This window comes from Aplidium turbinatum, chromosome 14 (genome assembly GCF_918807975.1).
Source record: "Aplidium turbinatum chromosome 14, kaAplTurb1.1, whole genome shotgun sequence".
Lineage (NCBI taxonomy): Eukaryota > Metazoa > Chordata > Ascidiacea > Aplousobranchia > Polyclinidae > Aplidium > Aplidium turbinatum.
In genome coordinates, this window is record NC_137485.1 from 7766015 (window position 1) to 7910193 (window position 144179).

At 38.4% G+C, this 144179-nt stretch overlaps 7 protein-coding genes across 7 annotated transcripts in view; 2 read left to right on the top strand and 5 right to left on the bottom strand.

The window, feature by feature from the left end:
• The first annotated feature begins 10131 nt into the window (after positions 1-10131).
• LOC145782858 (FHF complex subunit HOOK-interacting protein 1B-like) lies at positions 10132-50121 on the top strand. The gene is made up of 23 exons (XM_082594623.1): positions 10132-10242; positions 10510-10669; positions 14680-14792; positions 14972-15078; positions 28873-29031; positions 29943-30054; positions 30674-30832; positions 31380-31466; positions 34063-34230; positions 37300-37379; positions 37706-37898; positions 38840-39080; positions 39793-39958; positions 40472-40560; positions 40776-41252; positions 42771-42898; positions 43183-43287; positions 43501-43661; positions 44058-44203; positions 44621-44799; positions 44956-45127; positions 45553-45647; positions 46382-50121. Exons 1-23 carry the CDS (start codon positions 10132-10134, stop codon positions 46619-46621), a joined length of 3648 nt encoding a protein of 1215 aa, XP_082450749.1. The 3' UTR covers positions 46622-50121.
• Positions 50122-50237: 116 nt separating this feature from the next.
• LOC145783684 (F-box/WD repeat-containing protein 7-like) lies at positions 50238-75056 on the bottom strand. Its single transcript, XM_082595573.1, has 15 exons — positions 74910-75056; positions 65207-65401; positions 63895-64289; positions 57655-57728; positions 56970-57095; positions 56380-56481; positions 55708-55849; positions 55144-55422; positions 54313-54426; positions 53859-53973; positions 53518-53584; positions 52720-52945; positions 52180-52390; positions 51510-51619; positions 50238-51062 (listed from the first exon to the last, which is right to left on the bottom strand). The coding sequence occupies exons 1-15, from the start codon at positions 74920-74922 to the stop codon at positions 50904-50906; spliced, it is 2328 nt and encodes a 775-aa protein (XP_082451699.1). The 5' UTR covers positions 74923-75056; the 3' UTR covers positions 50238-50903.
• A 5781-nt stretch (positions 75057-80837) lies between these two features.
• Positions 80838-83155, bottom strand: LOC145783308 (galactose-1-phosphate uridylyltransferase-like). Its single transcript, XM_082595152.1, has one exon. It carries the CDS (start codon positions 82884-82886, stop codon positions 81834-81836), a length of 1053 nt encoding a protein of 350 aa, XP_082451278.1. The 5' UTR covers positions 82887-83155; the 3' UTR covers positions 80838-81833.
• Positions 83156-83278: 123 nt separating this feature from the next.
• On the bottom strand, positions 83279-85362 carry LOC145783310 (magnesium-dependent phosphatase 1-like). The gene has a single exon (XM_082595153.1). The coding sequence runs from the start codon at positions 85292-85294 to the stop codon at positions 84797-84799; it is 498 nt and encodes a 165-aa protein (XP_082451279.1). The 5' UTR covers positions 85295-85362; the 3' UTR covers positions 83279-84796.
• Positions 85363-88131: 2769 nt separating this feature from the next.
• LOC145783396 (translation initiation factor eIF2B subunit beta-like) lies at positions 88132-89466 on the bottom strand. Its single transcript, XM_082595253.1, has one exon. It carries the CDS (start codon positions 89464-89466, stop codon positions 88435-88437), a length of 1032 nt encoding a protein of 343 aa, XP_082451379.1. The 3' UTR covers positions 88132-88434.
• Positions 89467-92976: 3510 nt separating this feature from the next.
• Positions 92977-107032, bottom strand: LOC145783176 (LRP chaperone MESD-like). Its single transcript, XM_082594972.1, has 5 exons — positions 106893-107032; positions 106209-106280; positions 103791-103951; positions 99432-99566; positions 92977-95347 (listed from the first exon to the last, which is right to left on the bottom strand). Exons 1-5 carry the CDS (start codon positions 107010-107012, stop codon positions 95080-95082), a joined length of 756 nt encoding a protein of 251 aa, XP_082451098.1. The 5' UTR covers positions 107013-107032; the 3' UTR covers positions 92977-95079.
• Positions 107033-143466: 36434 nt separating this feature from the next.
• The window catches only part of LOC145782859 (uncharacterized), a 1938-nt gene continuing 1225 nt past the window's right edge, over positions 143467-144179 (top strand). The window contains exons 1-2 of the mRNA XM_082594625.1: positions 143467-143487; positions 143885-144065. Coding sequence (XP_082450751.1) covers positions 143467-143487; positions 143885-144065 — 202 coding nt within the window. The remainder of the gene's footprint in view (positions 143488-143884; positions 144066-144179) is intronic.

Consider the following 144179-nt stretch of genomic DNA (forward strand, 5'->3'; position numbering starts at 1 on the left):
TCGTTGCTTTAAATTACTGAACCTGCATACATACATACTCAAATTTGTCTTGCTAATGCTTTTTGTTTACAAATTATTTTTGGGAGTGGCTATTTTGAGTGCAACAAATTGAAACCTATCACCGTTTTGTAGTATCACTAAATAAAACAATTTTATACACTTTTCATAATAACTGTCAACTGAATTAGTTGATCAATCAATGTTTTTGGAAATGATGCTGGGCTGGCTAAGTACCGTAGCATCTTCCAATTACAGTACTAATTTCAAGCCTACTTTAGCTTAAAGCTTCCACAAATATTTAGTAATTAAACCCTTCAATTACTAAGCTGCTGTATATACTTGGTAGGCCTACATTGAACTTTAAAGACCACCTTTAAACTTATGAACTTTAAAGACCACTACTTCAAACTAATCACTTCCTTAGTAATTTGAAAACTCACAATCTCACATCATCTTTTAACACTTGTTGGCCTAGTCATGATACCAGTGCCTTTCTGCATGCTTTCTGTCTATATGGCTCAACTTGGTGCAGCAAGCATTCTGAGCTACGGTATGTTCTGAGGAAAACGTGCACATGGAGTATTATATTTTAATTAAAATTACACAGTGAAGGCTTAAAAGGAACGTTTAGCACTTCTGTATCACAGTTTCTTCTTTCTAGCGTTATTCTCCCCCATTCAGCAGCCCAAACTCACCTAACAAGCACTGCTACCATTCAATTCGCTATTTTTCTGCAGGTTTATATCTAGTAGTTTTGCTGAGTCAGCAAAACGTATTAACCACCGACAGAGGGCGTACGTGCCGAGTTTAAAACAACGGAAGCTGGCGAACTAGGTATATTTATTAACTATGGTTCGACGCCCGTCGAAGTCAAACTTGTTTTTTCTTTACATTAATTTTTGCGGTGCACAAGAGCTTTTCAAAAAAAGTAGGGTTAGGGAAAGCTTATATTTTATTATCATTGCAGAATTTCATTAGCAAATAGTTATTTCGCAATCTGAAACAACCAATCTCTCAAAACACTTACGGAAAATCTTACTTTTAGAGTGACTAAAATCAATGAGACAGAAATCTCGTGGGAAAAAAATTTCGCGACCGGGCCTGCGTCAGTGATTCAAAGCCTCTACAAGTATGCGAAACTGCCTGGATTAAGCTCTGCAAAACGCTTTCCCAGTTAGAGGATAAAGATCCAATCAATCAAATAGATACAATATAACATTGGACGGATAAACGTGGATCTGTTTTATTATAAGAGAGAACGCTTATTTTTTACAAAACATTATGCTCCGTGTGAATTGCTTGGGTTTTGAAAAATTGACCTTGCGGCGTTTTTATGTAAACTATGCGAATAAAATAGGCTACACCCAACAGTTTTGGCATAGGCTATCTAGGCGACGCGGTGCCCAGTTTGTGCAGCTTTAGTTCACATTCTTTATTATGCGTGGTGTGGACTAACGTAAAGAAATTAGCCAAACGTTAGAGATTTGAGAGAAGCTTTACTTTATTGTAGGCTATGGGACCGTACCTGAAAAGCCGCCGTTGCGTGAAGGTGAGTATAGCTCTGAAAAGTCACAACCGTTGGTCGACATTGCCTTCATGCGAGAGTGGGACCTCCAGGTATTGGGTTGCTCAGCGAAAGCAAGTCGACCCTTCTGTCAGAATCAACTTAGGTTTGTGGTGACAAAATAGAGCAAAATCCCGAAAGCGGATCAAGCTGTTTCGCGCCACACCGTCACAGCTTTCGCTGAGCTTTAATTTTAATTGATTAAAGTAGCCTATCTTGACAATTATGTGACGTCTTGGTTGAACATCGTCTCCAACAATTGCCGGTCTTTTGCGGAGTGAAAAATGACCAGCACATGCATAGCCTAGGCTACTGCATAGCTTTGTTGTTGGATGTTGTAGATTGCAAATTAATTGTAGCCTTATTAAAGACATTAACAAGGAGGAGTTCCAACAACACTTTATTTCATTTAAAAGCGATAGAGTATAGAACGTAGTCTGGCCTACATAGTTTTTGTATCATAGGCTCAGTACCGTAGCCAGTAGCCTACGTTTCTTTATTTTTAAACGCTCGTGTTTGTGTTTATGGTTTTTTCTTTTTTTGTATTGGTTGGTTTGGTTTTTGAATTTTTATCCTCGGACTGACAAAGCCTTGATAGGGGATCCCTGGTGGTTTCGCATACTTGTAGAGGGCTAGAGGCTCTTGACGCATTACCGGTTACCGAGATTGGCAGAGTGAAGTTTTCCGATTGTTGAAGTGTTGTAGAGGTTCAGTCGTTCCCGCATGGCTTTATCAAGTGGTACACCTCCAGTTGCTTTAGATAAGTGGATCCAACTGGTTCTTTCAACTAATTCATCTATTTAAATTGTTAGGTTTGGTGGCCGTGCTTAATTTAGCCTACTTTCACATAGGCCTACGTAACCTTCAAATCTGCACCGCACTCGCGTTTTAAACTTGTGTGGTTTTGCCATCTTTTCCTTTTGCTGGTTTTTTCCACTACGGTATTGGTAACTTTATCATTGAATAAATTGAATTGAATTGTTATGTGTAGCCTATAGAGCAGGGGTTCTTAACCTTTTTTGTCTCGTTTACCCCTTCCCAAATGAAAAAAGTAAAATTTACCCCCACCGTTTTGGCGGCTCCTTGTGATGTCATCGTGTCTAGTCAACCATGCAAAGAAATGCAAAACATCCTTTTTGTCTGGATTTACCTTGGCTAATATCAAAAATAAGCTGTTTATTTTCCGAAGACACGACTGTTCTTGACGGGGTCCTGTGAAAAATAATATCTACTCAAATGCCCTAAATAACTATGATAAAAGCACACAAGAATGTTTGTTTTTTTCTTTTATTAATAACTGACATGCAATTTTAACAGTCAATCAGTGAGACTTTTGTGCTTGCTTTCCACGAACAATTTTGGAGATTCTTGAAACAGTCGTTGAAAGAGCTACTCGCATGTCGTCTTTGGGAACTATGCGACATCGATGTTTTGTTTTAATAGTCAACAATGAAGACAACCCTGCTTCACGCAGATAAGTAGTTGGAAAAGGTAGCCTATTATAACTTCAAATGCACGCTTAGTCAGCGTTACAGCATAGGAAACTCTTCGACTAATCCACACCAAAAAGTCAGCATTGCACGATAAGAATTTGGAACAAAGCGTTGTTGAACAATGAAGATCAATCAATATATCTTTGCAAAAATCATCGTCAGCAATACTTTCTAACTTGGCTTCGAAGGGATGAGTTATCCAAAGAGCAGTAGCCTACTGTTAAACTTTCACCTTCGAAGTAACCGTCAAAGTTGTTTTTTAAGGCGGCAAGGTGCTGGCATATTTCGACTTCGAGGTCAGAAATCTCGTTGCGACTTATACTGACTTTCCAATCATCAAATGTTGGAAAATTTGCGTAAATTCCTTTTTGAACTCTTCTACTCCACAGATCTAATTTTGTCTGAAAGCCTTGAATTTTATCATGTACGGTACATAATATATGATGGTAGGCTAACACTTTTTCCTTGCATTTGCATATTGAGCTGGTTCAAACTTGAAGAAATGTCTGTCAAGTAAGCCAATGCACCAATAAATTTGTTGTCGCCAAAGTGCTTACTCAACGGGGATTTGCGTTCTCGAAGAAAAATCTCGATTTCACCATGTAAGTTAGTTCGAAAACGCGAGACAAAACAAGACCCTTAGAGAGCCACCGCACTTCGGTCTGATAAAGGAGAACAGAGTGTGTTCTGATCCCATCTGATCAGTGATCACAAACCACTTTGAAAAGACGATGATGATGAAGTTTGCTTAAATTTATGATTGAGTAAATTTACCCCATCGTTAGGTGAAATTTACCCCCAGGGGGTAAATTTACCCCCGGTTAAGAACCCCTGCTATAGAGCATATTTAAAGAAAAGCCTACTTGTTTGGAAAAACAGTTGAAAGGTTACCAAGAAGGGTGTTTTTCTTAAACAAAACCTTTGACAGTAGGCTAGGTGTAAAGTAATTCAGTAAGCATAGCCTTCGGATAGTTGAATTAACAAGCAGTGATGTAAGCGCATACAAAAATATTAACGCCGTCAGCGCAAACGCAAACGTTCGAAAAACCATACGCCGTAAGCTATGCGTCAACGCAACTTGTAAAAAAAGTTGGCGGCGTCAGCGCATACACTAGCGTAAACTCATTTTGTTTGCTAGGTGCCAAACGTTTACACGGTATAAACCACTCGAAACAAACAAGTTTTATTTTGAATTTCCACGAAGAAACACAAGCATCTGAAAGTGTTCATCTGACATTTTGCTGTGTTTTGGTTCCAATATGTCTTTGCCTATTGAAAACATTCTTTCAACTGCAGCGCTGGAAAGTATTGGCGTGTTGGAGAGAAAAAAAGACATTAAAAAGTATGCGTTGACGCTATGCGCTAAAAAACCGCGAAAACTTTACGGCGTAGCCTCAAGCGCAAACTATCCAAAAAAATGTGGCCGCAAGCGTTAGCGTAAACAAAAAGTCTACGCCGCAAGTATGCGGCGTATACGTACATCTCTTAACAAGTAGCCTAACTACGAACATGCAGTAAATATCCAAGCTTGATAGCCTACTATTAGCATAATGCAGGTTATCTATCATAACAAGCTTTATTTAATTACTATTGTTGCCAATTGTCATTTTATGACATGCAGAGATTATTTACCATAAACAGAAGCCCTTCTATTGTCAGACCCAGACGTAATAAAAGCATTCGTATTCTCTTCTTTCGATATTTTTGCTGGGCCTGTTGCAAAAAATTTTAGGCGGCGTCAGTTTTAAAGATAAGGGCTCACTAAAATATTTGGGCGAAAGCGATATGTTAGGCTACATAGCCTACATGGCACTGGTCAACACTCCACAATTTTGCGTTGCTTTAAACTTATTTTGAATGCACAGGGAATGCCCTTCAAAAGTCGGGGGGCCCGGGGCAACTGCCCCCTCTGCCCCCCCCTAAATCCGGGCCTGGTCTGAGCAAAGCATTTCAAGAAAATTTGTCCATTTCACTGCATCTGATAATTGTAACTTGTAAGTTGGAACAATTTGAGATAACAATAACAACGTAACTTGCAATGCGTTGCTTTTACATTTCATTTACTCTGCTTGGTTGCTTATATGTGGCGTCATTGAAATAAATAAATTGATTTGACATTAACAAAAAGTGGAAACTTTACTCTGTCAATATCGGTCAACAAACCAGCCCCTTTGGTTCAAAGACTCTGCAAATATGTAAATGCCTGGCAGAAGAGAGAGAAAGAACAGGCATTTTAGAGAAAAAAAGATTTTTAAATTGTGATTAAGTTTTCGGAAAAACATCTTCAAAAAGGAATTTTTTTAAGCATCATTATAGGGTTGATAAAACTACGCTTACCGTTCATTTGTGGCGGAAAAGTTAGAGTGAAATGAGACTGCTTTTAGAAATTTTGGAAAGCAGGTCTGGAGAAATTCATTTAGCAGCATCTGGCAACACTGTTTGCTGATAACTTTTTGTTGCCTTACCGTTACCGTATGTCAGGGTTGTCCAAACTTTATGGGACGCGGGACGCATTCGGCAAGGAAATTAGATCGCGGGCCGCAGTTGACATTTTTCCTCTTATACACTGTCTCACCGTACCAGATGTAAAGTAAAACACGTACATGTGTAAATGAATCTTTATATTTATCATAAAAACATATTGGGGAATAGATTAAAGAAGCTAAGATGTGAATACTACGAATAAGAGAGTTTTGGAAATTTTAAGCAACGTCAGTAGACCAGGAAACCTTAAAAATAACTGACAAGTATGAATAAGAATAAACCATAAATTTATTCGTAAAAAATATTTAAGGAAGTACGTAAAACGGTACAGTTTACTTAAAATTCAGTGAGATGGGTGTGCCTGCATTTTGGAAGCCAGCTCCTTTGTGTCAATGTCAACTGAGGTTAAGGCTAAACGAAGGCAGGCTTCGAGAGATGTTTGTTTAAGTAGAAACCTCTCTTTGGATTTAATCGACTTCATTGCGGAAAATGCTGCTTCACAAAGGTAGGTACTGCCAAACATTGACAGCAAGTGCAATTCAAAACGGCGTAAATTAGGATAATGCTCTTCAGAAAGAAGAGGCCAAAATTGAGTGATTGGCAGTGTAGCTTTGCTTAATAAAAACTGGTCACTTTGCAAGTCACACAATTCAAGCTGCAAATCGTCATCGGCTTCTGATATAGTTATAGTCAGCGGAGCATTGAATACATTGAAGTTTTTTGGATTTAGCCATCAAAAGTGATACATCATAAGAAGCAATGGTTGTAGAAGACGAAGGCTTCACTAATTGAAACATGTTTTCTTGACGCTTACGCAGGTTTGATTTGAGATCATTGAGTAGGGCTCGCCGCGCCTCACCAGTGTATTTATCATAGCCAGTGACATGAAGAGTGCTGTAGTGTCGTTGTACATTGTATATACTCTTTCATAACAGATATCATTTCATTACAAATTAAACATAAAACTTATATGCGGATTTTTATAAATTTACCATTTTAAGGTTGTTTTTCTAGGGTCGGCTTATATGCGAGGATATACGGTAATTTTTAAAAGTTTTCTAGAAGAGGCGGCGGGCCGCATTGAAGGAGGTCGCGGGCCGCATGCGGCCCGCGGGCCAGGCTTTGGACAACCCTGCCGTATGTCTTAGTACAGCGTTTCTTAACCGGGGGGGGGGGGGGGGGGGTTCTAGCCAGGGTTGCCAGATTGGCCTTTTTACGGCCAAATGTCAGAAATTTGGCCTTTTTGAAAAGTGTTTGGCTGGACAATTTTTGTTTGGCCGCTTGGCCTTTTTTTCTTTTGGTTTTCATAGTTCTTTTGGTTATCCCTAGCAACAGTGAAAAGTTTTGGTGTAGCGTTTTACATCATGCCCATTTCAAAGACCTTGCTAGCTATGCTTTAACATGTCTCTGCATCCCTGTCAGTAGTGCAGTAGTAGAGAAGATTTTTTCATTACTTACTGCAGTGAAAAAAAAAACACGAAACAAAATGCACACTGAGCTTTTGGAAACGATTTTGCGAATACAAATGGACATGTTGCTGAATGGAAAATGTTGCACAAACTTTGATGCCAGTGCCATAATGATAAGGCGTTTCACATCTGATATTGTTTATGGTGAAACTAGCAGTAACGAAATGGCAGAGGCGCTAGCATTCCTAGAATAGTAAGGAGTGTTCATTGTGGAAGGATGTTGGACATAAATGCAATTGATTTCTCTGATTTTGCAGTGTTGGGTGTTTAATGTAGCCTACAAGTAGGCTAATTGTATTGGGTATAAATATTGTATATTTCATATTGCATTAAGTGATATGCCAATATTAACTCCTTCTCACTAGTCAGCAGGGTCTCACCGGTGGACGTTAATGGCTTTTTAGTCTACAGGATGATGCTTAGCCTAATGTTGTATGCATATTTCAGTTGTATTGTAATTGTTTCCATACCTATCTGTTTGTATTTTATGGATTGCATTTTTTCAGGAATTTTACTAAGCGATTCTTCTTTAACAGATAACATGTAAAACAATAGAAACTGGGTAAATATTATATAATTTGTTGTTGAAAGTAAGTGCAAAAACACCACTAATTTCAACAAAGAGAATAAAACCTCAGGTTTGGCCTTTTTTTCTATAATTTGGCCTTTTTGGGGATGCATTTGGCCTTTTTTGTTTTATCAATCTGGCAACCCTGGTTCTAGCACCCCTTGGGGGTGCTGGAATAGACTGTAGAGGGTGCTAAATGCATGCAGTATAATATCAAAAAATGCCATTTTACTTTTCTGCATTTATTCTTTTTTCTGCCAGTATCAGCAGTTGTCATATCAATGATTGCTGTTTCGAAGTAGCCTACATGATTTGCTGTTATTGTAGTCATCTCCCAGTCAAGTACGCAAATTGATCCTGAGTAGATTGTGCGAACTTACCTCGTGGGTGCTTTGTTGTAATATTGTTGCTCACCTCTCGCTTCTAGAAACCACCATGGCAAAATACGTTTCCACAAATCACTCATATCCAGAGTGGATACAGCAGCCCTTCTTGGCAGACATGAGTGATGATAATAGACTAAAGGAGGAGCTGATTGACATGCAGGTGAATCAGAGTTGTTGTACAAAATTTCGTCCTTCCGCTTGCTGATTTCTGGTATGGTCAGTTGACAGCGTATCCTGCATTGGCACGAGCAGCATTGGAATTGATTGATCCATTTCTGACCACCTATCTGTGTGAAAAGGCGTTCTCCACCATGCTCCAAATTAAAACAATTGGCCGGAACCGCCTTCAACTTGGGTTGCTCCACGATATGAGTGTGGTTTTGACCAACACGAAGCCTCGAATAGAGAAATTGGTCAGTGGTCACACATAAGCAACAACAGAAATCATATTGATACATGTGTATCTAGTTACCCAGCTGGGTAACTTAAGTATGCTTAAGTTTGTCCATGTTCTTTCACTATTTTCTGATTTTCCTGTTTCTTTTATCAACGATGACGACAGTTAGTTTTTTTTTCCTTTCAGTAGTGCAGGCCAAAGTTTAATGGCGCCGCCGAAATTTTGACATGCTTTTTGATCGCTGGCAGTAATTTTGTATTTTTTTGTTGCCTAATAAACTGTGTTGTTGTTTTAAGAGAGTTGATTCACTTACATATGGTTATAATTGAATTTCTGTTGGTGAATGAAAGTCAAATACCAAATCCTGAATCAACTTCGTTAAAACAACTGCACAGTTTGTTAAACAACAAGAGTTGTTTAACAAACTGTGCAAACTGGTAGGAAAAAATTGCAATATAATAACGTAGGGTAGGTAATTTAGAAATATTTAACATAGGGCAGTAGAATACCGGGATGACTCACTTTACTGATTTTTCTTGTGAAATGGACAGCTGGAGGGTTACTAAGAAGTTTAAAAATTAGTAGAACTACGCAACGTTTTCTTTGCTTTTGCGTAAATTCATTCTCATCAAATGAATTGCTATATTTGGTTAAAATTTTGGGTGCTCGAAGATCAGCAGAACCTTACTGAGGCTACCTACCATTACCGCTGTTGCGTGAAGTTAACCGCTGCATTACCACGACTTGAATACCTATTAAATAAACATGATATCACATATTTCCTACATTTATTTTGGCGATACACTCTTTGAATACACTTGGGGAGGTCATATAAACTGCACCTGAGTATGCGACATATGGGTAGACCTCAAGCTGTAGTTGCATCAAATTTTGTCATAACATTATGACCCTCCAGTTGTTCACCTTAATTTTGAGTGAGCAATCCCCTATTTCTACCATCCCTAATTTAACAGCAAAACCTTAAGCTTCAAATTACTGTGACGGATATCGTAGCCTACTATTGAAAGCTTATCACGTCAGAGTGATTTATCAATAGGTGCTAATTAGGTATGACACCAACAGACTTAACCAAAGCCAAAATTGGTATGTTTTTCTTGAAACTAATATATTCGCAAGGTCTACGTCACTTGTTAAGTAGCCTACGGTAGGCCTATACAGTGAACTGCATCCACTCCTCAGAATTTTAGAAACTTTATTAAGCTATACATTTTGTTTGCATCAGTGTAGCCATACGTAGCAGTTTAATATACTTAGACAGCATATCATTAATTTTATATATTAATTAAATGTCGGCAGACTTTAAACTAGCATTAGAAATGACCGATTTGCTGGCTGGGTATTATGGAATGGATGTCAGCCTACAGTCAGTTGCCTAGTAGCTCAGTTGGTAAAGCGCCTACCTTAATAAATAGAAAAACCTTCAAAATTGAAGTGAACTTCATGGTTCTCCAGGACAGCTCTCCATTCAGCGGCTACTAGCAGATAGAATAAATCATAGATAACACTTCATCAAAATGATATATAAACCTTATCTGTCAATCTTCTTGACCAGGCCTGTGTTGGTGATTCAAAGCCTCTAGCCTACGTGTATGCGAAGCTGCAAGGATTGCTTTTTCATTAAATGAATTGTTTGTTTGTTGATTAGGTTAGGCTGGGTCTATTATGTATCTGATGTGATGAAAATTTAAGATGGAATTGAATAGTTAGTGATGGGTGATTCCGTAGTGTTATAACCTGTTTCACAGAAACATGGATTGGTTTAAAAAGTTGAAAAAGTCAGATGAACCACCAAGTCTGCCTACAAAAGCTTTGCCAGAAGCTGCAACAAGTTTTACTGCGTTTAAAGACCACTGGAATAAGGTTGAACAGAATCTTTTATTGGGAAAGTTTGTTATTATATAGAATTTGAGGTTGATTTGCCACCTAGTTAAAGTGATTTAATAAGAGTTAGAGGTTTAATTTTGCTATGGTTTTTTGGCATTCCTGTTTCACTTCCTTTGGCTCTAACGGCATTTTAGTAGGCTATGCTAGATTCAGATCATGTCATAAAGATCAAAAACTGGCTTATATCTTTTGGAATACATGTATCTGTACATAACAACACATTTTGTTTACATTTCTTCATAGATTTCTGGCATCATCAGTGCAACAAGTCCCGTAGCAGCGTTTATCCCCACAAAAGAAACATCGGTTCCAAAAATCGAAAACATAACTGCTGATGATGTTGACTCTGTTGCCAATCTTTTGGAACAAATGATTTTTTTACTTATTGAAGAACAATGCTCTGGTATTTTAACTTTTGTTAACACTATTACTAGGGTGGTCCAAAAAAAACTTTTTTTGTAAATGTTAATGTCTCACCCTAAAATATTGTTACCATTGATGAGAAAATGATATATGTGAATTTTCATAAAGATTGGTTGATATTTAGGGGTTGCTACCGGGGTTCAAAGTTTTGTCGTTTGCCCCCATTTTAACGTTTCGAGAGGATATGATATGATACGGTACAGTAAAAAATACGGTACAGTGCCATTGTATATTGCAATAAAAATACAGTTTAATAATTACTCTATGGTCTGTTTATAAACTCATGTGTCTGTATTACGAATTATACTAACTGGTGTACATGTACGAAATGTGCGACTTTGTATAAGGTAAAGGTGAGTCCCATACTTGAATACAAGCATCGAGGGATGAGGTTCTCATTATACTAAGCCTTCGGCACTAACGAGAGTAGGGTGGCCAGTTCCTTTCTCTCGGCCGCCTTTACTTCAGCAACTACGCCCACCCAATATATTATACCCTGGGTAGAGGTGGGCGTGGGTGGTGTTTGTCAACAACCAGTATAAGCCGGGAGTCAAACCAGGATTGCATAAATGGAAAGCGAGCGCGTCACCGCTGCGACTTTGTATACTTGTGTTTAAAATTCAGAGACTAAATTGGACATTCATTAACAGCTTTAGAATACAACAAATAAACTACATACAGGAATTATTGCGCGAGGGTCTTTCTACTGCAGTCTGGATATCGCTGACGGTGATCGGCGACGACACGCAAAAGATACTGTTTTTGTTCTTCGTCACATGTGTGTAATGTGTTGTATTCCGTGATCAACGCCACTCCACGCTCGGCAATGTCCCAACCGGGGTGCCAATTGCAATGCTCAAGGGTGCCGCGAGATATTTTAACTTTAACCCGTTAAGTGTGGAATTTATTTATTTATTTTAACTCTAATCCACAATAAGCCTTTGTTTTCTCGCCCAGGAATAACAGCGTGAAAGAGATTTTGAATCGTTGCTGTTTTTTCCATAAAAACGTTTGAAACGCATCATTATTGCCAGGTTTCATGATTTTATTTTGCGTTTCACGGCGCACAAAGTCAAATTGCAGTGATGGATTATCGGATTGTGTGACCCAGCACGATTATAAAATTGCACGATTGTTTGCGAACCACTATAAAATAGAAACTTTTGCATGGGGGATACCATACCTGCGCATACAAACACGATAGCCTACATAGCTAATCGAGAAAAGGCTAAGTTATAATTGATTTATTCTTTATACCAGTGCTCCGCAACCTTTATTTACTCACGGCACACTTAAAAACTCTTTAAAATTTTGCGGCACAATTCGGCCGACACATTTTCAAAATGTAAAAAATAACTATCATCTTTTTAATGAGATATTTGCGCTTGTTTCTTGCTTTAATAAAGTTAACAATTTGGATACAGTCATTCATTGTTTCTGTCAGCTCCCTTGTAAAATGTTTGATCATCAAGGCTTCCCTGTGTAAGCAGCAATACATAAGTTGAATGGCTGGATTTTGACGTTTTACCCATGCAGCTAAACTTCTTCCTTCGCCCACCATTGCTGAAGCACCATCTGTGCAAACGTTGATGCAGTTATTCCAATGGATACCATGGGTTATGAAAAACTCGTTGGTCACTCTAAAAATTTCCTGGCCAGTCGTTCGTTCCTGGCTGGAAGTTCTTTGCAAAATAATTAGGCTACTCGTTTGTTATGGACTCGCCATTGACAAAACGTTGGCTACTACACTTAATAGCTGTGCTTTCAATATTACGAAATTTTTCATTAAACACTGCTAACTGACAATTCAAAATGACCTAGCCTGACTTCTAAAAACGCACTACCACGTTAACCAGCCTTTTTTAAAACTAAGGCAGCCTTCCCATTGCGAAAACTTCAATGTGAGGCAAAAAAATCATAAATGCACTGTGGGAAGTCTAGCTAGAGTTTGAGTTGTCTTGCAGTGGTAAAGCGAGAATTTTTAAAACATAAAAACTCCTTTCTTTTCAAAAAGTATGTTCTGATGATAGTTATCCCGCGGCACACCGGTTGCGGAGCACTGCTTTATACTTATATGAATATATTTTGTGAATTGCTTTGCGATTACAATTGGGTCTCCAAATTAGTGGATTTTCCGTACAAACGAACATTAAAACTAAAAAAACGAGAACGACTGCTTATAGTCGAGGAAGAAATGTGGGTGGCTTTGTCGAATGTGCCTCGAGATATTAAGGGACTTGTGCAAGAAGTCAAGCCCAAATTTCACACTAAATTTTGAATAAATACATTTATTTATGCGCGCTATACTGTACAACTCATTCTGTGCTATTTCATACAGTTACTTGAAATACAGAAATCTCATAAAATTGACCCAGTTTTGCCAGGATGCCGCAAACTATTTATCTCTTCGATAGGGTGCCGCAAGGTCAAGAAGGTTGGGAACCACTGCTCTAAACCCTTGACAGCCTGTTTTAACCTAAAAGGAGGACTTTCTGATGATTACCCTTTTAGGGTGAAACAGGCTGTCAAGGGTTTAGACAGTGGTTCTCAACCTTTTCTGAGTCATGGCCCCCCAGACTGTGGCTCTAAAAGACCATGGCCCCTTGAGCAAAATAAAAATGTATTTGTTTAAAGAACAATGAATTGAAATCAATAAAAACAGTTAACGAATGATTTAATGCTTTCTTTTTCGTAATAGACTACGCTAGTAAATCAAGCGTATCCTTAATTGTTACGCTACAATCACAAAAGATGATGCAACATGCAGTGAGATAGAACATATGATGAAAAAACATGCTTTTAGCTAGCTTTACGATACTAACACCTACATGAGTGTTTTTTGTGTCACAATTCTGTTATAATTCATCAATACATGTTATAATTTATTAATGAAGCTTTTTATCGTGGCTCCCCTGAGAACGCTCTGTGGTCCCCTTGGGGGGCCGAAGGCCACGGTTGAGAACCCCTGGTTTAGAGGGTAATAACTATGTATGTACTATGTATATTAGTTTACATCATGTACATTTGTACATGTAGTTTATTTACTGTCTTCTAAAGCTGTTATTGATTGTCAAATTTAGTCTCTGAACTTTAAACACAAGTATACAAAGTCGCACATTTTGTATATATATGTAGACCAGTTAGTATAATTCGTAATACAGACGTACATGAGTTTATAAACAGACTATATAGAGTAATTATTAAACTGTATTTTTCTTGCAATATGCCATGGCACTGTACCATATTTTTTACTGTACCGTATCATATCTGTATCACATCCTCTTAAAACGTTAAAATGGGGGCAAACGACAAAACTTTGAACCCCGGTAGCAACCCCTAAATATCAACCAATCTTTATGAAAATTCACATATATCATTTTCTCATCAATGGTAACAATATTTTAGGGTGAGACATTAACATTTACAAAAAAATTTTTTTTGGACCACCCTAACTATTACTAAGTAACTTAGTTTAGTGGTGATACTCTGTGATCTATTATATGGCTAAGCAAAATGTTTTGTTAAGAATTAAATATTGTTGATTATCTACAGACAGTATCTTGTATATATATCTTCTTTTTCCCGTCACCCTGTACACTTTCTCATTTGTGTGAAAATGGCAAAACAGCAAAGACCTTAGGCTTATCAGCTCTGATAAGGCTGAAATACCCCCACATACCGTACTTAACTGCTATTATTACTAGCTTCACTGTTAGCTACCAATATTTGGGATTTCACAGCCAGTGTAGGTTGTAGAAGCTATATATATATACTAGTACACTAATATGGTTAGCAGATCATACGTCCTTGATGCATTAATGAGTTCTCAACTGCCTTTGCCTTGTGGTGAAGGTCGGGTAGAACTGCCCATTTTCTTAGTAAAATAATCTTCCATTGCTTTTTGTATCTGATTTTCATTATCTTGTTTATTTTTAATGAATAGTTACCATGTGATTGCACAGTAAAACAAATTGTAATCTCTCGTTGCAGGTGAGTTGTTTGGGCCAATTCTAGATTACACCATCAATCAAAATGTTTTCAAAAAGCTGCAAGAATGGTGGAAAAGTTCGTCTACCCACAAGGAACAGATTATGCTTAACCTGGTAATGATACAATGTTTTATTATCATTTTTTAATTTGAAACATTTTGTAGTTTTAAGGTTTGTGTTTCTTGTCATGATTTTGTAGTAGGTACAACATGTTTCACTGAATGCAAAGGTTGCCAACTTGCCATCCTTAACTGTACTGTGCTGCTATGGAATTAAAGCTCCTTATATTTTAGTTAAAAGTCTACGAAGTGCTCATCAGTCAAGCTCAGCATACGCTCCTCCACCACAAAGAGCTTGTCACTCCTATGTTGCAATTGCTCTCCCAGAATTACCAGCCTATGTAAGTTGTATTGAGCATTATCTTTCTTACCTCGCTAATTCACGTGCATTCTATCGTTTACGACTGTTTCCAAGACTATTCTCAATTATTCATCTGAATAGACGTTTAACCTGCACTCACTACTAGTATTAAATGGACAGGGGTGTAAATTTTTGTGTCTCTATCAGCAATCATATTATGAACAAAGTTTCGCATGTCTTGGACGATTAAACCAAAGACTGGTGAGTTTCTGGTAACCTTTCAGTGTAGTCTGGGAAATATTATCAATCTTGGGTGGTAAATATGATCTGATTTATTTTTTTTGTCATTTATCGGTCATTGACCAATTTTTTAGCAAAATGTCCGAAAAGAATATAGTAAATTTGGTCAAAATGTCCGAAAAAATATAATATAGTCCATTGACTATATATGACCAAAAATGACTAAAAATGGCCGAAATAATTAAAATTGACCGAATTTTTTTAAGTCATTTTGGACAAATGACCGAAAAGTCTCAGCGAAAAAAAAAAAGAATACGATAGACCCTCAGACGAATAAGGTGCACTAGAAAAAGAAATTTACATTAGAATTTGCTCATGTTCTTTTGGTACCTACATGAATTTGTTGAAAATATGAGATGCTGTATATATCATCAGCAGCCGATTGTAGCAAGAATTGACAGCGGCAGACACATGTTTTGTCCATTAGGCTCATCAATATCGCACCACTAATTTATCCCACAGACTATCGACCACCGTCTTTACCAGTAAATTAATCTTTTTCCATTGTAGAAAGAAAACAACTACAGCAGCGTCCAGCAAGCTGTTAGGGTATACAAATGCATCATGTAGAAAGGAGCGTTCTTTCAGCAGTCAGCATAGGGCTGAATAGTGAATACTCACTAGGACAGCGAGCAATTGTGATTCACTAACTGCCTAATTCTCTCCTTTCTACATAATGTGATATCTATGTTGAATTATATGCAGCTCAAGGATGTCAATCAGTCAATAAGGAACATACACAGCATGTGCATTTTGTTCGTGGGATGTAGCGATTGAGACTATTAGAATTATAGAAAAAATGAGAAAAGGAAGACGAAAGAAAACGTGGGATGACACCGTGAAAGATGAGGAGACAAAAAGAAACCTGAAAATTGAAGATGCCAACAACAGAGAGAGATGGTAAAGTTGCTGCAGGAAACTGGTCTTTCCTGCTCTTTTGGGGGTCCACGTCTTTTAGGCGCAGACAGTTAGGCGCCAGTCAGATAGGCGCGCACACTGTGGCGTCTGGATATTTAGGTGCTGAGCACTGTGGCGCCCGTTTATTTAGGTGCTATTCCTAGTGAAGTCTGCAGATTGTATCAGCTTGGCAGGTAGGGCAATGTTTTCACACAAAATGTTAGTGAACAGAAAAATATGTTGTTTTGTTAATGCGCGTGTGGAGATGAGGTGTGAGACAACGCTCTACTACTCTTGATATTAGCACATCTCAAAAGGACATTTGCTATGCATCCTGAACACAGGCTGCAACCAGATGGAACCTTACTTAATTTGTTATCTTTTGCAATTACTTCTAGTCGGGATGGATTGGTCGTGTGGCGAGTTCATATGAGACAACGCTCTACTACATGAATACATTTCTATAGGGCATATGAACCCTGACTACAACTTGCAAGCATAATGACGCGAGTTTGCTCGTTATTAAACCTAGGGGTTTTGACGGAAAACTAAGTTACTCTTCACTCAAGCCTACCACCCGCTTGAATATAAGCTAAGCTATGTGAAAAGCATTGCCCTACCTGCCAGGCTGATACAATCTGCAGATTTTACTAGAAATAGCACCTAAATGGACGGGCGCCACAGTGCTCTGCACCTAAATATCCAGACGCCACAGTGTGCGCACCTTTTTGACCGGCGCCTAGCTGTCTGCGCCTAAAAGACTTGCTCCCTCTTTTGGGATGAAGACCAGGCTTCTTTGAAGCAAAATGGATGATGAATATTATAAGCAACTATTTGAGGTTAAACTGAGTTTCAGTTTATTCACGAAAGTCGAAACACAGCTTTTTAATTCATTAAAAATGCATAAGTTTTGTTCAGTAGAGCCTGTTGTCCAATGAATTGTATACCTGCTGTTGAGTCAAAACAAAGGTCAGTAAGATGATACAAAGATCTAGCCACTTTATCTAGATTAAAATTGGCATTTGTCGTTGTTCCGTTCACAGCACTGTGCTCTGTGTGGCGGGGCAATAGTATCCGCATTGAGCAGTCAACAAAACGACGAAATCTATTGCATTATTGACGAATCTTTTCAAACAAGTTTCTGCACTCGCCACCCCTCTCTTTGCTTTGTCAATGTGTTCAGTATACATTCTCAAAACATTCAAAGTAATCTAGTTTGAACTGAGCCAATACTTCTGAAGGAACCCACACAGCAAACCAGTCTGCAGACGTTAAATAGGAAATGGTTTGCTGTCTGGGGTTCTTGTTAGAAACACATTAATCTTACTTTGCTGCTGTATGGCAAACAATTTCTTCCTTTCTGGTTTCCCCAGCAAAAACTAACTCTTTCTAAAACATTGCTTCCACGTCTAATAGGGTTAGTTTAATGCAAAGAGATTAAAAGTACGCATTGCAGTTACTAGAGTTGTAAATGCAAAAAAAACGAACCGTTTTTTTTTTAAAAAAACGTGTTTTTTTTCAAAAAAATCTTGGGCCAAAAAAACACGCGTTTTTTGGTTTTTTTTCATATTTTTCTGAAAAAGTTGCAAATTTTTTACAATTTGCAGCTTAGTTTCATTATAGTGCTCTTGAAAAACATTAAACTAGTAAAATTGGTTTTATTGGTGTGCTGAAATTCCTAAGTGTGTGTGCTTGGCAGCAGCATATGTTTTTTGCAAAGCCTTATAGCCTACGTTGTTTCACTTTCTTTTTCATTCTCAGGCATGTTTGTGGCAGTAGACCTAACAAACATTGAATTAATGCAATTTGATACATGACATAATGTAGATGAGTTAATTTCTTTTTCCTTTTATGGAAGTGCCCTTTATGGAAGGTAGCCTACGATGTTAGTATACCGGTAGGCTTACTGGTTATTCTTGTACACACTCAATGGGTTGACGAAATTTTGGCAAAAACAAGATGGCAGTATTCAGAACATACATTACCTTGTTTGTGGTAATTTACTAATGCAAGCTATTGCCAATAGCTTGTTTAAACATGTTTTTTTTAACTGATAGCTTAACAACGATGAATATGCTTTATAAATGTTGAAACAGAAGTATTCTTTTCGTGTGTTGTAAGGTCTTAGACACTTTGTCATTGATGCTTCCTGCAGATCATTTGTGACATAATGCAAGAGATCTTATCACTGATATTTTTAGCTGTCAAAAGTCAGTGCATTTGTCAGAAAAGGTTTAGGTTAATGGTCACAGCGGTAAACCATAATCTCTTCTTGGGAAAATTTTAACATAAAGTTCCCGAATCCGTTCGTCTGTATATAATGACCGAAGAAACACACACTTGAACTTCTTTTCAAACTGTATTTCTGTAAAATTAGCCCGAGGCTACCGAAAACGAGGGGGGTGCAACGCCGTACACCAGTGAAAAACTGTCACTACAGAACAGATTACTTGGATAAAAGACGGAACCTTTGTCCAGCTAGCAAGCACTAAGCCAACAGTTAAATGTGCGGCCAACTTTCAAACAATCATTTTACGAATGACCAGAATAGATATCAATATCTCAAATTCACGTAGAAAGTAACTGTGACGCAATAATGAAAGACAATTATGAAGTCATTCAAACAGGTGTTTAAAGCTGATGTAATATTTCCTGTTTAAACAGGCCCAAACAGGTCCAAACAGGTTTGACACAAGTCTATGAACGATGGTGCAATTTTGGCACATTTTCTAGCAACTTCCATGACGTAATATTCAGTAGACTTGAACGGTTTTTATATGACGTTTGAATAGGTGAACCATTGTCTGGAACATAGCGGCCCCTAGTTATGACAGTCTGACATGGCATAACTAAAAAAGAATTGACGACAATTGTGAGCCAATGAATAAAAACACATGATACACTAATTGTTTGAATCACTCACGTTTAAGTTAATAGACAAATACAAAGGGCATGCAAAGAATGAACAGCAATAAGAATAAACACGACGATACATGAAATTGGTACCATAGGTACACGCTAAAGTGACGCTATATACAATAGTTGCGATAATAACTGACTGTTCCGGGCTCAGACAAGGGTCGGCCACCGCAGACAAAACCAGGCTCAAACCCTAACACTTAGGTGTTCTTTACGGGGGCGAGGCACGAAATATCCCTCAACACGTAGTCTACTTTCACTTTCCCCGTACTCTCATCATAGTTGCAGACGGCAACTTTGGCTCTACGAACCACAGGCTTCCCTTTCCTAATTTGTGGAACTACCTCATGCACCCTCCCAAGTTGATACTTCCCACGTTTACCAATGTCTTGGAGAGAACCTACAACTACAAGTTGACCAGGCTCCAAATTCTCGGCCATTTTTAGCCATTTTTTCCGGCCCTGAAGACCTGGCAAGTAAAAATCGATCCATTTACTCCAAAACTGCTGAGAAAGTGACAAATTGAACCGATAATCCCTTCTTAATTGGTCACGATCATGTGGTTGCCCAACAGCACAGTATGGGTCTAAGTATGGGGTCAAAAGTGAGGCAGGGGTGATGACAGTAAAATCCCTAGGGTCGTCACTCAAAGGTACCAAAGGGCGTTCGTTCACGATCCGAACGGCACTGCTGGTGTACGTAAGCAATTCAATGAAATTGGGCTTGCGTATTGAAGAGTCCAAAATGTGAAAAAAGTACTTGGTCATATCGGCCACGAAACCAAATCTACTCAGCCGAAATCCAGCCAAGAGATCTGCCAGAGAGTTTAACAAATCAGGACACGAAAACATTACATCATTAACACAAGTTCCTCGAAGTTCAGACTTGCCATCGTAAACAATACGCTTTTTTAATTGTGACGTCACAAAGTATGGTAAATACCATTCAAATCCCTTGACATTTCCTGCTTCACCCGCACGCTCAATATAGCCATTAGATTTAAGATCTTTCATGGTGTCAGTAAGGAAATCACGAAGTTCAGGTTGTTTTAAAGCTTTCTTTCTTAAAGCAGCAGCTCTATCTGACGCCAACACAAAATTGTTAGGTAGATCAATATCTTCCTTCAACGGAACAGGTATCTCAAATCGACCATCTTTCAACTCAATATTCGGTTCGACAAGTTCTCTAGCCAAAATATCATTGCGAGACAATTCACAGGTTTCATTTTGCAAAGTCAAATCCTGAATGACTTTATTCAGGTCTGCTATTTCCATATCACGAGACTCAATTTTACGCTGAAAGCCAGAGATGACATCCGACTCTGAAGACGTCTGCACTCTGCACACTTCAGCAACGCTTTCAACTAAGGGTGACTTACCACCACAAGCCAACCAACCGAGAGGAGTGAGTAAAGCATGCGGTTCACTACGATTTTCACCAACACGCCCTTCTTTAGCCCACATCAAATAAGCGTTGTCGTTGCCAATCAGTACATCTACAGTAGGCCTACTACAATCATTCAAATGAAACATATTCACGTCATGAAAATGACGGAAACTACTTAAATCCTGCTTATGTGGTAAAGTTTTAACATCGTCAGCCCAAGCTGGGTTAACCACCGAAGTTATATCACAAAACGGTTCATTCGTCTCTAACGACTGAATGTTGAGTTTAACAAGGTCAGCACAAGTAGGTTTCTGACCAGCCAGAGTATCCATTTTAAACGACGCTTTATCATACGGTTTAAGACCAAGTTCGCACACCAAATCACTCGAAACAAACGTCAACTGCGAACCAGGATCATGCTGACAATACACCAACTTCGATTTGCCAGTCATTGGATTCAAAACACGAGCAGCAGTAACGCGGTTAAAGGCTGCTTTAACATTTCCAATCTTAACATTACGCACAGGAACTCTGGCACCAGCATCATCTTTACCGACCGAATCCAGAGAATCACGTGACGTCACATAAAAATCATGCAGAAGAAAATAGTGTTTCCTATCGTTGTTAGGCCCACACTGACGACAGTTGTTTGCATGATTACAGTCCTTAACCATATGCTGGCGCAAACAGTTCAAGCATTTTCCAGCTTTCACAATGACATCTCTCCGACCTTTAGGTGTCAAGCGCAAAAATTCTTTACAATTAGACAAAAAATGATATTCAACTTGACCACGTGACGAACAACAAAAACATGCCGGTATGTCACTACGTCTGGCCACACCGCCGCGCGGTGCGCCAACAGCAGTCGAGTACTGCGAACTCCCTGAAATCACATTATCATGGGGTTTTACCGACGTCTGCCTAACCGGACATGAAGGCAATTTTCCTTTGCCAAACTTTTTAGCATAATGCTAAAATCAGTCGACTTGCGCGTTTCCTCCCGTACTACAAAATCAAACAAACTCTGAAAGGTAGGTTCCTCAGTGCTACCATACTGATCACCTAAAAAGTCAAGATAACGCTGCTTAGCGTCAAACGGGAGTCGCTTAGCCAAATCCAAAACAAAACGTCCTTCTAATTTGTCACGCTGACCATAAGCTTGCGCGTAAAGCAAACACTGCGATAATTCATCTTTAAACGCTTTCAGATCACTGGAAGAGGTCGAAGTCAATTTGCTACCATAGCGATACTTTCTAATTTCTGGTTCTGCGAAAAGACCTCCACGAACCCCAAAACGCTGGGACAATCGAGCTAACGACACTTCTATCCTGTCTTCCTCTGACAAGCCAGGGGTGTCAGAAACCAAATTAACAATCGTTTGCGCAGCTGTTCTAACACAAGCTGCTTGCAACAAAGTCAAACGAGTTCCCTTAAAGGGCGAAGCTGCCATCAAGGCCGTAACACGATTTTTAAAGAAGACAAATGGCATATTATTACCATCGTAACCAATCAAGGCCGCCTTATCGAAGAACGTCCTACTATTTTGGTATTCAAAAAAGCAATCCTGCTGTTGAGAACTCGATTTAGCGGGAGAAGACAAGCTATATCCCTTAAGGGGCTGAGTGGGCTCAGTCACATGCACAGCCCGATCACGATCCTCAAACACGTTAAAATCAGGAGACACGATACGCCTCTCACAACCACCCAAATTACGTGTAGCTGGGCGATCAGCAACTAGCGGCTCAGAAAACTTTGAAGGGGGCAAAGCATTACTGCTAATGGCGGCCCCGTGACCTGTACGCTCTGGGGGAGGAGTTCGGTTGTAATTTGCAGACCTTGGCTCTACAGCCTTCGGAAGACCCTTAGCCGCGGCCCTGAGACCTCCTGAAACAGCTGGAAAACATGTGGATTGTACAGGTCCACTTACAGATTGAACAGGCGTCTGGAAAAGGTTAGGTAAATTAAACTGCGATTGATGTTCACTTCTGGAATGCCTAGAAGAGCCCTTCCTAGAGCTACGCCGGGAGCCCAACTCAGAACGATATTCAGCTAAAGCTACCTCCTTACGTTGTTCAGCCCTCAACTGTGCGTCTTTGAGTGCGAACTCAGCAGCTCTCGCTTCGGCTTTCGCGGCAGCCTCAGCTCGAATGGCCTCAGTTCTCGCGGCGGCCTCAGCAGCTCTCGCTTCGGCCTCAACTCGTATGGTCTCAGCTCTCGCTATGGCCTCAGCAGCTCTTGCTTCGGCCTCAACTCGTATGGTCTCAGCTCTCGCTATGGCCTCAGCAGCTCTTGCTTCGGCCTCGGCTTGGATCTGGAGCTCCTCTCGTCTTAGCTGTAGGTTAATTTGTGCAACTATCCGTGACGAGCTCTCAGACATCCTAGTGCTTACATTTGAGGCGCTATCCTCAGGATGTATGTCAGCATCCAACCTATCTGAGAACTCACTTTCTTTTTGTTCGAAGTTATTTTTTAACGAGTTAAATTCGGGATCTACCCTATCACGAAGTTCTGCCAAGATTGCAGAGTTAAAAATTTTACTCAAGAGAGCATGGAAATGCCGTAATTCCTCTTCTAAAGTAGATAACTTAGATCTAAAAATTAACAGTTCCTGCTTATCACTCAAAGAACCTAGGGCTACAGAAAGTTTCCCAATTTGAGTCAAAATATCCCGTCTAAGATGCCGGGCCTCTCAAACTGACTTAGCCTCATCGTTAATGGGTCCCTCCCCAGAATGGCCTGCCCGACTGCAAAGAACATCATCAGGCTTAAACTCAGTCGAGTCGACGGCGGTCGAGTCCCTGTCGCCACCGAGTGTAGACATATTAAATGTTGGGGCTAAATTTTACAATTAAAAAATTAAGTTACACAAACACACAAAATTATTACAGTAGTTATAAAAAACTTAACTGCAAAGACCGTAAAAAATACAAAAAAGAATTTAAATGCACGATACCGTATCTGTACGAGTATGAAGTCCTAAAGTCCACAAAACTTGCTTGGATTCTTCGACTTGAATCTTCAAGCACAGATGGATTGCCTTTAATTTTCTTTCTTGCCAATGAATGTCAAAGTTATTTTTCTTCAGTACCAAACTGAGAAGAAATGTCTTTAAGTTTCTTTGCTTCTGTAGACTACCAACTAACAAGATCTTCTTTTATTATTTCTTTGCTTTTGTAGCCTACCAACCAACAACTTCGTCTTTTATTTTTTGCTTCTAAGTGCTTCTGTGCCAAACACTAGACAGAGAATCGTCTTTTATTTTTTTGCTTCTAAGTGCTTCTTAGCCTACCAACTAACAAACTTCGTCTTTTATTTTTTGCTTCTAAGTGCTTCGGTGCCAAACACTAGACAGAGAATCGTCTTTTATTTTTTGCTTCTAAGTGCTTCTGTGCCAAACACTAGACAGAGAATCGTCTTTTATTTCTTTATGCTGCCTGTGCTTCCGTACAAACACCAGCTAGACTAACGTCTTTTATTTTTTATGGTCACAGCGGTAAACCATAATCTCTTGGGAAAATTTTAACATAAAGTTCCCGAATCCGTTCGTCTGTATATAATGACCGAAGAAACACACACTTGAACTTCTTTTCAAACAGTGTATTTCTGTAAAATTAGCCCGAGGCTACCGAAAACGAGGGGGGTGCAACGCCGTACACCAGTGAAAAACTGTCACTACAGAACAGATTACTTGGATAAAAGACGGAACCTTTGTCCAGCTAGCAAGCACTAAGCCAACAGTTAAATGTGCGGCCAACTTTCAAACAATCATTTTACGAATGACCAGAATAGATATCAATATCTCAAATTCACGTAGAAAGTAACTGTGACGCAATAATGAAAGACAATTATGAAGTCATTCAAACAGGTGTTTAAAGCTGATGTAATATTTCCTGTTTAAACAGGCCCAAACAGGTCCAAACAGGTTTGACACAAGTCTATGAACGATGGTGCAATTTTGGCACATTTTCTAGCAACTTCCATGACGTAATATTCAGTAGACTTGAACGGTTTTTATATGACGTTTGAATAGGTGAACCATTGTCTGGAACAGTTAATGTTCCTTTCAAATGCCCACCACCCATGTTAACTATTGCTAGTAACTACCAACTATGAATGAAGAAAGTTTCCCCTTAAAGTGGAGTTTTTCAGCACTGCTCGCAGTGTTCACATAGTGAATAAATGCTTCATAATACTTTTCCTGACAAGAATAAAGTTTTACCCATATTAGGCTACCGCAATGCAGGATAAAGATACAAAACAAACATCAAAGATGAAAACTTATTTTATTTGAGAACTACGCTGAAGTAAAAAGGAGTGAAAATTGACCTCTTGTCGTTACGCACCAATAAAACCATGATGCGTAACTTTAATTTTTTTTTTTTATTGGGTAGAGAAAAGATTGATGAAAAGTTTGGCAAAAACAGAAAAGTGCTAAAGTCTCAAAGTCCTGAAAACTACAGTAGTTCAATTTGGATAGATAAGTGCAACCATACTTCTTTTAAAAATGTCTATGACAGCACAATGGTGTGATTAAGGGAAAACAAACATGACTATGACATCACAATGGAGTATTGAACCTCTTCAGGGAAAATAAAAAACATCAAAATTTTTCCATCTTTCGCTACATTTAAATGTGATTTGGGCTAAAAGTTGGGGCTTTAGCACTACACTGCTTTTGCCAAACTTTTCATCAATTTTTCCTCTACCCAATTAAAAAACCATTTTTTTTTTAAAGTTACGCATCATGGTTTTATTGGTGCATAACGACAAGAGGTTAATTTCTTTTTATCTGAAAAAATAGTTGCCAAAACTTGTTTTAATGTTCATAAACAAATAGCCCACCCCAGAAAACATGGGGTAGAGCTAAATATTATCCAAATATGTTAAGCGGTTCTTGAGATATTGCCATTTCTCTATTGCTTCTTATCTATGAAGCCACCTAGTGGCCAAGGTTACTTCACTTATAACTCGAGAACCGTTTGTGTGATTTTCATCAAGTTGGCACCAAATGCACATCAACTGGAACAACCTCTTGACGTTGTACTGGAAAAGGTGTGGAGTGCTGGTCAAAAGTGCCTTTGTTAAATAGAAAAACAGGACACTGACCACCTGGTCCTAACATGCCCATTAACCAAAATCCCAGGTGGCTTCAAAACTGTACACGAGTGTGGTACTGCATTTAACAACTGGCTCGACCAAATTACAGACAATACTTGAGATGTGCCAACCATAGGACACTGTTACTGCTATTTGAGACAGTGAGAAATCTTTATGGCTCGTGTGTCGAGACTTGGGATCCACAAAATTGCAATGAAAAAATAGGCCTATACCAGACATATAGTCTCATTTAAAGTAAGTTATACGAGTTATGAGACTGTTTCTTTGTTGAAAGAGACGCTATTGCAATGAGTTTACCCTAATTGCTGCATATTGTGACATTTAATGTCAAAATAGGTAAAAAAAACAAAAAAAACGAATAAAAAACAAAAAAAACGATAAAAAACAAAAAAACGAGCTCGTTTTTTTTAAAAACAAAAAAAACCGTTTTTTTACATCTCTAGCAGTTACCCGTTATAGAAACTGCTCAGTATCTATTGTAAATTCTTTTCATGAGCTATGTTTATGAAGCATCACGAATCATTACAAAAGTTACCATCATTATCTATTTGAATAAGCTGAAGATGCTATTACTAAAGCAAAATCGATTCTTACTTAATAAATAAGGTTAGATTGTGAAGAAAGGCGTTCTTCCCGGCTATCAGCACAAGGCTGATTACTCACTAGCACAGCGAGCTGCAGTGACGCTTCGCTAACCAGAACGGTGTAGCTTCCACGCCAGCCATTGAGACCTCCAATTAAACGTTTAAGTTATTTTGGCAGCCGATTGTAGCATCGAATAGACAGCGATAGACACGTGTTTCGCCCATGAGGCTGGGCTCGTCAGTATCGCACCGTATTCTTGCCACTTGAGTAATCGACCGCCGCTTTACCAGTCAGTTTAACTCTTATCTTTGTGGAAAGAGCCAACAAAACCAGCAGGTGCCAGGGGTAGGTCAATGTGAAGAAAGGCGTTCTTCCCGGCTATCAGCACAAGGCTGATTACTCACTAGCACAGCGAGCTGCAGTGACGCTTCGCTAACCAGAACGGTGTAGCTTCCACGCCAGCCATTGAGACCTCCAATTAAACGTTTTAGTTATTTTGGCAGCCGATTGTAGCATCGAATAGACAGCGATAGACACGTGTTTCGCCCATGAGGCTGGGCTCATCAGTATCGCACCGTATTCTTGCCACTTGAGTAATCGACCGCCGCTTTACCAGTCAGTTTAACTCTTATCTTTGTGGAAAGAAAGAGCCAACAAAACCAGCAGGCGCCAGGGGTAGGTCAATGTGAAGAAAGGCGTTCTTCCCGGCTATCAGCACAAGGCTGATTACTCACTAGCACAGCGAGCTGCAGTGACGCTTCGCTAACCAGAACGGTGTAGCTTCCACGCCAGCCATTGAGACCTCCAATTAAACGTTTAAGTTATTTTGGCAGCCGATTGTAGCATCGAATAGACAGCGATAGACATGTGTTTCGCCCATGAGGCTGGGCTCATCAGTATCGCACCGTATTCTTGCCACTTGAGTAATCGACCGCCGCTTTACCAGTCAGTTTAACTCTTATCTTTGTGGAAAGAAAGAGCCAACAAAACCAGCAGGTGCCAGGGGTAGGTCAATGTGAAGAAAGGCGTTCTTCCCGGCTATCAGCACAAGGCTGATTACTCACTAGCACAGCGAGCTGCAGTGACGCTTCGCTAACCAGAACGGTGTAGCTTCCACGCCAGCCATTGAGACCTCCAATTAAACGTTTAAGTTATTTTGGCAGCCGATTGTAGCATCGAATAGACAGCGATAGACACGTGTTTCGCCCATGAGGCTGGGCTCATCAGTATCGCACCGTATTCTTGCCACTTGAGTAATCGACCGCCGCTTTACCAGTCAGTTTAACTCTTATCTTTGTGGAAAGAAAGAGCCAACAAAACCAGCAGGTGCCAGGGGTAGGTCAATGTGAAGAAAGGCGTTCTTCCCGGCTGGGCGTGGAAGCTACACCGTTCTGGTTAGCGAAGCGTCACTGCAGCTCGCTGTGCTAGTGAGTAATCAGCCTTGTGCTGATAGCCGGGAAGAACGCCTTTCTTCACATTGACCTACCCCTGGCACCTGCTGGTTTTGTTGGCTCTTTCTTTCTACAAAGATAAGAGTTAAACTGACTGGTAAAGCGGCGGTCGATTACTCAAGTGGCAAGAATACGGTGCGATACTGATGAGCCCAGCCTCATGGGCGAAACACGTGTCTATCGCTGTCTATTCGATGCTACAATCGGCTGCCAAAATAACTTAAGGTTAGATTGTTGTGCAAATGCCAGCATTTGGTGAATGCAAAATAGCAGTACCATCATTACACTGCTCAGTGTTCCATTGTTCAGGCGTTTCAATCCAGATTTTCACCACCTGAACGTTTGATTCAATAACATGATACGTTCTTCTGATTTAAACTAAGCTTATGGGTGAGGTGATAATCTCCGTTTGTTTCCGACGTTTCGTCAATCAGACATCGCCTTACACATCGTGTGATAGTTAAGCTTAGTCTACGCCAGAAGAAATTGTGGTTTGGTTTTGAATCTTTATCCTCGGACTGACAAAGCCTTGATAAGTCATTCCTGGTAGTTTTGCATAGCCTACTTGTAGAGGCTTTTGACGCAGGGCCGGTTACCGAGATCATATTATTGAAATAAATGCCTGGTGAGCAGCCTCATTAAATTTAAGTTTGAGCATTTAGTTAATGCCCAACCGCATTGCTTGAGATTGGAGATGCTCCATACATGAAAACGTGGAGATAGATCATTCGGTTATTCAGTCACGCCGCCAAATTCCGCCCCAAAATGTTGCAGGTTGCAGCCAAGTTTGGAAAGAAAACAAACGAAAATGTGTTCACTTTAGCGATTACCGTGAGTCTTACACATCTCCTTGCAGTCGCATGTGAGGGCTTATTTGTTGGGTGGTTGGGCGATTGTGCTTCCTGTGTGCTGAGGAAATTCAAATGGATAATGATAAGCAAATGCGTTGTTAAAACAATGGTGTGGGTAGTCAAGAATAAAGTTCACTACCATTGAACGAACTGTTTGGTATGACCATGCAGTACAGAGCTTCGAACCCACGTTTACGGACTTGGTTCTGAAGAGATTGTAGTGAATTGCTCATTGTATTGTGTCTGCTTTTGTATGAAGAAGCGGTAACCGAAGCTAAGGGTTTGGAGTGGACAAAATGTCAAAATGTTTTCCGGGCGCATTTGCAGGTCAGAGGAGTTGGACCGTCGTATTGTTCTCCTCCTCAATCTTCTTTGTGTCTGGATGAACAGGGATCCAACCTTGCTGGAGGTCTTCTTCAGTGCATCAGCGAATCATGGGCCTACCAATTTTCTTATATTCTCTCTTCTAATTGAATATATTCACAGGTAACTTACCTTGATGTTGTGTCCGTCTTCTGCACATAACTTTAAGTAGAAATGGCTTTAATCCATTAAAACCATCCACTCTTATTGCACGGCTGTTGTATCGTATAGGGATAGGCTACAATGCTATATGTAGGTTACTGAGCTGATAAATTTATTGGCAATATTGCAATACGTCATCATAGGCAGCAGCCGGTAAGTTTATTTTGTTCAAAATCCACCAACAAAGAATGCACGCCCGTTTTATGTTGGTAATCAATTAAGTAAATTACGTCACAGCATTGATGCAGTTATGTTATGTTCATCCTGTACGAAACCAGTTAACCCATGCGGAAATTACAGGCTCTATTACGCACGTGCTTGGTTGCGCAGATAATATTCTAAATTACAATAACTATTCCAAATGGTGTGTGATATTTCGTAACACTATGAAGACATCCATTCTTAGGTTTATTGACTTGTTAATGGTTAATCTTTCTATTTTGTATAGTTCAGGTTTAGCGTATTTGTAGAAGTAGTGACATCACTTTTTGTCTAACTTAGTCGCAGGCAAATAGTTTCATTATCATGTTCTTTGGGTTATGTCCTTTTCGAAATACTTTTTTAAAGTTACAACATTTTAACTGATAAACAAATGAAATTATCTACCTGCAGTAACGGACAAAGTCGGTCTACGACTACATCTCGGTAAGCCTCAAAGACACCAAGCACTTTTTCATTCAAGGATTTTTTTATCACACACAACAAAATTATTGTTTTTGTATTTTTTTTTTACCAAGGACAGCAAACCTTTGCGTTCATTTTGGACGCTTTTCCCTTGCAAAACTTGTACTTTTTACATTGACTCAACTTTTACAAACGTCGAATCAATGTAAAATGGATTTTTTTCCAGCTGAGTTATTATTTTTTACCAGGGAAGGGGCAGTGGGCCAGCAGGCACGTGACGCTCTGCTGCTTTGCATGGCTTTGTCAGCTGAGAATGAAATGGTCGCCACCTACATTGTACAACAGTCTAACTTTTGTCCGGTAAGCTACTTTGTGGAGTAGTCTTCGAAATGAGAGTTGTGAAACAAATCATACCTGAAACAAGGCAATGTACAAATGCAGTGCTGTTTGAAGTTTTGCACCCAACTCTGTGGTTTAGTGATTGGAGTGTCCGTTTTTGAGTCAATAGGCATGGGATCCATACTACGTTGGATGATACCAAGGCTTTTTAAAAGTAATACTAAACTTATTGCTGCTGGACACTCAGCAACGGAGTGGATTTAGGATAATACTGTACTCGGTTGCGCCTTTATAAAGGCTGTGCTGACACTGTCTAAGCTCTTTGTAAAGGACTTGAGACCAATGTATATCTGCGTTAGATACAGCACTACATAAAAACACATTATTAGTATTACTGTATTATCTGTAGTATTATATGTATTATTATTCGTGATTGATAAGAAAAGAGAAGTCTTATTTTCGTTTTTAACTTTCATTTCAACCGTAATAAGCAACAGTGTACAACTGTACATTACTTTAAAGAAATAACTAGACAATGTTAATTGATTATGGATAATTTCTATTTTTGTATCTCACACTTAAGTGTTGATTTGGTATGCTATTGTGCTTGTGCACCTTTAAACTATGCCTTTTTGTACAGCTGCTTGCAACGGGATTAAGCGGTCTATATTCCACCCTCCCGCGGCACATGGATGTGCGTGCCGACGATTGGCACTGTTTGGAGAAGAGCGATTGGTCACACGTGCCTGAGCTCAACAACTTTATGAATTCCTTCGATTTTTGCAACTCCGTTGTAGAAGTAAGCATCCCGTTATGTTACAGTGACCTCATAAGATTGTGCTTTCGCTGGTTACTTGAAACCAAACAGCTGTTGCCATAGTTTGTGCTGAACAAACAAAACTACCAGGGAGCTCAAATAGCCCTTGCTGAACTAACCAGTCGTTTTTACGTTGGTTAAACGTCTAAAGTCGTTATATCCATGTGAAAAGAGGCTGATTTGCCAACAAATCGTGGTAGCGTTACCCTTACAGCCAGTACCAGCGCATTGCTTTGTATTCTTGGACTGTTCTTCTGAAGCCTGGAATAGCCTTTGCATCTCAGTTCTCAGACCCTTTCAAGACTCTATTAGTTTGAAATTTCATTTGTCACGCTCGTACATTCCAGCCGTTACGTTCTAATTTCATGCTATTGTTGTTCTTTGATGGCTGTAATCAACCCCACATGCTGAGATTTGTACGAGCGTTGGTCGATCTTGCCCTTTCTTTGTTTGCACAAGCAAGTTTGTTTTTATTCAGTTTCTGTTCATAAGTTAAACGTTATATTAAAATGACTTCCCTCGCATGCAGGTATCGTGCACTAGCGTCAGCGAGCATCTCTTAGAATTCTTCTACAATGGATTCCTTGTGTCTGTCTTTGGTCCTTCTTTGCACAAGGTGAGTTGGCCGCACGTCTCTTTGCATTTGAAATCACGAGTTTGCTTGAATCACCCACTGGTTTTGCATCTGCTTGCATTTGAGATTCAGTTTCGGTGCGTAGCGACATGCAGCAACTGAACATATTTTTCTGAAATGTTGTGATCGTGCATACGTTATTATGTACTGTCAAAGTTTATTGCTAGCAAAGTACTTCCGATCTGTTGTAGCCATATTTGTGTCCGTATTTCTGCTGCTTGTGTTAGTGCATATTTTTAATTAATCTCGTCTGCTGTGTTTTAGGAGCCGAAATGGTTTCTGCAATATGCTCAACCGCTTAGCGTCTGCTTTTGCAAGTATAACTGTTGGAATAAAACTCTTTCTGGGCTGTTTGCGGTTATTAAATCCATGACGCAAAAATCGATTCAACAGCCATAAGCAAACAAAACCAAGCAATAAGCAGCAGTAACATACTCAAATACAAAATGTTAGAAATCATATCAGTTTTTTCCAAGGCGTGACAAGGGCAAGATGTATAGCTAAAAACGCGTGCAAGTTTTATTTCTTTTATCATGATGAAAGTCGTGTTGTTGCTTGGCTTCATTTGCTCATGGTTTAAAACAGTAACTTCTCTTCCCAAATTTTGTTCAACAAAACATTCTGCTGGGTGAGCCTACACACTAGATTCGCTTGCCCAATGCCCATTACTACCACGAGCGAAAAGTATTTTTCACTTCGAAGTTCGATAAAGGACCACAATGATGTCTAATTGTTTATGCGATTATATCGGATCTAATCGAAACCGTTAAACTGCATATGGCATTGTGTAACTGAGTATGTTGATTGTTGATATCACGTTGGCTGGTGTATCGACCGCCTCTACAAAGCAAGTTAAAAACAAGAAAGAATATTTGATTTCTGTTGAATGTATTTGTATGTAAAGACCAATATCAGGTATTTTCTATACTAAATCGAGATGTTCAGTGGTGAATACTGAATAGTCTAATGGTTTTTTACAATTATTAGGAGAGTAGATCCGACCAAGATATAACGAAAGTGAGTGAATCTCTAATCAACTCAATGCTTTTCCCGGCGTGATTGAATCGTCTTCATGTCATATGCTGCTCTGAACAACTTTGGCTAATTCAAAACTGTGTGCATTTAACACACGATCATTGGCTCTGACTTCTAACAAGTTTGCTTAATTCAAAAAGATCAGTTGATGGTTTGCAATTACTTGACGTAATTGTTCAATGTTTTGTCCTAGCTTAATCAGAGCAACTTCCAAGTTGTACATCTCAGAAAGCAGATCGATCCTTTTTTAGATTGACTAACTGACTAAAAAAGACTGATTTGCTGACTGGGGTTTCCTCGTGATTAACTGATTTCTCCCATTTTAAGCTTAAACCTGTGGGTATACGTGATACAGAGCATGAGCACAGCGGTGAAGGTGGTATAACTGGTATATATGTCAGCTGTGCTGGTAGACTCATGCATGGGTTTCATCTAACGTACACCATACATTGAAATTTCCATCCGCAGAATAGAGTTTCATAGCTGTTAACTGATGTAAATCCAATGTCCGCGTGTTTGCCGTCTGTGTTGTTTGAGGTTGTTGGAAACAAACTTATTAAGAATGATTTATTTTTTCTTAAAACCTGCCAGTTTTGTTCCGCTTTGACTTCTGATCAATCCCCACGAGTTCCTCAGTATTTTGAGAGGTCATAAACTTCAAAGCTGGAGGCTTCCAACATTTCTCTATTTTGAGCAAAATTACTTAATTTTTTTAACAAAATTTTTTCATTTTTTTTTTTTTTCTTGATTTTGCTTTAACTTTAGTTTCTTAGTAAAGAATTTTTTTTCGTATCACTTCGAACGGCGATTTATACTATAAAATTCCTTTTCGTGGACTGGAAAAAAGTTTTTGAAAGAGTTGTCAGATGTGTAACCGTATTCCCCGTTTTCGCATAAGTTCTCACTAACAAGATTTCATTGATGCAATTATAACAGACTATTTGTATTTTTTTGTATTGTTTGAAGTGATAAGAATATTGGAGTGTTCCCTGACTACTCAAGAACTGCATGAGTTGTATTATTGTGCCACTATAATTATTCATATTCTTTTTCTTATCACCCATGAGTCAGAAAATCACTCCTTTTTACAAAATAAAAAAGAATGATTTGCTTTCTTGCTAGTGTGTGTGAGCTTTCATTCATTGAATAGATGAAGAGAGAAATTAGACATTCACAAAAGTCTTTTTCTGCAAAATAATTGAGGGTAAAAGGAAGTCGCATTTTGTGCTTTTTAAACTTTGCTAAAGGTTCATGTTTTGCAATTGTGTTCCTAGGTGAATACAACTAGTCTTGCAAAATATTTTCAAGAGTTTGTCTCATCATTACAATTGACTTAAAATAACTAACATTTAACTTAGTATGGACCTTGTCCCAGGCTGCAGTAATCAGCCACTTTTTTGCATAGAATGAACGACTGCAGACCAAAATGAATTCTTTCAACGTCTGTAGACTCCAATCAGTCTCTTTTGAAGTTAAACCAATGTAAAAAAGTTGAATCGCCAACTGGACAACATGTTGACATAAAAACTCTACGACTTTGCAGACATCCGCGGACGAGGTGGTCGTCACGACAGCCTACCTTAACCTCTTCCTCCGAAGCGTCACAGCTCCCGCTCTGATGCGCTGTTTCCTCCGTTTTCTCTTAACTCACCGCCATGAGAGCAGCCTCATCATCAATACCCTCATTCAAAGAATCGCCAGCGGAAACAGAGTAAGTTTTTGTTGTTTCGTTCGTTGTTTTTGAGGAATGAGGATATGTTATACCCAAGCAACCGAACACTACTCATCCTTGTTAGGGTGGTTCAAAATAATCGACTTTTGAAATGTTTATGGGCCACCCTCCCAAAAGCTTCCATTTTATACAAAAGCATCTTGTGTAAAATATTTTTGAAAAATATTAATGTTTAGGGGTGGCCCAAGGCCCCCGAAATCTTGACGTTTTGACGAAACACTGCAGATTTAAAACAGCCATATTTTGAAAACCCTTGATGCAAACATATAAGTGTTGGGGTTCATTTTCATCAGCATGGTGAGCACTGTCATTTGGTGCACAGCAACAGTTCAAAACATGCTATTTTAAAATATCCGATTTTTTAATTTGTTGTCAAGAATTTATCAAAATTCTTGAAAATGCAGTTATTTTAGAACTCAACTCTACCAGTACGAGTACATGCTATTGCTTCAATTGTGCCGGTTCAAGAATTGTGATTGAATGACTGGAATGCTCAGTGAAACTGTGAAAAGTGTTTACCTTGAGTTCATCAAGCATAAGGTGCAGCAGGCACAAAGATTTCTGTTGCAGTTTGCAACAGAAATCTTGAACAACTTTTCTCTTAATGCAAATTTGACTGTCCACTGGAATGGAAAACTTTTTCCAGATTTAACAGGAAACAAGAATAACTTGCCTTCCCACACTAGTTACTTTTCAAGAAAAACGCAGCTCCTGTCATTAGGTACAGGTGAGGCTCAAGCTCGAACAGTTTTTCAAGCGTTAATGAAACATCGAAGAAAAGGCACTGTGTTTTGATGCCACAAGCTCAAACACTGGTCGAATAAATGGAGCCTGTGTCATTATTGAACAGTTATTGGGTCAAGATCTGTTATATTTGGCATGTCGCCCCCACATAGTACTTGAATTGAATGCAGTTGCTGCTTTTAAAAAAGTAATGACATCATCATCTGCACCAGATATCCAGCTTTTCAAACGTTTTAAGAAGTTCTGGGAGTTTATTGATCAAGACAAGTTTGAAGATGCCTCCACAGATGAGAGATGAGGTAGCAGCAAGTGGTATCAAGGACGTTAAGGACAAATCGAGTTCATTAACACAGTGTTGACCAGGGAAACACAACCCTGTGATGATTATCGGGAAATTATGGAATTGTCGTTGCTGTTTCTCGGAGCTCCACCATCTAATAAAATCCAATTTTGACCCCCCGGGCCTAACCATCATGCACGTTGGATGGCTAAGGTCATCTACACATTCAAAGTGTGGCTCTTCCGCAGTCAGTTTCGTCTGAGTCTCCGTATGCAGAAAGGACTTCGAGATCTGTGTATTTTCTATTCGTGTGTTCATGTTAAAGCATGGATTAACACTCCACTTGCTGTGAAAGCTCCTAACAGTGATTTGTGTTTGCTGAAACATTTAAAGGAGTATGCAGCCATCAACGATGCAATATCTGGGGTGAAAACTGAGAAGATGGCACGCCATTTATGGTACCTCTCCGAAGCGTTGGTAGTCTTTCACTCTTTGATGATGATGTTATGTCAAACATTAAAGACCACATGGCAAAAGCAATATTGCAGACTTAGGAAAAATAGGATCCACCAAAGAAAGTTAATGTGTCGTTGGAAAACATTTTGGGTATGGCATTGCCAACATTTACTAATTCCAACACGAGGTTTCTGTTTCAAAAACTGAAAATTCTGACTCCTTTCTTCACCTTCCAGCAACTCAGTGGGAAGAAAATGAAGATTTCTGTATTGCCAGAGCATTCTGCAGGTCTAGCTGTAACCAATGACCATGCAGAAAGAAGCGTTGAAGAGGAGGACCAACTATAGTAGCCTATGATATCTTATGCAATTTGTTTCTTAGCACTTCAAGAAGTTTCCTCGGCCACTCAAGAACACCTTAATAGGGCAACATTGAGTGTTTGGTTGCCATGACACCCCTGTTTTAAACAACTAATACCCACCTGGCCATGGTGGGGAGGACCCAAAATAACCTTGTGTGAATTGTGGAATTAGCTGATTCACTTCAGACATAACTACAGTACCGGTATTCATCTTTCAAAATATAACTTTACTGTGAAAGATTATATTACTGTAAAATTCATACCGAAAATACATGAAATACAAATTTTGAATTGTTTGACTTTATCAAACAACAGTGCTCACCATGCTGATGAAAATGAACCCCAACACTGATATGTTTGCTTCAAGGGTTTTCAAAATACGGCCGTTTTTAATCTGCAGTGTTTCGTCAAAAACGTCAAAATTTCGGGGGCCTTGGGCCACCCCTAAATATTATAATTTTTCAAAAATATTTTACACAAGGTGTTTTTGTAGTAAATGGAAGCTTTTGGGAGGGTGGCCCGTAAAGATTTCCAAAAAAAAAAATGTTTACCCCTGTTTTGAATCACCCTAATCCTTGTACGTGGCGCTGAAGATGCTCGAAAACTCAAAAAAACCTCAGCTGAAAAACCTTCAATTTGATTTTGAAAAGTCTCAAGGCTAGTTGATAATGGCAATAAAAAAAATTAAATTTTTCCATCTTCAACCCGATCTTGTTAGCGAGTTTTCCTCATCCTTCAGTTGTGTTTGTTTTGGACGTCCGTCGTCTTTAATCTGTAACGTCCGTCGTCTTTAATCTGTTTTTAATTTGTTTTGGACGTCCGTCGTCCGTATTTACGATTCACATCCAAATCCAATGTTTCTCTGAAAAAAATCCCTTTTTCCATCCTCAGCACATGCCATACCATGTTATCTGGCTTGCCTTCATACGGAGTTACTTTTCTTATTACTTGAATATTATTTAGTAAATTTTGTTGTGAACCCTTTGTGCTCGTGTTGCTCTTTAGAAATGTGCTAACTTTTTGCCAAGTGGATACAGTTACAGTTGCCAATTAAAAATCTTAGACTCCTCTTTAGTTTCCTGTAAGATTTTTTTTCTTACTACCGAAGATTTCAACCAAATGCTGTTGAAAACATTACATAACTCATTTTGTTTTGAACGTTTTGGAAATGGCTGTGCCGCAATTAATCAAATCTTTTTGTTTTCAGCTTGCCTTAGTGTCTTTATCTCTGATCAGAACATTAATCGATCTGAATTGCGAAGATCTGATGCTGCAGTTGGTATTCAGGTAACAATTAGTGGTTTCCACTTTAAAACTAATTGCTTCATCTTTATCTCATTGTGTGGCGTAAGTATTATATATGACAATTTTTACAAACAATTGCGTTGTTTTCGTTTTTGCCATAAAACCGCTGTAATTAATTCATCAACGTACTCGTGCGCGATATTTCTATAAATATATTCGGTACTCTTAGATAAGTGTTGATCCATTAAGGTTGTTGTCATGATTTCTCTTCAAATCCTTTGCGTACAAGTTCGAGAAACTTCCTTCACAACAGTGATTGCTCTTTTTAATTATCTGCAAACCGTACAGCCAGTTTTGCATGCGCACAGGTATCTGGTGCCCTGTCAGCACATACTTGCCAGCCAGCGACGGGCGATATGCGACGTAGACATCTACAACGCGTCAGCGTCGAGATTCCTTGCACTCACCCCCTCAGCTTGTGTCAACGAAGCTCAGCTTTGCCAGGAAGACGAAATATTTCTTCCAGTGGTCCATCACGGCATACACACGCCCAAGCACGAGGTTTTTATATTTTGTGTAGTTTTGCTGAAATCGTTATTTGAGTTGGTTTACTTTGCTTTGAATTTTTTCCTGGACTCTTACAGTAAATTTTAGTATAGTTCGAATCAGCTTCGAACAAATTCTTCAAATAAGTTTCCTTCAACGAATCCAGGAAGAAAGTGTTACTTAATTTATGTCAACAGACGTTGAATCAATGTAAAAAGAAGAGGTTTTGCTTACTGGGTTGCGTTGGTGCTGCGTTGTGTCTGTGTTCACCTGCATCCCAGACAACAAATCAGTCATTTTTTGCATTAGTTTAACATCTTCAGACGTTAAGCCAGTGTAAAAAACGGTTGGTTTGCTTCCTGGGATGTTGCCGCCGCTAATGCGTTGTTTTTTCTTGGTCGTTATTGGAACTTATAATACTTGATGCTTTAGTAACTGAAGTTAAGTTTACCACGTTTACACGATATTGTTCCCATGGCCATGTTTGTTTTCAGTGATTTTGTAACTGGTAGCTCTGCGCGTAAACACGGTGATCCGTAAAAATTAATTTATATTATAATACCGGTACCATCAGTGCATTTTCTCATCTAAGTAATTGTTTTTATTTATTTGATCAAATAGTATTTTCTATTTTCATATGAAAATCGACGAATAAAGCCACCCATGCGTGGCAAAAGTTTTAAAATAAATAATACTCACTCAGTGAGCGATACTTATACTGTTCTTTGTCGTATCCAGGCCTACTTACACCCGGTGATTGAAGATTTAGATTAATAGGACGGGAAGGCAAGGAAGCTTCGTGTCCACCTCTAGGCATGTTTTTAAGTGTCCTGTCAAAGACACAGCCACATGCTCGAGTCGTGTTGAGTGTTGGCCGCTGCCATTTTGAGTGCCGACCCAGTACTCTCACCACTATGCAGCCGACTTTATCGTAATGTTTTCTCGTTTGTCAACAGATCTCCTCGGTTGCTCAGAGTCCTCCTCCTGGTCTGAAACAAGCTCCGGGTGGTGTAGATGGTAACGGCCCGTTCCACACCTTGTCCCCTCCGCCGCCTGTGCATGCTTCTGCACCAATCAAACCGACAATTCATAGTAATTCCCAAAATCATGGCATGCCTCAATCAAACGGCATTAACCACTCCGTATCGGAATACACCGTCAATGAGGATTTGTCTGTTACCGTAAACATGCATTCAGGTTTTTCTTTTAATTTTTTCCATTAATTTCATTTTATCATACTGTCGTTTTCGAACCATCACTTTTTATATTGCCCAATCAAAAAAATCGTTCTTTTTCATTGATTCATCGAAACGTTGAATCTCTGTAAAAAGAACGGACTATCTCTTCATTGTTTGCCAATCAACATCGTGTTACGTCTTTGTAACATCATTTGAATGCTTTCATCAACACAATTTTTAAATCCGACATGTTGTGTTCTGTGTGATTTTAAATGACCACATTTCAAAAGTAATTTCATTTGATGAAAATTTGCGTTCGATTTGGCATGGCTTCTGAAAGGTAACATTTGACCATGTGTGGTAATTTAGCATCAGTTTATGTTGTATCGATATGGTCAAAGGAACCTCATTCCTCACGATTTCGATTCTCAATTTTAAAGGTCACGTGATTCGAGATGCTTCTTTCGAAAATTGTCACTGGAAAATATGGGAACTGCAGCCATTGTTTTCCCAGTTGTGTCCATTCCGTAGCATGTTAGCTTTATCGCATACTGTGGCTACTGCGACTTTCATCTGAATGACCATTTGACAAAAATCAATACAGACTGAAATTTTCTTCTTGTAATTATATATATGTAATTTTAAGTGATAAATTTTTATTGTGTGTACTTGATAAGATTGAATTTAGAAGTTCATTCAATTTTTCTGAATTTGTCAATTTTTAACCGCAGCGACATCTAGCGGCGCTGCGGAAACCGAACGACGACCGCAGTCTCGTACCATCACCAGCCCCAGCACAATGGCTGAGTTTGGACCGGATTTACAGTCTCAGTTGCAGTTGAACACAAGCTACATGGATTACTTGGAAGACGCCAAACTTGTCATTGATCAGTGCAGGTTAGGCGGGCTCCATCTCGAAGGTTCCTGAATGGAACAATAAACCTTTCAAATCTGTCTACACGATTTAACGTCTCTTGTTCCTCGTATTACATGAAACGGACAGGGGTGAACTGATAAGAACTTTTAACTTCTTCACGGAAGTTATTCGTGAAAATTATCAAAAAGGGAATTTTTTTTGGAAAATTTAACGCTGGTTTTTGAAATTGTGGACGGTGCCCCTCACGTCGATGGCTGGTACAAATTTCGAAAATTAGAATAAAAAGGACGTGTAAGGTCACCGTTTTTGAAAAACCTACAGTTAATAATATAATTGATAGTTGTAGCGTTTAATTTGCAAAGCAGATGCCTGTGTTCACGTGGGAGATAATGCATGAAGGCCAGGGTTGAGTGAAAGATTTTCTTCCTTCCTTGCAAAGAAGCGAAAACATTAGCTGTACACATACTTATTACTTAGTACCTTCCTTTACCGGACCAAGCTTATTTATAATCAAACCAATGTTATCACCTCAGGGAAGCTTGTAGTGCGTGGTCAGCCGCTTATGACGGAGTAGAACCTATCAATGTTTGCACTCCTACAAACAATTGCAACACAACTCAAGGTATGATTCTCATCTTTGCGTTGCTTTTTCGTCAACAGATATTGTTTATTTTACGTTGATTCAACCTATCTATACGTTCGATGTCTCATGATTCAAACTAGAGCAAACTGTAACCTGATGAGGGCGCGGTGCTTAGCCGAAAACGTTAAAATTCGGTCCGTTTTGTTGGTTTCCTTGCTGTTTGAATGGTGCTATCTAACTCAATAACATTGCAGAAGCCAAGCTTGAAACGTGTGACGAAAGCAACGGAATAACCACTCCTCTATTGGGGGAAACACCTGTGATTTCTGATACCTTACAATCGAGCACAAGCGACGCCACCATGAAAGCTCTGTCTGCTACTTACCAAGCCTTGAATCTTACTGCTCTTGCGTTTAACAAATCCAAAGACACTTTTCCTTCGTTGCAAAGTCCTGAGCGAGACAGCTCGCCTAACCTGACCAATGGTCATTCGCTTGAACCTTCCACTGTTGCCACTGTGATACCTGGAGTCATCCAAAAAGAAACAAATCTTCAAAATGACATCGGAAAAACTTTTGATGCTACCGGGAATATTCAACACGAGTCCTCGCTGAGTGAAAAATTATTGCCGAACACTTTTAAGTCGGATAACTTGCCAGAAAACAAATTGCTGGGAAGTTCAGCTGGCAAGTTTAAAATATCTTCAAGCACCACTTCTCATCATAGCGAAGGTAAATTAGTTTCCAATAATAATATTACTTTTAATTTCATGATAATTACTTTTCATTTTTAGTTGTTGATCCTGGTTGTGACTCATCTATTTGAACGTATCTTTCAAATTATCAATACAAATAGTGTTAGCAAACTGTTAAGCAAACTGTTAACTGTTAAACTGTTAAGCGTTATCAATACAAAGTGTTAAGCAAACTGCGTTACCAAGCCCAAAAAAGTATTATAAATCGAGAACTGTAGTAAACACGGCGCAAAATGGGGATATGATGCGGAACAATGAAGAACATCGTACTTGAGTGGTCCAGTCCTGCGATGAAAGAGTGAAATGCAACTACCGTGCTATTTTACTAAGAGTGGGCAGAAAAGATTGAACCACCAGCACCATAATTCCTCGGTGCAACATGTGACAGCTTTGCTACTTCGCTTATGGGTTGCAATGTGTGTTTTCGCAAATTTGATGTTCCGATTCGAAACCTGCTTAATTCATTCTTCTTGCTTATGAGGCAGAAATGCAGACATCTCCCAATTGCTGCATGCAATGTTTTCATATCAGGGTATATGAGATCCACATGTTCTGCAAGTGGAAACAGTGGACAATGATTTATGATGTGCTGTGCTGTTTGACAGTCATCACAAACACAAGCTGGTGAGTCACACAAACCCCAGAAAAACATGTTGTGTTTGAAGCGACCAACACCAGCACGGAAGCAATTCAAAGTCACCCATTCTTTTTTTGGCAGGTTTGAGCCAGGTGGTACTTTAGTGTCTAGTGTGACTTGGGCTGGTCGGGCCGTAAGATGGTTTTCCAGCAGTCTCTCTATGACTGTATAAGGTCGAAGTGATATTCATGAAGCGCTAGAAGTAGAATGTGTAAGAAAAAGGGCGCCTGGAAGGTAGGTGTTGACGTGTGAGCTGTTGTGCATCAAGAACTACAGTGTGGAGCAGATGGCGATGATTGACCTCAACATTTAATGCGAGCCGTATGGTGGAGTTCTCTCCGCATAGTTTTGGAGGGGCGATGCCTGAAAGCACTGGTAATAAGCCTATGGGGAGTTGGACGCAGGCATCCAGTGATTATGCGCATGGTGTCGTTAAGGGCGATATCTACATTTCCTGCTACTTTTCCCGGCACCAGACTAGGAAAGCATATTTTTTGCATGTGAGTTGCCAGCTCAAGGTCATTCCCAGATATGTAGGGCAAGGCTCGTGTCAAATAAGGGTTCCATCCAAAGGGACTCGTAACTGATAGCCAGCTTCCTTGTTGTTTGGTTGGAAGGTGTGAGTGCGGTTTTAGCTGTATTGAGTTTTAGTCTCCAGTACTTACTTAGATGACGTGGGCGGCTGGATTGTCCTTCGCTGGTTTTTAGCACAAATATGCGGTTTCCTATAATGTTAGCGAGAAAGAAAAAGTTGTTTGCCAGGAATCTTTTGTAGCAGTTTAAGCACTAGGCTCTGGTGCCACACTGGGTCATAAGCAGTAGAGACTGATAACATCTTATAAAACTTTATCACAACAGATGCCGAACCCACGTGTAGATCGCCCACCGCCACAACTTCGTCATCCGTGGATGAATTCTTCCGCGGTTTGATGGAAATAGTTCCGAAAACTACCAGAGATAAAGTGGAATCGGAAAGAGAGAAAAAAGTTCGTTCTTTTCCGTTTGTAGCAGACAAATCAATAACAATTATATTTATATACTTTAAAAATTAATATAAAGACAGCATCGATGTTGAAAAATCTTTTCACCCACAAGCTAGTTGACATGTTTTGTGCGTACAATCTTATTGTATTAGTCCCACGATGTGGGGTCGTTGGTTTTTCGTGCTTAACAAGGGCGAAAAACAATCGGTTATATAGTGGTAGTTACTTGATTTTTATTGCAGTTGCAAGTGCAGTAGCTTGTAAGTTGTTTCTTGATATCTGGTTAGGAATGCGATGCGAGGCCAGACGAGGACATAGAATCTGGGATTGAAATCTCTTCAGACGGTGACGCACAAGCAGCGAACAATGAGCGCATCCTCGATGACGCAGAGGTGGGCTGACGTCATACTTTGTGTCTTTAGGCTTTAATTCTACGGTTTTGAGTCGCCAGTGTGGAGTTATGTTCCTACGATACTCTAATGTGCGTACTGCGTAGCTTTTGTCAACGCCACTATTTTCATATCCTCTTTAATGCACTCGTGAATGTAATTTTTTTCAATAAAATCTTCCTTTGCACTAACGGAAGTTCTTCTATCTTCTACCAGGAGAGTGATCCGAGCAGCAACCATGATGAAGACTCGATGAGTCAATTATCACTCAACACAGATGAGATCGAAGATGGGACAGGAAAAACATCCAAAGATATCGACAAATCATACACGGAATTGAATACGCGAGAAGAAATATTGAACTCTCGTAATTACAGGTACCTAGTATCTTCCTGGTAACGTCTACTGTTGTACAGTATTATTATCAACCTTTAACAAAACACCCCTTTGAAGAATCTGTTGTGTAACTGTTGAGGTAAACTTTGTGAGATTTGCCCAAACGGACTGACGAGTTGCTTTGCAAACCAGAATCATTCAAACTTTAGTTTTGAATACTTGTTTAATCTTTATATAACAACCGATTTGGCGACTTTAACCCTGTTATACTTTTTATTTGTTCAATTGATCCAAAACATTGAGTTTCCAAGCCGTGACGGTTTTGAAAAGTTGTTGAAGTTATTTTATGCTATAACTCCTATTTGTGTTGCTTCCATCTAAGTTTCTAAAGACACAACTCGACGTTATGTTTTTATCTTTCCTCATCTTGCATCTAGTTACGGCGAGGACACAGATGATGAGTTCGACGATACCGCATCCATTACTTCTTCATCTTTTTACGAACCTATCGACGAGTATGGACCCACTGAAGTTTCTGTTGGCCCCGAAATTCCTCTCAAGTTGCAAGGACTCCCCTACACTGGTAAGTTTGCAAAAGCAGTTGGTGTTAATTGAAAAATCATGGACCCCCTCCTCGGTCTACAAGTCTGCAAGAACCTTACTCTTTTTTATAATTTTGGAATCAAATTGAATACTTAAAAGGACTGCAACTCTTAAAAAGGTGTTAACTGCAGTCAAAAGACAACAGCTACCTCACTACCTAAAATTAGGACTTTTTTCAACGCAACTTTTCAATCAAGAGAGCTAATCATCTTTATGTGACACGCTCGTGTTTTGTCAGCTTGAGGTTCACAGCCATTTCTGAATGCGGTTTGAGTGACACGACCGCATTGCTTTCAATGTCATGTGCATTTGAGACCAACTACTCGATTTTAGAAGTCTATCTACTTCATGTAGAGACCCTATCGACGCGTTGTTAAAACTAACTTCCATTCATCAGGTCCTTTGATTGGGAATTTATTTGCCAAATTGGATCAAATGGTTAGCAATTCGTTGTACGAAAATCTTCTCTTAACCGGCATTGTGGCCCGGTTGGCCGCCTACCCTCAACCATTGCTCAGGTCGTTTCTGCTCAACACCCATATGGTCTTTCATCCCTCTGTGCGGTCCCTGTACCAGGTGTGTTGATTGTTTTGCGAATGAAAGCTGTGTCATTTTAAATGGTGTACCTACGTGAAAAGAACAGATTATTGTACCTGGGGGCACGGTTTCATATTTCATGCGTTCACGTTTCGTGTTTTCACACTTTGAAAACATATTTATTGCGGCATCTAGGTGTTGAACGGCGCAAGGAATAAGATCGACTCGTACGCGTCACAAATTGATGACTTCAAAGTCTTGGTGCGGAGAGCTCAAAAGTATCTGCTCGCTCGTGGAACTTACCCGTTCTCAGGCGAGCCTGTCAGACGGAGCAGCATAAAGGAACGACCGATGCCTGTTCCTAAAGGTGGGCCTTGTGGTACCCCACGTCTTGTATGATAGTTAATAAACAGCGTCGTAATTGTTTTTCTTGGATATACAATAAACATATTCTACATTATGGATATGGATATACATTTTATAAAACAATTGAAACCTATTTAACAAAGTTATGACGCTTGCAATGCTGTTTTTCTTTACTACGCACACCAAATTCCTATAACATTTTATGTCACATAAGTTGTGACACTTAATCACCTGATTTGTGATGGTTTAGCGAATCATCAAGAAAATGAAGTATCTTCTGACAGGTGTCAATTTCTATTTGAATAAGCTTAACTGAAGATGATCTAGCTTCTAGCTGATCGAAATCGATATTTAGCTATATATGATTGAACTGACTCGTGTGAGAATAAATTTTTTTGCATTTAACGAATCATAATCCTCTGGTAGTTAAATCCCGAACCTTGGGAGATATGTTCAAAAGGAGAAAGAAGGATTCCTCCAAGAAGAAGCCTCTTATCCCTGCTCTGGAGACTTTGTTGGAAGTGAGTGCCCATTAAAATATCAATGTTGCATTTAGCTTCCATGTAATTTATAGTTTGTCCATTGTGTAAAATCGTAAATCTTTATTTTCCTGCACTGCTTTTGATTGTTTGCTCACTGCTTTAAGTTTAATTTTTCTATTCCGACCAGACCTTGGTTGTCTCGTATGCGCCAGTCGAGTCTTGATGTAACCATATGCCAATAACATGCTCTTATGTGCACATAATTATGATCATATCATGTGCTCATATAATCATGTCATATACTCATATAATCATGTCATTAACTCATATGATCACATCAAGTACTCATGTGATTACTACTCATATAATCATACCATTAACTCAAAAGTACACATGTGGTCATACTTGTACTTCTATGATACTGTCATGAACTCATATGATCATATCATGAACAGCCGAGATTTAAATAGTTTAGCCAGGAAAGGGGTCTAGGAATTGGAAGAAGTTACGGCGTATTATTTAGATATAGTACGTTTGCATCCAATGTATGGTTTTTGAAGATATCGCCTTCCTTTTTACAAAAACCAAACCACCTCTTTTCTCACTGATGTTGTTTGTATTTTGTAGTTTCTGGATCTGGGTGCATTTGTGTTATTGTGAATTTAGTGTTTGTATTGACCCTAATTTCTTGTGCTGAGTTGGCCTTCATTTTCTCACTGACCATTATTGCCATACAATCAATCATTGTCTAATTTTTAAAACTTTTTCTCTAGCGTCGAAGCCGAAGCAACACGACAAAGGACGTTGAAGGTGACGTAGCCCAACCGGAAGTTGGCAGCAAAGAGCCGACGTCAAAGTTTTACGTGCGGCAGCAAGTTCAACAGCACGAGAAAGAAGAACGCAAATTGCGGGAACTTCGCACAAAAAACGCGGTGTACTCCAGCATTGTGCTGGCCGAGTTTCTGAAGGAGTTAGCTGCAGTGGCCCAAGAACATGCTGTGGCACAGACTTGACGATGATGTCACCTTTATTTTATCCTTGGTGAATAATCACGCCGAAGGTTTTTCTACTTTAGTTCATGCTCACCGCCACTTCTGATACGTTTTATATTCGTTTGGTTTATTAGATAGAGAATTTATGCGAAGTCTTAATCCGTCTATGCAAATCAATTACTGACATACCAACAATAATAATCAAGTGCGTTTTACGTTGTTTTACGTACCTTTAGCAGATCGCTGATTAACTTACTCGAAAGCTGGGACGTTTACACAACGGGCGACCTTACAAGATTGCTTGTAATACAACAAAGGTTTCTAATCAGTATTTTGTTTCCGATTTGTGCACTACTACTTTTAATTTCACTCAATCATGAATTGGATGAAGTGTTGACGAACAACCGAGCCTACAATTCGTCTGCAGACGTTGAATCAATGCAAAAAATGGTTGATTGAATGATTGGAGACACTGGTCACAGAGGGAGTCTTGAAGAGCTAAAAACTGAGCTTTAAAGTTAAGACCGCTTGTGCTTGCCCCGAGTTAGTTGCGAACAACTCATCGTCTTAACGTTTCAACGTTGTCGAATGTAACTGAAATCTCGTCGTTTATAATACTTACATTTATTGATAGTAACATCTGCATTAATTGATACAAAGGGTGCTTCCAAAGTCGTGAACAGACCAGGCTTTTATCAAAACAAAATTTGAATGTTTGATTTGACTATTACCCTGCCTGCTTATAAAAATAGATGACAATCTTTTTTTTATCAGCATTGCAAAGTTATTTGAAAGTTTTAGTGTTGTGCATGTTACTTATCGTTTTTTCAGATTTTATCCCTGGTTTAGTTATAAAAAATTTAACCGCTTGTGAGTACTCGTGATGTAACTAACTTTACATCATTTCAATGCAACAAAATACAGTTTGCTGGTGCTTTAAAGTACAAACTTTGTTTCACAAACCTAAACAATTGTTCCGTTTCTTCATACCCCGTACAGCCAACGCAAGGCATGAACTCCTCGCTTGTTAGCGCCGTCGTAAGGTCAACCAACTAGAAAAAGTAGCCCTCTTTGCAGCTATGTAAAAACTGCACAAGTCTGGGTGGCAACCTAGATAGTAAATCAACCGTTTTTTACATTGATTCAAAGTTGGCAGACGTGAAATCAATGTAAAAGACGGTTGATTTTCTGTGTGGGAATACACCATCTTTGAAAGAATGGTGCACGTTTCGTTGTAGCTCTTGTATTTTTTACTAACGAGAAGGAACAAATTTGTATGTCAGAAACTATATTTCTATTTCAATGATTTGTGTTTCCGTTTATGCAGTTTCCGCTGCACATACCGGTCCTTGAGCAAGATTGTTATCAAACCCACATCTTCTCTGGCAGGTTTCATTGATGAAATTAGTAATTACGTCAGAACTCGCTATAGCGCAAATGCTGTTCCCGCTCACAACAAGATTAACAATCGCTCATTCCTGGCCCCACCAGTGCATCCAATCCGTATTAGTACTCACAACTTTGTGCCTTGAGTTGTTTTCTATCTGATGATGAGCCATGATTCAAAGAAAAGCAGTTTATTTTTATCGATTGAACGTCTGGAGACGTTGATGCGACGAAAAAGGGTCAACATGTGTCTTTGTGTCATTACCCAGACAGCAATCTGGGTAGAAGCTACCGTTTTTGAGCCGGTTTCGTTTGAAATGACAATCAGGTTTTAAGTCTTATCGGTGTGCGTGGAAACTACTTGCAATAGATTTTCAATAATTACATTGTTTGTTGAGATTATAAATTGCTTATTGTTTCCGTTCTGATTTCATCCAAAATAGTGCGTTTTTCAGTTAAAAATCTTCACAATACATTCAATCGTTCATTCAACGTTTGAACCTTTTAAGAAATGTTGCAAAATAACTTTCTAGTATCACAAACGTGTAATATGTAGTTCCTGCAAAACTGTCTTTTAAAAAATACATAAAGTATTGGTTGCACTTGTCGCATAATTGAAAGGTCACAATAATTCAGCCAACAAACCAATGTAAAAATGGGTTGGTTGCTTGCTAGGAATGTCATCATCTTACAAGTTCCTAATAAGCCTAATCAACCTATGAGTTAGGTTACAGTTAGCTTGACACCCTGCTGTGTTGCAACATTTTATTCCCGGCACAGTAAGCCCATGACAAGTTTCTTGTAATCGATATTTTCAAAGATATTCTTTTCTGCATTGTGAGATAGATTTTTTTTAGCTTTACTTCAAGGAATGCTTTTTAATTTTATTTTTTTACCGTTTATTTTCCCTGACTGAAGTTGTGTGCATTCTTGCAATAGTACTATAACTCGAGCATTGTGACAACTATTGGTTTTGACATGAAATAATGCTTTCTTAATTACTAGTCTGGGGAATGAAATGGAAAAATCCGGACATCATATTTGAAATTTTAAAACTCCACTACTTTTAAACCGTACATTTGTAGCTTTTGCACAAAGGGGGTGTCGGTTGTTGATCTACATTTTCCTTTACTTTAGCATTATTTTTTTGGGGGTATACTTGGGTATATTTCAGTGCCGTACAATCGATTATGTTATACGAGTGCGTGGTTTCTATCTCAGCTTATTACCCTGCACGTCTGTGAATTCGTGAAGCGTTTTGAAAATTCTGAAAGATTGTCTTTTATTCCAGTGCAGATTTTCAATATTATGATTTTAGTACCCGGTCTACTGGCCTTAGGTGCCATGTGTTTTTACTGCTTACTAAAGATTTGTAGTACATCGTATTCTTGGCATTATCTTGTGTCTTGATTCAAGGTCGCCTGCAACCTAATTCTAAACCTACCATAACTTGTGTTATATTACTAGCTCTATCCCCAACTCTCTATCTCAAAATTGCTAAGTGATAATCACAAGTAATTCTTTTGGGTGATTAAATGTCTGGACATCAGATTTGTTTAAAGCACTTCAATGGGAGCAAAGCGTTTTATTCATGGCATTGGTGCTCTTTTCCAGGCAACAAATCAGTCCTTTTTTACAGACCTTGAATGTGAAAAACGACTGATTTGCTGTCTGGGTTGTACGCGGATTTGTCCTGGTGTTTGCTTTCAGCGATGGATTATTATCATCTTGCATTGATACATCACCACAAGAGCGTTACTTTGACCAAAGCTGTGCTGTGTTTGTTGTACCGAACACAAGTGGGTGGACAAGCAAGGAAGTCAGTCTTCGTGTCCACCTTCAGGCATGCCATGTCGAAGACAGCCCAATGGTTCTTAACGGTATCGAACCGGCGCCCAGTGCTCACCACTTGGCGTAAGGAACAGCGCAGCCTTGTATTAGGGATACGTTGACAATCGGAGAATTATCGCTATCGTTGCAAACAGGCGTTTACTTTGCGTTCCTGAATCTGAACGTCTGGTTTCGTATTATTTTTTCGCCCATTTTTCTAATTGCTTTTATTCAGAGCTTCATCAAGCTGATACATTTGTGGGTTGTTGTTGGATGAGATGCTACAATATCCTGTTCTCGGCTAACTAACACATGTGACCTCACATTAATAATTCAGCTTTCTAATGAATACCAGTTACATAAGCAGCAATGCAAGCTCAGCTTTCTGATTCTTCAGGCTTTCAATAGTATCAATACTAGCTAAGGAACAACAAAATTTTAATTGCGATTTCAAAGCAAAGATAATAAAATTCAATATTCCGAACAATGTTTTGGTGTTCAATGAAAAAGAATGATTCACTCCACAAAGTCACTTAAAAATAGTGTTACGCCTCACACCCCGCAAACAGTAGATGTACCTTCTGAGTTGAGTTGCCACTCGCATTGACAGACGTTCGGTAATTCAAGTGGTAGAAAGTCGAAATCGATGTCTTTAAAGACCCCTGGTTTCTTTTTGAAAATCACATAACATTTTTTTGTTGATGGCAGAAAACGTAGTCGGCGGTGATGACGTGAACAAACGCGATGACGTCATAAACGCATGCAAAAGCGCAACAATACAATGACCTCAAATAGTTGAAGGGTCATGGCTAAATTTACATTTTGAACTGCGAAGAATTGTTACACAGCTCACTTGTGGTAAAAATGCGTTTGCACAAAACGCACCAAGTGACCAACCCAGTTGATCAATGATGCACGCTTGAGGGAGTCAATAGAAATTCCATTGACTTGGGACAGATGTTCAGAAACTTCAAAAAGCGATCAATTCTTGGCACAACTTCCCCATAGCAATAGTACGTAGACCGAAGAAAAAACGATTGACGAAAACTAGCAGCACCATGCGGTAGCTATTTTGGAGGTATTTTGATCACATGATGTCAGTGTCAAAATCAATAACTTGTAATTTAGTTTCTTCGGTACCGTTCCTGCTACCGACCGCGCAAACCAGTTTTGTAGGTGACGCTCGTATTCTCCAAACAACGCCCCCCGAACCACGTGACTCCAACGTCACAAGATCCCGGATGACCTGAAAAGTGCCAATTTATAACATTTGTATCTGCTGGAAAATAGGTGATTGATAAATCAATAGTGGCTTATTTTTTAAATTAGTAATTCGTCAAAAAAGGAGCTTTCGTTGCACAATTGCAGATTATTCACAAAATACGGAATCGTTCTCGTACGGCCGAAGAAAGTAAAACGTCTACTGGGGTTAAACTCAGAACAACATAAAACAAATCGCTGACTCATATCACGCAGATTCCAAGAAAGATACAATCTAGTTGTGATGACACAAATCGGTCAAATAAAAGATAGCCGTCTAAATGCAACTGGAAACTTTTTTTTTTAACAAACTGAACGTAAGAACGTTTATCTCAACAAAGGAGAACATCCCGAGCCAGCAAAAGTTGCCCTTTACGTCGTTTCAATGTCTAGCGATGTAAAAATAATCAACTTTTGTTCGCTGGGTAATTACTTTTCCCGTCTTGATATCCCATAACTTCACAGTTCCGTCATCTGAACTTGTTATAACGAATTTCCCGTGGAATTGTAGACACGTGACGGCGCTAAGGTGCTTATTCGGACCTAAAGGTAGCGGAGAACATCAATTGATAAGTATCGTTATAATTTCGAAGTGATACACAGCAAAACCTTCTTACGTTAAGCTTTCATCAAAGCAATAATTGGATGATTATGTAATCACTGTCGGCTGCATAGCCGAGTGGTGAGAACCTTGGAACGGCAATCGAAAGGGCACCGCTCAAGAGCATGTGTCTGTGGCAGGACACTTAAAGGCACGCCTGAAGGTGGACACGAAGATTGGCTTCCTTGCCTTCCGATCCACTTAATCTAAATCTTCAACCACCTGGTGTAAGCCTGGATACGACAATTTAATCACTTACAGCGTGCTGAAAATTCTTTATTGCAAAGGCAAAGAAACTTATTAAAAAGTTGCAGCTCTCCATACAGAAGCTGTGACAAGTTTACTGATGGATTTAGTAGCTTGTATACTGGGATGGTGACCAATATTCTGGATTTTAAGGGATTATCATATTCCAGTTGTTCTAGAAGTGAGAGGACTGATTTGTGATTTCAAAGTGGTGCCAACAACAAAAAGGTTAATAGCCACTTTGATGACTACCAACCTTCTAAAGTCTTTAAGCATTCGCCTGTTTTGATGTCCCAGATTTTCACGGTCGAGTCCGCGTTGCCGGAGACCAAAATATTGTCCTTGAGCTCCATGCCCGAGGTCAGGGACTGGTGGCCCATCAAAGTATGCAGACATCTCCCTGTCTCGATATCCCACACACGAATCGAGGTGTCGAGACTTCCGCTTACAACGTACTTGCTGTCAAACTGACAAAGAAAGCATAACATTACAAACTGTGACCAGCATGACTTTGTAAAGCGGAAAGATCAATACGCTGAGCTGCAATAACATGCTAAATTAGAAGCTCACAAATGGACAAAAAATTATTTACCAATGGGGCAGATGGACCAAAGCAGAAAAAATAAACTGCATGATACATGTCCTAATTTTGCATCTTTAGAGTAAGCGAGAGTATAACAATTGAGAACCCCTGCTCACTAAACCACCTGAATATTCATCGTCAGTAATTCACACACGCACATCATTCTACAGTACACTACATCAAGAGATGTTAGTTAGACAACACAAATCGCACCTGTAAGGAGTACACACGATTGGAGTGACCCTGCAGAGTGTGTAGACATTCTTCGGTGACCGGGTCCCACACCTTGACCATATAGTCGTAAGCTCCCGACACAACTTTCTTCCCATCGTAGCACACACAGCGCACAGCCGCCATGTGGCCTACGAGGACGTGTTGGCACACTCCCGTGTTGATGTTCCACACCCGCAAGGTGGCGTCACGCGACCCGCTCACAACCCTAGCAACGGAACATTATGAACGTTGGTCTGTATTGAGAAGTGGTAACGCGTTTGGTTCACAATCAACAGGACACAGGTTCGATACCTAGCTGCGTCGCTCTTTTTAATCTTTGCAAACGCAACTTCACTCACAATCACAGCAAATCCAAAGGACAGAAAAACTTTTCAATGCAAAATACGAACGTTATAATAGAACGTTTACAAACGTTATAATAGAACGTTAAAATAGCGCGTTTCCTTATTTTAAAAAATGAACCTTTCAAAGCAGATATACTTCGGTGGTCAAGAATAGTTGCAACTATGTGGAAATGCATCAATCTAAGATATTCAGTCTAAGACTAGAACATCAGCAAGCAATAATACAACATCCTTAGTAAACCACAATAAAATACGACAAAATAACAGTGCAGCAGCACTGTCAAATACAAGTAAATGAAAAGGTTAATCAGAGACTCAACATTTTAAAAACTGGTGTAAAAGCCGAAAAGTGTTTTAGATATTAGGTACGAGAAAACTAAAGTTCATCAGATGTCTATTCCACAAGATATGCGCATTGTGCTTCATGACTTACGTGTTTTCATGAAGAGCAAGGCACCTCACAGTAGACGTATGGCCGTACAAAGTGTGCACGCACTCCCCTGGAAAAGAGTATCATCACAAAGTGATGTGTGCCACTCGCATATATTCTCACCACAAGTGATAGCTTCTTGCAAATCAACCATCATGGTCAAAAGTAAACACGAAAATTTTGTAACAAAAAAAGTCTCATTTACCAGCAATTACGTTTGATAAATTGATTGAAAACAACATGTATAAGTAGAAACGAGGATTGGGTTCCTTGTCTTCTTGTTCAATACTAATTTCTATTTACTAGCATTGACTGGGATACGACAAAACTAGTGAAGCACGTACCTGTGTCGGCATTCCAAACTTTTAGTGCTCTATCAGTCGATCCGCTCACAATCAGATTGTTGCGCATTTGTGAAGCCCATACTCCGCCTGTGTGCCCAGTCAGGGTGCGCAAGCACTGAAAGAATAAAAAATGTTAGAGTTGTGATGCAACAAAATGGACAGGAGAACCACCTTTGCATAAGCGAAAAGTGAGAAAAGGTATGGTCTCTGGTAAGATCGTGTTCAACATCCATGGTTCATTTTACAAGTTAAGATGACAAAACAAAGGCGATAAAACACCATAAAAATACTCCTTTCCAATGAAACATACCAGCACTTACAAGAAAAAGGAATCAAGCTGAAAGTTTTAAATGCAAATAATCAAAGTTAAACGATTGACTTTCAGTTTCTCATGTGACGCAAAGCATTTCACCAGAAAATTGTGCTTGGATCTCAATCAACAGAAAGCACCAACCTTCCCCGACACTGCCGACCACACCTTCAATGTGTTGTCATCAGAGCCACTGACGATGCGGGATCCGTTGAACTGGAGACAGGTGATCACGTGGTCATCGTGGCCTTTTAAAACCTGAAATAGCAAAATTTAGTCAAGAATTAGCGCAGCTTGCAAAGGTCACCATTTTATGTAGCTCGATGTTGGAACAATGTAAAAATTTGTAACTTGTGCTGATTGATCAAAGACATTTCGAGATGTTGTTTTGTAAAAATGCTTATGTTACAGAAAGCTAAAATAATATCATATATATTTAGCGGCGTTAAGAATAAATACAATCGACTTTATCTAATTTGTTGGCCATGGATTACTACTTCATTGCCTAGTGGTGAGAGCCCCATTACACTCTCTAAAGCGCCTGGTTCCGGTTCGATACCGCTCAAGAGCATGCGGCTGTGTCTTTGGCAGAACACTTCAACCTCGGCTATTATCTTAACATGTCGGCTACATAGCTGGAGTGGTGAGAGCAATGGTAGGCAAGTGTGACATCGCTCCAGAGCATGCGGCTGCGTCTTTGGCAGGACACTTAAATGCACGCCTGAGAGTGGACACGAAGATTGTCTTCCAGTCTACTTACGCAAATTCAACAACCACCGGACGTGATAAGCCTGGATACGACCACTGTACGGCTAATTGTCCTTGTTTCTCATTTTTGAGGATTGGGCGGATTAAAGAATAAAACATTCACTTTCAAAGTGCTTCAAATGCAGTGTTGGAAAAGTTACCAGCACAGTGAAACTACCACTTAAAGCGTTACATTTCCAATCGACTACATCACGAGGTTCAACTCACCTTAGTTGGTTTTTCGTTTCCCAAGCGCCAGTTTGCCTCAATGCGGACTTGGCGCAGAAACGCGGCCTTCCAACTGCTTCCAATGCTCATGTGTAAAGATTTTTTAGATTTTGGAGCGCTCTTATAATTCTTAACCGAATGTCGGTCTACGATTCCTTCCTGAATGCACTTTTCCTTCCACATCAAATTATCTTCGGTCAAAATCCGCCAGTACTTGCAAGTTTGAGCGGCCACAAGCAAGTCCCTTGGTTCAAGAAAACTTAGCACGTACAGGGCGAGCTACAAACACAATAAAACCGTTAGATAACATTATAATAATGTTAAACAGTTGCTTCACCTATAAGCGCAGCGGCGCAGAACTACGCTTTTTTGTGAAAACAATTCTGCTCCCGAGAAGTAGATTTGGGTGGGAGCAGATAGTTCAAATACCAGACGTAGACGACAATTAAAATAGAATACTGGAAATTTGCAGTTAAGGGGTGTGATGTGGTATTATTATAACCTCCTAGTTTCATAACAGCATCTACATTCTGCAGCATAACAGTTTCATAAGACACCACTCACTTCTTTAGGTAGCAGAGATATGAAATCCCGTTGAAACTGTGGTTCTATCATTTCCAGCATGTGTCTGACTTCATGGGATTGACACACCCCTATCAGTCTGTCCAATACTGTGATTTTTTCCGAGGCATTCCAACATAAAAATCTACAAATCAAAAAATGTTCAAAGCTCTTACACAACCAGAAGAGTGCCTACATTTGAACAAGATCGAAGTATACAATTCTTCGTGTGTCCCACGCCGTAGCCCAGCATCACGCAAGCTCTTGTTCTATCGTTGAACTCGGCCAAGTCACGTGCAGATTGCAAAACACTATGATTTCAGACCAAGGCATTCGAGCAGATGTTGTATAGCTTGCTCCTGTCGGAAATATGCACTGTTCGAGTGGCATGCGAATACATTTATTCGAATTGTTAAGGTTGTGGCCAACGAATTTCAGTCTTCAAATTATCTGTAAGCTACGGTTCTTAATTCAAACTTCAAGTAGTAGTAATACGTGCATACTTCATCCCCTATAAGGGGAGGCTAGTCACGCTCTTCAAAATACTTGCTCAAGGGAAATCAAACAGTTGTAATCTTTCTTAACACAACTTGAAATCAACTGAAAGATCTGATTACCAGGGAGGATTGACACAAATTGAAATCAACTGAAAGTATTGAGTGGCATTGGATTTACCTTCGTAGCCAGTCCTCGGAGCCATTGGGAGAGGAGGTTGGTTTTGTTGGAGTCGGAGGAGCTGTTAGAGTACCGCTATGTTCAGCAGGTGAAGAGAAAGCGCTGGGAATAGAAATGTTTAAGACACGAGTCAAACATTGATTTCTGTTCAGCAAATTCAAAAAAATTCTTTTTTGAAAGTTAGGAATTTCTTAATGAGATACGTGTGCCGAGTTTACAAAACCTCCACTTTACTGCCTTTTGATGATTGACTGACTCGTGCAACTTCAACAACTGACTCGTGTGAAAATAAATTCGTTTGTCCTTCAATGACATTCATCACCTAAAACTGCTAATGAAACCATTCGACAATTCAAAGTGCTTCCTTCTTTTGTTCTCAAATTGTTTTATGGTAGGAGCCAGCTATATCTGAGGTGGACGCCAAAAGTATTGAGTCGATCTCCCAATGAAGTCGACAAATTAGGTTTTGAAAATGACCTCGATATTTACTTCAGCAATCAGCATTTTCACAAGTTTAGATTGAAGTCGAATATTCCCGCTTTCAATGATAAACAACCACAAAAAAGTTTTTAAAAGCCATGTCTCATCACCTGGTCTCCTCTTCACTGGAGGAAGATCTCAATTTCCTTGAGGAGGTACTTCGGCGTGTCACAGGTTTTTGTTGTTGCAGAACAGCAGCTGTGGGAAGAACCGCGGTGCGGGTGGCGACAACAGACCTAAGCAAGCAGCATTCACAACATTTTCACATTTATACTATAGTTGTGAATATGGAATAGTACTTTGTACATATTATATACTATAAGTTTACATGTCCCTTCATTGGTCATTAAATAGTTGCACAACCTGGTGTATAGTGAGTATGTTGTACGACATATGTACTTCAAGATGGTTGCATAAATATTGCAGTTATAAAAATCCGTTTATTAACGTTAACTCGTCAGCTCTAGACGTTGAATCAATGCAATGGGCATGCGCTTTGGTAGCTGAGATACAGCCTAAAATCACGACATCAAATAAAAACAATAAAAAAATAAAAAAAATTAAAAATATTCGAATCGTTTTAGTGGTAAATGTTTTTTCAAAGTTAAAAAGTTACTAAAAAAACTTCAGCTCCTGTAGTATTTCACAGCATGCGTGTTATCAACCACTGATATAACGAAAGTAGGCAAGCAACCGTATTTGCTCAGAATACAATGATTAATAATTAATTCACCATCGCAAGAGACAGTTTCTATCTTTCACAACACTACGTTTACAGAAGTTGGAAAATCTTACCCAAGAGAAGATTTGCAGGCCTTTTTCTCAGGAGATTTGGCTGTTTCGTTTAACGCTTCATGCTTGCGTTTCATCTGAAAAGAAGCCACACATTTAAACAAAGTTGGTAACACTATAGCAAAAACATGTCTATACTAAGAAATAGATATCCCTGTACTAAGGTTATGATTAAATTTGCGGTCGTGTCACATTAAGTTAAAGTAGTTTAACATTGATTAGACATCTGACGATGTTGTAGCAATCACATATAGGAATGGGTTTGATTCAGCGATGTGACAATCCCTTCATCGTATTAGTCTTTACTCGTTTATTCTGGCTAGAAAAGCAACCCTATGGCGAATATAAATTTTGATGAAACTGGTGCTGTTTGGAATTGTACTTTAAATGCATTTTTCGGTACGTCCATGCGGACTACGCCATTGATAAATTAGCGCAGTGATAACAGTGTGAAACATTTTTTGAAGAATGGGTCTTTTTCATCTTGGCAGACCAACAATGAAGTAAAGTAAGTCTACTCTTGACAATGCTATTTTAGTGACGTTACAAAAACAACAATCAACGTTTGTTACCTGCGAATACCTGAGATGATGGGTTATGCCGTTTATGACGCGCAGTTTCTTGTTTTCTCGCATTCTTATTTGTTAAATTGGCTTACCGAACGTTTTTAGGTCATTTATTCCTAGAGGCAGTTTTAATATCACAACACTGACAAGCAAATCTTTAAGCTAAACAAAATCAAGGCATTTAACTATAATGCTGTAAGCCATACAACATCAAAGAAATCGTATAAATAGTCTTCCATCTTTCACAACCTTAACTTGAATGCGGACTCACGAATTGTCAAAATCAGTGGCATCACTTGAACGGTATCAGCAAAGAACAGCAACTACATATACGCAACAGAATATACGCGTATAAGTAACACACAGACAACATCCGTTATAGCGTTCTACCACTTCGTTTAAAGTCCCAGTACTGACTAATGCTTTATATAGAGCAACTACCCTATGCTGCGTGCTGACTAGTTGAAATTTACATAATCATTCAGTCGTACGTTGACAAAGTTTAAAAAGAATAACATAAATTAGTAAAAAGAAATAACTATGGCAATGACAGCAAAGTGTTCGGCAAAGTAAACACATGCGATCTAAGAATAACCTGCAAACAAAGCGAGAAGTAAAATAGAGCGACTGTGTAGGCTTTCCAACGATGCAGCTTCTAAACTGGCCGCTTTGACACTGTTCTGTATGTCAATGCTAAAGCCATCTCCTCACACAGGCTTCTCTAAATACAGCACCACTGATTACCTCAACATTAATCAATAAAATGGTCGTTGTCTTAAGCATGCCGTGCAAAACTGTCAATACTGATACTCTGGCGTGTTTATATTAGAAAGCGCGAAGACCAGCGCCAAATAACCTTTCGGCACAGCCAAGAACGGAGATTTAATACAGGCCGGTTAAAGCAAGACTACCAGACTTTTGTGGTTTTAAAACTTTCGCAGCATTTTATCATTTGACAAACGACGTATTAAACAACTTTTTGAAGCAATTAATAAACAACTTAATAAAAAAATAACTGCGTTAACACATCAGTTACAAAAGTTTCCACAGCTAGACCAAAAGTTTCGTGTTTAAACGGTTCCTGTAGCAAAGCAACATCCAATTATGCGCTAACAAAGCTTACATTAAATCATCACAGGCACGTTCGCTTTGCTGCCAAGCACCGCTGACAATCTAGCTTGAAAGTGTATGCGACTTTGTATGATCAACCACCACACAATTGTCTGATCGTAAAACGTCAGCGGTTCAGGTCACGGTCCACTGATTACTCACACATGTTGTCCAAGCTCATTGAAAAGCGAGTGAAAGACTGAAGGATGGATTGCGATACATGCATTTCTTTTGAATTTAAACAATCAGGTTCGTGATGATTTGTCACAGAAACTGCTAATAATGTAAGAAAAATTTGTTTGAGAAAACTCAAGTTTTAAGAGTTTTTTCGTTGAACTGAACACGGTAATTTGACGATTGAAATAATTTAACAATAATTCAACAACAATTACTACAACTAAATTGTACTACAAACGTATCTATTTCAATTAAATGTGAAAAACTTAAATGTTGAAACTTTACTTAAAAGCTAGTATTGCAATATTACTGCCTAGTATTTCAAATGTTGAATTTTTAAAACTAAGTTGAAAAGTAGACATATGGTCTTTCGCTGAAAAAGAAAACACAAGCCACAATATCGCATGTAACTGTGAATAAGTCCTCTCAACTTATACACTGGTCAACAAAATCGCCTTTTCAAGTTGATTGAACGTCACCAAAAGTTGGAGCAATGAAAGTTCAGCGTTTATCGTTCTGCTTTGGTTAGCTGCTTAAGATACAAGCAAAACAAAGCAAGCATATTTTCTGTCGGCTGACAACTTACTTTAAAAAACTGTTACAATGTGTCGCCCATTTTCTGTCATTTTAACAATAATTCGACGTTTGGCGACGCAAAACCAACGTAAAGTTTTGTAGCATTGTATAACCATCAAAGTTTACAGCACAGGCACTCCAATCGATGCTATTGGCATGAGCACTGAGCAGGTATGAATATACACATGGAGTTGAAGTAAGTTTACACAACTGCTGAAAGCTAATAATACATTTGCTTTTTCATGAGGACTACCTGCCGTGTTGAAGCGAGCAAATATAAACTGAAATCACGTTCAAAATGATAGGCATTTACTTCACGCTCGCACTTTGCCCTTGGGTATTATTTCCTTTCTCGCTCAACGTTGCACAACCTTTAGCGCAAAGACGCTCTAGTAATAAGAGTTGAACAACAGGCAAGAAAACAGATTGCTCTCTTGCAAGCACAACTAATGTGAAGAGCGTTTCCTTCAATTCGCCATTCGACTTAATGCATTATGCAGCATACTTGTGCCCTATGCTCGAACAAGTAACAGGAATTTGCTTTCGACTGTATTGATCGGCTATACTTTTTGCAAACTCGCACTGCACATAAGCTGAACGAGCGCAGACAAGCACAGTTACCTGAGGTTGGGTGCTAGTACAGCTGGTAGGATTTTGTTGATATGCATTGATGTAATGCAAAGTGACATCACGTTGATAGAATTAATGTCAGTTTTACTTGACAGTGTGATTCAAACGATCAAATCGCAAAAGAATCATTAACGCTTACTTTTACTAAACAAGTATTTTCTTTTCCAGCAATAGCTGCAAAGAATCAAAGATGAATGTAAAAGTAAAAACGTACGAGTTGTTTTATTGCTTCACTGTCGTTTTGAACACCATGACAATGCGCATGCTCACAATGAATAACTTGCAAAATACAATTTTCGAAATTATATACTGCAGTGCGTTTATTTTCAGATTATGGGCATGTGAAACATATATCTGATGACAAAGCGTCAGTAATGGCGAAGAAGATTTCTGTCCAGAGAAAGAAAGTGGGAAGACCATAAAAAGATGGCCAGTGTTTGTGAGCCGACATCAGTGCAAGAAAGCTGGACAGAATCAACCCTAACGATAAGGGACCGTGGCCTAAGGGCTGCAAAATCTGGCGGACTCCTGCTAGCGTGGACAAACGCCAGGTTTCATCTACTAAAGAAGGAACAAACGGATGATGATTATTCATCAGATGAACGTTACAACTGTAACTAGAAAAGATAATAATCCTAAAGAGCACTCAAACTTGTCAGTAATCAGAAAGTATTTGACAGCGTTTGATAACGTAGCTTTTAGAAAAATTGGTTTGAGACAACCCCAAACGAGAGAATCCACTAACATATATCAGTCAAACTTCACTAATCCTTCTGATAGAAAGTTTTGCGGAATATCCCGAAATTCTCGTTCTTTCTTGAAACCGCTTTTGTCAAGATGCTTTAAGATGACATAGACAAATGATCATAACACTCGAGGTTTGGTCATTAGAGGTCGGATTTTATATGAACAACTCACAACGGTTGCCATGCCAATTGCCAAGTCAACAGTTGTGCAAAATAAGCCGAAACTATTTTTTTTTCTTGAAACGATGTTTTTTTTAAGATACTCTATACTAGTCTATTCGACCTGTAGTCTCCGCTCTTCTAGGTCAGTGTTGGAAATGCAAATCAGTTTTTTACATCAATTCAACGTCTGCGAACGTTAAATCGATGTAAAAAACTGATTTACTGGCTGAGTGAGACTGCCTTGTTTCTGCGTCAAACAACTGCAAAGCGACCGAGTCGCATCGTCCCAGGCAGCAAATCAACCGGGCTTTTACATTATGTAACATAAGATATTTATTTTGTAATAGTTGATATATCATTTATTTCTGAATCCATTAGGATCGTATTCCCAATATAACTCCACTATTTTTTCAAAAAAACTTTAGAACATCCTTGTTACAAGTCATGTATATGATACTCGTATACCGGTAATTTTTATTGCGTTGACCACATGAGCTTGGGGTTTTGGCTGCAAGTGTTCACGAGAAAGTATTGGACTTTTGGTTCTAGGCTATATTATATTGTGCATTTCAACGGGTCGGCAATCGGCATAAGTTGAAATGTCAAGAGCAACCTGATTAGGAAACGTCATGCAATCCCGGATGTCCACGATCATTCCCACAGACGTCAAAACCTCAGACTCTCTTTCAAGGATTCGTAACATTATCATTATCACTGTTCGTTTAATGGCCTGTAAGCGCAAGTATTGCATTTGATATGGTATAGACTAGTAGTATAATCATGTCCTTGGTAATTTTCTTGAGTCTGCAAAACCTTCTGTATACTACTTCCAACTGAAACCAAGGCTAGAGTTTCGACTTTAACAGTTGAAGAGATGAACTCTTGGCAACCAACAATGATATTTTCATATAAACAAATAAATGGTATTAATAGCCAATGAGAAGTATTCTGATAGAGTTGTTTTTTTTTTCCAAACAACAAGAGTTAAAGTTATATAGCCTATGATATCTTTCTTGTTTCATCCTTTGCTCTGGAGCAGTGACAGAGTAACCAGGTAAAGGAAAAAAATACGGCTTGGTTAAAAGTTTTATATACATTTCGATAAAACTACCGTTTTAACAAGTATAACGTTATTTTAATTACAGTATATATTAATTGCCAACACAGTGAAAAGTGTATAATGTATATTCAACAAGAACTGCATCGATTATCACACTGAAATTTAAACATCACAAAAAAAACTTTTGCGCTTCAAGTGAGTTAAGCAGGAACTGTAAAGCACAAATATTACGTCGAATGAATGCTCCCTCTACGTAAGCAAAAGTACTTCATCACACAACGTCATTTACGCAACAGCAAATAAATGCAGACGCCATGGCAATAACTAACTTATTAAGACGCATTCGACCTTTTTTGACGTCGAATCAACGTACTGAATCAGCTGACCTGTTTCACGACGTCAGGTCATAATAATGGAAGAGAGGCATTTAAATGTTTGAAAGACAACAACCTAACGAAAAATGCTAATCGTACGAACACTTACAGAGACATGTGCTGACTTGGCCAGACCTTAAACAATGCTCTCACAGGTGAATAAACCCAGTCATCTCCACAGCTGTAGTGATGTGAGAGACTTCAGCTAACAAAAGTACTGGTTGTAAATCGTGAAAAAACGGATTTTGAAAACTGGGGCAGCATTTGAAGCCGCCAACAGTAGGAAAAACATATGTAAACCAGACAAAAAAAAGTTGCAAATGGTTTTGCTTAGAAACATTAGCATACCTCGTTTGAAAGCGCAGCAGCCCTGTTATAAACTCAATTATCACCAAATCGCAAAGCCTGTGGTATTACTACCCAAGTACACAATAAACAGCATGTTTCGTTGCAATATAGGTACTAGAAAGCCCTTAATCAAAGTGAAAACTCCATGCCCCAGTGCACTGTGATCATCAAAACGTGAAATGAGTAAGCCGCTAATACGAATTATAGCTTCCTTTTGTAATGTTTGAGCTCCAGTTTGTAGCCTAATAACTGTGCATTATAAACTTGCTATAGTGTAGTCTTTAGAGTATTGGCATTACGCAATCTATTAAAACTAATAAGCAACAACCTCGAACTTTGATTAGAAAACATTTTAAACTGTATCTTTGCATGGGGTTTGTTGTGTTTTAGGTACACCCACGCACACGTTACAGTGAGTTTACTGTGCAGATAAATTTGGTTTGTGCTGTAGTTGGTTCAAACAACAGAGAAGCAAATAAATTGAATAAACTCACCATGGTTTGAGAGGTCTTTGGTCTGACTGGCTTCGGTGTGGCAACATTTGTGGACGTTGATGGAAGATGTGAAGCATGAATCTGCATCGGATCCGGACCTTCTTCCTGATGGAGTTTGGAGATTTTCTTGCCCGGCAGCTTCTTCTTGTGCAAGCTGTCTAACGTAGCAGAAGCTGAACATTCCCAGAACATATTCTTTGCTCTCGTTATTTGACCCCTGGTCACACAACCAGAGGAATACAACGAATACAAATCGACTTCTGGATTTGAAGTTAATTCAGAGCTTTCCGAGCTGGAAGATCTCCCCAAAGTCCGTTGAGATTTTTTTTCCGATAACCGAGTCCATCTTGTACTGGCAGGAGTAAACATATTTTTCATGACTCTTCTCGAGGTGCCTAAACACGTGAAGCAACAATTTTACTATTTATTTAAAATAAAAATTAGAATAATATAAATTAGATCTGTATGATACTGAACTGATCTGAATGACATGCGGTAGAACCTTTCATGGAGGAGAGCCTTTTTCGGAGATTTTTAAAATCTCAAAAAGAAATCACCGAATCGGTTTTCTCCGAAAAAGGCAATTCTGAACTTTTTATACCCATTTAACCAGAATGGCCCGATTCGGTGAGTCCGATTCGGTGAGTTCCCTATTCGGTGAGAGCCTTTTTCGGTGAGAGCCCTATTCGGTGAGTTTTTTTTTTAATTATTGCGCGCCGTAGCCTAATTATCATGCCGTTATAGGGGTTAGGTGATAGGTGTTAGGGGTTGGGGGTTTTTGGGGTTGGGGGGTTTTGGGGTTTTTGGGGTTTGGGTTTTTGGGGGGTTGGGGTTTTTGGGTTTTTTTTGGGAGTTTTGGGGTTAGGGGTTTTTATTAGGCTACGGTACCCAATAATTTTCAAAAAAAATCACCGAATAGGGCTCTCACCGAATCGGACTCACCGAATAGTAGCAGACCCCATTTAACATGCTTTTAATGTTTTGCTTTTATGAGATAACATCAAAACCAATAATGCCCAACAAATTAATCAAACAACAGAGAAACTCTATTTGGACTGCAATTCCGTGGGGTTTTTACAATTTCAACCATAATTTCTGTTCTCACTACTGATCAATCGATGTTAGATCGATACCTAACAATGGCACATGTTGGATCATTGGCAAATACACTTAAAGACATGCCAGAAGACGGACACGATCATTGCCTCTCTTGCCTTCTCATCCACCTAATCTTACTTTATCTAAGTTCACCAACTGGGTATTAGTCAAAATACAGCATAATAAATTAAAGAAAAAAGCAGACAAAAATCACCTGATTCTTTCTTTACAAGTTGACGAAACTCTACCAAAGATGACGTTGGTTGATCAGATGTTGACCGGCATTTTCGTGCGGTGTTTCTGCTGCTACTCCTAGATGAACAGGAGACCACCTTCACGCTGCGTCTTCCCCATAACCCTTTCTTGACTTTACAGCAATCACGCTGTGCACTCGCCCCTGATCCTTGATCTATGGTGAAACATAGAAATACCATCACAACTGCTCATATTCTAATGTCAAAAGCATTTTGTACGTACCACGCACTAACTGCAGTATTACATTTATGTTAGCTTATAAATACTTAACTAGACTGGTATGAATCACAGCTACTATAAGTTATGACTTGCTGAAAGTAGTGACCATTTCAAACACTGCGTCTTACAGCTCTACAAAGCAAGAGAGGATATGGAGAACAACAGGTTTTATTAGAAATGAGAAATCCCTTAAGGTTTGATGAGCTACACGCAGCTGCATGTGATGACTGTTCTATTATCAAGAGAGGGTGTAGATCGTACAAGAATGGAATCACTTTGTAGAGACCAGGCGATGATGACCAAGTATTTGAATCAGCATAAACAGCACATTGGGATGGCCTATGTGATAAGTGATTACAAATTGATTTTATTCATAATGTCTGTCATGAGACAACTTGAGCAAAATGAGATGCTAAACTTCAAAGGCTGCTGCAAATTAATGTGGTTTCTGCTTCATTTCATTCTACAACTTCTGGAAAAGAACCAAACCAATTAGACTCTGGAAAACTAAGTGGATAAAAAGTTACCAAGCCCTGCATTAAAATGATGTAATGTATGTAATATGAAGCTGTGAACTCCCAGCCTAAGAAATGTGGTCGAACTATGGCGACCTTTATACAAACTATGTCAACACGCAGCTTCAAATTAGACTGGAGGTCGGTCTGTTAGTAGCTGAAATCGCTAGTATAAGTTGATAGTTTGAGTAGTAGTAAATAAATATAGTCTTTGTGTATATGTTGAGACACTTTTATGGTATTGTTACCATCCAAATAACGGACTACATTTTGGCACTTGTGCAGGAAATTCAAAAAGCGTCTGGCAACACTGGTAACAGGAAAAATTTATCATTTCTTTACCAAAAATTAAAAGTTTTGCAGCGATTTGAGATTCAGTGATCACACTTTGGCAATTTACATTCTCAAAACCACCATTTCAAAAGGGTTTTAAGTAGTCTAGCTAAATTTCAAAACGAAATTATGTCAGCCTCCAGCTCGCTATGAGTGAAACATATGAAATAAAAATTTCAAAATTTTGTTTTCATGTTTTCAAAGACTTGGCAAGTGGTGAAAAACAGCGACTAAAGCGTTATAACTAATTGAGAAATATGCAATATTTTAATGTGATTTGTGTTTTAAAACATTCAGTCATTCAATCATTCCCAAAGATATTATATACAGGTTGAGCTTCATAGAAATAATGCAAGGAGCATAGGTATTCTAAAATTGTATCTAAAAGGAACACTGTAATGGGTCAAAACTGTGTGGTCAAATGAATTGATACCCCAATTGTGCATTGTAAATATAAAAACTACTCTTCTAAAAAAAATAAATAACCATCAAGTCACCTTGTGCCATTTTAGAAATCACAGGTCCTTATTAGTTAAAAAATTCTTAAGATATATATACTGTAGCAATAAGTGGTAGAGCTGGGCGATATTACAATATTTCGAAACGATACGATATTTTTTCGGCAGCGATATTTATTCACAAAGCTCCGATTTTATCGTTTATAAATGTACTGAAATTATAGCAACATTTTCGCATGCGCAGTGATACAGACATCGCATGGACAGACAACCCGGTGTGTGTGCATTATTTACGCATTGCGAGCAGTGTGCATTGTTTACGCATTGCAAGCAGTCTTTGTGATTACGCAATCCTGCTTATTGATTCCCAAGTGTTGCATTGTTGCGAAGGATGAAGTCCGGCAAATGCGATAGGAAACTTGCAAGCTGACTGAATTTACGTAGCATAGCGTAGCGGTCATAGCATAGTGTAGCGGCCGTAGCCTACGGTAGCTACAGCTAGGTAGATACTTTATTTTGTTTTGCTACTCACAGCTGCATCTCTATTTTGCATTAAAAACTATCAACAAGGATAGCTGCATCTGTACGTGGTGGCGAGCTAATGCACTGACTTTTCCTACACTTGCAAAAGTTGGAAGAAAACTTCTGTGCATTCAAGCCACCAGTGTTAGTAGTGAAAGGGTGTTTTCACTTAGTGGCTCAATTGTTTCCAAGAAGACATCGTGCCTAAAACCCTGCAATGTCAACATGCTGACATTTTTGTCAAAATATCTTTAGTTTGCGACAGTTAAATCGCAGCATTGTTTGCAATAAATGTTGTTCATTTCAGTACCAGTGCTCAGTATGTTTTTCATGCAGTTATAGAAAGCCGTGCTTTGCAATTCGCCGTAAAATATCGAAACTTAAATAATATCATTTTATTTTTGGTAATATCGTATCGAAAATATTTTACCAATATCGCCCAGCTCTAATAAGTGGACCTAATTAGGTAGGAATTGATTTTTATGTACCGTATTCTCAGTTCAAATGCATACACTTGTTCCTGTGATCTCATAATCAGTCAACATTTATTAATGTGACAGAAAAACCACAAGGAAAGCTGCACTCTCAAGGCTTCTGTAATTCTATGAAATCAGGTTATTTTCCAATGTATTTTATCACGTATTACCACCGCAACGTAGATATTCTGCAGACTAATATAAGAATCATCAGTTAGTGCCAAGGCCAAGATCAAACTTAATAAGCAGAACCTCCAGTAGCGATACAGGTAGTTACTTATGATGGTGTAATTCTATGAAGCCAATGTGGGAAAGAAAGCAACTATTGAAACGTCACCATGTAAAAACAAAAATAGACAAGTTACATGTGTCCCAAAAGACAAATTGAAAAATAATAAACAATGGGAGAGTTCAACACGTAAAAATGCTTTTTCTCAGAATGATTTGAATTTCACCTTGCATGATATATGACAGAGAAAAGGTTTGGCTACTTAGTTTGTCCTTTGGTATTTATTTCTAGAGATATTTGTTAATTCCCCATATATAATTCTTATATCGTAGAATATGACTATAGCGACATCTGTTCCAAAGTCCTATTTTTTAACTATAGGTAGAATTCGTCTACAGTGTCTTTGACCGTAGTGACATTTTGCTATGGTGACACTTTTTCCAAGGTCCCTTCAGGTGTCATGATGATGGTGAATTATACTGTATTGGTACTTAAAAACAATTTTGTGAACAAAATGCGTCGGGCAGTTTTTCATCCAACTTTGACTGTTTGTCAGTCACTGTATTTAATAGAAAAATAGATTTGACCTGGTTGTCAAATGTACACGTACAGGCAGAAGATATTGCTTCTATAATGCATCAAACAGACAATTTGCAAAAGCCATAGATATTTTTTTGGCAGTGGCTATTTGACCGACTCCGGTCTTTGAATCTGAAACACTATTAGACCGGTCATGATGTATTCTTTTTTCTCTATCAAAGCGAAAGACGAGAGAAGAAAAAAGTGCCTAATATAAGTTCTAAATTCAACAGTTTATTCAACTGAGTCCGTGGCTCGCACGATCTTTCTCCAGCCGGTGTTCCCGAGGGAATGAGTTCGATACTACCCAGTAGCGCTTTTTTTTAACTAAATTTTCTCCCGAAGTGACTCAATCGTTAGGCTGCTGCATTTTTGTGGTCAATTTTTAATTTATGTCTTTTCAAATATAAGTAATAAAGTTAGAGTATTTTTAATTTGCTGGATTTGAGAATTTCTCTGGGTAATTTTCCGTTCGTCATAAGAGGATGTGACCGTGTTTGCCGAACGACGCATTACATTTCTGCTCTCAACAAGTTAGTTTGGTGGCTGTAAAAAGTTACAATACTTCTTTAAAAAAAATGGTTTCATCAATGTTCAGTTAACTTTTAGGCAGTGTTTTTTAGTAGGCAATTTTAGTTTAAAATAAAACACTTCTGGGCAGTATCGAAGTCATACACTTGGGGATACCAGCCCGAGAAACATCACATGCGCCGCTGACATTGACAAACTTGACATTGATGAAACCATTTTTTTAAAAGAAGTATTGTATATAACTTTTTACAGCCACCAAACTAACTTGTTGGGAGCAGAAATGTAATGCGTCGTTCGGCAAACACGGTTACATCCTCTTATGACGAACGGAAAATTACCAGTGGCGTAAATAGGCGGATTCATATTTTGCTGCCCCTTCAAGAAAAAGCATGTGAAAATGAAATGCGTTTTTTAATCAGATTGTAATCAAAATCAAAAATCGTAGCTCAAATTCCAGCAAATTAAAAATACTCTAACTTTATTACTTATATTTGAGAAGATATGAAAAAGCTACTCGAATTAAAAATTGACCACAAAAATAACGATTGAGTTTACTTTGGATCAAAATTTAGTTAAAAATAAAAATAAAAGCGCTTTGGGGTAGTATCGAACTCATTCACTCACGGACACCAGCCGGAGAAAGATCGCACGCGCCATGGACTCAGTTGAATAAAATTGTCGAATTTAGAATTTATATAGGCACTTTTTTCTTCTCCTCTCATCTTTTGCTTTGAAAGAGAAAAAGAAAAAAGAATATGTCATGACCGGTCAAATAGCCACTGCCTTTTTTTGGCAAAGGCTATATTTACCGAGTCTCCTAAAGGTCAGAAGTTGTGAACTGAGTAGGCTAAGTGACAGCTGAGCTAGCAACATTTGACCAAGTGGCTGAACTTGATGAATTATGAAACTGAGCAAGTAGGCTACGATATAATAACTCCTGAGTAAACAGAAACTTGGCATGTCCCATGTCAGTAAAATTAGTTTGACAAGCGATGACCAAAACGATTGTCGTATGCTGAATGGTCACTGGTCAGACGACTATATTTACCACGCTGGAGTTGCCCGATAAAAGAATTTGTTCTAATTTGAGAAAAACTTTACAGCCGTTGAAGACAAACCTTATGATTCGGAAAATTTTGAAGTCTTGGGCAGAAAACAAAACTGTAGCCCTAACGTAAACAAACACTAATCCTGGCGCAACACCTGCAATGAAGCAATGCTTTTTGATCGCAACCAGAGCAGTCAGTAGGTAAATAGGGCCGCATTGTTTTTGTTTTGGTTCAAATACATTATCTTTATTGTCTATTACGGTATCTAAACATATTACAAAAAGATTAATAACAAGAAAAAAAGTATGATTGTGATGTAATCAATAACGTTATCAAAATGGTGGTGTCATTCTTAAAAGCTTTGGTAGAGACTTTGTTTTTTTGAACTATAGACAAACAAGAGTTTGAACATCATGTTTGTTATGTAATAAAATTGTTAATATTTTTGTTTGTCATTCTTAAAAATAGAAAAGAAATCCAAAAACGTTACTAACCAACAGGAAGCTTTTTTGTAACCAGTAGAAGAAGTGTGATATGTACGTAATTAAATCATTAACATTGTAGATTTAATTCCATACCGCATGGGTGACTTGTTAAAATACCAGGCCTCGAAATTCACGGCGGACATGTCCGCCGTCACAGCATGTGATGTCCGCGGGAAGTACCCTCTAGATCGGTCATATTTGTCCGCCGAGAAATAACACAGGAACTACGGATACAAATCGTCATTGCATAGCACAAACAGTTGTTGCAAGAATATAATTTCCCGCGCATCTAGAAAATGTGAATACTGTATCTCTTAGAGTCTTAGCTTCCATTCAAGAAGGAAAACTTTCAATTTTTACGTTGTTTCAATGATTGATGAAAGCCTAATGAAACTTTGCACAACAGAAAATTTAGTGTACAAGTTTTCTGACTCTTGCCCAGAGCATTGTGACGCAAGAAGCCACATGACCTCGTTTGGTGGAAGTTAATCAGTTATGCGGCTTAAGCAGATACACGGCGCTTTGACTCTTCAAGCGCATGTCGTTGGTCTGATGAAAGCCTTTTCAGAGTGACTTCGCTGAAATTTTAAAAAGCCTTCTAAACTGTAGCTATAATTTTCGAATGGCGAAGAATTATCAAGATAAAGTAATTAAACATGACGAACAACGCTAAAACTGGTGTGTCCGCCGTGAAACTTCATTTGTCCGCCAAGATAGCTTCTCAGACCGGACAGGCGGACACGTTTGTCCACTGCTAACAAAAACGAATTTCGAGGCCGGAAATACCATATACATTTAACTGGTTAAAAGTTGCTTTAACTACTTCAGCTCGGATGGCGTACTTGCACGCAAAGAAAAAGTGTTGCTAGAAGACGGTGGATGTATATTTACTAGGGTGGCTCTTAAAATTGAGTTTTTGAATTTTGCTTGGGACACCCTTTCAAGTGGTGAGGTTGTCAGAAAAAATAACTCTTGCAAATTTTTTTTAAATTTGAAGTTGATTTAGAGGTGGCCCTCCCCCCCTAAAGTTCTGTGCCCTCCCTCAAAATACCAAATCTGCATATCTCGAAAACCACTTCATTTAGAGATACAGTTTTTGTGTTAAAAGATGCAGAAAACATGGTTTTCTATCTGCTTTCTGAACATTGAATGCATCTACCTTGAGTAGAAAAGCAGTTATTTAGAAAAAACGCATTTGACCAAATCTTGATTTTACAACCTTTTTTGTGACCACGAAACCGTCTACAAAATTTCGTTTTTTTGTCTTAATTTTTGCACCTTAGAGGGAACACTGGTAACAATATTCATTTCAAAATGTAATTCTGGTCAGTACTGGAAGAAGCGATATTATCGACAATATTTTACATATTGCCTTGCGTATCGTGACAGGATGTCTGCGACCTACACCATCGGACAATTTCCCTGTCCTTGCAGGCAACCAACCAACTGAGTTTCGTCGCGAAGAAGCCATCCTGTCTCTTTCTCGCCGCACTACGAACCCCAACCACTTGCTCCACTCAAGTCTCTATGAGTCTATGAGCGAGCAATCGAGCATCCTCGGCAACTGAAATCGAGACAACCATTTGTATGTGATGCACAACTCCTGATGAAAACCGCTGAAGACCAATCCATCAGCGCGACTACCTGGGAGGACAACAAATGGAGCTCAGAGTGGAAGAAGAACTCCTCAAGACTCTAAAGTTGTATCTCCGACACCAGCCCCCATCCAACCGGAATGCATAATTTGCCAAGGAAGGCCTGGGTGCGGCTCAACCGCCTGCGTACTGGGCTAGCCTACAGGAGTCAGACTATTCCGCTCCAACATGCACAAATGGGGGATGGCTCCATCCGCAATCTGTGAGTGTGGCAAAGAGGAACAAACCACAGACCACACCATCTGTAACTGCGCCAAATGGGGTGCGTGGTCTGCTTGAACTGGATGACGAATCAATGGATAAATGGACGAATCAAAGGATTGCTGCTCGACACTTGCTCAAGCATCTAAACCGCATCGCCACTGCCCAAGAGTGGTAAAAGACAGAGCCCTTGACCCCTGGAGTAACAAAGAAGGTTTAAACGAAGAAGAATCGACAATATTGTTCTTGTTGGAATTTGGAAACAGTTTCCTGTGTTCAGTAACAACTTGCAAAAGAAACTGAAGTTGTGGCTCATCTTCAGTTAAGATTTTGTTAAAATCCTGGATTAGACTTAGAGCAACTCCTCTCTCTGCTCTGTCATTCACTACTGAAAGTCCCTTCGCCATGTGTAAAGCTTGAATAAATGCACCATCTTCAGTCCAATGAGCAAGATCCTTTGAAAGTATAATTATTGCTTCATCTTCACCCAACAGCTGAAGAAGCCATTTTGAATTAGAGGTGTAATACTGTTCTAGACCCTTATTGCTAAGAAACGCATCTACTTTGATGCTTGGTCTCCTTGGTGGACGTTCTCCTGTTTCATCTAACATGGTTGCCACCATTAGCTTTTTACTTTCCACAGACAATCAAGAGTCAAACAAGGCTAGTCCAACCATTTCTTCGGACAGATACCATGAATGCAAATCAAGCTTTTTGCATAAATCGCCTTCGCCATCCAACAAGTGCGATGCATAGCACCTGAAGCTGGAAAGCGGATTCCACGCTCAGGAGTTTCTCCAAGGAATATGATAAAAAACGGTTATTTTAGCTATGCATGAATGCATAAAAGTTAAAGAATACTTATTTCGTTTATTGCTTTACCAGTTTTACAGGTTAGTTTATGAACTTTGTTAATTGAATAGGTTGGGCCACAATACTTGTTTAGCACTGTTTTGTGCTAGAATACCGAAAACAGGTTTTTTCTAAATAACTGCTTTTCTACTCAAGATAGACGCAATCACTGTTCAGAAAGCAGATAGGAAATCATGCTTTCTGCATCTTTTGACACAAAAACCGTATCTCTAGCTCAAGCAGTTTTTGAGATATGCAGGTTTTGTATTTTGGAGGAGGGCGCAAAACTTTAGGGGGGGAGGGCCACCTCTAAATCAATTTGAAATTCAAAAATTTTTTACAGGTGTTATTTTTTCTTACAACCTCACCTTTTAAAAGGGTGTCCCACACAAAATTCAATTTTTTTTCATTTTTTGCCAAATAAGAGCCACCCTAATATTTACGCATTTTGGTACATGACGAAAAGATGGATGGCAGATATATATGTCTTTTGAAAAATTCGAATGTTTAAATTATTTTTGGAAACACTATGTCTTGTTCTTTAGGGGAAACACCAAAAAATGTTAAACTTAATCCCGTCTGAGCGACATCGCTGTCGGTAAACAATTCCGTTCGCAAGTGGTTAAACTTTTAAACTATTTTATTTTGGCAGTGGCTATTTGACCGGCTCCGGTCTTTGAATCTGAAACACTATTTGACCGGTCATGACGTCACTACATAAGCGCTTTTTTCTTTTTCTTTTTCAAAGCAACAGACGAGAAGCGCCGATATAAGTTCTAACTTTAACACGTATTCTTCAACTCAGTCCGTGGCGCGTGCGATACGTTTCCGGCTGCCAATCTAGAGGGGATGAGTTCGATACCATCCGGAAGCATTATTTTTTTTCTTTTTTTTTTATCTAAATTTTGACCCGAAGCGCATTTATGTGGTCAATTTTTAATTTGAGTAGCCTACAGTCCAAGTTAGTTAATAGTTTTCAAGTATAGTTCTCAAGTTAGTTATATACAATACTTCTTTTAAAAGAAATGATAATGGTAAAACCATTTTTTAAAGAAGTATTGTATATAACTAACTTGAGAGAAAAATGTAGGGTCGTTCGGCAACACACGTTCACTTATGACGATCGGAAAATTACCAAGAGAAATTCTCAAATTCCAGCAAATTAAAAAAACTCTAACATTATTACTCACATTTGAAAAGACATAAAAAATGGGCTGTAGGCTACTCAAATTAAAAATTGACCACAAAAATGCGCTTCGGGTCAAAATTTAAATAAAAAAAAAGAATGCTTCCGGATAGTATCGAACTCATCCCCTCTAGAGTGGCAGCCGGAAACGTATCGCACGCGCCACGGACTGAGTTGAAGATTACGTGTTGAAGTTAGAACTTATATCGGCGCTTCTCGTCTGTTGCTTTGAAAGAGAAAAAGAAAAAAGCGCTTATGTAGTGACGTCATGACCGGTCAAATAGTGTTTCAGATTCAAAGACCGGAGCCGGTCAAATAGCCACTGCCTTTTATTTTTACTTTTATAAGACTAGGCTATTGTATTACTCGTACCTGCTTTATCCATCAAACTGTTAACTTGAGTTACACTTTCCTGTAGGTTTGTGCAGATAACTCATAAAAATCTTGTAAGCAATATATGAATTGTGGTTATATACTAGACCTACAACATGAGTAAAATTGCCTAATACAAGAAAGTTACAAAACCTGTAAAATATACTGGAGTGAATATATTGTACATATTAAAGATGACTACCGGTAACTGTCTTTATTTTTCATTATTACCGGTTTTGGATAAAATCAATTGAAAGCAACCAAACTCATTTCAAAACATATCAGGCTTACTCTTTATGCCTGTTGCCTGTGGATATATCATAATCTTTGTTTAACTCCATTTTGAAAAGTCCAGAACTATTAATGACAGACATGAAATGTACCAAATCAAATCACTCTTTAGTTTCAGAGCTGATACGGAAAAATATCTTTGATAGGCTACCGCCACTTTTAAACCTCATCAAGCCATTAGACAGTCATTGCAAACCTAAATTATTGTAAAGCATGTAAACACATGATTGATATGTGAAAAATCCAGTGCAAAACTACTTTTAGCCTAAATCAAATATAAGTTGTAAGCCTACCATATTGCTTTATAGCTACATACGTTATATACAGTGTACAGTAAGGGTAGGTTAACAGGTCATGGTTAACAATCCCTATAAAAGCACTCCTCTATATTTATATTTAACGTAATTCTGCAGGGTTGCTTTCAACAGAAGTGCTTTTTAACATTACATACATAGTTAAGTGCAAACATATTTGATGTCATATCAAAAGTAATCATGGGTATATTAACTAAGTTTTAACCATGATATTAACATGACGGTAGCATTGAAGTTTTACCTTTGGGTTTATTTGGTTTGACATAATGTCTGATTTGACATGACATCACCATCACGGACACTCCAAGTACTAAAGAGTCAAAACATACCGTATGCTACTAGTAAACTCAGTTCAGTTGACTTACTTATAAGTAGGCAGTGGCTATTTGACCGGCGCCGGTCTTTGAATCGGAAACACTATTTGACCGGTCATGACGTCACTATATAGGCATTTTTTTCTTTTTCTCTTTCAAAACAAAAGACGAGAAGAGTGCCTATATAAGTTCTAAATTCAACACCTATGTTCAACTGATTCTGTGGCGTGTAGGATACGCATCGGGCTAGTGCTCCAGAGGGAATGAGTTCGATACTACGCGGAAGCCATTTTTTTTTTACTAAATTTTGACCCTAAGTGACTCAATTGTTAGGCTTCTGCATTTTTGTGGTCAATTTTTAATTTGAGTACTGAGTAGTCTACAGCCCAATTTTTTTATGTCTTTTCAAATATGAGTAATTAGGTTAAAGTTTTTTAATTTTCTTGAATTAAAGAATTTCTCTGGATAATTTTCCGTTCGTCATAAGAGGATGTGACCGTGCTTGCCGAACGACGCAAAAATGTAATGACGAACAGAAAATTATCAAACTCATTCCCTCTGGAGCACCAGCCGGAGACTTATTCTACGCTCCACCGAATCAGTTCAACATAACTGCCGAATTTAGAACTTATATAGGCACTCTTCTCGTCTTTTGCTTTGAAAGAGAAAAAGAAAAAAATGCCTATATAGTGACGTGACGTCATGACCGTTCAAATAGTGTTTCAGATTCAAAGACCGGCGCCGGTCAAATAGCCACTGCCTACTTATAATGATCACAATGGGAAAACAATACCGTACTTTTCATAACATACTGTAGTAGTAGGCCTAATAGAGGTTTGAAAAGTGCCATAACACTAGTGCTAACCAAACTAATCCAAAATTCAATTCACCAGTCACCACTAGTTGTTTGGCCGAGCACTCAAAAAGACGTAGCCACGGTAGCCTAACTAATGAACATGAAGCAGTAGGCTATGCTGATTCCAACCCCACACAGACCTTGCGCCAACAGGTAAGTGCAAACAAAAACTTTGTCTGTAATCTGTAATCCCACCTAGTGAACAATGTGTGCAGTGATATGTATCCTTTTTTTATCTTAAAAAGTCTGTTCAATTTGTTTATTTTTTGAACTTGGGATAAACATATCCAACATCCAACAGATTTTGTGTGAAAAAACGAATTTGAATAAGATTTCATCAAAAAAATCGTATGTTATGAAAAGGATATTAAAGCAGAAAAATGCACATTTTGTACAGTACTAAACTTGCGTCCGTGGCTCACATGATCTGCAAATTAATACACAAACCTAATCTTTTCAATCCTTTTTGGTTTGGTTTTTGAATCTTTATCCTCGGACTGACAAAGCCATACTTGTAGAGGCTCTTAAGTCTTGACGCAGGTCCGGTTACCGAGATTGACAGAGTGAAATTTCCGATTGTTGAAGTGTTGTTGCCAGGGAATTATTCCATCCATTAAGTGTCGCTGAATGGAGAGCAGTCCTTAGAATGCGTTGCTCAAGCGCACAGCCGCACACCCGGAGAGTCGAACCAGCGCCGCGTGATTCAGAAGCTTCTTCTTTCACGAAGTCATTGTGCTAATCAACTGATAGCCTACTCGCCCCGTTAGCTCAGTGATTACGCGCCCGGCTCAAAATCACGCGGCGCTGGTTCAACTCTCGGGGTGTGCGCTTGAGCAACGCATTTCAGGACTGCTCTCCATTCAGTGGCAAATAGTGAATGGAATAATTCCCTGGCAACAACACTTCAGCAATCGGAAACTTCACTCTGTCAATCTCGGTAACCGGACCTGCGCCAAGAGCCTAGAGTGTGCGAAACTTCCAGGAATAAATCTAGCCTATCGAGGCTTTTTCAGTCCGAGCCCCGAGGATAAAGATTCAAACCAACCAACCATACTCATGCTGTTGAAGTCATAATAGAATGTCGGTTGTAACTTGTAAGCTATAACGTTGTTCAGTCAATTTAGCTTTGATAGTTAGGCTAAGTTTAGATTAGTTTTCATTTTATTTCACTTTCGCGAGGAGACAGGAAGGGTCATCCTAAAGAGGTCATCGAGTCAGCTGCCACCTTTACCATCTGTCCGTAGCGGATAGACGGGATTCCTCCATCTTCATGTGTGATCTCACTGTTGCTGTTGGTAGCCACTTTAACAAGTCGAAATTCTGCCACTGAAATTGACTAGAATGAAACCATCAACCAATCATAAGCTACGGTTTAAGTGACGTAAAAAATGGCGAAAAGAAGATCATAGAAAGCAAATTAAGTGATTGATTTTTTGTCAGCTGGTTGGCTTAGGGGTTAGGGTTAGGGATAGAAAGTAATAATTTCATTGACGCGTGTTCGATTCTCACCACTGCTATTGCTCTTTTTCTTCTGTAATTACCAAATAAAGTTCAAAACAAGCATTAACTCTCTGGGTGAGTGCTAGAAGGGTCACAATTGGACGGTAGCCTCTTATAACACTTTCTGATTGGTTGGCGCTTGCATTGTAGTCAATTTCAGTGGCAGAATTTCGACTTGTTAAAGTGGCTACCGTTGCTGTTTTTACCGCAAGCTGTGAAAGAACTTTTTTAATCTTTTGAAGCCTTACCGGTAGGCTACTTGAGATCGACTAAGTTATGGGAGAAAGCAGGCTGTCTGCGCTAGCAATATTGTCCATTGAAAGTGATTTAGTCGAGACATTATCTTTTGACGATTTAATTTCTGAATTTGCTTCAATGAAAGCTAGACGTAGGCCTACTGAATTTTAAACCTTCAATAAAATTAAACAAACACCGCTTTAATTTTTCTGTTATGTAGAATTTTAATCAGCTTTTACGACGTTGTTAATGCGCATTTCGTGCGAAAATCCAAGGGGGGTATATTCTGTTGCTACGTCACTGGTTAGTAGGGGAATTTAGATTTGAATATCGATTAAAAGGGTCGGCAAAATAAAAAAAGGTTGGAAACCACTGTTCTAAGGGGTTCAGGGTCCTAAATAAAGTAGCCTACCGGCTACCGCGTGTTTCTATAGTGCGTTCACATCATAACTGGTTTCTTCGATAACTTTATTGGCATTTTTGAGAGATTGGCTAGCTTACACGTTTTTTTTAATGTTTGTTTCATGCTGCCATGAGGGGCACCTAAAATCTTATTGGTAGCCTACTGAGCCCCTTTTTTTTCAGCAGCACTGTGTTTGCCGCCACTTAGACTCCAGTACTCAATGCAATATGACGTTTCTGAAACCACCAATCCAATCGCATCACGCTAAGTTTTTACAGTCATCTGCGACCATCCCGATTGTAGCTTGTCAAGGCTACAAATCTACGATGATGTAGGCTACTGTTGACAGATATCTAGGTACTCGGCTATTCACTTTACATGGAGCTGTGGAAACAAATTTACTGTAAACCTTCACACTTTAGGACAGGGGTGTGCAACTTTTATTACAGAAGGGCCAAATATAAATAGCCTAACTGGGTGAAACCGCGGGCAGCACATTAATTTAACATATGCTTTCTAGCCTGCAACCATTTTTGTGCCTGAGGCAAAAAATAGTTTGTTATTGATCTTATGTCATTATTGTTTCGTTGCAGAAATAATAAGTTAAGACTTAGCTCCTGCGACATTATTGTGTTCCCTTGTGCTTCTTAGGAATTTGGAAAGCTAACTAATAATTTGAGCGCATTCTTGCAATCGGTAGTCCTTCTCGCATCATTCCCACCGCCGATGTGCTCGGGATGTTGCTGCAATCATTTCAGCTAGAGCAGTGGTTCTCAAACTTTTTCAAAAAAATTATTGAACGGTCCCCTTGCGATTATTTCAACGACTTACGGTCCTCCAAGAAATTAAAGCAAATTTACGCAAAAACGGTAAATAATAATTTATTTGTTACATGCAATTAAAAATACACACGCTAATAAAATGGGTGCACCTGCTTGGATGTTATCAGTTCTATGTTAGGTTCCGTTTGGTTCAATATGATCTTGATATTATGCATTGCATCCAACATGTTTTGAGCTAGGTGGGCTATCAATGTGACATTGACTTCTGTATCTTTGACACCACCTGCGACAAAATGTTTTTCGATGGCTCAGATATTCTTTTACTCACAGTGTCGTTTGACAGAGACACTTGCTTCATCTTTTGAGCTTCAGATTTTATCAAAATGTTTGATGCAATAATTTGGCAACATGGCAAGATCTGTTGTTCTCCGATGGTGTGAGGCTTTTTAGCGATAGCTATTTTTCTTGCAAATTCGTAGGAGGCCCTTAACCCTGCAGTATTTTTCTTCCATTGATCACTTCTTCTTCTTCAATTGCCTTGCCTGAACCAGGCATCGACGGCCTCAGATGAATAATTAGACCAAATGTTCCTATTACATGTTGCATGAATGATTTTTTCTGTTTTGTCGTTAAATTGTTCCAGATGTGTTTGTCTTTGTCCGCCAGGTGCCCGCTTTCCAAAAATTTTACCAGTTAAAGAGAGATGCTCCAGTTTTTGCTTTCTTATTACATGGCCGAGAAATTTATATTGTCTGGTTTTCATGCTTTTTAACAAAGTTCTGGTTTGGTTCACTTGGTGTAGAATTTCTTTATTTATTTTCTTTGCCAGCCATGAAATGCGTTGCATTCTACGGAAGCACCACATTTCAAAAGCATTAATCTTTTCTGCCATTTTTGTTGAAATATTCCAGGTTTCAGAGTTGTAATAAAAAACAGGATAAATATAGCATTTTATAAATTGATCACTAGTGCTATCAAATCTTGACCTAACTAAACTATTAGCTTGCCGTTTAAAAAAATCTGCATCTTTGTTTTGATAATCTGGATGATGTGTTACCAAATGTTTTTTCAGCTTGCTAGATTTTAGAGCAGAACTTGCTAAAACTTTAAAGCATAGCACGCACTGCGGCTTTTCTTCTCCAGAATGTATCACAGTGAAACCAAATTGAACATATAGAAATCATGAATCTCAATTTTTTTCGAGGCTGAGCCATTTTCACTTTTTGTACTCAAATTTAAGTTAAAATTTAAGTTAAAGACTAACTTATTCGACGTCCGCCACAGACACATAAATTTCTGAAGAAAACTGCTATTCAAATTTATCGTCACACCGACCACAAACGAATTCAGTGAGAAATTTGCAGATGGCTTTTTTTCCGACTACTTTTTCCTAGTTTGTTTAATGAAAGTGCTTGCAATTTGAAGTCCGTTTTTCAAGAGTTTGTGGTCTCAAGTACTTTTGAAAATCGTAGGAGTTTTAGCAAATTTTCCAAAATTACAAACATCCTATCCATAAGGGAGTATCAACCTCTCACGTTAACATGCTAAAGCGTTAGATGTGATGACATAGCACAAACTGTTGAGAATTTGTTGTTTTGGCGGCATAACTAAGTTTTACTCCGGACGCGGTTGGCCCAAAGGAATAACAACAAATGAAATGCAGTCACAGACCAAATCAACAAAAATAGTCAAAATCTTTGTTCAGCTTAACTTGTGTATGTTAACTGTTTTTTTAGCAGTAATAAGATAATGTAATTTAGGATTAAATAAAACCAAAGCATCTTGAATAAGAACTACTTCAATGTAACTGGTAAACTTGCAGGTAGAAGACAAAGTGAACACTAAACTTAAGTTAAAAACTTCTCTCAACAAAACCAAAAATACAGGGTGACCCAAAAAGATACCCATGTTTTATTCGATTTTTTCACATTTGGAACACATCTTGGGAAAGCCATAAACTGACTAAAAATTGAGAGAAAGAGCTAAACTCCGGTCAATGGTCTTCCATAAACTGAATAATGTGTGGTTGTAATTTGAAATAAATAGCTTTTCAATCAAAGTCACAATTGAAATTTTCATGGGTACTAATCTTTTTAGGACACCCTGTATTTCATAATTTCAACTACATTAGCATGATTCGACTAAATCTTTAAAGAAAATTGATTCTAAAACGAATAGGGGAAATACATTACAAGACGCGCTTAAATAGTGTATTAAATAGGTAGTGCTACTGATCGGCATGCTTATAGTGAACGCTTGATACATTTCTTAGCTTCTCAGCAGCCTGTTCAGCAGTCAAATCTCTCTGGGGAAGACCAAGCATCTCATATCCAACCATAAACTTCCGAACCGTTGCCGAGCGAAGTAAAGGTGGATAATAATGAGCATGGAGCTGCCAGTGATCTGTATTCGATGTCAGATCTTGTCCAGTAGGGGCTCCGTGCCATCCCATTGAATAGGGAAAAGACACTTGAAATAAATTATCGTATCTTGTTAAAAGTTCTTTCATTATTTCAGCAAGAGTACGTTGCTCCTCCTCGTTTAGGTCAGGAAGACGCTGTACGTGCCTTTTTGGAAGAAGCATTGTCTGATATGGCCACGTCGCCCAGTAAGGAACAACTGCTATCCAATGTTTGTTTTCAACAACTGTGCGATCTCCAGATTTAGCTTCTCTGGTGGCGTAATCCACAAGCATGGGTCTTCCGTAGGTTGAAAAATACTTCTTTTGATTTCTATCAGAAACAGCAGCTTCGTTGGGAATAAACGAACTCGCCCAAATCTGGCAATGGGGATGAGGATTCGAACATCCCATCGTTGCACCTTTGTTTTCAAATATTTGTATCCAACGATGTACAGTTTGCAATTCTTGTACAATTTCTATCCATTTCCTAATCACAGTTTCAATTTCTTCAACGGACATCAAAGGTAATGTTACGTTAGAAAGAGGATGAAAGCACATCACTTTGCATTGACCCGACGCAGGAGCCATCTGGAACAGTGGATCCTCCGATGGAGGTGGACATGGAGCATCTTTTTGAAGAGCAGGAAAATCATTATCAAAAACAAATGTCTCTTTATAGGCATCATTTTTAATCCCGTTTGATCTGGTGCTTCCAGGGCAAAGAGGATTTCGGGGATCAAATGCAGGGATCTCTTCTTCTGATGGCTTTTCGACTTGTCCTGCCCATGGCCGCTTGAGGCGGTGTGGGGACACAAGAACCCACTCATCCTTTAGCGGATTATAACGCAAGTGCTGATGCTCACTGGGGTTAAAGTCCATATTAAATTTAAAATTCAGTTAAAATAAGATATGCTTACAAGAAATATGCTGCACATATAAGTATGATCAGCAATCGCAATCTTCATTGCAAGGTTTCATAAATTCTCAGGACAAAAATGCGTAGTCAAAACTTGCATTTGCTACATACCAATCCAATACTGATTAATAGTACAGTGTCAAACATTGCCTAAGACACATTTTGGTTTTAGTTAGCAACCAGATTTCATAGTTAACTAAATGTTGTCATAAGATGTTCAGTTCGTTAAAAACATCTAATCCATTTTTAGGTTAAACTCGGTCATTTGTTTTGTCTAAGTTTTAACGTTACATTTTTCAAAATTTTCCAATTTAAAATGCATTTTAACTGCTCTGGAAGAAGGAAGAATTTGGTATATTGGCAATGAAAATTTATTTGCATAAAAACTTTAACACTACAAACTTTAGCACAGAATTCAAAACATCTGATTATAAACTACGGTATAAGAAAAAGCACTCATATTTTGAAGCCAAATAAACAGCTAATTGTCATTTACAAGAATTTTAAAAGATCCACAAAACCATCATACCGACTGTTGCTTCTGTATGATAAATATTGTGAAGTATCGCAAGGTCAATGGAAAAACAGCACCAACTTAACGAAGTATGCAACCACCCATTGCACTTGTTTCTCAGTGAAACTTTACCAGTTTTAAGATCATTTTTAAACGCAAAGAGTTTTGTGTTTACAAAATAACGGTAGCTTGCGTTGCTACTAACTTACTAACGCCAAAAAGTACAATTCCATCAATGAGCCGGTTGTAAGCCTGGAAAAAGTTTTATTCCGACTCTGCATATAAAATTACGTCTAGTAAAGCAATTTGTTAAAGCTTTAGATTTGAAAAAAGTTTTTTCAAGGAATCAATTAACGTTTCAAAAATTGAGGTAGGCCTACTCAAGGAAAGAATATTTGTTGGCCCTGGCCCCCAAGTAACGACTATGTTGACGTCAAGATCCATGGAGGAATAAATGTCTGAAATAGAAAGGAAGGCATGGCAAGCTTTTCAAGGTGTGGTTAATATTTTTTTAGGAAACAATTAAGATCCAAATTACCGTACTAAGATATAGTGAAGACGCTGATTACAAGTTACCAAAACATGGGATGTCGCATGTCATTCAAACTTAAATTTCTATACTTTCATTTTGATTTAGTTCAAGAAGCTTTTGGGACTTTAGCGAAAAACATGGTGAGAGATTTCATCATGGCATCCAGCTAATGGAAAGATGGTATCAGGGCTACTGGAGCAGTGCAATCATGGGCAATTTTATGAAGTTTATGATAAGGGAAAATACTTTTGGTCATAAAAGAAAACCTCGTTCAACAGTATCCTACTGTACATTTTTTAACTTCTTAAGTCTTCGAAGAGAGTAGGCTATGTTTTGTTATTAACTTTAGATTAACGAATTGTTGCTTAACTGTTGTCGTGTATAAATAGACCTAACAGAAGATCACTACAGAGTAAAAATCTATTACCTGAAGAGCATGAGAATAAACAATACAGATTGTTGGAAATATCAAAATATGTTTTCACCTGAAATCATTTTAGGACAAATAGCAAAGAGCCCTAAAAGACATCCAGTCAGATTGCGGCCATATTCATAAACAAACGTGTAAAAAATATTGCAATATCAAAAATAAGACTGCCTAACAAAATGTGTTTATAATTTCAATTAATAATATATATACTTAGAAGACTCAATTTACAGAACATGATATATATACATTATGCCATTGGTGCAAGTGACAGATGAGATATAGCATATTTTCTCATCAATTTAATATTTATTTTTTGAAAATGCATATGATGACAGTAAATTGCTTTTATTTTTCTGTAAAAGTCATTCTCCATACCATCATCTCTATTATATACAAGTCATTTGGAAAACTTTTTTCCTTTAAATAATTCCATTCCTTTATGCAATGTACTCCAATCCATTCCATTTTTAACTAACATGCATGTGACTCCAATTTTGGATAAATCTCGAATATTTCTTTCTTCATCATCAAAAAACAACATGTTCTCATAAGCTATATTAGACTCATTGTGAAAATGACCAAAGTGAGTGGTTTTACATCCAGGATAAATTTGTTTCCAACAAAAATATTTGTTTAAATCAAATAAGTTCAATAGTGATTCAGCTTCATTTGTGCATGACGTTCTTGAAGCAGCGGCCATTTTATAGTTCTCAGTTTTAAGTTTCTTTAAAATGGCCAAGGATTCAGGGTATAGTTTGACTTCAGATCCATGTTTATCAAACACTTTTCCACTGCTCTCTTTCCTAAATGGCGGTGTAACATGAGTGTCAACCCAAAATGGCCACAAGGTATAATCCAAATCAAACACAACCAGTTTTGGTTTGTGCTCACTCATAATGGACAACACAGTTAGCTTAACAACTAACTATGATAACGTTATTACTTACAACCTAGTTGGTTTAATTTTCTGAAAAACACCAATTTCTATTAGACAAGCAATTGTTCCATGGCAATTTTGAAATAAAAGACTTTGATGGAAAAACTTAAAGTATTGTTGAAGACAACTTATTGAGAAGTACCGCCGGTACCGGTACTTTTAGGTACTGGCAATATTCATTAGGAATAACACAATGGTAACCAACACAGAATCTTTCTTGCATAAAGCGAGTAGCTTTAATGTCAAACTTACAAATTCATAATATTTATACCCCAATAGCATAGCTAGTATCATACAGATTTATACAGTACTTTAGATCAACAAAATATCAATCAATGTAATTAAATGATACGTTTGAAAACACAATAAAATGTGGGATTAGGACATTTATTCATGGCCAACTTTGCACAAATTTCATCATTCATGAGCATAGGCATCGATTTTTTCTTAGAAAAGAGGAATTCTGGGTGGGCGAGAGTTTTCAAACAGATTTCACTGAATGTGTTTTGTATATGTTTGCAAATTCGCAATGGTTCAGTCTTCAAAATTAGCATATTTTTACTTCGGCAAAAACGTTGCCGAGGGCCGAGGCCAAACGGCAAAAGTTGAAATTGCCTCGGCAATTGCTGTGAACACTTAGTAGGAAAAGATTGTACTGAAACATGTAAAACGAGATGCGAAAAATATACTAGAGTAGTCTATCACGAACGCATTGTTTGATTTGTTGTGATGTAATAATACCAAAAGTAGTGATAAAGCGAGCAACGCGATACGCACGCTGTTACGGTAATTCACGTTAAAAAACTCACGGGAAGGGGGAAAGTAAGTTAACTTTGGGTTGATTCAACGTTCGAGTCAGCACAAATCGATTTAATTTTCTCGGCGGGTTATATTGCGTAACAATGACCAATAAAAAATTTACGTTTGTTTTACATTAATTCGACATCTAGCGACGTTGAATTATCATAAAATAACGTTAATTGCTCAATCAGGTACAGGTAACATATCAAGAGCTCCTTGCGAGAAGATTGCCTCGATTTACGTAAGCTTATATGCCAACATAATTTCGGCACAATTGGGACACTGCGAGCAACACAAAGTCTGTTTGATGAACTAGTCAGAATCGGTATCTATCATCAGATGCTGTATCAGCTGGACGAGATAACGGAAAGCGAGGCGCAACAAGGAGTAGATGCTTACAATAATTTGACGTCTACTGGAGTTAAATCAATGCAAATAGGGTGATATTTCTATAAAAGATTCTCCCAGCTGGGCACGTGTCTAAGCGCCGGCGAAGCAGGAAGTAACCCAAATAAAGCATCCAGCAATAGTAAGATTGAATCAACATCCTAGTCTGGTGTAGTCTAAGAAAATTAGTTTTTTTCTTGTAATCTTGTGGTCCTTACAATCACCTCGGCAATTGCAGACGGTAATTTCGAAGAGTGTGGTTAGGCTTTCTCACAAAGATTGCGTTTGCGTCGCTGCAGCAATTAAGCTTTAATAGGCTGGATGTTCTCTTTCTTGCGCCTTGCGATCTTATGAGCGCTGCTAAACTAAACAAACTTCTTTTATGTTTTCCTTTGCGACCTAAAAAGCACGTGACTCGTGATCTGTTATCTTTAAAGTGGCGCCTTCGGATTTGCCGCATTTTGATTTGTAAAAGCGATTGTTTCAGTATGTATGTCTTTAGTTTGTATCGGTTATTTTATTGTCATGTTCATTATGATGTCATATTCACATTCCCTTACGCTGACCGGGAACTGAAGTTTGATTGTGACGTAACGAAAGTGAGACCATTCGGAGAAAAGATCAAACGTGGCTTTCTCTCACCAGGAATTGCCGGAATTATTAGCTGTGGCAGTTGCCATAACAACAACAGTGAGTACCCCTTTTTTTCCACGCAGCGTTGTTGCGGAATTGCTTTGTCCTGTCGAATACTTAGCGAGAGACATAACGTAAAACAAGAAGTTGCGCTGCAGTTGGTTGGATAATCCAGCGTTTAAGAAAAACAGAAATAATTGTAACGAACACTTCATAAGTCTCATGAAAAAAGGGTGGGCGAAACATATTTTGCCCACCCTCGTTTCACGGCAGGGTGGGCGTCGCCCACCCGGCCCACGCTATTTCGATGCCTATGTTCATGAGCATATCTTGCCTGATGCAAATATTTTTGTTCAACAATGTTAACTTCCTACTGCAAATTTTTCACCAAAAACTTGTCATGAGGCAAAAAATATCAAACATATATGTAAAAGAAAAAAAAAAAACCCTACACCTGGAAATAAGATGATGTCAAAAAGCATTGTGATTTAGCAAAATTATTTTGATGTAATAGGCTAACATAAATAAACATACAAAAATTTGTGTTAAAATGAAATATATTTATTCACATATTTCATTTCAAACAGCACTACTCCTTACTTTTAGAACAGTTTTAAAGTGATCCTGAGAACTACCATTGTACAGTATCCTATTGCACCATCACATCACATTCTAGCCTACAATAAATCAGTAATTGTAATTTAAAGTTACAGTATGGTAACTTTAACATTCAGTGTGGCTTGTTAAAACTTTGTGATGATACAAAATATTGTGTGGAAAAAATATACTAAATCCTAAGTATTTTAATGTTGCTGTCTGAATGGCCTGATTCGGTGCTGCCAATTCAGAAATGATCATTTCAGTGCAAACATTTACAAAATTTGTTGGAGTTACAACAAGGTAAGCGGAAAATTTCACGGAAAATTTCGCAATAGGAATTCAACACTGGTAAGCATAAATATCTGTACATGGCAAGACAGATAAGTTCAATAGATGAAATAGAATTCATGTCAAAATATCCTGTGGTGAAAAATGAAATCCCTGCATTTTATACCAGTTCACCTGTGATATAATATGAATAAGATCATTTTATCACATTACAACATAAAGTGATTGGTGACATATATAATTGCTTTAGGATAAATTACTTTTCGGAAAACACGGCAGTTGTACCAAAACTTTTTGTTTCCAAATACCTTAGGTCTTAATTTGATTCTATGATATTTCACCAAAAATTAAACAATACTTTGTGTCAAAAATACACAAAATTTGAGTGTTCATAGCTCATGATCATCTGCATGATAAAGTTCACTGAGTAGCCTATACATATAAGATGGTGCATTCCCACCAATATTGGATATAAACAAAGTAACTAGATCAGGAGGCACATAGTCAAATGTGGGATTATAAACTTGTACATCATGCAGATCCTCCGACCCAGCAGCAGAATAATTCAAAACTTCTTGCGGCAAAGCCAATCGGTTGAAAGAGGCTTCACTACCCCCAACATCCGAATGGTGCAATAAACATAATTTAAACATTGCTCCTAAAACAATCACAGGAACAGCATGCTGTTTAGCGGCTAATGCTACTAAATGTGTTCCGCATACAGCTTTCAGCCCTCCATTAGCAAGTACAGAATGCGTTCCAATTATAACCTTGTTAACACGTGACATCATTGCAAACACAGCAGAGTCTGTAATTACAGTTGTGTCAATGTTTTGCTGAGCCAGTGATTTAGCCAAATCATGACCTTGATAAAGAGGAGCACATTCAACAACAATCACATGAAACTTCCTTTTTTTTGCAGCCTGTTTCAAAAAGGCTTCCACTGTTCGAGACTTCCCAATTGTCAATATAACTTCATTTGAATGAATATGTTCAATAGCTTGGGCAGATATGTTATGTATAGCTGCCTCCATTTCATCAATATACTCCATGACTGCTTCCATTACTGTTGTTTTCAACTCTTTCAAGGGCTTGGTATGATCCTCAAGTTCATTCTGACTTGCTGTTAACATTTGGTGCAATGTTTCTTTATTGGTAGATTCTTCAGATTCACCGAGTAATCTTGCATACTCTTCACGAATGATTTTCAAAACTCGGCGAACCATGTTTCCAACAACATACTCACCCGGTTGTGCTGCTACCATCCGTCTTCCTTCGTGACGAATTAAATTCATCAAATCTCTTGCATGGCTCCATCTTGTCTGGCTAATGATTTTCCTCAAGTGATTTATAGTTTTGTATGCAAGATCATAAGACCCATTAAATTTTTCTTGCTTTAAATCCAGTAAGAATTGATCCATATTTCTTTCAATTAAAAACACAAAATACCAACAATTCGTACTTAGATTGTCTGCGTAAAACAAATAGTTCTGTTCATTACGTTTAAGTCATAAATATTTGAGATCAGTTGCTATACTGTTAGTTTACTTGGCATATTACAGTTACATTTCTGTAAAATCGTTTAGTTTATGCTATCATTTTTACATACTACTTTTGACTTGCATTGTTATTATTATCCTGAGATATTACATAGCCTACTCAAATAGAGACAACTTTTGTGAAAGCTCAAAGCCGGTGGTTAATCCTGGTTATTATGTCAATTGTCAAACTTTTAAAGATAATGAAGTTCCGGTACTTACTGGTACAGATAAGTCGAATGCCTACGGACAAAGAGGAATTGACCAAAACATGTGGATTGAAGTGTGTGAAAAGTAAAGCAAAGGTGAAGTAGTTTCACCCTATATGTTTGGTCGAGTCCTGTCTTTGTCATGAGTTACCAATGGGGGTGGGGGGTAGCCTACTTGTATACCAGCTCCAAATAATTTCCTTTTTAACCATGTATTGCAAGGTCAAATTAAGGTATTTGTTACATCACACTGAGAGCTACCAAAGAAAAAGAGGTCTGGCTCCAGCTCCGAAGCTGTCAGGTTTTGCACCAGTAGCTGCGGCTCCAGCTTCGGAGCTGTCAGGCTTTACATCTTTCAGTGGCTCCATCTCCTGAGCTGTCAGGCTTTAGCAGTTTAGCCTATGCTAGTAGCTCCTGCTCCGAGCTTTATGCTAGTGGCTCAGGAGAAAAAATAAAAACGTGTGTCCAATATAAATGCTTTTTTAGAATTAAATACTGTACAATTACAATACAGTTTTTTTAAGACTGTAGGCTCAATAGTGTTGCCAGATAAGGAATTCTGCCCTAATTTGAGAAAAGTTTGAAGCTGTTTCAAACAAAAACTTGTATTTTGGAAATCTTTTTTTAGTCCTGGGCAAAGATCAAAACCCTAACTCTAACCCTTACCTTAACCCTTCCTAACTTCAATTCTAACTCTGGCAACACCTGATTGTAACCATGGCAACAAGTGTGTAAAAATAGCCACTTCCTTTTTTTAAGCACTGCTTTTCAAAACAACAATATATATGAAGAAATATGGACATTGTGGGAACTCTGCTTCAAGTTATAACTTATAAGTAACTCGTGGAACATAGCATATCAGCTTCCTGGCTTACATAATTTTAATAAATTGCTTTTATGTGCTATTTTTCTTGAGAGCAGTTACGTTAATAGAGGAGTTCAGGGGGTAAGTTTTTATTTGTGACCGGCATGCCTTAAAGGGCCCGTAAGCTTTCCAAAGGACCAAGGAGGTTGCGGAAAGTTTTGCATATTCTTTGGATATAGTGCGTTTTTCTTAGAAATGTCTTGATTTGGTGCGTGCATTTGACAGATAAAAATCTAACAGTTTATTTATTAATAATGTTACCACAACTTGTGTAAGTTTTATTTTTTACGCTAACTACAGTAGCCTATGTGACTTGTTTTTTGTACAATTTTGGTAAAGAGGTGACTTTCCTCAATCATAGACGGATAAAACCAAGCAACCACACCGCATTTAACATAATACATTAAAGTGAATATAAACTACGAATATTTTCGGCCATATACATGTTAGCCCTTTTCAAGTAACGAAAAATAACTGATTTTACATCTAGATCCTAAAGTGGTTTTCAACCTTTTTGGTGGAACGGAACCCAATGAAACATTTCACAAGCTCGAGGAACCCCTGTTCCATAATTTAATTGCCTTATGCAAAAAACATTGTTTAATTATTAAAATAAAATTAAAATTTTCATTTTCAGATTTATTTATATACAATAAAAATACAAACTGTAAAAAATTACATTTATTCTCATAAAAAATTCAATGAAAAACTTGAGCCTGGTGCTTCTTGCACAAGTCTTTAATGTTGAGTCGTGTGTTTAACAGACACACACGAAGTTCATCTTCCACAGACAGCAATTGTGCTCGTCTCTTGTGCTTGATGGTTGTCAAAGCTGAAAATCCAAACTCACTCAAGTAGGAGGTTGAAAACAGCATAAGAAGTCGCAGCGCTTTCTGAGCAATTGTAGGATATTTCTTTACAACCAACAAGCAGAATGCATCCATATAATAATAAAATAGACTCTCGGATTTGAATGTAAACTTGCGGAACCCTTAGACTTACTGGTGGAACCTTAGGGTTCCGCGGAACCCTGGTTGAAAACCACTGATCTAGATTGAACATAAATAACTGATCTACACAACGAATCGAAAAACGAAATGCACAAGAATCTTGCCGTTTCATTCTTATGCATTTCGTGGATTTACATTTTACACCACATTTCTTCTGCAGATCAGCAGAGACCGGAAATGTCACAAATTGCGAAATTCCGTCAATTAAACGCAATAAAATTGCAGGTCTTGTTGCGCCGAAATCTCGGGTAAATACCCGCAACTCCTAGAAAGATTAAATTCCGGAATAAGATTATTACAGTTCTGCGGGGAATTAACTGGCAACTGCGATGCCAATCAGCGTGTGTGCGCTTATGTAATCTATTTCTTGCCCTGCTTTTTTATTGTTTCTGCGGATGTAAACAGCCGTTGTATGCTATGTGGGTGGTTTCATTTATTGTCCCTTAGGCTACCACAAGTCTTTGAGCGACAGGGCTTTTTCAATTTTATATCACGTTTACGAAGTTATCACATTGTTAAGTTAGCTTACTTTAATAGGCTATTCTCACTGTGTTCGCCTATGCGAGAAAAAACACAATCAATATCGTTTTTGAAGTCTTCGGTTTGACCCGAACTGGAAGTAGGCTATATTTACAAAATATAGCCTACTAGGTAGTAGCCTACTAGGTAGTAGCCTATATAGCCTACTACCTACTAGGTAGGCTATATTTACAAAAGTATGTCACGCACCAAACAGGGGACCATTTCGTAAATATGCGAACTGGAATCGATCCAAGATCTACCAGAGCCGAAGGCGAAATCACTGAGCTGGTTCAGTCCAGTAGTGATAAATAACGTAAATGTGAAGTACAAAAAGCAGTCTAAATGAGATAGGCTACATACCGAATCCTATTTTTGGATTTGAATTATTCGAATAGTTTAGGCTTCGAATCGATTCAAACCCACTATTCTAAATTTCCCATCCTTAGTCCAACACCAGTCACGATTACGAGAACGAATTTCTGATGTATTGGTACCATCGCACCAAACGTTGGTAACCTACAGAAACCAAGTCAATTGTGGAGGCTTTTTCTTTCAGACAGAAGCAAATGCGCTTTCCCAGTGCCAATTTGAAACGTCTCTTGATTAAATGCAACTCCGCATTCCTTCCAGTACTGCGGTGGAGACCTTTCTCTGTTGCAAAAGGCGTGCGGAAGGAGAAGAATTGGGAAGGAAAAGTGGAAGGAGTAAAGGAGAAGCAGTAAGGAAGGAGAAGAAGTAACCTTCTAAAATGACTTCTCAGTCTGAGGCTAAATTCTTCCACAATCGATCAATGCTCAACATTTCTTTCAAGCAGTTATTTACACGCGATAAACAGAGATTCCTAGATTTAAAGCTGCAAAATATAGTGTAGCCTATGGCTGGAAAAATTGAATTAATGTGTTCTGATATTCAGTGAAAACTACTTGTCTGATAATCTTTCACAACGAGTTAAAACACAAATTTTCTTAGAACTAACTAGGCTAACACGATTACTAAAACTTTCTTGGTACCAAGTAGGCGAAGACAAGATTACTAAAGTGATGGACCAGGGGGGAAATGAAAAGAAATCGTCTAAACAAAAAATAATTGGAATAAAACTGTGAACAATCAAGCAAAAACTTGTATGTCTGCGTTAGTACATTTTCTTATTCGAGAACAATCTGATTGAGATTACATTGCACGTCGTACCATTTCAATATTCTTGCATTACATCATTGCAAAAGCACGGAAAATATATCATTCTTAATTGTAGATGAATTTGAACCTCATGAAACAATTAGAAAGCACCTTTTTAAGATTGATAAACCTCGTTGCTTGAACTGTATCTACTTTACATTGTACCGCTAAATTGGCATAATGAGTTTTTTTAGTTGTAACGACCAATGGCAGCATTTCGAAAAAGGTTTGAAACAACTAGGTTAAGATAAACCTTTTTGTTAAGGTTACCTTTTTATAGCCTAACGTTCGTGGGATTACAGGCCAATATTCTACAAGTAGTTTTCCACCAAATCCAGTTATTTTACATTTCACTAAGATTTGGATGTAACAGATTTCTTTAAGCGACCAATCGGATTGTCAAAGACATGTTTTAAAATACATCAACCAAAAAGGAAACAATTTGCTGTTGATAAAGAAAAGCAATGACAGTTTTGTAAAACGCGCAAAACATGCGATTTAAAAGGCAAGACTTCGCTTCAAAGCAGAACGGTGTTCCTTCGATTCACAAGCAGAATAATTGCCAAAAAGCACGAAAATCCACTTCAAACATATCGCAACGAACAACAGCTTTTCATTAATGTAGCAGTTTTTTATTATTTCATAATAGATGCTTGTAAAGTGCGTAAACTGAAACTCTTCTGTGTTTCATCCGTTCTGTAATCAAGAATCTATAAAGCCAGGTATTGCACAGAATCGTACGCTTCATGGACGAGTGACGTCAATGGGACAAGGGGTAAGACAACTTTACGTTGCAAACTCCTTAAATTGGTATTACATGGGTTGGGTTGCCAAATATGAATAAACTGGGTAATTGTTCTGCCATACTGTTTGCAAGCAGTGCAAAGTCAAATGTGCTATAAAAATTTGGGGCGTAGGAATTGGGAAGCTTTAGCCGCTTTTGTTGAAGTTTTTCTAACTAAATTGTGAAAAGAAAACTTAAAGCACCATTTGGAAAATAATTGAATTGCTTGACAATATTACCAACAGAGTTACGAATTTACAAGTTGAGTTGTTTACTAAAAAAAAAATACGGCGAAACATTTTGCTTAAAATGCTACTTCGACTACACGAACACAACTAGAATAATCACAATGGCAGTTAATTATCATCATTATACAGTAGAACGTATTATTTCTATATCATTAAATTCAAAAAGCAATCTTTCAGTGAAAGTCTATGACAAATGACGTCAATGAAATACTTAGTTAATTCCTTTGATTCTTGAAATGTTGCTGTGCTGAAATGTTTCCTATGTGATCTGATGAATGTCGATACGGCTGTTCTGGCTGTGTACTGTGTAGGTTACTGGGAAAAGTGGACACACTGTTGAGCATGTGATTACAATCTACATATATTGAAATGGACGAAAACAATCCCCGATACGCAAATAGATGACAAATTGGATATTAAACGAGTTATTGTGTCCGGTTTTGGTGTCTTTTCTCCTTTATTCAGTAAGATTTGTGAGCTTCTCTCTGCGTATTAGATTAGCCATGACACAAAAATTATGAATCAATAGCATAAAAAGATTATGATATCATATGGACTTGCAAAGTAAACGCAAACTTCATGACGGAGAATGACAAGCGAATATATTTCAATAACTGCTTAGTGCTTATACTTGAATGAATATAATGATGGATTGTGTAACATAGATCCTTTTAAAAGAACATTATAATTCTTCTTTTGTGGATTTTTTACCTGGTGATTTACTTTTTTTCTTTCCGGTGGTGTTTTCTTTTGTCTCTTTTAATTTTTTATTTGTTTTTTTAGTTTTAGAATCTTTAGTGTTCTTGCTTCCCTTTTTTTCTTTCGATTGTTCTTTTTTCGAGTCCTTTGCCTTTTTACTTTCAGCTTTTTTGTTAACTGATTTTTTGCTTTTATCTTTAGTGTTTTTTGCTTTAGGCTTTTCCTTTTCATCGTCACCTTGCGCTTTCGAGCTGAAAAAAGAAACAATTGTGACGTATCAAACAAATAGTTATGCTTCTGTTTTGTCGCATATGCCGCACAGCAACAGCCAGAAATGAAACAGATTGCGACAAACATTCAAACTTTTTTACTTCAGCACAGTCTCACTATACCAGCGCTCATAGGCGTCGAAATAGGGTGGGCAGGGTGGGCGACGCCCACCCTGCCGTGAAACGAGGGTGGGCAAAATATGTTTCGCCCACCCTGTTTTCATGACACTTATGAAGTGTTTGTTAGAATTATTTCCGTTTTTCTTAAACGCTGGATTATCCAACCAACAGCAGCGCAACTTCTTGTTTTACGCTATGTCTCTCGCTAAGTATCCGACAGAACAAAGCAACAACGCTGCGTGGAAAAAAGGGGGTACTCACTACACTGTTGTTGTTACGGCAACTGCCACAGCTGGCAATTCCTAGTGAGAGAAAGCCACGTTTGATCTTTTTCCGAATGGTCTCACTTTCGTTACGTCACAATCAAACTTGAGTTCCCGGTCAGCGTAAGGGAATGTGAATATGACATCATAATGAACATGACAATAAAATAACCGATACAAACTAAAGACGTACTGAAACAATTGCTTTTACAAATCAAAATGCGGCAAATCCGAAGGCGCCACTTTAAAGATAACAGGTCACGAGTCATGCGCTTTTTAGGTCCCAAAGGAAAACATAAGAGAAGTTTGTTTAGTTTAGCAGCGCTCATAAGATCGCAAGGTGCAAGAAAGAAAACATCCAACCTATTAAAGCTTAGCCTAATTGCTGCAGCGACGCTAAACGCAGTCTTTGTGAGAAAGACTAACCAGTAAACCACACTCTTCGAAATTACCGTCGGCAATTGCCGAGGTGATTGTAAGGACCACAAGATTACAAGAAAAAATTAATTTTCTTAGACTACACCAGACTAGGATGTTGATTCAATCTTGCTATTGCTGGATGTTTTATTTGGGTTACTTCCTACTTCGCCGGCGCTTAGACACGTGCCCACTGCCCAGCTGAGAGAATCTTTTATAGAAATATCACTTTATTTGCATTGATTTCTACGTCAAATTAATGTAAGCATCTACTCCTTGTTGCGCCTCGCTTTCTGTTACCTCGTCCAGCTGATACAGCTCTGATGATACCGATTCTGACTAGTTTATCACACAGACTTTGTTGCTCGCAGTAAATCGAGGCAATCTTCTCGCAGGGAGCTCTTGATATGTTACCTGTACCTGGTTGAGCAATTAACGTTATTTTATGATAATTCAACGGTACTAGATGTCGAATTAATGTAAAACAAGCGTAAATTTCTTATTGGGCATTGTTGTTACGCAGTATAACCCGCCGAGAAAATTAAATCGATTTGTGCTGACTCGAACGTTGAATCAACCCAAAATTAACTACTTTCCTCCTCCCCGTGAGTTTTTTAACGTGAATTACCGTAACAGCGTGCGTATCGCGTTGCTCGCTTTATCACTACTTTTGGTATTATTACATCACAACAAATCAAACAATGCGTTCGTGATAGACTACTCTAGTATATTTTTCGCTTCTCGTTTTAGTATAATCTTTTCCTAGTAAGTGTTCACAGCAATTGCCGAGGCAACTTCAACTTTTGCCGTTTGGCCTCGGCCCTCGGCAACGTTTTTGCCGAAGTAAAAATATGCTAATTTCGAAGACTGAACCATTGCGAATTTGCAAACATATACAAAACACATTCAATGAAATCTGTTTGAAAACTCTCGCCCACCCAGAATTCCTCTTTTCTAAGAAAAAATCGACGCCTATGCCAGCGCTGAAAAATTAGGAAAAAAAATAATAGTTTTGGTCAATTTTTCTCCAATTATATTATAGAACATTCAGTTCCTCATTTTTCGTGAAAAGTCACCAAGTAATCGCTATAACAAGCATTACGCGAGATAAAATATTGCAATGCAAGTTGAAAACATTTTTTGCTTTCTTCCTTCCAGATTTCTAATGCACGAAATAAATCGACACATCTGCGTAAGTATTTTAGTGTATGAAGAAAACAGAAATGTTGTAGTTGTTTCCAAGTGATGCGAAATACATGTACGATTACAAGTTCAAAAGGTTTTCCTTTAGCCAATCATTAAGGTGAATGACGTATTAATGTGTTGGATATTCCTTGTAGCTGGGTTCCTGGACATTCCAATATAACAGGATCTACTCATAGACTCGACGCTAGGAATCAACAGAAACAAACCAACAGACAAAATCGTTTACTTTAATGAGTAAAATAAACGGCTTCACATCGGCTTCTGTTATTGTGTAATCCCAGCTTCAAGGGTACCACACAGCCCACCAATGCAACAACGTCCTCATGGATTGGCTTAAAAAAACTGCTTGAACTTGTAATAAAATAGCGTCATAGGAAATAACAATATTGCGTAAGGCATGTAATGATCAGTCGATACACTATCGCTGCAAGAACATCATCTGATTGAATCAGAGAACACACAGTTCTGCATAAAACTCATTCGGTGATATAACAGGAAATGCTGAATAGGTAGCTAGTTTATGCAAGTAAACAAAAGCTTTCTTAGTTTAGAAGCATCCACAAAAATGAAAGTACCGCGTTTGTGACTCAACTATTATACATGTGAGATTGTGAGTGCTATCGCCGGCTGTCAGTACCACTCGAACAAAAACAACAAAAATTGAAACCGGTATAAAAGAAAATTCTAACCAGGTGCAAAGGAAGCAAAAAGTAACACTTCTGGACTGATTTAACATCTGCACACGTTGAATTATGGCACAAGGAACCATGTTGTAACTTATTTTTACGAGTGTCGTGAAGTAGGCTGCGACATGACAATAGCGTACGCAAATAAGTATAAAAGTTGTTATAGCTTTTTCAACAAAAAATCTCGTAAACATAAATAGTTATTACTTTTTGACTATATATAATATATACTTGCGCTGAAGTATACTGGATTACCATCAACATGCAAGTGTATTAGGCATGTTATAGTTTTTAAATCTGTGCTGAAATTGCACAGATTTTTGTCATATTTCGGCCAAGGTTCGGTCACTTGAAAATTTGGAATTGAGATAAAATGGAGTACAAGGAAGCCAATTTTCGTGTCCACCTTGAAGCATGTCATTGCATGTCTGGCATGGCGATCTATACTACTGGCCTTCCCAACGTGGCAACAGCCAAATAATGTGGGGGCCTATTAAGTTTGGCAACTAACAGGTATTAGGCGTAAAAAGGCGTCTTTGCATGAATTATTACTAACAAACAAATACTTCTGGATTAGAAAACGAATTCTTTAACATACTGTGTGTTTTGAAAGTTGGGTCACTCTTGATTTCGTGTACCTTGATTCTGTTGATATCTTGATTCTCATGGTATTCTTAACATGTAGCTATTGTCCTGCTTTCTTGCCATTTATTTAATAATATTACATCTTTTAATTACGTTTTGGCACTGTATTTACAATTTTTAGGCCAAAGAACATTACTTGACCAATGGAAATTGCTGATTATATGTTGTAACACTTATCTCAGTTGGTAAATTGAATTTTCGTATAGGCCCCCACACTATTTAGCTGTTGCCACGTTGTGAAGGCCAGTAGTATAGATCGCCATGATGTCTGGCCAAAAGCAGCGTCGTGTGCTTTCTACAAGTTTTAAACTGGCGCTCTTACAAAAGTCGCCAAAAGGCTTTCACCGCTTGGCCACGCAAACGATGTTACATAGTTGGGCAGTTGGCAAGTCCTTAGATATTAAAACTGACTGCTATTAGATATGAATATTAAGTTCCCAACCAACTCTGCAACACTGATGATAAAAGAATGACCAGTTGCTTTATCTCGGCTGATATATTGCCGGTAAACTGAGCAACTTGGGTAGAGATGAGATCTTATGTGCAAGCTTTTTTTGAATTGTAATTCCCTAGCCGGAACATCCTGTTTCTGGCCAAAATGTTGCATCACTGATCTAGTCAGTCAATCTACTATTGCATGAAAAATAGCTACCACCACATGATCATAACCAATTAAAATAGCAAATTGTAGTGTTTGCCCAATGCAAATTAATGTTTAGTGATACTAACCCTTTTCCTGGATAATCTTTCCCCTCAATGCTAACTAATTCACACCGATCTTGCTGAATCAGGAAATCTTTGATCTCATAAGCGTATGAACCATCGGTGAGACGAATCAATACCCGATTGGAACTGATGACAAATCTGAATAAAACACAACCGATGCATTTAAACTCTTCTTCATAATACTTTACAATAATTATTTTTAAAACAGATTTTCATAAAAATGAAATTGTGAAGTAATTTGAACTTCAAATCACACGATTGTATACAACTAGTATACATATTATTAAGATGTTGAATGTTGATGAAAATCTTAGTGTAATATAAAAACAAGTATATACTATATGATATACTCAGAAAACCAATATAGGCGGGTCAATATAAGGTTTGACCCCAAAAAATTTATACAAAAGTTTTTTTTGTTCCAAGTGTATGATTAGGTTGTACTATACCCCAGAAAAAAAGTCTACAAAAATCTGACCCCGGGAAAGTGGTCAATTTACATAATTTGAAAATGGTGACCCCCCAAATTTTTCAATGTACACAAAATTTTTTTTAGTTCAATTAACACACTATAAATGTATTAAACACATATAAACATGGTATCTATGCACCAAATGAACATATCAGAAACCGTCTGTGATGTCATTATGATGTCATGGAAGACATAGGCGTCGATTTTTTAACATTTAAGAAAAAATCTGAGGGGGCAAGATGATAAAAAGTGTGAAATATGTACCCAAATTTGAACAGTTCTATAAAATTACACTGTCAAAGCTACAAAAAAGAACAGAAAAGCAGGGTGGCTTCCCCCCAAACAATTTCTACTGGGGGGCGCGCCCCCCTGCCTCCCGGGAATCGACGCCTATGATGGAAGAGTATATGCACTAAACGTCAGAGAATGTCAGAGATGAAGTACCATTTTTCAAGTTATGATTGTTACATACTAGTAGTCATCACAATTATCATCGGTACTGTCTGTGTCGTCTTGATCCAATGGAAGGACATTGTTTGGGTTTTCACAGGACACAAGTTGGCATTGTCCACAAGCAGAGGTACACGGAAATCCGTACCTTCTACATGTACATCGCCGTGTTGTGCAAGCGATCGTGCAATCGATCAGATCAGATTGATTCAGATCAATCAGATCAGATCAAACAGATCAGATCGATCGATTAGCACGCAGGAAATGGAATATTGTAGAAGATGCAGTTGGTGGGAGTCGGGCTGGCGCAACGAAGGATGACACTGAAACTACTTTCTTTTTCAACACAGAATGTCGCAAAGATGCCAGCGAATCGCTTTGCTTTCCAGCATAGAGTAGAACCATTAACTGTTTGCCATACTCTTCAATAGCATCCACCCTCTGGCCAGGTTGTGTAAATGCAAGTGCCAAGGATTCTAGCTCTTTGTCGCCTTTGGTGGCTTTCTGAAAGAGTGTTCTCTTCCCTATTCCGAAGATTCGTGAGGTGGTATCGCATCCTGTAAACGCATGGATGAAGAGTAACTGAGAACATAGCTGTTGTCCGAGACATTCCTTTAGGGTATTAATATTGTACACCCTCTGATCTTTTGACCTCTTGTCCAAACGAAAATACATTGTCTTCTTCCGACTGTCCATATGATAGAGAAGGATCAAGAGACCTGTGTCTTCTCCAACCAGGGTTGTAGTGTGGTATTCAGAAGCTGCAATAGCTGCCTGAACAATATCATAGTCGGCATCTCCTTCAGCGTTTATAACTGTGGAGCCTTTCTCTCGCAGTTTGTTGCTTATCATGTTGATCAGCCCTTGCTTATTGCAGCCCTGTGACAGGAATTCCTCCTTGTTTCCAGTGAAGACTGTTGCTGGAGTGAAGCTCACTTTTGGATGATTTTTCTGTTGACGGCGTTGGTGGGTGCAGTCCTTCACTGATGGTTGATCACGATAACCGTCGAAAACGACTGTCGCCATCCCGTAATTGCGTAGGGTAAAGTCGACATAGCCATCCGCAATGGCGCCGTATGTGCTTCCCTTCGTCCATTGTACGCGATGCATGAGGGAACCACCATCAAGGACATACTTCTCGGTCTGTGGTACTTCGTTGGTAACAGCCTCATCAGATAGGCTGCTTACGTACTCATCGATTGCTTTAGCAAGCTGTGTTTTCTCTGGCTTCCTCATAATGTTGCTTGTCTCAAACAGGGCAGGTGGGAATGGGCTCAGTTCGTATTCTAGAACCTCCTCTAGAGAAAAGTCACCTGCATTCGATATGACCAAAAGTCTCTGAAAAAGTAGGGCGGGATCGATGGATCTATCTTGGGAAACTTTGATGCAACATGAATCACGTAAAGTTTTCACTTTGTCCTTCCGTTTACTTGCATATGTAAAAACTGGCTGACCTTCCATTTTTTCTAAGATTTTCCTCCCGACTGTTCGATAGTCATCAACATTTACGCCATCTTTCGCAATCACTCCAGTGATGATGTTCCTCAGCGTTGGATCCGCACAAAATGGACTGAATGATTGGAGCTTTTCTTTGATTTTCGCGAGGTTGGCCTGATCTCTCTTCATCCTTGCCCCACTCATTTCCTTATGCTGTGCACTCGTTGTAAAAGCTACGCTTGTTGAAGTCCTCCATCGCATGATTGTACTCTGAACAAGCTGGTGAGGATAACACCCACAAGGCTCGCTGCTCCTCGTTCATTCCACTACCCCTTGTCAAGCCACCGGTTGTCTTTAGCGATCTCATCAATGTCTGTTCAATTACAAGGTCCGAACCAAGGCCAGCCCAGACTTTGTCAGTTCGCCTGATGACATGTAATCCATCCTGAAATTTCTTGAAGACAGCAGGGTCCTTCATTTTGAGGTTTTGCATGTTTTGCAAGTACAAGTATGCTGATTTCAAGTAGTTGTGGTGACCTGCAGCAGCAAATATTGGTAAGCACTCGGCAACAGCACTAAGATGTCTATCCCAGGAACCAATTCGATCTGCCATCAGCAGCATTCGTGTACATTTGACCATGTTCATGTAAGAAATCCAAAGCTTACTTGTCCTGGATTTATCAAACAAGCCAAGTTTCTTCTTGTCAAGTGCTTGCTGAAGTTTAGCATTTGTCTCCAAAGTAGCTACTGTTTCCAATGTGGTCTTTCCTTCTATCAACAAGGTGTACATGTCCTCACACGACTTCACTGAACCAGCTAACTCGGGATCACTATCCATCATTTCAGAGACCAGCATCCATTCAAGCATTTTTCTATCAAGAGGTGGCCCCGCAAACCTTTCTGCACAGCTTTGCCACCCATCATATGCTTTACTGCATTGTCCCCATAAACAGTTTCGAGAATGTCCATCAGACCTGACCCTTGTGGACAATGCCAACTTGTGTCCTGTGACAACCCAAACAATGTCCTTCCATTGGATCAAGACGACACAGACAGTACCGATGATAATTGTGATGACTACTAGTATGTAACAATCATAACTTGAAAATGGTACTTCATCTCTGACATTCTCTGACGTTTAGTGCATATACTCTTCCATCATAGGCGTCGATTCCCGGGAGGCAGGGGGGCGCGCCCCCCAGTAGAAATTGTTTGGGGGGCAGCCACCCTGCTTTTATGTTCTTTTTTGTAGCTTTGACAGTGTAATTTTATGGAACTGTTCAAATTTGAGTACATATTTCACATTTTTTATCATCTTGCCCCCTCAGATTTTTTCTTAAATGTTAAAAAATCGACCCCTATGTCTTCCATGACATCATAATGACATCACAGACGGTTTCTGATATGTTCATTTGGTGCATAGATACCATGTTTATATGTGTTTAAAACATTTATAGTGTGTTAATTGAACTAAAAAAAATTTTGTTTACATTGAAAAATTTGGGGGGTCACGATTTTCAAATTATGTAAATTGACCACTTTCCCGGGGTCAGATTTTTGTAGACTTTTTTTCTGGGGTATAGTACAACCTAATCATACACTTGGAACAAAAAAAACTTTTGTATAAATTTTTTTGGGGTTACCCCCATATTTTTCATATATTGACCCGCCTAATACAATGAATAAAGTAGGCTGCCTGATAAAGCAGCTGGTGAACGCTTCAATCTTTAAAAAAATGTAGCTGAATCCGATTTTGGCAAAATATGTGACATGATCTTGACAAACTGCTTAACAAGTAATAACAATAACAATCCTGTTCTAGTTTGCGCCCATTGCAACAACATACAGTATATACACTGCGATTACAGATGCGACACAACAGGACACAGCAAAGTGACATATTATTCTTCGAGTCAGCTGCTCTTCTGATGTGAGCACCTAGCTAGCAAAAGTTACAATTTTTGCTGTGATTCAACATATAGCGACATTGAAAAATCACCAACCTTGTTATTTCTATATTGGCATTGTACAGCATAGACTGCCACAAGGCTGTTATTTCTTCGGTTTCAGCTTCAGTTGGATCGCCAGATACGGTGACAAACATCATAAGTGTTTTGTGACGCTTGGTCATCTTCAACATTCCCTCAGGGTCACTGGGATCAACCTAAATCAAAGAATATATAATGTGCACTCATCTTTGTGCTAATTGCTAGAATTTGTTTTATGTGTGAGTATTGGTATATTTTGGGTAGAGATGTACCGATATATCGGTATCGGCATCGGTATCGGTGATATCGGCCATTTTTTGAGTATCGGTATCGGCAACGGTATCGGCAAAATTTGGCCGATACTGTGGCCGATACTAAACATGTAAAAAAAGGCGTTTGCTGCGGATTTTCTGCGGAAACAAAAATATAGATATTTTAAATTGGTAACTTACGTCACATTGAAGTAGAAAAATAACAACCTGTTCAAATTTTTGATACCTCACAGTCCCATGACATCATGCGCGCACCTTTTGGCATTGTTTGCTTACAGTGATTCTTTCACTCAAACTAAACGTTTTGTTTCGGCAGTTTTGCGTTGTTCGATTCTTAAGTTGTGAAGGAGACTCAATTTCTCCAATATTTATCATTTGTGTTTTTTTTTTACTCTCAGCAGAGGATAAAACCAGGCCAAGACTACCCAGGTGGCGGGAATGTGTAGTTTTGCATCGTTTTTGCGTTGCTGGACGTTTGAGGGACCCTTGTGGCTTGGTTGTTTTTTGGTGGGCTGGTTCTGTCAGTTTGTGATTTGGTTTCCGCCTTTCGTTGTGGTGGACTCACCAGGCTTGAACAATGTTGTGGCGGAGTGGGTGGGCTCGGGGTGGGGCGGTGGGACTGCAAATCCTCACTGAACTAATCAATAAGTAGTCTTGTTGCGCCTGGGATGGCGGCCTCATTGTGGGGGGGGGGAGTTTCCTTCCCTGCTGTCGGCACGGGGCTGGGCGCTCACTGGTGCGGCGGGCTGTTGCGATTCGCTGGCCATAACGGTGTAGCTTCCACGCTAGCCATTTAGACCATCCAATCAACTATATGTTTCTCGGCAGCCGTTTTGTAGCAAGAATTGACATCGACAAGAATTGAAATGGCTAGTGTGGAAGCTCCACCATTGTGGTTGGGGGGTCGCGGCAGCTCGCTGTGCTGGTGAGTGCTCAGCCTTGTGCCGGGGGGGACGCTCCTTTCTTCGCAATGAGGTTGTCATCTTGGGCGCAACAAGACCATTTTGATTGGTTTGGTGAGGATTCGTGGTCCCATTGCTTTCTTTTTGGGCCTACTTATTCTGCCGTGACATTGTTTGGGCTTGGTGAGTTTGTTGCGGCTAAGGGTGGAAGTTGAATCGCCGACTGATGGAGCCGGCTTGCTGGGGGCAGCCGAGTTGCACGGGTTTTTTGAGCATTTGGCGGGGTGGGAGCGATGCAGAATTGTGCATTTTTGCTACCTGGGTAGTCTTGGCCTGGCAAAAGCTTTTCAACCAAACAACAAGCGCCCTTAGGTTGCACATTACTTGTCGAATAGTTTTTTGTACGACTACACAAATCACTTGGTTTACATTTTACATCTTATTATCAATTATGATAGCCTATTTGGAGAGTTTGCGCAAACACTTTATTAATTTTTCAGAAACCCCAATTATGATGTAATGTTTCTTCCCTTATACCCCAATCATCAATTACGGTGGCTTTTCATTACTAAAACCTACTATTATGACACAACAATGCGGTTGAGATTGGATTCTTGAATCTTTAATAAATTATGCCAATTTAAAGCTTTTTTTAATAGTTTTATGCAAATAAGGTAAAACTTAGCATTTGATATAATTCCTTGCAAATACCAAAATTGCTTCTTTTTGTAACACCAAAGTATCGGCCAAAATATCGGTATCAGTATCGGTCTAAAAAAGTGATATCGGTATCGGGATCGGTATCGGCCAAAATATTGGTATCGGTACATCTCTAATTTTGGGATGTGTTGAAATGTTTCTTGTGGTTTATCAGTGTCTTTTTTCTGTTAAATCTTGTGTGATCCATTTGTGAAATACAGTTACTGAAGAAGAGTAAGTATATGAGGGGCTATGATAGACCATTCTTTTTTACATTTTACCAGATAATAAAGATCTATTTTATGAATGCCAGCTCTTTAAATGTTTCGCCTGAGCAGTGATTAGCAAACTGTGGGCTTGTCAGATACTTAAATGAAAGTATGAACAAAAAAAGATAAGTATCTGAGATAGGTGTTAATGTTATGGGTATTATACAGTAATGTGTTACATTTATTCAGGTGTTACACTTATGATATATATATATAGGCGTTACTGGAGACTGTAAAGAGAGAAAACAAACTCAATGCATCGTTATCATAGCAAGCAATGTACAATCCTACTTTAGAAAAATCTATTGGCTGAGATGGACGTTTGTGCTCGGGAAGATCTCCTTCTTCGATCTCTCCTTCTTCCTGCAAAACGTCATTGGTTATGTGACTAAATGTTCATCATGAGAAATTTAGAACTGTTTTCCTGTCCAAACATTAAAGCTACAATATTCTAAATCAGGGCTACTCAACTGGCGGACCGCGGTCCGAATCCGGACCTTCTAGGATCTAGGTGTTGATGGTGGACCTTGAGCTTTTGGAAGATAACCTCATTGCCACATTTCAGGGTTTCTTTAAACAGATTTCTACTGGGAGGAAGCAATTTTTACTGTGATTATCCCAGTTGCTGGGGGGATTCGCCTCCCAGACTCCCCAACACTATCTCAGAAATCCAAGTCGAGTTACATTTTACCTAAAAAAGTGGTTTGGTACAGATAGTTTAACTTTCGTGGTTACGTGTGAAATAACTTATTTATCGAACAGCTAAAAATATTCAACTTGTCAAACTGGACCTTTGTTAACATTAGTTGAGTAACCCTGTTCTAAATTATGATAGCCTATGAATTGTAGGCTGCTAGGTTAGTTGAACAGCATAAACGTTGTTTATTGTCGCGTTACAAAGTCTTCCATTATTTTTAATAAAAAATTACTACAAATTAAATGATAAAGTATAGAAGAAAAAAAAACAGTTCTCACAGTCCACTCTTCTTCCAGCCTATAAATATCTGCATCGGTATAGTCTCTTGGGTCTTTTTTTTTCTTTGCCCCAGTCATACACAGTAAAAGTCCAAAACTTACAAACAAAAGTAGCTTCATCTTGAACTTTTAAATTTTCTTGGACTGCAAAAGGAAACAAAAAAATTAATATCTACATTGATTTAATTATTAGCCTCATGTTCACAAAAATAGAAAAGTTTTATTTACATTTAAAAGTCACATTTACAATTAGCACATTATAACCAACAACCTTGAAATTTTCCCAAATTTTGCCACATGGGGATAGTGCTGTCAGGGGCGCCGGAAGCGGGGGCAGATGCCCCCTGCCCTCAATTTTATCTGTAGGATGGAAGGGCAGGGGGGGCAATGGTACCCTCTTAAGGTCATGTAAGCCACTGCACATTTTGCAATATAACAATTTCTGCTATTTGCTTTTAGCCTAATTATAATCTTTCATTTTTGCGTCAAAATAGCCTAATATTCACGGCACAAAATTCTGCAACACAGTAAGTTACACCATTATAACATATAGCATGATGCTCTTCTTTGTATACCGGATATAATACTTGTAGGCTATCATTACTCAATAGTGAGCTGATAGATGAGCATTAGGCCTATCGCTATATCTTATCTTAAAAGTTTAAAAAAATGGCCTTTTAGCTACAAAAGTGCCCTTTTTTCATAATCCTGCCCCCCCCCCAGTCAAAAATTGTTCCGGCGCCCCTGAGTGCTGTCACAGGAAGAAAAATCTATCTGCTGCTTGCACCGTTGCACTGACTGTACTGCAACAGGGTTGTCAGACAGCTTTTGAGAAAAAGAGCCAAACAATATCAAAAAAAGGACCAAACTGGGTAAAAAACAGCCAAATTGTTCAATAACGTTGTTAATAATCAGTTAATCACAGCCATAATATACAACCAAGCAACCACACGGCATTTAACATAATCCATTAAAATTGAACATAAACTATAAGCTACAAACGTTTTCGGCCATACACACGTTAGTCCTTATCAAGTAACAAAAAAATAACCGCTTGATTGATTGACATTTTATTTTGTTGCGAGTATAAACACACATATTCAGCAAAGTCAGATAAAACAAACGGTAACGTAGAATGTGTGGATACTGCAACGGGTGACTGCGAAGTGACCTGGAAGGTCTTCTAGTCGAGCAGCCACCCTCAACAAAAGAAAAAGTTACAAATTAAACATCAAAGAAGCGAGGCAAAAGAATCTAAAACATTGCTTGAATGAACACAAAATACATCATCTAATAAAAGTTTTACATAGGCCTGAAGCCATCATCATTGACATTAGTAATATGATAATAGTAAATTTTTATAAAGATTTTTAAATGAGTTAGGTGAATTTTTTCTTATTTCCAATGGGATTGAATTCCAAATTTCCACTCCTGTATACTTGAAACTACGTTGAAGTTTTGAAGATGAGTATTGAGGAACATAAAAATTATCCTTGCCAATTGCATTTCTGGTGTTGCGAGAATGAACATTTTTTGCTTTTTAAAATAATTAGAAAAAGTACATGGTACCGGTAGTGAATTGTTTTCATATTTGTGCATTAATTTTGAAGTTTCGAGTTTGAACAAATCATTTATTTTAAGAACATTTAGTTGTTTGAAGTATGGAGTCACGTGATCCGACCATCGCCCTCCCGCGACTATTTTTATTGCTTTATTTTGGAATGCTTGGAGTTTGTCGACATGTGTCTTAAAAGTGGAACCCCATATTGTTATTGTATAGGAGTATGCACAAGCGAGTGATACAATTGAAGTCTTGTTTTCGGAGGAATGAAAGATTTCAATTTAGACAAGATGCCGACAGACCGAGCAAGTTTCAATTTTATATCATCGATGTGGGGTTTAAACGAAAGTTGATTGTCAATAGTTATTCCAAGGTATTTAGCGTGGTCAACTATTTCTAATTTATCATCGTTGTAGAGAACATGGATTTCATCAAGATTACTGTAGTTTTTTTTGGGCGGAATTACTAATAAATTTGATTTGGAAGCATTGATAGTTAACTTGTTGGCATTTATCCAGCTATTGATTTCGACTAGATCCAAGTTGAGCTTGTTTTCTAACAGATTTAAGTTTTCAGCTTTGACAATGAGACACGTGTCATCAGCAAACAATCTTGGTATTGATGATATGCTATTGGACAAATCATTTATATGTAACAAGAAGAGCAATGGGCCTAGTGTGGATCCCTGCGGAACGCCGTACTCAATAAGCTGATGAGTGGAAGAGTAATTGTTAATCTCAACATATTGTTGACGGCTATTCAAATAGGATGCAACAAGGTCGCTTGCTACTCCCCGGATACCATAGTGGTCAAGTTTGTGCAAGAGTCGTTTATGGAAAACAGTATCGAAAGCCTTTTTTAGATTCAAGAAAGCAAGCCCTGTAAAATCGTTGTTATTCATCTGATCGTAGGAAATGCTGATGATATCGAGAGCGGCATGTGTTGTAGAGCGATTAGTACGGAATCCATATTGCGTAGGAATGAGTACAGAATTTTTATCAATAAAACAGGAAATCCGTTTAAATATTATCTTTTCAAATACTTTTGAGAAGCACGACAACGAGATAGGTCGCTTATCATCAGTGACGTTCGGTGGCTTAAACCGTTAGGAAAGCAACTTGGAAATATACTGCAGCAAGGTAGTAGGCACGAAGGGCGTAACCGTCGGGCGATGCCGTGTTGCCGAAGGCAACACTTCCAGCGGGGGTCTGGGGGGCCTCCCCCAGAAATTTTTGAGAAACACTTCCAATTTGGTGCGCTCTGAGAGCATTTCCAAAACAAATCAAAAATAAAAATCTGTCAAATTGTGCTTCGCCTATGTCGTGATCATACATCCATTTAATGTTTAGAAGTCATGAACAATCTTAATTTTAACGTTGCAGGACCAAAATCCAGTGTTAGACATGGAATAATAGTTGTCTAAATATTTAATTCGTCATGAATGTTCATTCTCAGATATTCAGTTAGGCCTACACTGTAAAAACTAACACTTAGGCCTAAACATGACAACCGCAAGCAATTTGTATAAAAAGCTGAATAAGTTTGCCTCCTGCATATAGAAGCTTAACGAACTAAATATTGCATCCGCACCTGAACGTTCATTGGCGAAGTAACGTTATATCAACGCTGTAAAAAGGGCAAAAGCATGACTATGAAAGCTAGTAGGCTAAAGTACATGGCGAGGAGACATCAAAAACAGCAACAATCTTTTCGCCTTTATGATGCTGTGCTATGTACCATGACGAGAGACCATTCTGACGAGTTAGTCTAGCGAATGTACACATTGACGTCACTGGGAAAGCAACTCTAACCATATATAACACATCTGATTGGCTAAGCAGCTGGTGACGTTTTGCAAAACGAGTGAGGATTGGATAAAACGAAGGTGTTTTTTGACATTTTTGAACCTGGGAAAAGCAACTTTGATAGTTGCTTCCCTGAAGCCTCAGTAGTTGTTTCTGACAGGAGCGTTTGCGTTAATTGGCATTTATAGGCAAGACATGCGGTATGGTGAGGACTTAGACTACTCACAAGCGTTACGAGTAATTCTAGTCACAAATACAGTAATTTTCAAGTTAAAATAGACTTGATAAAAATAATAAGAAGTTAAACCTAGAATTCAGTCATTATATTTTGCATAGTTTTCGCTCAGGTAAGCACTGCTTTCCTTGCTTTCCCTCACCGATCGTCACTGCTTATCATATCTACAATGAAAATGAATAACTGATCTAAACACTGAATTGAAAAATGAAATGCATAAAATGAAACAGCAGAGCATAGGAGAAAGGCACATCACATGGCGTTTAAATTACGCGAGGCAAAGACGCATTAAGAAAAGACGTTGAGTAAATAAGAAGCGCCTGAGGCAAACAACTGTGTATTGAGGCAAGGATTGTATGATTTTATTAGCAAAGCCTCGTGGATTTTAGTGTCGAATTCGGTGGAACATTTACGCATAATTCTAAACGACTCCAAGGGTGGTTTGTTATTTAAACATGTTTGGAAATCGAATATGTGATCTTTAATGGCACTTTGTTTGTTCAAATTAGTTAAATCTAAGTGGTCCCTCACTCTCATGGCCAAATGCCGCGTAGACATACCGATGTATGTACAATAGGATGGCTCGTTTTTGAATTTTATTTTAAAATTCTCTTGGGGTAGTGGGGAAATGGTGCCAATGAGTGAAAAAACGCTCATGACAAAATTTGAGATTCGTAACAAATTGTCTTCAGCCTCCTCATGGGGCCCAAAAATCGTAAAATGGGGTCAAAAACGAAATATTTTCAAAAATATTTTTAGTTTGGGTAGATACAATATTGTTTAGATATATCTAATTAACCTAAAAAAAAAAATTGATGTCATTTGAACTGTTCCTTCAGCTTCCTCACAGCTTCTGAAAATTTCCATTTTGCTGAAAATTTCGCATTTTTGTTTGTGGTTACCGTACATAACTACAAACTTCGTCAGTGATGTAAATTCAAATAAAAGACGTAACTTTTTCCTACCAAACTAATCCAATTTCATTAAAAAAATGACGCAACAGCTCAGGGCAGGTCTATAAAGAGAAATACAATGACGTTTTATAGTTGGCAAAATGTCTAACGCAATTATGTATTATGTAACCACAAACAAAAATGCGAAATTTTCAGCAAAATGGAAATTTTCAGAAGGTGTGAGAAAGCTGAAAAAATAGTTCAAATGACTCCAATTTTTTTTTTAGGTTAATTAGGTATATCTAAACAATATTGTATCTACCCAAACTAAAAATATTTTTGAAAAAAATTTCGTTTTTGACCCCATTTTTCGATTTTTGGGCCCCATGAGGAAGCTGAAGACAATTTGTTACGAATCTCAAATTTTGTCATGAGCGTTTTCTCACTCATTGGCACCATTTCCCCACTACCCCGAAAAAATTTAAAAAAAAAGTTCAAAAACGAGCCACCCTAATGTACAATTCGCGTCATGCAAACAAGTGAACTTGTACACAACATTTGAACACAAGTAGAAGGGAGTCCTAGATTTAAGCTGAAAATAATAGCCAACTTTGAACGTTTTATACACAGGAACAATATCCACGTTGAACTTCATCTTGATAAAACTTGACATATTACTGACAAAGCGTCTCGATGCTTTATCCACAAAGGGAACTGTAAGAAAGTTTTTCCATTCACGTTCGTCCGCTTGAGAGTGCGTAGAACGTGAATCTAAAAACCCCCTCAGCACCTTATTGAAAAACCATGTGGGGTAGTTGTAAATAAGACCAATAAAATTAGTGTTGCCCCTCTACACAGTGTTTCCACTCAAATCTTTGGCATTGGCATAAACCAGAGATGTCCAACCTTTTATTATAGTGGGCCGCATTGTCACTTGAAATAATTCAATGGGCCGCAGAACCTATTAAATTTTAAGAAAAAAGGGTACATAAAGAAAAAATTAAAAACCATTGATTTCATCTTTGAAAATAAGAACAAATGACACAAACATAGAAAGAAACAAAAATTTATTTCTACAATACAAAATCAATGAGATTTTTGACATGGTTTTCCAGCTAAGATGTTTATATCAACATTTGCATTAAAGGAAGTTGTCTTGATTCTTAGAATGTTTGCTAAGTGTTTCTTGGTCAGTCTGTTTCTTTCTGCAGTTTTGATGTTTTTCATCGATGAAAATAAATGCTCGCAAAAATATGTGCTGCCCCACATGTACAATAATCTTTTGGACAAATTAACTAATTTATCACATGAATGCAATTTTTTTAAAATAAAGGAAGAGTGTCTTCTCTGTGGAAAGTTTTCAAACTTTTTCGACTTTGCAGTTCATTCAGTTTAAGTTGGAATTCGGGTAGCGCTTTATCACACTGAAATGAAAATGGGTCACTGAATAATTTTAATTCAATTTCAATCTTTTTGAAATTACAAAAAATCTGACTGTAAATTCTTCAAGCAAATTTTCATATAACTTAACATACTTTTCATAATTTACAGAACAGTCTTGAGCTCTTTCAGATAAACTACAAAAATGTACAATTTCGCCAGCTTTGAGTTGTGCTATGAAAAATTATTTTCCTGGTAAAACTACCTAGTATTCGCTCGAACATTGAACTACACAACCGACCTTTCCCTTGTAAATGCAAATTGAGCTCAGCTAGCATTTCTGTGATGTCAACTATAGGAAAGACAAATATCATTCAACCATTCTTCATTTTCTATAAAGTTTACATGTTGTTTCTTCTTCTCCATGAACTGTTTTATTTCGGGTAACAATTATTAAAATCTTTTTAAGGTGGCTGCTCTGCTGAGCCATCGGACTTTGGATATAATCCAACTTCTACGGTATATTATATTATAATCTTGCTGCTCCCATACTGTGCTATTACTACGCCCCTAAAAACTGACTGGAAGGCCACATTTTAATTAGGCTGAGATTCAAAGTTCAGAATACTACTTGGAGTGAAAATGACTAGCGGTAGCGGGCCGCACAAAAATATCAGGCGGGCCGCAGGTTTACATCCCTGGCATAAACGGTAACGCCTAGAACATCACACAACTAAGGCGAAAGAGAAAATTGAAAAAAGAAAACTAGATGTCATGAGTTACCAAGGGAAGTGGGGGGGGGGCCTTGTATACCTAGGACTGGTATACAAGTCCCCCCACCCCCCTTGGTAAATCATGACAAAGACAGGACTCAATGGACATGGCTCTTTCGCCTTAGTTGTGGGATGTTCTAGTTGTTACCGGCATAAGCATTGTCAGCTATGTTGCCAGATAACTTTTGATAAAATACACCAAGCACTGTCTAAAAAAATCGTAATTCAATTCAATTCAATTTATTTTTTTCTTTGTCGGAAAACAACAACAATGATAAAGTTACCAACAGTTTACGGGAATAAAACCAACAAAAGGAAACGGCGGCAAGACCAAAAAAGTTTAAAACGTGCATGCAATGTAAATTTAAAGGATACGTCGATGAAAGTAAATTTAAGCACGGCCACCAAACCTAACAGTTTAAAATAGATGAATTAGTTGAAAGAATCAGTTGCATCTACATACCTAAAGCAACTGGAGGTCTGGCAGTTGATGAAGCCATGCGGGGACAACTGAACCTTACAGCCAATACAAAAAAAGAAAAATCAATAACACTTTTCAGTCTGCTATTTTGCATTCATGAAATGCTGGCATTTGCACAACAATCTAACCTCTTAGTGTTATTTATTAAGTAAAAATCGATTTCGCTATAGTAATAGCATCTTCAGCTAGCACATGTAAAAAAGAAAATTTGAAAATACGTAAAACGAACAAATAAAGCAAACTCCGATATTATCAACGAGCATAAAATTCTTTTTTAACTAGATGGTTACATACAATTAAAATCAAAACCTGCAAGCCTAAATCTTAAGCTGGTGTTCTGCCACGATTTTCAACACTATACTGGTACAAAATTCAAGAACACATGAACATTATCATCCATCAACTAAATTACAATCGTTCAACAAAAGAATACAAAGAAAACGCAATTTCCAGTCTCAGTTTCCGAAAGACATTTATTTACTGTAAATAGCTAGTTTGATAGTATGTGCCAACTGCTTCCAAAAAAATCCAAATATTGAAAACAAAGGGCCAAGGGGCCAAACAAATTTTTTTGTGCCAACTGCCTCTAAAAAGATCCAAATTTGTGAAATTTGACCCCAAAAGGGCCAATCTGGCAACCCTTTGCTGCAAAGTGTAAATGTGGGAAGGCACTTTAACATGCAGATATCGAATCCATGGACTTCTGTCCAATCCAACCACGAACCAATGAGATGCTACGTTATCTGTCCAATTGTGCCCATTCCAGCATTCAGCCAGAGAATTATATGTAATTATTACTTTGAACTTTGTTTGGTAATTACAGAAGAAAAAAGAGCTATAGCAGAAGTGGGAATCAAACCCACGTCAATGTAATGACTACCACCGCCCTAACCCAATGCACCAAGTCAACCGATGGCAAAGCATTGATTTAATTTAGCTAGAATTTGCGTTTTTCCTTTATTCTTCCTAGACGCAACTTTGATAACGTCATGAACAGCGTAGCTTCTGATTGGTTCGTGGTTTATTAGAAATCTGCTTGTTAAAGTGCCTACCGCAAATGTATGTGTAAGTGTAGCGGGGCGCCGGAGAGCTCGCTCTGGCATCACGCGCTTCGATCCACTGGCGCCGCTTCATCTTGTTTGTTTTTCATATCGTCAGACTAATAAAATAATGGCGTAACTCATTTTTTCTTGTTTTGAGATAATCGAAAAAACTGTCTACACGGTTGATTTTAACATATTTATTGTACAGTTAAACGAAGATAGCATGTCGACACAAGTACAATGAACATGTATACTTTGATTTGTTTCATTTTGCATCTCATAATGGGCTGGGATGACTTAGGCCATTTTCTGAATGCACAGACATGACTTAGGCCGTTTGATATTTTGAGTTTATCAATATGAGTTTTTTTCTTCTTCTTCTTCTTCTTCTTTCGTTTGAGACTAGATCAAATCAAATGAAATTTGATTTGATGAAAATCAAAATGAAAAAATCAAATTTGATTTGATGAGTTTTTTTAACGGTGAGATAATAACAGTAATAATGCGACTAGAATTAACAGGAAAATCCCTAATAGCAACTCCAATCTAACGATAGGAGTTATATTTCATGCTAGACTGCATATTTTGCCCTAAAACAGTGTAGAGTTGGCAAGACAAGCTGAATAAATTATCAGTGATGAGGCAAATTATCAAAAAAGGAGTGGCACTCTGTTGGCATAACATTTTTCATAGATTGGAGAGCACTGTATTTCCTCAATTTGATTGGAAGATGGCTTGAAAAAATAGGAATCCTTGAGTGTCGCTTAAATTTGTTTGTGACCGCTGTGGCAGATCCTCCCACTGTGCAGCCTCAAATAATGGGACCTTGTACAATACCTTTCCACTGCTTTCATGATTCCAGCCTCTAAGATCATAAACCGTGGGATCTCCAGCTTTCTTTCCAGGCCTGATAGCCTACTCAACAAGCATCATCCATCAATTTTCATAAAATCACTGTGTTGCATCCTCTGTACATTGTTGGGATGCGGTCTGATCCTGGCATTCTGGATGATAATTTCGTAATCTCTCGTCGTAAAAATGTTGTTTACCAATTTTCGCTCGATAATGCTGTGTGCATGCTATAGCACTCCATTTGAGTATGACCAGCCACGAGGTAGGCTACTTCTGAGTAATAGTGATGACATGCTTCCATGCAAGGGCACAGTAGGCACTAGAGACATTGGAGTTTCTATTTTGATATCCACACCCATCACTTCAAATAACTATCTCCTCCAGACCGGGGCTTCCAGAAATTACTCGTTCGAAATGATTAAACTGCAAGAAAGCGAATGCTTCACTGGGTAAATCACCTTCTGTTTCATTCCAAATAGAGCAATAAGCATCTTTTGATGCAAGATTGAATAGTGTAAAATTGTGTACCTGCAGCTTGGTTAATGGTTATATAGTACATACTGCTTGCCTTAGTTTTGGGACACAGAAGTACAGCCTGTAAATCCATTGTCCATACGGATTTTACTTTGCTAGCGGACTCTTTGTCTTTCCTCTTCTCGTCTCAATCTTCACTCTTCAACTTGATATGGTCATCGTATTGTTCCTTGGTAATATTACTGTATTTGAATGAAACACACACGTCGCACTTATCCTTAGGTGGTATGAACAGAGCGGTACCCGGTCATTTGGTCGACAGGACGTTTGGTCGACAGGACGTTAGGTCGACAGAACGATTCATTTTAGGGTTAGGGTTAGTTAACTAACCTTAACCCTAACCTAACCCTAACCCTAAAATGAATCGTTCTGTCGACCTAACGTCCTGTCGACCAAACGTCCTGTCGACCAAATGTCTGTCGACCAAACGACCGTACACCGAACAGAGCACCCGGCAGCCCGTTGCAACCAGTTCTCCTGAAGCAGCACGTTTCGATCTTATTGGACCGGAGTGGACATGGAGCTGGCCAAGAGTGTGTGCGTAGCCCTTGCGTAGTTACGATAACCTTAAACAACCATACAAGCGAATGGCCTAAGTTGTCTCAATTTGGACCTGAACCAAACAAAGCCCAATGGCGATGATATCACGGGTAACGGGGACAGGCTTGGTACAGTTCGAAGCCTCCAGCCCGGTTTCATACATTGGCGGTTGGATCTATGATGATCGTCTCCCAGTGCCTTTTGCCCATGTCTTTTCCATCATAGACTGGGCCTCTAAAGCCACATACGACATCACCATCCAAAGCCAAATTCAATTTGAAGACAAATCAATGCTCGGACACGAGCTGAACCCGGTGATGAAGACGGAGAAGTTCTCATTATGAAATACTTCACTAAAATAGGCTGTGCTAAATGATAGTATTCCTGGCATAGGCGTAGCCAGGGGGGGGCGAAAGGGGCCATGGCCCCCCCAAATTTTCAAAGTTTGGATTCCGAAGTTGAACCCTTTGTTGAAAATATAATATAATTTGTATAAATTTATATTGTTTTTCAAGACATCTGGCTATTAACACCCTCCAGGACTTGTTTTAGACACACAGAAAGACACCAATGAGTTTTGCAAATCGTAAATCGCGCAAAGTTTACGCGATTTACGCTTCTTTTAACTAATCTGTGGAAGCAACTTCAGGATCGCTTACTCTGTTGGTTTTTTTTGTAGTTTTTGTGTAGCTAAGTTTTTTTGTGTTCTCTAATTTTAGCCGCAATTCTTGCCCGTTTGTGTGTAACAGCTACCTTTAATAAGTTAATAGCTGTTTATCTGTCTATAAATTTCGTACAAATATTCCCTGAAAGTGTTTCCAGAAAGCGCTATAATCCATTACTTGAGTGTAATTTTGCAAAACTTTTCCGGGGGAGCATGCCCCCGGACCCCCCTAGTATACGCGTGCCTTCGGCACGCTCTAACCCCCCATCAGCTTTATTGCTTCTCTTACTTAACCCAACAGGAAACGCCACTGCAGATGTCTTAAATTAAACACTTTGTCGTTCTCTTCAATTCATCAAATATTTGGCCCCCCCCAAATTTTTTTTCTGACTACGCCACTGATTCCTGGTGATTCAGCAAGCTCTTTGTATTACCGATGAAGTTGGTTTATAGTAGTTCCAAGGGTACAAGAATTTCTTCTTTTTGTACATTGTAACCTTTCTACGGTAATGGGAATCTACAGTAGGCAAGTCATTGAGAAATTTCGCCAAAAAGGGATTTTCCTCTTTTCGCACTTTAGCACATTTATCTACACATAAAAGTCAATTCAAACGTTTTAAAATCTATGTTTTTCTATGTTCTCCTTCTCCCATCTTTGAAACTCAAGAATGATGGTGACGAACCAGCAACGAGCTTTAAAGTTGCTAAATGTGATATTAAGCTGAGAATTAATTAAATAGGGGAAGGTCGGGACCTGCGAGCATCACCTTTGAAAACCTGTTTGAATTGCGTGACAATGTCTTTCACTATTACGTCACAGTACTGCGTACGTGAGTTTGAGATATTGATATATATTCTGGTCATTCATTTTTAAAATTGTTGCTTGAAGAGGTTGGTCGCATGTTTAACTGTTTTGCTTAGTGCTTGTCAGCTGGACGAAAATTTCCGTCTTTTAACCAAGTAATCTGTTCTGTAGTGACAAGTTTTAGTGGTGTACGGCGTTGCATCCCATTTTCGACAGCCAGGTGGCTAATTTTACAGAAATACAAATTTGAATAGACGTTTCAAAGGAGTGTTTCTTTTTCGGTCATTACATGCAGACGAACGGATTCGGGAATCTTATGTTACAATTTTCACACGAAGAGATTATGGTTTACCGCTGTGACCAGATGCATATCTTCTACGTTTCTCAATATTTTTCTCTAAAAATTGGCTTTGCAATGCCTTGTAGTGCTACCTACTCTACAGCAAAAGCACAAGTTATTATTTCAACGAATGTTTAATTTACGCTCAAAAACATAAACACGCGCCAGGCGGCTTATCGCACCCCACATGTGGGGAGCGATAAGCCACAATTGCGATAAGCCAAAAAATGTAGTATTTTAGCAAAGAAATCACTTCGCCATATCAAAAATACAATTCTAAAACATAGTTGTATTATTTATGTGTGAAATCAATCTTCAAGCCAGCTTCCAAGCTTTAAATTTTGAAATAAGCGATGGAGACTTTTCAGATGATTCCTTGGGATGAGTTGTCAGAATTTTCATGTGAAATAGCATAATCAATAGTTGCAAACGAAACAAAAGTCAGAATTGTGATATATCCTAATGGAAAGGTGTGAAAACAAAAAAATGATGTCATATGACACTTTAACATCTACTATCACGGTAGGCACTTTAACGTAGGACAGGTTTCCTCGTGAATCAGCTGTTTGCAGTCATGTGACTCACGCCATTATGATTGTAACCTTATAAACTCAATTGATTACAGTCTTTAAGATCCTTCTTGCACTCAGTTCAGTTGCAGAAGAAAAAAGAACATTAGCAGAGGGTGGGAATCGAACCCACGCAATCGAAATGACTATTCCCTTGCCCTAACCCTAACCCATTAGGCCACGCTGCTGTGGCGATACATTCACTTAATTTTCTTTGTATCAAAAATGTTTGGAGAAGATCGGATCGAGAAGATCGGAGAAGATCGGAATATCACGTGCTGAGTCACATGACTGAAATCAGCTGATTCGCACGGAAAACTGTCCTATGTTAAAGAGTCTACCTACTATCACAGGCACTTGTCATGGCTTGTAGGTCCCAACACAAGGTGACTCAAGGCTCCCTACCTGATCGTTCAGAAATGAAACAACAGCTGAAAAAAAACTTACATTGCTATCTAAAAAACTTTCAGCTTAATCTCATCATAAATACATCACCTACCACTACAAAAAAGTTCATGAACATTTCTTGCATAACAAATGAGTTATTTTGAAACACATTCAGCCAAAAAAAATTACTTTTTTAACTCAAAACCTATAAATCCTCTTTGCACCTTCATTCTTAGTACAATTTTGACCAAAGGATTGTGGGAAAGTTATCCAAGCATAAAAAATATAATGACGTCAAAAAATGCAAAAAGAGTACTTTATATTAAAAAAAACGGGGGTGGATTATGGCTCCGACCATGATCATGGGTCCCGACCTTCCCCTATCCAAAAATAGCTTTCTTCAAAAACCTGCCACGTGTGCAAAAAGACTCCGAGAAACGGTGCATTGAGAAGATCTGACCTGTATCACAGTGTGAGGTGATAAGTCGCACTACCAGAGTGCTAGGAAAATGAAGCTTCTCAAAGGAACAGAAAGAAAACAGATTGATTTAAGTAGGGTAGTTACTTGGAAATGGCCAATATTACGATACATAGAATAGAAAAAAACATAATTATTTTTGGCTAAATTAATCGTCTAGACCTGTGATGAAGTGGAAGCTCTATTTTTGTACAATTTAGATCGTCGTGTTCTGACCATCTGCTCTGTTGGAAGAAAGCTTAATTTCCAGCAAACGATTAATAAGATTTTAAAAATGGCCTAAGTCATGCGTTTGAGTTAGGCTATTTGACATTTTTACAAAATTACCACTTTCTCGTTAACGTAGGTCTTAGAAAATTATGTGGCAGATGCGCTACATTTCAGGGACCTACAAAACACTAATATCTCAATTTCGTCAAAAAGTGAGTTACGCCATTATTATTGCGGGAAAGCGGACTTGAGCGCTATGCATCGGTGTACGCCTTCCGACGTACACCTGACCCACGCTGCAGTCGACTCTACTTTTGACTTAAATTTGGTACTAAATCGATCACTGGGTAAAGCAATTATCGTAAAGTTTCTTGTCCAGAGAAACAACAGCAAGTGCGGGTGGCTGGAGTCGAACATGCAGGCTCTCGACTGCGAGCCCAACGCGCTAACCACTCGGCCACGGCTGCCGACATCTTGGAATAGGCTACACTTGATGCCGCGTCTCGCTTGGAAATCTGGGGAATTCAATTTGAGCGATTGCAAGCAATGAAATTTTGTGAGGATGCCTTACCGCATTATGGCTAGTGCTGTATACACGTAGATTCGCCGTCATGTTACATTGTGTGGTTGTGTACAGCGATTGTTCTGCCACAGTACTTCTGATGCAAGTAGCCTACTTCTGATACTTCTGCCACAGTACTTCTGATGCAAAGAAATCTATTTTCACACGAGTCAGTTCAATCATATAGGCCTATAGCTAAAAATCGATTTCGATCAGCTAGAAGCTAGATCATCTTCAGTTAAGCTTATTCAAATAGATCAAATAGCTGATCGAAATCAATTTTTAGCTATTTATGATTGAACTGACTCGTGTGAAAATAAATTTCTTTGCATGACAAGACATGTAACCGAGTATCGTTCATATCAAGCATTGTTGTGGGTGTGACACCTGTCAGAAGATACTTCATTTTCTTGATTTTTATTTCTGACCAACAAAGCAAAAACAATACACGTGCTACATAGCAAAGGTCGAGAAAAAGATAGCAGCGACAAAACGCGAACGTTAAACGAACCTCGAACGAACCTTTTTAAGTAACTGCAACCATGATTTTTGACTCAGTCTTATTTATTCTTTTTCTCGTTACTCAGTCTTCTAGTTGAACTCAAGCTTTAGTTGTGCTAATTTCTGGTGGTGGGACTGTGAATCGTCCTGGTGCTTTCTTTTGTTGCCTGGATTCTGTCAATAGTCGGCAGCCGTGGCCGAGTGGTTAGCGCGTTGGGCTCGCAGTCGAAAACCTGCATGTTCGACTCCAGCCACCCGCACTTGCTGTTGTTTCTCTGGGCAAGAAACTTAACGATAATTGCCTCTACCTAGTGATCGATTTCGAGTAATGGGTAGTACCAAATTTAAGTCATAAGTAGAGTAGACAACCGGAAACTGACATTGCCGTCGGCTGCAGCGTGGGTCAGGTGTATGTCGGAAGGCGTACACCGATGCATAGCGCTCAAGTCCGCTTTCCCGCAATGCAGGATAAAGATAAACAAACAAATAAACTAAGCAAAAGCGAAGACCATCGTGTTCCGATCAGTTCTCGCCTAATCATGTCCAGAAGTGTTGTCGTCCCACCGACGACTGTGTATGAGCGAGCATATAAAACAACAACATGCCGCTACACAGGGACGCCGGAAGCGGGAAAGCAGGGGAAAAATTTTCCCCCCCTTCCCCCCGCTTCCGGCGCCACTGCTTATCAATGCTTTATCAGTCCGATGATGAAGATTGAAAACCAATTGAGAATATGATTTCGGTTCTCATGCAGTCTTACGATAAAAAAAAAAAATACGATAGAAATCATAAGATTGAAAACCAATCGAGAATATGATTTCGATTCCCAATCTTTCGATAACTCTTTTTCTTCTATAATTACCTAACAAAGTACAAAGCAAGGATCAACTTTGAATGCTAGAAGTGTCATAGTTGGACGGTAGCAACTTAAACATGTGCTGATTAGTTGGCGGTGTCTTTTCTGTCATTGCAATCTTACTGGAAATTGACCTGCTAAAGAGGCTACTTTTTTCAATGACCCCGCAGGATCTGGATCATGATACTGTGAGTAAGGGTTAGCACATAACCATCGATTTAACAAGAAAGAAAGAAAAGCATAAGATCCTAGAAAAAAAGGGCGGTTTTGTAGGCTATGTCAAAAGACTATCATCATCATCAGCCAGTCATGCCACTGCTGGCAGATGGCCGCCACATGCTTCCACACCATTCTGTCTTTCGCGGTTCTCATCCAAGTGATGTCCAATCTTTTCTTCAATGTCATCCCCCCCAGTGGTGCCGAAGTTAGTTGAGGATTGGGAGGATAAATCAACATGTTATCAAATTTTGGACGATTTTGAACATTGGGGGTATGCATATTTTTATACACAATTTTAGTGGTACCGGTATTAAGTTTATTAAACAATCACCGGACCTCGGTAAATTAGCTGCTAACAGCATAGTATACAGACAAGAAATCATGGAGATAAAAGTGCTATCAGTGCTCTTGTGAATGACTGCCGCAAGATTAAGAAACGAGCAAAGAAAAATTGGTTCCTCTAGTAGGTACATGTAGCTCCACACAAAGTGAAATTTACATGACTTTTAACTCTCCTTTTATTTGTTTAAAAATAATGTCTAAAAAGACATTTTGACTCTTTCATGTTTGTAAGTAACTACGGACAGTGGCCAGTGTTTCGATCTTCCGATCTCTTTAGTGTAGTAAAATGAAAGTGAAAAGTTGTCTTGAAGTTTTGAGAAGATACTGGCCACTGGCCTTCTCATTAATTGTCTATTCAGCTCTTGATAATTTTTGACCAGTTCAGGAACTAAGCCGGTCTTGAAAATTCGTGCAAGTTGAAAAATGATGCGATTATCGTAAAAGTAGAACAGCAGACACTATAGTTACGAGCTGCGATTAAACGCAGGAGATTAATCCATTGCATACCAGAGACACAAGGCCTGTACAGGACATTAATACAATGAGTCTCCTCATAAGCATTGCTGCAGTGCCGTGGCCAGTGGCCTGATCCAACTCGTCCTTAATAGCTTACCTTCAATGAAGGTCCTTCATTGTCTATAACGTCAAATCCAAAACAATTTAGAACTGTGATCAAACATCAATAAAAGAAAAAACCACAGCAATTCGAGATGCTTGCAAACAACTAAATCGAAGTACAACTTCATAGAAAATATTTTTTCTAAATTATTGGGGGATGCTGCCAAAATATTGGGGGAGATATATCCTCCTATCCCCCCTACTTCGGCACCACTGATCCCACCATCTTCTTTTCGGTCTTCCTCCAGTTTTTTTGCATATCTTGGTGGCCATTCTGTCGTTATTTTGACTCATCTGTTGTCTGTCATTCTTGCTAACGTGCATGTCATTTTGGCTTACATAAAACTATATTCGAAGAAATATTCAAATCGCAATGTTTTCAAGAAGCTCTTGTGTCGAAATATTCATTTTTTTAGATAAAGGTCATTTTTTAGCCAATAATATTTTTTTGTTTGCTTAACAAAAAGTTGGTCTTTTTGACATCGTTTCAACATCTCTAAACGTTCAAACAATATCAATAGTCACAAAGTTTGTTTGATTTGAATAGTGACAGCACTGGCATAACGAGGTAAGCAATGCAGCATACGAAAGGGATCGTTGTATGCAAAGCGCAAATGATTTATGGAGACATTAGAGAAATTATACCAAAGTTTCATGCATAAAAGGAAACACAACGAGCCTGAAATAACCAGTTAATGACAAAAAATTGGCACTGTGATAAGTTAGCTAATGACTTATTTCAACACAATAAAGATATCCTGTTTGTCTGTGTCGCAGCCTATGCGTATAGTCGCAGTTTCTGGCTGATAGTAACCTTTATTACGCAAACTTTTACTGCAAAACCTACTACTAAAAGTTTCTGCGTAGGCCTACGTACGATTCTCGAAACTTCTCTGACTTGTTAACCAGAAGAATGAGCTTTTGTGATATAATATTACCCTAGTTCATGGAAGCTTCTGCTCAAAACAAACCAGTTATAAATAGTCGCGTGATTTGAAAATGATTATTAGAGTTGTGATTTAAAGTTGGGTTGAGAGTTGTGTATTAGAAGTGGTAACGAAATTATGTTAAAGACGATTGTAAAGTTCTATCCGATATTAAATAGATTGTGAAAGTGCAAGTTATTGCCAACAGCAAAGTAGCTGATGCAAGTGGTAGTGTTATTTTAAAATCGACGAAGACGTTTGCTGTGCAGAATTTGATTTGTTTACTTGCTGGAAGTGGGGAACCATTTGTTTAGTACTTCAAGGTTTTCATCTATCCTCGCACAAGTAAAACTATTCTACCATTTAACGTTTCATATCCCAATAAACTATACGTCATCAACAGTAGCGTATTTAGGGGGGAGGATAAAGGGCGATGGCCTCCCCCTAATGATCAGGTAAAAAAATAAAATACAAATTTTGCAAAAAAAAAAAGTTGTAGCGCAATAATTGCTTGGATGATTCATCCTAGCGCGGGGGGCGGGGTATACTTTTTGCAATGTAATTTATCAACAGTTTTTCTTCCTTTTCTTGACAATTGCATGGCACAAATTCACGATAGATTCAATGAGCACTGCTCAGCTTTTAAAGTCAGCACATTTCTGCCTTCATTGATTCATGAAGATGAGGACTGCACGATCGACGAGATTTTCGACTTCTACCATGGAATGCTGGATGTTGAACCAAGCAATTGCTTTGCAGCTACTATTGAATTGCGAAGATGGAGAGCGAATTGGCTTGCAGTTTCTGTGGATAAACGACCTGCGACTCTTGTGGATGCGTATCAAGCGGCTGAACAACTCGGCACTTATCCGATTATCCATAAATTATTACTTCGAATCTTTGCTACGCTTCCAGTTACAACTGCCTCCAATGAGCGATGTTTCAGTTCACTAAAGTACCTGAAAAATTATTACCGCACGACCATGACCGAGCCACGTTTGGATGGTCTAGCTCAGATGTATTTAAATAAGGATATTGTACTCGAGCATGATGCAGTCATTGATATATTTGCCAAGCACAGCCATCGCATTAAACTGTAAATTGTCATTGCGAATCGCAAAGAATGTTCAAAAGGTATTCGAGGTCGGGAGGACTAACTTATTTTTTATGTTCTGAAGTGTTTCATATCTTTTGTTAGTTCATTGATCGGAACAGTAACTTACTTCTGCGGATTCGCTCTTGATTTTGGACCCTCTCTCCCCTTATCTGACAGTTTCAGCTAACCCCCTCCCCCCGTTCTGACGCATCATATGACATTTTGATATACCCCACCCCTATTTAAAGGCTCAAACAAGTCTAATTTCAACCCAAGTAGAATAAATTTGAACCAATTAACTGCCATTTTCATCAAGTTTGAGCTTTCTGTGTACTACCGTTGACTACCCCGTGTGTACTACCCCCAGACCCCCATTGGACTCCAGCCGCCGATTCAGCCGCTGCGCGGCTGACTGACACAATATCTTGGCCTCCCCCTAACAAAATTTCTAAATACGCCACTGGTCATCAATCTTTCCAAAGTATCTTTACGTGTAAGAGATCGAAAAAAATCTGACAGCCTGTTCATGTCGTTGATATGAACACTGAGATATTTAATAGCAATAGGCTATCTTTAGAAGCAACATGTTTTTTTCGAAATCATGAGCTTAGGTAGAGGGAGATGGTGCAACGGTTCTCGGTTAAAGTGTAGGCCTATTAGCGTACAACTGAAACTTGTTGAACCATAGGCATACGAAGCCGAGCAACGTTATCAAGTTTAACATCTTCAAGTTTATTACATTTACAGAAACACAAAACTACGCAACAATTAAATATCGAACGTTTTCGACATCACAAGATGTCCTCTTCAGGAATAACGTGTATACAATTTAACTACATCTGAATAAAATACAATGGTTATTATAACTATAAACAGGAAAAAACAAAGACTGCACAGTAGCCTACTTCTGACTAGCTCAAACTCAACGATTTAGGCTCTGCGAGAATCACTTTAATTGATTGTTATGGTTTGTTATATTAGTCCAGTCGTTGAAGCGAAAAAAAGGGCCGAACCTTGACTTAATTGGTGTAAAGCTGAAACTTTGCACATTGTTTCTGTTGATTATGTACATTGACCAAAAAAAAATCCCCGAGAAAATCTTTTGGTGAAAAAATGTTATCGGCCTTTTTTGAAAATCCGCCATTTTTTTTCTCAAATTGGCGGATAAACAAAATTTGAATATTTTTCCGAAGTATGGTCATACTACGGCTTCTTTAAAATATGATATTATCATTATCACAATTAATTAGCAAGTAGGTACTCAATAACAACTATATTTGACTTTAAACGAAGTGACATTAACAAAATATTATATAATAGCCTACGCTAATGTATAATAGTTCCAAAAACGATAAATTTGTTCACTTATACTTATAGTCAGGTCAATATATGGCTTGACCCCAAAAAATTCCTACAAAAGGTTTTCCAACGTTTTTTTTTAGTATTTATTATCAAGAATAATATATTAAAAATCTAGGAGAACCAGAGCACCGGAAAGTTGTCATTTTCAAGATGGCCGCCAAAACAGTATAGGCTAATGACAATAATTCACTTAATATTCATGCTAGAGCTCTAATTCTGGCGTCTATCCCTAGGTTTAAGGTGGTAAGGAATTCATTAAAACAATTCAAAATGAAATTAACTAATTAGTTTAATGGAAAGACTTATATGAAACAAAACCAATAGTGAAAGACTGACAGTACAAGAATCAAACACCACTTATTAAGTTATTTACATTCAGTTGCTTAATAAGTCCTGGTCACTTCATCCAGTAATGACTGATTGTACGTATTGTCACAGGCAGGCCCGGATTTAGGGGGGGCAGAGGGGGCAGGTGCCCCGGGCCCCCCGACTTTTGAAGGGCCTCCCTACGTGGAAAAAACGTGTGTTTTGTGTTGTTATTTTTCCTTTCAGTCTTTAAAGTTTCCGCAAAATGCTGTACAGTGCTGGATTAATGGTAGTGTAAACGTAGAGGTGGTTTTTCGCGCCGTAGGCGCGAAAAATTTTTTTGCTCGGGGCCCCACCGATCTAAAAGTGCCCCGGGCCCCCCATTAGCTAAATCCGGCCCTGGTCACAGGCATCAAGTTGCACTGTTGCCTACACCTGGCAGTGCTACAGGCAGTTGTGCCGTTGCAGTGGATAATCTATAAGAGGGAATCTGAGTCCGCATTCATGTCCGGCTCTGTTGTCACAAACTGACTGCCTTCCAGTTTCCAACCCCACCCGCAAGTTTCCATATCACTCTCCTGTCCTATCCCGACCATTATTTGGTAGTAAACCCTTAGACATTGAAATTTTGTTGATGACTCTGTAGGTGGTAGGCGTTCTGGTGTCACAAATGATTGGGAAGAGACTACTTTTTTTCTTAGTAGCCTACTCTGTAGTGCAATCACGAGAGGGAATCCGTCCGCGTGCCCCCTAAAATCACAGCCATCGCTTGACAATCTTTGTTCACAATGGATGCTGCTGTCTGCTTTGGAAGAAGGAGGTAGTTGGCACAGTCTTTCAGAATAGCATCACCCTTTACCAGCTTGTGAAAGACAGATTTTCTTACCTACACCAAAGATTCTTGATGTTGTGTCACATCCAGTGTAGGCATGTAGAAAAAGTATGTGGAAAGTCCCCTTCCCATCCAGGGTGATAATATTATGATCAACATTGTCAGCTGCAAATAACATTGTACTTTCGAGTAGGTCTATGTTCTCTAGAACAATGGATTCTGACGCTACACAATCAGCTGCATTCTTTTCAAACTTCAGGACTTCTGCGTAAGAAGAACAATATCCCATATTGTGTAAACTGTAAAGTATCACCAAGAAATCTCGACCTGTACAAATGATGTCCTTGAACAGCAAGACCAATTTGCAATAGTGCAATCACCGCTCGTGGTCTGACGATCTGGTCGGTCGAGTGGTGAGAACGACAGCTTGGCCAATACTTGCAACCTTTTGCTTTGTGTTTTTTCCTACAAATAAAGAACCCAACAGTGTTCGCAAAGTTTCAGGCAAGTGGGCTACATTAGAGCAGGACCGAGATTGAGTGTCGGTTGCGTAGCCGAGTGGTGATGAACGTCTGCGCGACGGTACATGTAGCTCCACACAAAGTGAAATTTACATGACTTTTAACTCTCCTTTTATTGGGTAGAGAGGTAGCTCTTTTGAACCATCAACAAACATAACTCAGCAACAACACTACATTTAACATTATAAAACAAAAAACAAAAGCGAACGTTTTCGGCTAGTCATACAGCCCTTTTCAAGCCTATAAGAAAAAATACATATTAAAAGAAATGCTAAAGAATCATATAGTATCACAGCAAAAATATGGTCAAATCTAAACATTTAAGAAACTGTCTCTCTCACACAAAATGACAACTGAAAATTACAAACACAACGGGTCAAGTATTTGAGAAGTAAAAATTAATTAATTATTCAGAAAAGAAATCAGGCAGAATTACGCAAGATTGACAGAAGCACAACACGAGATAGTGGCACAAACAAACAAAATGCGAGAAGCACAAGACGTGATAATTCAATCAAAAACTGTTAAAAGATAAGAAGCTCCGCCAGCAAATAATTGCCTGTTGAGCCCTAGCAAATAATTGCCTGTTGAGCCCTGGGTCAACAGGCAATTATTTGCTGGCGGAGCTTCTTATCTTTTAACAGTTTTTGATTGAATTATCACGTCTTGTGCTTCTCGCATTTTGTTTGTTTGTGCCACTATCTCGTGTTGTGCTTCTGTCAATCTTGCGTAATTCTGCCTGATTTCTTTTCTGAATAATTAATTAATTTCTACTTCTCAAATACTTGACCCGTGGTGTTTGTAATTTTCAGTTGTCATTTTGTGTGAGAGAGACAGTTTCTTAAATGTTTAGATTTGACCATATTTTTGCTGTGATACTATATGATTCTTTAGCATTTCTTTTAATATGTATTTTTTCTTATAGGCTTGAAAAGGGCTGTATGACTAGCCGAAAACGTTCGCTTTTGTTTTTTGTTTTATAATGTTAAATGTAGTGTTGTTGCTGAGTTATGTTTGTTTATGGCTCCTTTTATTTGTTTAAAAATAATGCCTAAAAAGACATTTTGACTCTTTCATGTTTGTTTAAAAGTAACTACGGACAGTGGCCAGTGTTTCGATCTTCCGATTTCTTTAGTGTAGTAAAATGAAAGTGAAAAGTTGTCTTGAAGTTTTGAGAAGATACTGGCCACTGGCCTTCTCATCGATTGTCTATTCAGCTCTTGATAATTTTTGATCATTTCAGGAACTAAGCCGGTCTTGAAAATTTGTGCAAGTTGAAAAATGATGCGATTATCGTAAAAGTAGAACAGCAGACACTATAGTTACGAGCTGCGATTAAACGCAGGAGATTAATCCATTGCATACCAGAGACACAAGGCCTGCACAGGACATTAATACAATGAGTCCCCTCATAAGCATTGCTGCAGTGCCGTGGCCAGTGGCCTGATCCAACTCGTCCTTAATAGCTTAACTTCAATGAAGGTCCTTCATTGTCTATAACGTCAAATCCAAAACAATTTAGAACTGTGATCAAACATCAATAAAAGAAAAACCACAGCAATTCGAGATGCTTGCAAACAACTAAATCGAAGTACAACTTCATAGAAAATATTTTTTCTAAATTATTGGGGGGATGCTGCCAAAACATTGGGGGAGATATATCCCCCTATCCCCTTTACTTCGGCACCACTGATCCCACCATCTTCTTTTTGGTCTTCCTCCAGTTTTTTGCATATCTTGGTGGCCATTCTGTGGTTATTTTGACTCATCTGTTGTCTGTCATTCTTGCTAACGTGCATGTCATTTTGGCTTACATAAAACTATATTCGAAGAAATATTCAAATCGCAATGTTTTCAAGAAGCTCTTGTGTCGAAATATTCATTTTTTTAGATAAAAGTCATTTTTTAGCCAATATAATACTTTTTTTGTTTGCTTAGCAAAAAGTTGGTCTTTTTGACATCGTTTCAACATCTCTAAACGTTCAAACAATATCAATAGTCAAAAATTTTGTTTGATTTGAATAGTGACAGCACTGGCATAACGAGGTAAGCAATGCAGCATACGAAAGGAATCGTTGTATGCAAAGCGCAAATGATTTATGGAGACATTAGAGAAATTATACCAAAGTTTCATGCATAAAAGGAAACACAACGAGCCTGAAATAACCAGTTAATGACAAAAAATTGGCACTGTGATAAGTTAGCTAATGACTTATTTCAACACAATAAAGATATCCTGTTTGTCTGTGTCGCAGCCTATGCGTATAGTCGCAGTTTCTGGCTGATAGTAACCTTTATTACACAAACTTTTACTGCAAAACCTACTACTAAAAGTTTCTGCGTAGGCCTACGTACGATTCTCGAAGCTTCTCTGACTTGTTAACCAGAAGAATGAGCTTTTGTGATATAATATTACTCTAGTTCAGTGGTTCTCAACCTTTTTGTCTTGGTGGACCCCTTTTGGTGTCTTCGAAGCGGTCGCGGACCCCTAAAAATTTCAATTTGAAATTTTGGTATATCGCGTTTCCTTATGGAATCATATGTTACATAAGTTTCAAAGCAACACACTTAAAAGAATTTGCTGAATTCGCAACGCACTTGACGATTGCTGAGATTGACGAAATTATGTTATGACTAGGGCAACCAAAAGTCAATAAAGTCAAAATTTTTCTGCTCTGTTCAAAGTTTATAAAACGTCCACAAACTAAATTTCAGGCTGACACGAAGAGAGGTTTCAAAGTTATTAAGTAAAAAAAAAGTCAAAATTCATGGTTAGGTCAAAATTTTCTTTTAACGTAGTTTTTCTTCTCTCTATTGATATTTTATTAAAGCTACGCAGATACTGATTTTTTGTTGCAGTTTCTGCTGCTGTTCTGACGTAATAATCCATCTGTTGCAATTTCTGAGGTAATAATCTTGTTGGGGCCACTACTGACGATTGAATATTAGCCAACTACCCTGCTGTTGATGAGTTGGTTGCCAGGGTTAAAGCAGTGACCATTAAAAACAGGTCAAGAAGAGCTAGTTTTACTTCCATTGGCCAACTTCCACAGCCAAATGTAACTAGATGGGCCTTTGGTTGAAAGCTTCTTTCTATTATTCAAGAAGTCTACTAAAAGTAAGAAATATTGTGGAAGGCTTCCATGATGGTGGTGTCTTGCTGCGGCGTGCTCAAGATGCTATAAAAGCTCCCAATTTAGCTACTCACCTTGTAGAATAGAGGAGCAGTACAGTGCACCGTTTGATTTAATTCAGAAGATGGAAGACAGCCGAAGCACCATTCAAGAAGCTTACCAGAAAATGAGGTTCCTTAACTTTGGTGTTGATGGCTGCCTAATTGGAAAATATATTCAAGCAAGAATCTCAAGAAATGACATCAAGTGCATTGTGAAAATGGGATGAGATGATATTTCACCGCATTTTTATAGCTTGTTGAGGAACTCCCTGGCAACTTCTGTATCAGTAGAGAGAAGCTTCTCTATTTTATGAAAATTTTTGGCGAGAGACAGGAACTTCAAAGGCGATAATGTGAAACATTACTTGATGTTGAAGTATAATACTGCAGAACCCTCTCAGTAATTTCGGGATATTTAAAGACACTCCATATTTAGTTTTTGCAGTTGTTCGAGTGACTTTCATTACCTGTTCGTTAGCTGTGGTGTCGTTGAGTCTTCCACATTTTTCTCATATTTCATTAGAAAAAGAAGATATCCTTACCTAACGGTTCGATTTCTTATATGCTTTGTATTTCGCATTCAGGTTGCAAACGCAGAAAGTTATTGGTCAAAATTCGGTCAAAATTTGTAAATTATAAAGTCAAAATTTCAAGTTTTTAGGTCAAAAAATTGGTTGCCCTAGTTATGACTTATGAGCTATATGTTGGCACACAGGATCAAACATCGGTAAGCTATATGCTCATTTGATGTTTTTCTATAACTTTTATCAAAAGTTAATAGAATACTTGCGACTGTTACAAAGAATTTCTCCCTTTTTTCGTTTGAAATCAATATTAATTCGTTATGATCACAGTCATTGCAAACCTGTGAGTGGTGATAGACTGCTGACTAACGTTTGTATTTCTAAATTAATCATTGATCAACAATCTGCTGTCTCAAAAGAATTAAGTTGAACATAGCCAACATAGCCTTATTAAAGAGTTTAAGTAATTTATATGATATTTTAGTTAAGAAATCAAACCTTTGTGCAATGTCCTTTGCAATTTCAAACGACGCACCAGTGCGTTGCGACTTACAGTTTAAAAATCACTGTAGGCTAATACATGAACAAAGCACAAACAATTTTTAAATTTCTTAATTTATCCGTCATGTTGAAAACTCGGAAACTTTCGCGGACCCCGGAAATCGCTTCACGGACCCCTTGGGGTCCGCGGACCCCCAGTCGAGAACCACTGCTCTAGTTCATGGAAACTTCTGCTCAAAGCAAACCTGTTATAAATAGTTGCGTGATTTGTGAATAAATTATTATTAGAGTTGTAATTTAAAGTTGGGTTGAGAGTTATGTATTAGAAGTGGTAACGAAATTATGGGGATTAGAAGTTATAATGAATAATATGTTAAAGACGATTGTAAAGTTCTACCCGATATTAAATGGATTGTGAAAGTGCAAGTTATTGCCAACAGCAAAGTAGCTGATGCAAGTGGTAGTGTTATTTTGAAATCGACGAAGACATTTGCTGTGCAGAATTTGATTTGTTTACTTGCTGGAAGTGGGGAACCATTTGTTTAGTACTTCAAGGTTTTCATCTATCCTCGCACAAGTAAAACTATTCTACCATTTAACGTTTCATATCCCAATAAACTATACGTCATCAATCTTTCCAAAGTATCTTTACGTGTAAGAGATCGAAAAAAATCTGACAGCCTGTTTATGTCGTTGATATGAACACTGAGATATTTAATAGCAATAGGCTATCTTTAGAAGCAACATGTTTTTTTCGAAATCATGAGCTTAGGTAGAGGGAGATGGTGCAACGGTTCTCGGTTGAAAGAAGTGTATTAGCTTACAACTGAAACTTGTTGAACCATTGGCATACGTAGCCGAGCAACGTTATCAAGTTTAACATATTCAAGTTTATTACATTTACAGAAACACAAAACTACGCAAGAAATTAAATATCGAACGTTTTCGACATCACAAGATGTCCTCTTCAGAAATAACATATATACAATTTAACTACATCTGAATAAAATACAATGGTTATTATAATATAACTATAAACAGGAAAAAACAAAAACTGCACACTAGGCTACTTCTGACTAGCTCAAACTCAACGATATAGGCTCTGCAAGAATCAAATTGATTGATTGTTATGGGTTGTTTTGTGTCGCTTTGCAACATCTAAGGTCTTTTAGCGACAGTCATTAATATAATAGCCATTTAGCACAGTTAGAACCATGGTTAGAACACATAACAGGGCATAGTGAAGGGTGCAATACGACACATCATAATCCGATACACATCATTAGTGAAGACGGCATTCTTGTAGGAGGTTAGGCCTACGAAAGTCAGATAGGCTACTTCTTTGGATTTGCACGTTTGATGTAACAAAAAAAAACAAAATAAGGAAAGCCCAGCTAGCAAATCAATCACCTTCCACACCGAATCAATGTCTGTAGACGCTGAATCAATGCAAAAAGCGATCGATCTCTGGCTAGGAGCAGACAAGACATACGTGTGCACTGTGCACGACAGTATAACGTGATTGATTACAGTGATTAAAATAATAATTTAAATGAGCTCATTGCAGAAGTTTACAAAAGCCAGTGGATGTTTAATGGTTGGACAATTTTTCAACTATATATTTATTCCATACGTGCTAAGATTTTGTTCAAGACACTTTTTTTGAGTTGCATAGTTAGTACAATGAAATAGAAAATGATGCACCGTCTCAAGGGTCATACACAGGAATGGAGGAACCATTTTAAAAGTAGGTGGGCCCAGAGGCGCAGCAGTCAAAGTCAATCCAACTTCTTGGGGGCTTCGCCCCCCAGAACCCCCTTGGCATTGCTGCATTCCAAATACTTTATATCATTTATACATTGAGTTTTCATGATTGCCTTTTGTACCAACAAGCAAAAAGTTTCCATTTTTGGTGTTTTAGACACACAGAAAGATACCATAAAATTTTTGCAAATCGTAAATCGCGCAAAATTTACTCGATTTACGTTTCTTTTAACTAATTTGTGGAAGCAATTTCAGAATGGCTTACTCTGTTGGGTTTTTGTGTAGCTGAGGTTTTGGTGTTCTCTAATTTTAGACGCAGATTTTGCCCGTTCGTGTGTAAGAGCTACCTTTAATAAGTTAATAGCTGTTTATCTGCTAATAAATTTCATACAAATATTACCCTAAAAATGTTTCCAGAAAGCGCTTTAATCCATTATTTAAGTGTAATTTGCAAAAATTTTCCGGGGGAGCATGCCCCCGGACCCCCCTACAATACGCGTGCCATCGGCACGCTCTAACCCCCACCAGTTTCATTGCTTCTCCTTGCTCAAGCCACCAGGATACGCCACTGCACATCAGGTGGCGATGTCTTAAATCAAACACTTTGTCGTTCTCTATTTGCCCCCCTCCCCAAATTTTTATCCTGGTTACGCCACTGCTACTGCATGGTATCAAACAACAACAAGGTTCCTTCTACTGTCACTAAATAGGTGACTGCTACTGTATTACACTTGAAAATTTTCCTAAAAAAGTTAATAATACGATCATTGAAAGCAATAATTTATTGGCAAATTGAGATGAGATGAACCTGATCGATCAAGTTTTTGTGAATGTGTTCAATTGTTCATTCTATGGTTCAAGTGCTCTTGGGTTAATCTGCTTTTTAAGTAATTTTTAACCAGTCTGTGGCACAAAAAAGACCTTTTTGCAGTGGCATTAAACATAGGGATTTTCAGGTAAAACTGTAACAGTTTTAATAGATTTATGTAAATGTTTTCTCTATTTTAACAGCTTGAGTTCGTTTTCGAGAGAATTAACATCAATATCCCTATCTAGTCTGGTTTAAGTGCCTTCGTTTAGAGACAAAATTGCTGCATCCTCTACCCTTGCTGCAGCTAAAATTACTTTCTCTATATCACAAAAAACTGCAGGTTATCTTGGTCAAATCTTTCGCTACCTTTTCAAAAATATTTGGCTTTCAAAAGTGGGTGGGCCAGGCCCACCCAGAAAATAAAGTAGGTGGGCCCAGGCCCACGAGGCCCACGTGGTTCCTCCATCCCTGGTCATACATGTGTCGCACAGTCCAGAAGTGTGGCACCCGATCTTGAAGAGGTGTTGGTTTAAACGGCAGTGACCGATGATGAGTCTAAAGACGGTTGGATGGTCAGGTACTTTGTTGGTTCCTACACTTTTGGTGTCAGGATATATAGATTTGTAGAGTTGGCCTGTGGTACTGTTTATGCAATGATTATTCCATTTTTTGCAGAGCTAGATCTTTGGTAAGGTTTGTCCAACTCGGACAATGCCGGGTAAGCTCTTTTAGCATCGTACAGAGATTTTGCTCCTGTTGCCTTTCTGAATGAATCGATTTGATAACTCATCGATTGTCTATTCAGCATTGGACAATTTTTGACCATTTCAGGAACTAAACCGGTCTTGAAAATTCGTGTGAGTTTTTTATACTTTGCGAATCGGAATTCAGGCTACTTTCAAACCGTTCGGTCAGTTCAGAGATAACTCTGTCCATGAACTGATTGTAAAGTATTTTATAATGCAGTTGAGTGTCTGCAGTAGCTACCATCGAGCCTCTACCCATTCTTTCAGGGATTCTTCTTTGCCGTGACGCTTGCAAAAGCGTGATAAAATGAACAGCAAATTTTTCCGGAAGTGAAACTGCATTTTTGTAATTGTTTTCAAACTCCAAATCACGATATTTCTCCAGAGTGATTTTCAGGGTCTGAAACAGCTCTTCACAAGAGTCAATTTCAAGCTTTTCTCCTTGCAACGTGATACTAAATTGCTCCATAAGTGACAAAGGCTTCAAAATCAGCACAAGTCCCAAATATGTTTCAGCTTTACAGCTTGTTAAAATTCCTTGTGCTTTTATTTTTGCTTCTAACGTAGACAGTAGACCAGAAGCAACAATTTCTGACAAAGTTTTCGTGATGACATGATAGTTGACCACCGTTGACTGTAACCTATCGGTGTCACCCTGCACAACCATCTCGTTGGGCACAATGGCCGCAGTTTGCTTCATTGAAGGTCCTTCATTGTCTAGCGTCAAATCCAAGACAATTTAGAACTGTGATCAAACATCAATAAAAGAAAGACAACAGCAATTTAAGATGCTTGCAAACAACTAAATCGAAGTACAACTTCATAGCAAATATTTTTTCAAATTATTGGGGGGATGCTGTCAAATTATTGGGGGGATATATCCCCCCCCCCATCCCCCGCTACTTCGGCACCACTGTTTACGGTAATATTCGTGTCTATTGTCTCAGTGAAGGAATGAAATGGTTGGTAGATACTTGGGTTGATCAAATTTCTTGGCAAACTTTCCCTTTAAGGATGTCATGTGCTGGGTGGCGTAAAAATGTCAGAATGTGGGCTTTGTAGTTTAAACAAAGTTGTTCGTATCTAAATGACAAGGGGAATTCATTGCAATAGCGTTGTAGGTTTGAAATTGGGGTGCTTTTTATTGATCTGGAGCATATTCTTAGAGCTTCATTTTGTAATGTCAGAATTGGTCGAGAATCAAAGGTAACTGCATCAAAAGGTGTTGAACAGATCACATAATGTGGGTAGAAAGGCCAGGTGCGAATAAACTAATTTTAAAATACAGAGAGCAAGAAAGATAAGCCGCAAGCATACAATTGTCTCTTCAAAGGTGCATTGTTACGTTTTATGCACAAGACTTCTAAGATTTTGGTTTGATACTCAGACCTGTCTCTGGACATGATTCAAATTGTTTGATAGATACTTGAAACTTGACGTGAACCAGCAGAAGGTGGTTGATGGTCGTTTTCTGCTGGCTAACTAAATTGCAACAAGTGTATAAGTGCAATGGAGGTTTCTTGCTCACAAACTATTGAGAAACACGAGTGGCATTCTAGTTAGGCTGAACTTGAATAGTAAGTTAAGTCAGAAAGTCCATTTGTTTTGTTGCTACCTGTTGAAAACAGGCAGAGCAAGAAATGACGCAGCCTTCCATCAGAAACCACTCCATATCAAATCAAGCGATTGTGATGTCAGATTGACTGAGGTCTACAATTCTAATCAATTTTATTTTTCATTGCTGGCGCGAACATGTAAAGAACCATAAAGTCATAGCATAAAGTAAACATACGAATTCGACACCAACAAAAAGGAAAGATGACAAAACCAAAAAGTTTAAAAGATGCATCGATGAAACAGTGCTTGGAAAACACTATATTAAAAATGCACAGCTATCAAACCTAGAAAAGAAAGACAAAAATGAAAGACTTTTATTTCGTCGGATGTAAAATAGGCCTACAATCAACACTTTCAAGTGCAACAAGGGCGATTTAACAAAAAAGATAATCAAAAAGTGACAAGTTATATATAACGAATCAAATTATATAACGATTCCATTAATTATACTTCAGCCAGTTTAGGAAATAGAGCATTTGTTTGCTGCAGAAGTTACAGTTATAATATGTTGCAGAGCGAGCACTGTGGAGAAATTATGCGATGACTAAAAACCCTTTTGATGTAAAAATTCTTAACAATTTGAAGTGGACGTATCACCGAGAAAATGGTTTTTAGTGATCTGTGATCCGTTCAAGTAGCCTACACATACACAGTGATTCTCAACGTGGTCCAGGTGGACCACTGGTGGTCCACCAGGAATTTCTGTTGGTCCACAGAGAGTTCTATAAATCCTTTATAAAACGTTCTTCACAATTGTATCATTTACTACAGTAAATTATGTAAGGAGTAAGGACTGCATACAGGTGTAAGAAATTATGTAGCATGTATGATTGTATGTCAGCGTGACGTAATAATCATGTTTACTTCGTGATTTTGGATCGATTTTCTGGAAGTGATAGATAAGCATAAGCTCAGCAGTTTTTGAACTTATTTTACTAGTTGACGAGTAGGTTATTGAACTGTAGAAGGCATAAGTGAAGTGCTGGCAAGCCTAATCAATATATTATAAGTTGCTGTAATTGTTGTGGTGTTGTCGGTGCACGAAGATTGCGCTTCTTCATGGAACAAAGTTTCTATAGGGAGAGTAGAGCTATTCGCTGTTTCACTGAACGTTAATTAAATTATTTTATGAATGTGACATGTTGTATTTTTTCAAACGCTAAATTAAGTACATGACTGTATTCTGCAGTGCTTTCAATTTAAAAAAAAGGCAAAAGCTCCTGTTGCTAAGAAGGCAAAACTGACAACTGAGACATTACCATGACATTACCAGACGTTACTATTTTATTGAAATAATAATTATGTGCATGATGTTAAAATTATGTGTATTCAAGTAGTTAAGCTTGAGTGTGCAAATTAAGAGGGTTTGCTTAATTAGTTTATTAAATGTTAAATGTCTGTTGTATTTTTAGACATATAATAAAAATGAAGTAAGTAAGGTCGCAGTGACAAATAAACTGTCAACATACAAAACGTAGTAATAAGAATTATTTATAGCCAACCAAGTAAGTGAAAATCCATTTACCTCTTGATATTTACCTGATTGTACAAAAGCAACGCAATATATATTAAGAAAGAAACGCAAGGCATACAACTGAGGAACGTGGTACAGAACGCTAATTGATTACGACGCGCAGTCCGGCGGTAATCAATTCCAACGTCTGTACCAGAAAACGCTGAATGTGATTATGCAGTGACGCTGCTCACGAGTTATATAAAAATAACGTAAATTAAATGGCGACTATAACAGTTTTATTTTATTAATTTACTTTTTATTATTTACTTTTTTCTAAATCCGCATGGTCACACTCAGACGGTTTCCTGCAATTTTTATTTATCTGAGTCTTTTATGACATCACAACCAAGTTTTTGAATGCGAGACTCTCAAACAGCGCTTCCACTTTGGTGGTAATTAGTCCAGAGATGGGCAGGGTATAAGTTAAAAGTAACGCAGTACCGGTACTCGGTACTGATCAAAATTAATACTGCGGTACCGGTACCGGTACTATTTTCAAAAAGTATTGCAGTACCGGTACGGTACTCGGTACGGTACTTTTTAAAATGCAAATTACAATACTTAAAATGATGAATTTTTTGTGTGATTGTAATCGAAATAATCTTACATTTAAAACCACAAATGCGATTCATCTCCATCCCAATTATATTAACAAGTAACAGCAACGCGCCATGACGATGTTCATATTCTACACAAAGACTGCTCAACCAGCCCTTTGGTAGGCACGCAAAGCTGAATGGAACAGATCGGAAAATAAAGTCACAAGTCTCTTGATTTTGCTCAGTATAAATGTATAAATTTAAGGTAGGCATATTAATACTTGTTAGTTTATAGACTTATAGTTAAGGGCCAACCCAACATGCCGTACAGAAAGTTATTGGAAGTAAAGGCCATTCAACATCAGAGGTGTAAAGTAATGAAAGTAGTGTTACTTCAGTAGCAATAAAACAAAAAATCTGGTATCCATCTAAAATGGACTGGCTTGCAATTAGCATAAACATAAAAGCAACTTGCAAAAAATAAAAGACAGTGACACTATAATTCCTTTTTACTTTTATGTTAAGTATAGCAATGTTCAGTAACTAGTACTTTTTGAGTAGTTTTATTTTTTATTATTTTCTACTTTCACTTGTTTAGTTTGATGCCAAAGTAACGTTACTCGAGTAATTTTATATTTTGTCAAGTAGAAAGTTGTAACTTTGATAAAAATCTGTTAAAAAGGTATCATTTCTAAGATAAAAAAATATATTAAATAGAAATTATTAAAAATGAAAAGTTTTGTTAAAAAGAATAGTTAAAACGAAAAGTTTACCTTCCTAAGACCTTAAATCTCTTCGCGATTTCTCTTCGCGCCATTTTCGTTCATGATGATTTCTCTTCGCGCCATTTTCGTTCATGGCTTAAATCGTTACAGATTAAATCGTTGCGGAGTTAACATTGTTGAAAAAAAAGTACCGATGAAAGTACCAGGTATTTTGACCAAAAACGTACTGGGTATTTAGGCAACCGGTACAAATTTCAAAAAGTACCGCGGTACCGGTACACAAAAAGTACCGCGGTACAATTGTACTCGGTACTGCCCACCTCTGGTAATTACCACAATTGTGGAATTTTCATCATGCTTGTGGTAAAAATGTGGTAATGAAAAATTTGTGGTAATGAAAAATTTGTGGTAATTTAGTGGTAAAATGGAAATTTTGTGTGGAAATGTGGAAATTATAAATTTTGAAAATTTGACAGAGCATTTAAACTGTTGTTTTCCGAAATCGAACAGATATGCAAAAAACTACTTATAATATCATGCGCAGTGCTGTATTCGAGGGTATACGGCGGTATACGCAGTATACTCTCTGCTTTTTTCGAGCAACTATAGTATACCCTCTGGTTTTCCAAAGAGAGTGCGTATATTATGCTATGTTTACTGATTCTTTATAACTACTAACTAACTACTTAACAGTGATGTACGCGCATACAAAACATATTGACGCCGTCAGCGTAAACGCAAACGTTCGAAAAACCATACGCCGTATGCGTCAACGTAACTTGTAAAACAAGTTGGCGGCGTCAGCGTCAGCGCATACACTAGCGTAAACTAATTTTGTATGCTAGGTGCCAAACATTCACACGGTATAAACCACTCGAAGCAAACAAGTTTTATTTTGAATTTCCACGAAGAAACACAAGCATCTGAAAGTGTTGGTTCCTATATGTCTTTGCCCATTGAAAACATTATTTCAACTGCAGCGCTGGAAGGTATTGGCGTGTTGTAGCGAAAAAAATACATTAAAAAGTAGGCTATGCGTTGACGCTATACGCTAAAAAACCGCGAAAACTTTACGGCGTAGCCTCAAGCGACAACTATCCAAAAAAATGTGGCCGTAAGCGTTAGCGCAAACAAAAAGTCTACGCCGCAAGTGTGCAGCGTAGAATTTGCGGCGTATACGTACATCCCTGGTTATGGTGGTATGTAATTCATGTTGTTCAGCCCCCATCTTTATGGAGATGCCTCAACGCGGTGTAGAGGTGAACCCAGGCTGAAAACTAGGCTCTCTCCTGGGGCTAATAGACACACGTAAAAGTCTCCAACGGCATTTTTTTGGCGGAAGAGGGCAGTGTCTGACAGGCAGGCATCCTGTAAGGCGGGCCTCGATGAACAGAGCACCGGCAGCTCGTTGCAACCAGTTTCCCTGAAGCTGCACGTTTCAATATAATTGGACCGCAGTGGACATGGAGCTGGCCAAGAGTGTGTACGTAGCCTTCGCGTAGTCACGGCCACTTTAAAAAACCAAACAAGCGAATGGCCTCTGTCTCAATTTGGACTTGGACCAAACAAAGCCCAATGACGATGATATCACGGGTAGGCCTAAAGGGAGCAGGCTTGGTAGAGTTGGAAGCCTCCTGCCCAGTTTCACACATTGGCGGCGGATCTATGATGATCGTCTCCCAATGAACTGCGGTGACATTGGGTTCCGGTAGCAAGACCCGTGTCCGTGTCTGGGATGGCCTATCTAGGATTTCCCGCAGCCACCCCACATGGAGAAGCTCCTAGACAAAGTGGGGTAAACGATGTTTTGGTAGAATAAAGATTAGCATTTTGAAAGTTGTGTATTATTTATCATTTTGGCAAATCTGACAGTATACCCTGTGCTTTTTTTACGAATACAGCACTGATCATGCGACTAGCATATTCCGCTGTTTTCGCTTTGATTTTGAAATGCGTTCTGACTTTTGACTTTGAACGTAGGGTGACCATGTGATCATATTCATAGTCAAGATGTCTTTCAGATTCTAGCTGCGGTGTCAAGTACAGTAGCCTACTTTGCTTACTTATTTCGGACGTTTTATTAACTGTTAATAACCGGTACTATTAATGAACTGAGTAGTTGTTTTAGACCTTATTTTACACTATATAGTGTAAATATAGCCAAATAATAGCGTTACCAGATAAGAAATAATGTCCTAATTTAAGAAAAGTTTAAAGCTGTTGAAAACAAAAACTCGCATTTTGGAATTTTTTTTTAGGTCTTGATAAAGATCAAAATCCTAACCTTATTCCTAAGTCTAGCCCTTACCTTAACCCTTACTAACTTTAATCCTAACTCTGGCAACCCCTGGTTGTAACCATGGCAACAAGTGGGTAAAAATACCTACTTTGTTAATGTAAAAGTAAGTCGAAATACGGTTAAAATCGGGAAGAAAATCACAGTAAAAAATGTGGTAATCTGAGGACAAATGTGGTATAATACAAGTGGTAATCTGGCTTTGTAAAAGTGGAAGCACTGCTCTCAATGTAAAAACTTCGGGAAACTTGTCACTTGTTTAATTTCTTTTGTGTTAAATCGCCATTGTTGCTCTTGCAAGTGTTAATTGTAGGTCTATTTTACAATCGACCAAATAAAAGTTTTTTTTTTTCGCTGTCTTTTCTAGGTTTGGTGGCTGTGCATTTTTAAGATTATGTTTTTCAAACACTGTTTTATTGATGGATATTTTAAACCTTTTAGTTTTGTCATCTTTTCCTTTTGTTGGTGCCAAATTCGTGTGTGTACTTTGAAGTTTTCTACATGTTTGCGCCAGCAATGAAAAAAAATAATAATAATAAAATAAAATTAAGGACTAAGATTGAACACGCTCTTGAGTTTTCTGACTTATGTGCAATACAGTATCGACTAGTGGGGTTAATGAGGCGTCAACATAGCAAAGTGGTCCATCGGATATTTGTTCTTTTAAATATGGTCCATGGGCCAAAAAAGGTTCAGAATCACTGGCCTACAGCATCCAGAGTGGGTAAACAAGTAAACGTGTAAGTTGATAGAATCGAATAGTTTGTATTCAGTTGTTCACAAAACCGTTTGAGGCTATTCGCTCTAGCCTACCGGTTGACTTTTGAAGTGGCTAGCAAACTTTAGCACAATTGTTTGTATGTCAATCTATGGCTTAGACATATTCTATATAGGCCTACAAATACACATTCCAATTCTTGGGAAAGAATTGCAAGTCAAACAGTTTACAGTAGGCCTACTATTAATACAGTAAAAGTTAATTTATTATTTATTGTAGATCCCCATCGATTAAATTCAATTAAATATGAATATATTTTTTGCTGTCATAGTTTTTTTTTGCTTTTGTCAATTGGTTTATCCGCAACAGTGCAGACAGCAAGTTACCACTGTCTGTGATGAGCAAGCTGCAACTCCATTCAAGGGTGAAAAGGGTGATGTTGGGTTACCTGGAAAAGCCGGAATTGCTGGAATAAAAGGAGCAAAGGGGGAGAAGGGACATACTATGGCAATCGATGCTTTTGAAGAGGAAATTAGACAAGAACTGAAAGGCAAATTTAATTATAGACGACAGTGTTGTAGATTGTTATAAAAAACATTTAGCCCACTCTTGTCTTAGCTTCGTAAAATCACGTTGTATGATAGGCTTAGTCATAAGCTATATG

What these genes read in the sequence shown, in the direction of transcription:
- LOC145782858 (XM_082594623.1), top strand. Translation starts at nt 10,132, where the DNA reads ATGGATTGGTTTAAAAAGTTGAAAAAGTCAGATGAACCACCAAGTCTG. An exon ending in CAATTGCAACACAACTCAAG is followed by an intron (nt 40,561 to 40,775) that starts GTATGATTCTCA and finishes ATAACATTGCAG; the next exon opens with AAGCCAAGCTTGAAACGTGT. An exon ending in CACTTCTCATCATAGCGAAG is followed by an intron (nt 41,253 to 42,770) that starts GTAAATTAGTTT and finishes TTATCACAACAG; the next exon opens with ATGCCGAACCCACGTGTAGA.
- LOC145783684 (XM_082595573.1), bottom strand. An exon ending in ATCGTGTGTACTCCTTACAG is followed by an intron (nt 52,391 to 52,719) that starts GTGCGATTTGTG and finishes TTTCTTTGTCAG; the next exon opens with TTTGACAGCAAGTACGTTGT. An exon ending in ATGCTTAAAGACTTTAGAAG is followed by an intron (nt 51,620 to 52,179) that starts GTTGGTAGTCAT and finishes CGCTACCTTTAG; the next exon opens with GTCCGAATAAGCACCTTAGC.
- LOC145783308 (XM_082595152.1), bottom strand. Translation starts at nt 82,886, where the DNA reads ATGGACTTTAACCCCAGTGAGCATCAGCACTTGCGTTATAATCCGCTA.
- LOC145783310 (XM_082595153.1), bottom strand. Translation starts at nt 85,294, where the DNA reads ATGAGTGAGCACAAACCAAAACTGGTTGTGTTTGATTTGGATTATACC.
- LOC145783396 (XM_082595253.1), bottom strand. Translation starts at nt 89,466, where the DNA reads ATGGATCAATTCTTACTGGATTTAAAGCAAGAAAAATTTAATGGGTCT.
- LOC145783176 (XM_082594972.1), bottom strand. Translation starts at nt 107,012, where the DNA reads ATGAAGCTACTTTTGTTTGTAAGTTTTGGACTTTTACTGTGTATGACT. An exon ending in GGCTGGAAGAAGAGTGGACT is followed by an intron (nt 106,281 to 106,892) that starts GTGAGAACTGTT and finishes GACGTTTTGCAG; the next exon opens with GAAGAAGGAGAGATCGAAGA. An exon ending in AAAGATTATCCAGGAAAAGG is followed by an intron (nt 95,348 to 99,431) that starts GTTAGTATCACT and finishes TTCTTTTTTCAG; the next exon opens with CTCGAAAGCGCAAGGTGACG.